The sequence below is a fragment of the Scleropages formosus genome, chromosome 14 (assembly GCF_900964775.1).
Source record: "Scleropages formosus chromosome 14, fSclFor1.1, whole genome shotgun sequence".
In the NCBI taxonomy this organism is placed as follows: Eukaryota; Metazoa; Chordata; class Actinopteri; order Osteoglossiformes; family Osteoglossidae; genus Scleropages; species Scleropages formosus.
Genome location: NC_041819.1, coordinates 17046526 through 17159329, shown reverse-complemented (window position 1 = coordinate 17159329; position 112804 = coordinate 17046526). Strand labels below are relative to the sequence as shown.

Sequence of the window (112804 nt, the reverse complement as noted above, 5' to 3'; positions counted from 1 at the left end):
ATTTCTGGAACAAAGATGCATATTTCACTCGAAATACCTCCTTTTTCATGTAATGGCCCTTATTCTTGTGTTTTGTATGTTTCTGTACAGCGTATTTAAATCTGAATTTTCCTTGAGCATGCTTTCAAACAACTACGTATACTGTCCAAGTAGGTCTGAAGAGAAATCCCTTTTGAGAATTTAAATAAATATATGTTCAAAATGGTACATTTCTTCATACAGGCTGAAAAATTTAAGCAAGTGGTATTTTTTGTGGATGTGTTTACGACGCATTCGGCCGCGACTGAAGTTAAATTCTCTGATCAGTATGGAGTTTTAAACGGCATTACTGTTTTCTGCTGACTTCTAGATCAGACTGACAATGTAGAGGCAGCAAGATGAGCGGAAGGTTTAAGGCTGGGGAAACGTATACACTCGCTCTGTGTGTTAGTAGTGTTTTCTAAACAAAAATATTTATTGCATACTTCTGCCAAGTATGTTCACAGGTAAAACGGAATAGCTAGGTAAAACCCATGGAAACCAGGTACTGTGTTTAAAAAAAAAAAAAAAAAAAAAAAAACAAACAATATTTTTGTATGGAAATATGAGACATTCCTGCAGACCTTGTATATCAGTAGTTTCTTTGCTACTTTTCGAGACCTTTTGTAGCCCGTGAGACATTTTTAGTGAGGATCATCGACTCTGTCTCAGTCGAGCCCTTCGGACCTGTAGGTGCTGTAAGTCAGCCGATGCCCCAGCTGTGTGATTCAAATCTGATCCTTCAACGACCTCTGATCGCATCACTGAGGATGGGTAACAATTGGTTAATTGACATTTTTTTAACAATAATACAGCATTATAGCTGTTTGAAAACATCTGTTACTTCTGTGGCAGAGCTTATTTCAGTGATAGTAAAACATTGCTATAGCTGCATTCATCCAGCATCACAGCATACATATAGTGTCAAGTCTGCAAAATAAACATGCATTGAATGTCAAATGTGTTGTAATTAAGAAATGTGCGCTATTGTGAAGGAACATGGTACATGCTTTTATTTCTCACTTCCCTTAAATAATTCAGTTTATAACATGTAAGATGTGTGCACTCCATTGTACTGTTGCCTATGTTATTCAGGAGAGTAATAATAATAGTTATTATAATAATGATAATCAGCCAGAAACAGCAAACATTTTCCAATTAAAATGTGGTAGCAAAGGGAATCTGAACTTTCTCTTGTTACCAAATTCAGTTTCTGCCATCATTTCGATAACATCCCCAGTCTTGATGTTCTACTGTGCATCGCATCAGTTTTTTGTGGAGTTTCATGTCATTGTTAACTTGTGTTTGTTGTGGTTTCTATGCTAGATCAAAATATATGGCTTTGTCTTGGTCATGTAAAAAAAAAAAAATATGTTCCTGATTTTAGGATATGCACTTTTTTAATGTTTCGGGTCCATTTAATCAAATGTTTTCCATCAAGAGTCACTCTCTTTGGAATATTTGATTTGTCCAGCTCTCCCTAAGTATTCACAGGGGGTGGCACCGTGGTAGAAAACATCACTGATAGATGTGACCCACAGCATGTACCACTGTAAAAAGAAAGAATTAACATGAAACAACAGCCATTTCTGCTGTGAGACAGCAGAAAAATCTTTGTAGATAATGTATGATAAAAATGTAAAAAATATATATATACAATGAATAGTGGTTTATTTTATATGATGTCAAATAGTTTGAAATACATTTTAAAATACTCTATGATTTAAAAGTAAAACAGAAATATTTTGTAATAGAATAATTATTGAAGTGTCTTATTGGGGGAGGTGCAGTCTTTATATTTTTTGAGTTACGCAATTGGTGTTGCACAAAGTCGATAATATTGTAAGGTGTGTTTTTTTTTTCTCTGTAAATATACCATCAGAATAAGCTTTAACATATTGTTAATATTGTTTTAAAAGAAATTCTAAAAAAAAATAAAAGTTTACATGCTGAAACAGCTTGGATATTATCTCTGTGACAGTGGTATTTAATTTTTTATTCAATCTTGACAATGTGGTATCTTTATTAAATAAATATTTAAACATGGAAACATTTGTACTTGTTATGTATTTTTACTAACAAATTGCTTAGCTGACACTTTTATCCAAAGATGAGCATATGGTATCTGTCTCATTGGTACCACTGAGTATGGTATCAGCCAGAAATTGTACATGCACAGTAAAACCAGTTAGAAATATATAACTAATTCACAATTCTAATAATTATTTTCTAGTGACTGTCCATTTTGAATAGTGTCTACAGGCCATGCTATTTGAAGTACAGGGCTGGGGGCTGCAAGACTGTCTAATAAGAGAAACCAGTTCCACAAAACAACATTATTATTTATTAGTTAGCTGATGTTTTTCTCCAAAACCAGTTACAGCGTGAGGTTTGTACACTAAGTTGCTTACAGTCGTTTATCCATTGATACAGCCATGTCTTTTTACTCCATTCAAGAAAATACCTTGACCCAGGGTCTTGCAGCAGGAGGTTGGAACTCAAGCCATGAGAATAGAATAAATCAGTGAAATATAACCCAGCTTTCAACAACATTGCAGTAACAATCATACAATTGAGTGAAATGGTTTTACACTAACACATGGTAATATTAAACTGGAGGACATGGTGAATGTCTGCAAAAAAAGATAACTGAAGAATTTACCGCAAGGTGCAGCCACTAGAACATCACTTTTTTATTGATAGATACAGTTTAAAGCATTTAATGTTATTCAAACGCTATTATTTGTTGCATAAACTGATTGAAATTTAAGAAGCAGATTTCATACAAAGCTTCAAAGAGAAGTTTGTTGGTATTTCTGCGCACATATATAACTATACACTTTTTTTGTGGCTTTCATCGGTCACGTAGGTTTGGAAGTACGCGCAGCGACTACTGCTCCGGTTACCTCGACGCTTCTATATGAACTACTGACCCAAATATCATCTTTGGTATTACGGCACCCTGGGACGGGGCGAAGAAAGACGGAGAAACAGCATTCATTTCGAACAGTTTGTTGAACACCCGCATACAGAAAAATAACAATGTCGGTTTGGCAACACTATTCTCAGCAGAGCCAACTCGCCCCGAATGACTGACTCAACACGCTCCCACTGGTTGTACACTTACGGTCCACATTTTTCCCACAATGCCACTATTTACGGTAAACAGGTTTCCCGCCTCAACACGGTAACGCGGGTCGTTACAGTATTTTTTCATGCAGCTACTGTTGTGTGATGAAAATCGATGCATATGGTGAAAGAAACAAACTAACTACTTAAGAATCACACATCTGCAGCCTCTTTCTCTCCTAAGTGCACAAATTGTATTTTGAATGAGATGTAAATGTAATGTGGGATCATCTACTGGATAAGCATGCATGGTATGTTTACTAGAAATAAATACCTAATAAATCATATTCAGAATAGTTCGTTTGATTCAACAAGTTTCATTTAACTTTTTAAAGTACTCTTATTTTGCAGAAAGTGTGAACTTTGATTTAGTTCAGGACTTTTATTTTGCAGAAAATTAAGTTTTATTTCCGTCAGGACTTTTATTTCACAGAAAGTGTTAACTTCAATTTTGTTTAGGACTTTTATTTTGTACGAAGTATCGTTTTTTTTAAGAGCATTAATTTTTCACGAAGTATATATACACTTGTATTTTCTGTCGGGCTTCGCAGAAAGTGTGCAGTATATTTTTTAACGATTTTAAATTTGCAAAAAAGTTTTACTTTTATTTTATAGGAGTTCTGATGTTTTCTGTTGTTCGTTCATTTGTGTGTCATATCAAGTATACTTTTTTGTGGATTTCGTCGCTTATGCAGAAGGTTTGAAGGGTTGAGGGTCCATCTACTGGACAATCATGCTATGTTTACTGGAAATATAGCAAATCATATTCAGAATAGTTCGTTCGATTCAACAACTTTCATATAACTTTTATTTTAAGTACTCTTATTTTGCAGGAAGTGTGAACTTTGAGTCAGTTTAGGGCTTTTATTTTATAGGAAGTCTGACGTAGGACTTTTATTTTGCAGAAAATATGACGTTTCATTTTCGTTAGGACTTTTATTTGACAAAGTGTGAGCTTAAATTTTGTTGAGGACTTTTATTTTGTGGGAAGTATGAGGGTTTTTTTTTTTTTTTTTAAAGCATTTATTTTTCAGGAAGTGTATACTTCTGTTTTGTTTTGAACTTAACAGGAAGTGTGAAGTATTTTTTAACGATTTTTAATTTTCGAAAAAAAGAGTAAAGTTTGACTTACAGTAATTGTGACTTCAAGACTTGTATTTCGTTCCTCTGTTCACGCTTAATAACTGATCCAACTCACTTAAATTGAGCATATTGTTCTGGAGTATCTCTTCGCCTCATTTCTTTACTTAATGTTGAAATTTTATGCTTAAAGCTATTTTTATGTTAATTTTGTTCCATTCTTCAACGTAAACATTTTCCGTGGGAAAAGCAGCGAACGCACTAGCCAGAGTTTCGGCGCTACGCTTTTCTGTCGGCAAAGAATCACTGGACTTCGCCTTTAAGGAGCGACATTTCAAATATACCGCCGTCCGCGGTGGTCGCCTGGTTTATCTTGATCCTAAAACTCCTCGAGGTACGAAATTTGTCGAGTCAATTGAGTGTGCTCGAAATCATTGTCAATTTTTATTTATTTTAAAACATGTATTTTGAACTTGCTTGCTGAAATGTCTAAGTATAACAACCCAGATGGGGCCGTCTCGGCGAGTTAGCTTGCATGCTAACGGCTTTATTTATATCATGTCATATTATTGTCAGATGTTGCGAGTTGGACTCAAGTTCTTGTAACAGCGAACTACTGTGTTTTAAAGTGGATCCTTTCTCTCTCTCTCTGTCTTTTGTTGGCACCATTATTTTATCGCTGTAATTAGTCTAGAACGCAGCTTTTTCGTTCAGGTTCATGTTTTGAATTTCTCTATGTCGAGAAATATAAATAATTATGCTCGTGGTAGGCTGTTTTTTCAGTTAATGCATACTATGTGAAAAGTTACTGTTATTTAAAGTGACCTGGAGCGTTTTACTGGAGTAATTCAGGGTAAAAGGTGACGAGTCATTGGTATATTTACAATGATCCTGTGCCCCATTCAACAAGGTACCATACCGTGAATTGCTCCAGCACAATAATCTGTTATTTTGAATTAAAAAAAAAAACATGTATAAAAAAAACCTTAAGTTTACAGGTGAAGGGTATCATCAGTAGCAGCCCGAGTGGGGCTCGAACTGCAACATTCAGGATACAGGCCCTTAACCACTACCCCACCTGCTGCTGCATGCCTGAACTTGTAGGTTCAAGTTGTACTCAAAGGTATTGCTCAGTACCCTTCAGCAGGGTATTGTACCCTGAATCACTCCAGCAGAATAGTCAAAGTTACTATGAATAAATAATAACAGATTCATAACCTGAAGGTTGCAGGATGAACAAGTACTCAGTGATCTTCTGTACTGGTCTTGAGGATGGTCATTTACTTGGAAGTAACTCCAGTATGATACAGCAGGTTCTATTCAAAAGAAGTGTCAGATAAGCAACAGATTAGCTCAGTATCAATCAATGGCCATTTTGCCAGTAAATTAATAATAATAGTAATGACATAATCATAGATAAGTGTTATTCATTTTGGTTCTTTCAGTGTAAAGAATGCTAGAAGATGGAAGATCCTCAAAGCCGTCTTCCAGCGACGTTGCGCACACGTCTCCTATTTGTTCTGCGTTTAATCGACTGCTAGCAGCCAGGACCCACAGGCTGAGAATCGACCACGTTGGCGTGGTCGCAGTGGTCGAGCTCCAGAGATACCTGGCCCAGTTGCACGCGGCCCCCTGCAATGATGCCGTCGACTACAGCTACGATGTGACCATTACGGATGGACGCTGTCAGGCCAAGTGTGGCCTGGCGCCTCATCTCAACAGCCTGGTCCAGAAGAACATGCTCAGGACAGGTGTGGACATCCGCGTGGAACAGTGCTGTTTTGTCTATGATGAGAAGAAACTTGGCCATGCCGCCATCTGCATAGAGAAGGTGGAGATTGTCGCCGTGCCCTCAGTCATTCTGCGCTCCATTAGAGATGTGGATGCTTTGCCTCTTTGGTCCATGAAGGATGCTCCTGGAGATGTGACTGTCCCACAGAGACGTGACGCACCCATTCACACTTCTCGAAAGCATTACCTGTCTCTCTGGAACAATGAAGATCCACACGGGTACATGTGGGTCCCCCAAATTCCCCCGCAAGACGTAGTGCTGGATGGTAAGCACAAGATGGCAAAAAAAAAAAAAAGCCCCTTATATACTGTTGCAGCTTTTTATTGTGCAATTTGATCAGATCCATTTGTAGAACTATATGAATGGAGTCTGAGAGGGGAAAAGTGGCACCAGAACTACTAAGTAATCATCTTGGTATGAAAGTGAAATGTGCCATCATTGGTGTGGAAAAAGTAATCGCCCCCTGATTTTAAAGAGTCTAAAGGGGGTAATTATGCTCAGCTTTTTAAATACAATAAGGGCTGATGTGGGCCGGTCGTGTGCAGCATGTAGTCGTTCCCCACCCTGAGAAAGTAATTCTTCCCTGAAAAATGCTTGCCGAGGTGAATTCTCATAACTCGAAAATTGAATTTCCATTACTTCTAATGGTAAAACTTGTTTTCCCAAGCACCAAAATTGACAGTAATTTGCCAAAATATCAAATCTCAGTTCAGTAATGAATTAGTTTTCAGTATAAGGCAGTTTCCCTTCATTAGTTACTCTCTTATATTGTATAGCTGTCTACCTGTGTTTGTTCGCCTCAGTCATAGTTGAAAATATATTTTATGCTGTGTTTATAAACCCCATTTCTGGAGAAGTTGGGATATTTTCTAAAATGCAATATAAACAAGACTGTGATTTGTTAATTTTCTTCAACCTTTAACTGGCAAAAGTACAAAAAAGATTTTCAATGTTTTCACTGACCAACTTAATTGTATTTTGTATATATAAACTTAAAATTTGATGCCTGCAACACACACAAAAAAGTTGGGACAGAGGCATGTTTACCACTGAGTTACATTACCTTTCCTTTTAATTACGCCTTGTAATTGTTTGGGAACTGAGGATACTAATTGTTGTAGTTTTGCAAGTGGAATTTTTGCCCATCCTTGCTAGAAAGAAGACTTCAGCTGCTCAGCAGGCCATGGTCACCATTGTGAGATTCTCCTCTTCATGATACACCATACATTTTCAATGGGAGACAGGTCTGGACTGCTGGGAGGCCAGTGAAGCACACTCACTCTGTCTACGAAGCCATGTTGTTGTAGCAAGTGCAGAATGAGGCCTGGGATTATCTTGCTGAAATAACCATGGACTTCCCGCAAAAGACGTTGCCTTGATGGCAGCATAGGTCTCTCTAGAATCCCAATATACACCTCCACGTCAATGGTACCTTCATATGCAAGGCACCCATGCCACAGGGACTGATGCACCCCCATCCCATCACAGATGCTGGCTTTTCCACCTTTTGCTGATCACAGTCTGGATGGTCCTTTTCATCTTTGGCATAGAGAGCTCGACATCCATTTTTCCCAAAAACAAGCCGAAGCGTGAACTTATCCCACTACAGCACACGTTTCCACTGCCTTTCGGTCCATCTGAGATGAGCTCGGGCTTAGAGAACTCAGCAGTGCTTTTGCATAGAATTGATGCATGGCTTCCTCCTTGCGTAATAGAGTTTCAGGTTGCATTTCTGGATGCAGCAGCAGATTGTGTTAAGTGACAATGGTTTTCCAAAGTACTGCCAAGCCCATGTGACTATATCACAGTAGCATGACTGTTTCTCATGCAATGCTGTCTGAAGGCTCGAAGGTCATGCAAATTTATTAGTGGTTTCCGGCCTTGCCCTTTACGCCTTAAGATTTCTCCAGATTCTCTGAATCTTTTCACAATATTATATAGTGTAGATAAAAGTCCTAAATTCTTTGCAATCTTCCGTTGAGAATTGTTCTTCTTGACCTGATTGACAATTCCCTCACAAAGTGTGAGCCACAACCCTTTCTTGCTTGCAAAGACTGTGCCCTTGGTGGATTCTCCTTTTATACCCAGTCGTGATACCTGCACCTGTTACCAATTAACCTTCTTATTGTGGAATCTTCCAAAATGGTGTTGTGTGAATATTGTATGAAGTTTTCACTTTTATTTTGCCTCTGTCCCACTTTTTTTTTTTTTTTTTTTTGAGTGTTGCAGGTATCAAATTCTAAATTTGTCTATACAGTATTTTCAAAATACAATCAAGTTGGTGAGTCAAAACATTAAAAGTAATTTTTTTTGTACTTTTGTCAGTTAAATAAAGGTTCAAGAGAATTTATAAATAGCAGATTTTTGATTTTATTGCATTTTAGAAAATATCCCAACTTTTCTGGAAATGGGGTTTGTATATGTTAATTCAATCTTTAATGTACAAAAAAAAAACTGAACAGTGATGTCAAAAGACATGAATGAAAACAATGCAAATTAATTCACACTCATTGAACACTTGCCAGTACTGACGCAGTGTCTCGCAGCTCAGTCCTCATAAGTGCAAAGTAGTGCCTCGTAAGATATAGTAGTGCTACTAAATGAACATCCTCGTAAAGACAGGGATTTTGATACTAGATTAATGAATGTTATCGTACTTCATTTGCCAACAGTGTCAAAAACAATTAGTGTCTGTGATCTGGAAAACTCCTTCAAGAGTGTATATCGGCATCTGCCCCTTCTCATCCGCATCATACACAAATCAAGGCTAAGATTTTATGGGAAGTTGGACACGAAAATTGATTTCCCATATCAGGTGAGTGACATCACCTTTGACATCCCTCAGAGTTTTAAATAAGAAAAATCAGTCATTTGATGTAATTGAAACACGTATTGTCTGTACACGGCAATATCTTAAGGTGACTGTAGCTTTTTATTAAAAATGTCCTGGCTCTTTGTTATGAACAGTCAAGTGGATTTTCATTCAGTCTGTTAATTTGTTTTCCAGTTTTATTTTTGGATTTGCAGTGGAGCAAACGTCCTGTGTTTACCTACCAAGATGATGGATTAGACAGTACAGCAGTGTTAGACCACGTTATTGAACCCACAGCTGTTTACAGCACACATCTGGTGTTTAGAGTCTTGGTGATTCTAATGGAGTCAGAAAGAGGAGACGTACTGTTATCATAGAGATGAAAATGGATATAATAAAGACAGTTGACAGTGGCAACCTGGGAACCTGACCCACGGTGCATATGTTTATGGTGTTAATCAAGAATCGGGATTTAGGGAGATTATAACTGAAAACATAATTTAAAATGACTGAAAATTCAATAATGTAGCTTGAAGTTTTATAGTGTTTTTATTTAATGTAACTTTAATCAAGGTTTTTTTATAGAATGTAACCAATGAATTCTTCAGAGACATCAATGTTATTTTTACTAATTTTGATGTTGGGTTAGAATTGACTTTAGAGTTACGGACAAAACAAGTTACGAACAGTTCTCCCACATCATTTGTGGTCATCAGAAGTACCAGTGTAAATGTTGGTGTTTCACATATTTCTCCATACAGCCTAACAGCCCATGCTTGTTATTAAGCTTGTTGTTTAGCTGAAACTGGGTGTTTTTGCACAAGCAATTCAGGGTAAGTACCTTTCTCGAGTGCTAGCAGAGAGGTCTGAACCAGCTGTCGTCAGGTTAAAAATCTATGTCCACATGAAAAAGGGGAAATTTAGACATTGTTCAAAGTTTAAATTTGTTAATCATATTTGGCTTTGTGTTTTGTGTGTGCCAGGCCTACTTTGAGGTTGCCGATCACAGTGGCTCCATATCCATGGTGCTGTGGAACGCGCTGTGTGTCCAGTGGTACCACAGGCTAAACGTGGGGGCTGTGCTCTATCTGCAGAACTACACCGTCAAACAGAGCTACCAGAACAGGTCCCGGCCCTGTCTTGGAGACCCCCGGATGAGAGCGTTCTCCTCAGTAGGTAGTGAACTAACTTCTCTGTTGCTGTCGTGTATCATTAAAGGGATGTCTAATTCGCTGTGTACTTGATTGAAGCTCTGATTTATTTTTTTCTGTAAAGTGCAGATTTGCCATAATGTGTCTTTTCTCTTTGACTTGCAGAAATATGTTTAAATCCACGGGATCCTGTAGCAGTCATCACTGTTATACCTCCCAGGAGTGTTCAGCCACAGTGGAGTCTACCGAATGTCACTTACCACTTTACCACCAGGTGCAGGTTCCAATGAGTTCAAGGGCCATTGTTCAAGGAGAACCACACGCAGTGTTCGTCAACTTTTTATTGATCACCAAATGCCCAGGAACACCAGACACAAGCTGTAAACGCTATGGAAGCAAACTGAGTTAGACAGTTTGAGTCCTGTTCTGTTTTTGAGCATTTTGCTGCCAGTTAACAACTGGGAGCAGAAGCATGGGTCACTTTAGCTCTGCAACAGGGTGAAATTTCACAAACAATGATGAAAAAAATACAATTAAAAATAATTTGTAACTTAAACATTCATAACACAGCAAGCCTCTACAGACATTTTTTCCTTTGTTGTGTAAGCACCATCAGATCTGGTTATTATTTCTAATATTCCAGGAACACAGAGAAGGCTTATCACAGTGTGAAAGGGTACTGGTTTAACTTTTTAAATGAATATCAGTTATTACTGGTTATTATCATGTTTTGTGCACAAGTTCATTAGCCACTACCTTGGTTAACACCTCTTTTTCTTTTTTAGTTTGGAGCTGGAAAGTTTGCCGCCTGATTCGGTGTGTGACATCATTGGCCTGGTCACTTTCGTGGGTCGATGTGAGAGGGTCAAGAACAAGGGGAGCGCAGGTACATAAACGTGACGTAAGGACAAAATGTAACCAGGTGCACCACTGCTCCAGGCAAGGAGTGCAGCTCCTTATCTTATCCGCTTCTTGAATGTTATATTATGGGTGGCACTGGAAACGGTATCTGGACAAGACCAGCAGTGTTGCAAGAGTAGGCAAGGAAAAAAAAAAAAATTAATTTCAGTTGAGGAAAAAAACTATCAGGATTTCTTTACACCATTTGGGGAGAGTTTGAATGTTTTCCTGATGACTCCTGCCTTTTTGCCTCTGTGACCAACCCACATTATGTATTGTATATGTATGGTATGAAAGAGAGCAGTTTTAGTACTTAAGTGCTGCAGTAATCTCATTTTAAATACCAAGTTTCGCACATACTTGCGTTGCCAAATAGGAGTCTGAATGTGACTTTGCTGATGACAAACAATACATTCAGCTCTAGGGCTCTCTATGAGCTTTTAATGGCTAACCAGCATACCACCTGAACACTTTCTGGCTCTGGGTAGCTGGCAAACAGTATAGCAGACTTTGCATCTGCATTGTTCTGTAAAGTTAATTCAAATAATATCAGCAGATATTTCCGATGTTTAACTCTCTAACAAAGACATATTGACATGGAGTACAGAGGTGCTCATAGCACATTGTTTGCTATTACTGATTGTACAGGGGCGCTTGAAAGCTTTCTGAACCTTTTAGAACTTTCTCTATTGCTGCATAAATGTGACCTAAAACATGGTCAGATTTTCACGCGAGTCCTAAAACTAGATAAAGAGAACCAAGTGAAACAAATTAAACAAAAACATACTTGTTCATTTATTTTAGGAAAATGATCCAGTGTTACATATTTTTGTGGCAAAAGTAAGTGAACCTTTGCTTTCAGTGTGACCCCCTTAGGCAGCAATAACCGGAGGTAAACGTTTCCGGTAACTGTTGATCAGTCCTGCATATCGGCTCTGAGGAATTTCAGCTCATTCCTCCTTACAGAACAGCTTCAATTCAGGGATGTTGGTGGGCTTCCTCGCATGAACTGCCCACTTCAGGTCCTTCCACAACATTTTTGTAAGATTAAGGTCAGGACTTTGACTCGACCATTCCACAACATTAACTTTCTTCTGCTTTAACTATTCTCTGATTGAACGACTTGTGTGTTTAGGGTTGTTGTTTTGCTGCATGACCCAGGTTCTTTTGAGTTTCAGTTCACAGATGGATACCCTGAAGTTTTCCTGTAGAATTTGGTGGTACAGTTCAGAATTCGTAGTTCCATCAATAATGGCAAGCCATCCTGGTCCAGAGGCAATAAAGCAGGCCCAAATGATGATACTGCCACCACCATATTTCTCAGGTTCTTATGCTGGAATGTAGTGTTTGCCTTTCCACATGGTCTTCAGCAAATTGTAGATGGGTAGCACTTTTCTTTTGAGAGAGTACTGGCCTTCCCGTTGCAATCCTGCCATGCACACTACTGTTTAGTGTTTTCATGAGCACTGACATTAGCCAATGCAAAAGGCCTTTAGTTCCTTAGACATTACTCTGGGTTTCTTTGTGACCTCCCAGACTATTACACACCTTGGTCTCCATGTGATCTTTGTTGATCGCTCCTGGGGAGAGTAACAGCAGTGTGGAATTTCCTCAATTTGTATGCAGTCTACCTGACAGTGCACTGCTGGAGTCCAATTTCTTTAAAAATGGTTTTATAACCTTTTCCAGCCTGGTGAGCATCAGCAACTCTGAGGTCCTCAGAAATTTCCTTTGGTCAAGCCATAACACACGTTCACAAACCTGTGTTGTGAAGATCAGACTTTGACAGGGAAGGCCCTGATTTCTGTTCTTTAAATAAGGCAGGGCCTCTCCCACTCACACCTGATTGTCTTCCCATTGATTGAAACAGCTGACTCTAATTTCCACTTCAAATGTACTGATAATCCTAGAGGTTCACGTACTTTTGCCACACATAGATATGTAATATTGGATTATTTTCCTTAATAAATGAATGGACAATTATAATGTTTTTGTCTCATTTGTTTAATTTGGTTCTCTATCTAATTTTAGGACTTGTGTAAAAACTGATAATGTTTCGAGTCACAGTTATGCAGAAACAGAGAAAATTCTAAAAGGTTCACAAACTTTCAAGCACCCATTGTATGTATCCGAACTTGTCATTGTCATTATAGTTTATCCTTTTGTGCATTTTATCCTAGTTTTGTACATTTTTCTACTGTCAAAAACACACACAACCAAAATGCTTACTGTAAACCTTTTTTTTTTCTTCCTCTTTTTTTCAGTGCCTGAAAAGTACTGGACATACCGCTGGGTTCATGCTGTGGATGGCACATCAGATGTTCCCTTTATTCTGGAGATATTTGCATCATCACAACCAGAAATATTTTATGGAATATGTCCAAGTAAACTTATCTTGTTCTTACTTTCAGTGGGTTTTTTTACTGTGCAATAAAATCTGCAAACCCTGGGTTTATGTGTCACACTTGAAATGTTCCTTTATGTGTTCTAATATATATAAACTTCCCTTGCTTGTTTTTGCTTTCTTAGGCATTATGTGTACCTTTTGTGTCTCATGTCTGTGCAATGCAAAACCAGTCATGTATTTTTCTGTTTGACTAGACGTCAGGTTCTAATGTGCGACTTATTTTTTTCATTTTAATTATTATGACTGTACCTCTGAGTTCATACTGCCTAAGCAATAAAATGCTTTTTATTTTATTTGGTGTTGGCATGAACACAAAATTATGATAGCTTAAACTAACTCAGTGGCCATTTCCCCCACTGCAGTGACGTACCTGGTGTGCACTCAGATGCGAGTCCGCCGAGAGGCCGGCACCCTTCCGTACCTCACGAGCTCCTGTGAGACTCAGATATTCACTACAGGTTTGTGCTGTGGTTTAATGCTGATATTACTGATATCTGTAAGACAGTATGCGAAATCCATATTGTATGAAATATGAAAATAAACTTGAGTGATTATGATTTACACACCTGAATCTACTTGCCTACTTGGTTTAACTAATGCAACTAGGTTCACTGGGTTCACTCATTTTTGTACCTGCACCACTTCCGTGTTTCTACTACCCACATGATTTCCTCTAAAGAAACGTAATGGAACTGGTAATTACACACCTATTGTATCAGATGAGAAAGACTACTTCTCATTAAATAACCGTTTTGTGGTAGAAGTAAGGGACACAGGGGTTCATATGAGTTGTTAGAAACTCCAATAACTGTACAGCAGGAAACATACTAATTAAAGATGTGATGCAACCCTTGCTGTTCTCTCCTTCCATAGGGCACGTAATTTCTGGAATTTTTTCAGTAAATAGCCAGCTTTATAAACAGGTAAAACATAAATATGTGGACTTTGTGTCAAAGAAACTACAGTAAATGTTCATCCATCCATCCATTAACTGCTTGTCCAGTGCAGCATTATGGTGGTCCAGTCTGGGACCTGTCCCACAAATTAAGATGTTAGTAGAAGTACTGATAATTATAGGAAGGATTTTAATAAATGACTTTAAAGTAGCCTTTCCTTACTGCTCTTTGTTAGGTTGATTGAGTGTCCTGTTGATTCCAGGGTTTCACAAAGGGCAGCCATACGTGACCAGTCCCAAGGTGAAGAGCTTTATCCAGTGGACAAAGACTCTGAAGGAGAGCGTGGTGTTGAAGAAGGCTGTCATCGGCGGGAACTACTGCTACCCTCCGTCACCGCCAGTTTTCACCCAGATGATTGCCAGTGGTGCAGGTTATAAACTGCATTGTTTACTACACCCCTACACAGACATTCACTGTGCACAAAAAAAATGCTGTAGGTTCACCAGTTTCAAACAACAGCCTTAATGGTAAAAATCCTCAACGATGCAAATGTAAGAGGGAAAGTCAAAAGGTATCGGCAATAATGTTTTTTATAAACATTACTGTGGATATATTTTGACTGAACCACGTAAAATATACAGGTGGTCCTCGACTTACAACAACCCAGACTTAGAACGGTCATTCCTTTAACCTTATTTTATTTTTACATTTCACATATAACATCTAATGACAGCCTGTCCACCTGCTGTGCAGTAACAGCCATAAGGCACCATATATCTTATTGACTCAGTGTATCTAGCAGCTACTGTGTTTTATTTCCAAAGCATTGTTTTTATTTGCAGAATGTTTAGTTTCTGAATCCATTGAAGATTCCTTTTTTTAAAAAATGCTAGCAAGTGAAAACATGAGTATTCTGGTGCTGCAGAAAATAAAAAGCCAAAGAGAAGTGAAAATGAAAATAATAGTGCAGCATGAAAATATAATTATAGCAGTGTACTGTATTTATATTATCATTATTCTATATTGCCATTATTTTAATATGAATAACATCTGAATTTAGTATAAAAAAATTTGCAAAGCCTTATTATACAACGTGGCATTCATGCATATTATTTTTTCATATATCCTAATGGTTTATATAATACAGGATAAGGGATTTACAGTTTACAGGGAGGTCATTGGAATGGCACCTCATCATAAATCAACGACTACCTGTGGATCTAATTGCAACGTTACATCCTTTGCATATTTTTTGTCTTTAGTATTTTAGTATATTTAAATGGGTCAGGCTTTGAAACTAATATGAATTTGTAAACGTGTCTCTTTGGATTTGTCAGCCCAGTGCCCTGTGATTGGTGCTGGCGAGCTGCAGCGAGAGCTACAGAGCCTGCAGTACCGGGAGAGGCGGCGACTGGCCATCCAGGGTCAAATCACAGCCGTACAGTACGTCGCATGGCCCGAGGAAAGCCAAGGGCATTCCGGGTTAACTACACAGGTTTGCATTAGCACAGCACTCTGCATGCATTCTAAAGCCATTGCTTTACCACAGTACATGTTAACTCCAGTAGAAAAGCATTCTGGGAAACATTTTCACCACAATTTTTAGATGCATGGTTAACTTGGCTTGGTTAACTGTTTTATAAGAGGCTTAATGACTTGTTTTGAGTGTTTTGTTTGTGTATCTTTATTTAGATGACCACCAAATTGTCTGTAAGTCACATTTAATTATGGTTATGACACACTTTTAAAAAGTGTGCAAGTGTGGTACGTTATGGGTAATCATCTTCTATTGCGATTCAGGAAGCAGCAGACCTTGATGCAGGAACTCCACAGTCCAAAGCGCAGGAAGCAGGTGTGCCAGAGACCCCTGCAGACACGGAGCCACAGCCCTCTTCAGAGGTCATCAGTGCCATACCAAAGCGCAAGAAAAAGCAGCACCAGAAGCGGTAAACACCGTCTCGTTACGGTCAGGCTCTGTGAATGTATGGCCTCAAACACCACTAGTCTTACTGTGGACCATTGTGACATAGGTTTCATGGTAAATTGTAGTGTGCCACCACAGTACAGTTCCCCAACACAACTCATTTGCTGTCTGTGGCTCAGAGGTCCAAGGAACTTGCATTGGTTGGTATTGCCCTGGCAGGTTGAGATGGCTGAGTTCTCCTTGCTCCATACACTGACATGGGAACCCACAGGGCTGTGGGGGGAATCGATCTAATGACACACTTGGAGGAGAGTGCCGTGTTGCCTGCTTGCCGCCCTTAGGGTGAAAAGACACAAGCAGTTTGAAACATGTTGAGGGACTTTGTGCCTCTGTTTTGGAAGAACTGCAAACTGGGAACTGGCCATAACTAAGCTGGGAGAAAAATGGATAAAATACAAAAAGGTAAGGAGACCATTTGAATGTTTCAGGGAAGCAGAGGAGGACAAGTCTTGAAAGACATGCTGTATGCACATATTTTGATGTGTAATGACGATTAACTGTTATATATTTTGATGTGGGCACTACAGTGGTGCAGGGGGTAGTGCTGCTGCCTCACAGCGCCTAAGTAGTGCGGGAGGATGTGGGTTCAATCCCTGCCCAGTCTGTCTTGAGTTTGTATGTTCTCTCTGTGTCTGTGTGGGTTTCCTCCAGATGCCCTGGTTTCCTCCTACAGTCCAAAGACATGCAGTTCAGGTGTATTGGTGACTCTACATTGCCCTTAGCGTGTGAATGGATGAGTGAGTGTGAGTAGCTACCATGCGATGGATTGGTGTCCTGTCCAGGGCATACCTCCTATGCCTTGAGCCCAGCGCTTCTGGGATAGGCTTCAGATCACCGCGACCCTGCTCAGGACATAGAGGTTAATGAAACTGCATGGATGGATATTTGAACTTTTATAACTGAGGGCAGTAACAATAAGTGGTAAGCGGTAGAGTTGACCGATCTCAGATGCTAACGTGCATTTTGTCTTTCAGAGGAATCAAGCGACGGTACCTCACGCGAGCAGCCCTTCACAAGCAGAGGTGATGAGCATACCTTTAAGCGAAGTGTGAGATTACCTGTTGGACTTACTCTGAAATATCATTTGGACACTTCAGCTGTGTGTTTAAGGTGACGGTTGATCGTTTCAGGGAGGCCCTGCCAATGACAGACGAGTTTGCGGAAGAGGTGAGCAGTAGTTCCGAAGAGCAGAATGACGAAGAGGAGGACGGCAGGCCGAAAGAAGGCGTTCCAGTACCTTCCTCAGGTCCCTAATTCCTCCTGATTTCTGTACTCCCAGGAGCTCAATCTAGATTCCTGTACTTCGCTCCATTTCTTGAGTCATAGCCCTTCCTCATGGTGTTAGGCAACACTGGAGAGATATGTCTGTTTATGGTATGAGGTCTGTTAGTTTCAGCGGGGTAAAACATGACTGACAATGACTGACCTTCACAGTGAAAACTATGAGGTACAATGAGATCAATAATTTTTCATTGTAACATTTTTGCCATGCTTGAGGATGTTTACTAAATGCCTTGTCACCTTCCATTCAGGTTTAGTTCCTTGTTTTTGCAGGTAACAGTTTAAAGTTCAGAATGTGTGATACTATATATGGGTTATAAAACCCACACCCTTTAGTGTTTTCACTTATGTCATAGCCTGTGTTTCATAAAAAGTGGAAAATTCTGGTCAGCTCTCCGGACCTTAAGCACCACGTACGACGTTTTTGAAACTAACATCTTTCAGCAACTGTTGCATGAGAAGCTTCTGAAAACACTGCTCTCCATGAGAACACACAACGTGTATGTGGATTTATGTATCTGAGAAAAGAACCCTCACACAAATGGTCTACCTAAAACAAAATTAAGTGAACGAAAATTTGCAACCATAAAAAAAAACATTTTTCATACCGAGTGTCTGGTAAAAGCCAGTAAATATTAATGATGAGAGTATTTTAGGTATAAATATATAGAACTACATACTTTAATCAGCATCAGCTGGTTTGTCTGCCTGTGAGGAAATTTAGGGAATTTAAAGATTTTCTTTAACATGATTCACACACAATCTCTGGCTTACAGCATTTACCCAGTAACAGTCACAAATAAATGTATTTCTTCTGATTTCACATGTCTCCTCCCTAAATTCTCTGCAGAAGGGCGGTTGGCTAGTAACCGTCTCAGTGCATCGTGGGAAAGCCGAACATGGGAGGTGCTGAAAGGAAGCCTGACGGAACATTTTCAGTGGGATGCCCTACAGCAAGACAGCATTCCTCGCAAGTTCACCTTCGAAGAGAAGGACTATCTGCTGCGTCAGAACAACTTTCACCCAGCAAGATGGACTCCAGATGAGTTGCCCTCTGACCAAAGTGGGATAGAGTTCGTCCCCGTGTCCTTTAATGGGTACTTCAGAGTCACAGTCCTGGGTAGGACATCCACATCCTTTCACTTGCTTTTAGTACAGCGCACTTTAAGAAAATATGGGACCCCGTTAGACTCGTTCCTTTGTCACTTCAGTGCAAATAGCTTCTTGTTTTTGGTTTTTCTTTAAATAGGGGACAGCTGGTAGCATAGCAGTTAGAGCTGCTGCCTTTGGACCTAAAGGTTGCAGCTTTGATCCCCACCTCCAGCTGTAGTACCCTTCAGCAAGGTACCTTCTCTAAATTGCTCCAGTAAAATAACCCAGCTGTACAAATGGGTAAATAATTGTAGGTGGACTAACATTGTAAGTCGCTTTGGAGAAAAGCGTCAGCTAAATGAATAAATGTAAATATTAATAGGACAGTGAGGTATGGGGCTCATGCAGTGGTCAGAGCCATTGCACTGTGATCAGAAGATCTAGGTTTGAATCCCACTTCTATCAGTAGATCCCTGATCAACTGGTGTTCCCCTGAATTGGTAAAGAAAATCCCAGCTGTATAAATGCTTGAGTATAAGCAGCTTAGTGGACGAGCCTCACATCCTAAGTTGCTTTTGAGAAAAGCATCAATTCGGTTAAGATAATAATAATAATAATATGTGCTTCTTCTGTGCAAACTTAATTTTTTAAATGTGCATCTCCCTCATATTATTCCCTGACGTTATATATTGTTAGTGCCTTTGTTTGATCTGGTTTTGGGCAGCCAGTAAATTGCATCGTACAAGAAGTACAGTATACATAAAACAAAGTTGTATGAAATTAACTTTTTTTACTACAGCAGTTAATGTCTTGTCCAATGTATCAGTGGTCACAAACGCAGGTCCCCAACTCGTACTGTTTATCTTTTTATGCACACGTGCACATTTCTTCTTCTGCACACCAGGGATAAACCAGAAGACGGCCATCGATGCTGTCTTTGTGCCTGTGGTATCATGCGATGACCCCAGGAGTGTGGGGCTGCCCCAAGATGCTCACAACAACACGCTGCTTTCCTGCCTCTCCTCTGGCTTTATTAGCCCCCTCAGTGAGCGGCCCCCCCACATTGATCCAGGTAATGCATACGGCGGAATGGCACGTGGGGTAACCCCATCACCCTGTGAACCAGCCGCTGGGAATTTTCTGTAGCCGATGCGGAAGCCCCCAGATGCTTTGCAAGCCAACTTGCTATTAGTGGTTCATGGACAGCTATAATAAAAATAATCCCGTATCATCTTTCATAAACCTGACCTTTATTGAGGGTGGGGGTTGCTTACAGGGAACGTGAGGCAAAGTCAGGAGTGTGTCAACAGTCTGCCTCTCTGTTCACAAACTGACTCCACACCTGTGTGTTCAAGACTGGACCTGCATCTTTAGAGGTGGAGTTGTTGGTGAGCCACCGTCTAGGATGTTAGCTTCCCGCTAGATTGTTCTGGGTTCTTCTGCTCTCGTGGTGTGTCAGTGCTCCCTGAACCCTACATACTTCAGCAGCTTTGTTAGAGGGAAGAACTAAAACACTTCTGACATGCAGTGAAATATTTTATGTGCTGCTACAGAGAGTGCTATCCATTAAGAAAATAAAGGTGGTATTTAAACCAGTGGGCAGTGCAGTGGCACAGTAGGTGGCGTTGGTGTCTCAGGTTCTGGGCTGCGGGTTTGGGCGTGGGTTCAAATATGATTCGGTCTCTGTGGATTTTGCATGTTCTCCCTGTTTGCTTGTTTTCTCAGAGTGCTCTGGTTTCCTCTCACAGTCCAAAGACAGGTATTTCAACTGAATTGGTGACTCTGAATTACTGTGTGAATGTGAGTGAATGGGTCAGTGTGTTTTCCTTGTGATGCACTGGCATTCTGACCAGGGTGTGCCCTGCCTCATGCACCCTGTGCTTCCAGGATAGGCTCTGGATCACCACAACCTTCACTGGACTAGTGGTTATTGATATGAGATGGGTGGCTGGGTTCATTTATTGAGTGATTTGTTAATTCAGTGATTGATTGTTTTAAACCAGTATGTCTGCCATGTTGTTTTTAGGGGAAGTCATTCAAACAGCAGCGGAGCTGGAAGCCATACATGTTGTGTGCCTCGTTGATCTCTGTCATCTTGGAGGAGAGAAAGTGGAGGTTTTCATCAACAAGGTGTACAAAATGACAGATGTTACTTTCATATAAAGTTCCATGGGCGGTGCAAATCCGCAGGGTGCAGCTCCAGTAATCTGATGAATTTAGTTACATTTGAAGGTAATTTTTGTCTTTAATGTTTAACATATCAGAAATATTTGCATGAGAAAATGCAGACCTTGTTGGAGTCAATTAACTTATTTTTTATGTATCATCTATATTCTGTATTTTAATTCATCTTAGAAGTGACTTTAGAGTGTCTGTTGAGAACCAGTAATAAATGAAGTTATTTATTACGCTTTCATTGGTCTGAATTTAATACAAATGTGCAAATTCCTCCTTTAGAGTAATTGCCTCCACCAAGTCAAATAAGGTTTAGGAGCTTTGCTGTTTTGTGTTTTGAGGCATGCAAATGAAGCCCATGTGGAATGAGAACGGCAGTAAGTCATGGAGACACTTTGAATGCATCTTCCCCTGGGAGGTTTGAAGCAGATGACGTCTTTTCACAACAGCAGATCTCTCTAATGTTTGCAGGGCAGCTGTTTTACACTAGTGCATAATACACACACACTGTAGGAACTGCACCTGTTTATAAAATTGTTCACATCTGGTTTGGCTCTGTGATCTGGAGATGTTGCTGGAGGTAAATCGACAGGGGTGTCTTCATAGTCTCAACTTATCAAACTCTGGCACGTACAGAGATCACAGCAGGTATATTATATTGTGATTTAATCATTTACCACCACAGTGACTTGCGGTGGGAGGCTTGTACGCTAATAATTTACCCAGTTATACAGCTGGGTAATTCTTACTGATCAAGGGGACTACAGCAGGGGGGATTCAAATCTGGGTTTTTTTAATGGGCTTTTTCACAGTAAGGTAGTGGCTCTAACCACCATGCCACCTGCTGGCCCGCTGACAGTATGACCTGCTTTGGACTTGCGTTTCCTGGGCGCTACTGTCGACACACGTTTACATTTATTCATTTAGCAGACGCTTTTCTCCAAAATGACGTACATCTCATACAAAATTGCTTGTGCATTACACTAGGAGGGAGACATAGTTGCAGATGTGTGATTCTTAAGTACAGTCAGTTTCTTTCTACCATATGCACTAATGTTCATCACACGAGTAGCATAAAACTTTATCAGAATATCGACGATTCCTAAATACCTTTCTAGTAACTTTTTTTTTAAAGACACATATGAACATTTACGTTACATTACAGGAGTAGCTGCGTAAAGATTTATCTGGGGATATTAAAGTTATAGTGCATGAACATTTACCCCTCACATGAACTTGAGAGATCATGGGCGAATTGAGTCTGGAAGAGGTGAGTTTTAAGACCCTTTTGAAATGTGTACAGAGATTCAGCAGTTCTGAGTGAGAGGGGGAGGTTGTTCCACCACAATGGAACCAGAACTCAGAACCTCCGTGCTTTACCTTTCGTGCGTGGGACCACCAAGCGGGCAGATGTGGAAGAGTGTAGTGGTCTGTTTGGGGTGTAGCGGATGATCAAGTCTTGTAGATATCTGGGAGCAGTTCTATTGATGAATTTGTAGGCCATAACCAGGGTCTTAAATTTGATCCGGGCAGCAATGGGAAGCCAATGCAGGGCAATGAGTAGAGGAGATACATGGGAACGTGTCGTCAAGTGAAACACAACTCAGGCAGCAGCGTTCTGTATCAGCTGTAGAGTTTTGATGGCAGTAGCAGGAAGGCCAGACAGGAGAGAGTTGCAGTAGTCCAGATGGGATGTCACCATGGCCTGGACAAGTAGTTGCACAGTCTGTTGTGAGGTAAGAACGGATCCTGTGGTTGTTATGCAGGTTGTATCTGCAGGTCCGGGTTGTGGCTTCAATGTGCTGAAAGATAGAATTGAGTCGATCATCATTCTCAGACTCTTAGCTGAGGAGGTAGGCAAAATGAGTGAGTTGTCCAGTTTGATCGAGAGATCATGACTGGAAGACAGGCTAACTGGGAGGTGAAGGATCTCTGTTTTGGAGAGGTTGAGTTGGAGGTGATGATCAGACATCCAAGCAGAGATGTCCGACAGGCAGGCAGCGATGTGCACGGAAATGTCTGATGCTCCAGGTGGAAAGGAGAGGAACGGATAGGTATCATCAGTGTACCAGTGGTATTGCAATCCATGGGAGGTTATGACCAGGCCAAGGGAGGAGGTGTAGATTGAGAAGAGCAGAGGACTGAGTACCGAGCCCTGCGGAACACCAGTTGAGACAGGCAGAGGGGAAGAACGGGAGCCCCGCCAGACCGCTTGATATGATTTGTCAGATAGGTAGGACTCAGCCATCTTAGTGCCGCTCCTTTGATCCCAAGCTGAGCAAGCCCATACTTAGCATGCAATAAAGGTTCACGTTAACAAATGCTCTGGTGGTGCACTAGAATGTCGAAAGCAGTAAAGAATGTGGTAGAAAGTATTGTTCAGCGTCAAGAGGAGAGGTAACAGCAGTGCAGCAAAGGTGCCCCAGGGTAATAATCAAGGTCTATTAAGATAACAGGAGCTACAGCTGACGTAGAACAGGCTTGGGTTACCAAGGGGAGGTGTCACTTTACCGTCGACAGCAGTTGAAGGAGCCTCTAACTGAACACATTCTCGCCTGAACTGCGCTGCGCTCTGCTTGCTGTGGAAACAATGGGCAAGAAGGGCACATATGTGCGTGTTGCCGGTTCCTCATGGCTCCTCCTCACAGTATTAGCCGTGCAGAACACAGCGGCAGCCAATGTGTTCTGGACCGCTTTCTTGGAAATAACCTACAAGAACTCAACCACCAACAAGACAGTGAGCGCCTTCTGCGAGTGCGGCTTGTATGGCTCGAACTCCCCGCTCCGTGATGTACGGGGTCAGGTGATGCTGCCCATGTCCAGTGCCATGGCCTGCAACACACACGTCTGGGGCAACATCTCAGTCAATCCCTGGATCGCCCTCATCGAGAGGGGAAACTGCACCTTCAGCGAGAAGATCAACGCAGCGCGCAAGGCAGGAGCAGCTGCTGTCGTAATTTACAACGCCCCGGGGACAGGGAACGAAAAAAGTCCCATGCTGCACCCTGGTAAGCACATCAAGTTTAATCCCCTTTGTTTAACTTCTTACACGTTTTAGCCACTAGCAAACACACAGCATCCAATATAGAAATAGCTATACAGAGCTGCTTGAAAGTATGTGATCCCTATAGGGATGGTCATTATTCTGGTATAAAATATTAAAATAAACTTACAAAATCTAAATCTTAAACCTATAAAATGAAGAAATGATGACTTGCACAACTGTTTCTACTTGGTTCAACCAATTCAGCTTAGGGTTCGCTTATTTTTGCACCTGCACTACTTCCGTGTTCTGCTAGACACACGATTTCCTCTAAAGCAACAACACCTATTGTGTCAGATGAAAAACACTGATTAAATAACTATTTATTTTGTAACAAAACTAAGGGACACAAAGGGTTCACATACTTTCAAACAACACTAATATATATATATATATGAATATATGAATATATATTATAATATATATTTTATATATATCTACTATAATGTGTATTTTAGCATTTTAAATTGGCTTTGAAGGTAATATATACATTTAATGTATTTATTTCTGGGGAGGAGAAAAGTAAATGTTGATATAAAGACACAGCTGGCATATATTTTGTTCTGATATGTTTTTAAATACATTTTGTGTCTTATCTGAGTGACACTTTTGGGGGTGAAAGAAACACATACCTACAGGTTTGGGGTGTTAAAAGCTGGTAATTTGGGGGGGGCACAGAAAACACAGTTGGTGTGTGCATCTCACGTACCGAATGCCTAACTGAAGCCAATGGGTACCTGCAGTCCCTCCAGGTCTGCTCTTTATCTTCAATGTGAACCTGCTTACAGGAAGCTGAAAAAAATACAGGCCGTATTTTTGTTAGTAAAATGTTACCCTACTTGTCTCTTAATTAAAATATTATTTCCAGGTGTTCTTTCAGGTGATTACCATCAAGATAACCTTATGTCTATGTGTGAAAGCGATGATTCTTACAGTATTATACCGCATGTCCAGCACCATCATTATTTTTTAAGCTCTCATTGCATGTTTACATAAGATGGGCATTACGAGAGTAAGAAGTGAAAGGTGCACGGAGTGCCACCGCTTTCGCCGTCTTTAACCATCTTTTCGCCATCTTTAACCATCTTTTCACTGTCTTTAACCATCTTTAACCATTGTTCACCATCTTTAACCGTCTTTTCACTGTCTTCACTGTCTTTCACCATCTTTTCACTTTCACCGTCTTTCACCATCATCTTTTCACCATCTTTCACATGCCACTCGGGGCCCTGCAGGGTCTCCTGGAGGCCGCACTTCCCTTTCTGTGTCCCGGTGACATCCCACCATCCAAAACAAAACCGTTGCTAAGCACTGCTTTTGTTATGCTTTGTTTTCAAATGCTGCTTCAGGGGAAATATTAATAATGTGGCGCGCAGCACCGTGGGTTTGGATGGGGTTCATCTCGACAGGGAAATAATGCTCTTGGTCCGAGGACCCTGTTTCCTCAAGGACCTGCGCCTCAAGCCAGCCTTCCCAGCCTGCAAAGCGCCCCCACACTTACATTTCACTTTTTTTCCCATAATGCAATTATCTACAATAAACAAATCTTCCCGCCTAAACACAGTAACGCGGGTCGTTACAATAATAATCAGCTATGCTGTGCATTTATGCTGACAGGAAAAAACCATACTAGTGTCCCAAAAGAGCAGTTATACAAGGCTGTTTGTACTATATGTGAGACAAACAGCCTGTTTTGAAGTTTATGTATAGAATATGAAGGAGGAGGACAGTGGATGGAAACCTGTGGTCAGACTTCATACTGTGACAATGATCAGTATTCAAACACTGCACATTATTCATGTACATTTCCGTGCCAGTGCAATTAAATACTATATTTCACATTTTTTTTCTAAACTTTATTTAATAAAGTTATCAATAACACACAACCAAAACAATAGATTAAAATCCACAATAAAACAAACCCAACACCATTTTCCTACAGTTGGTCAACAAAGTTACTATATTTCACATATTTGCTGAAGATTTGCTGTCTCCTTCCGGATTATTTAAAGTTTTTTTCGAATTACATATCGGTTTTCGTTACAATACACGCCCTCGCCTTTTACGAATGGTTTTGTATCTCACATGTTATATCTGTTCATAACTGTAAGAGCGGTTTGTTCTCGATCTGGATTGCGCTCTTTTCTTTATTGCTGTTAGAGGCGCGATTTGTTTTATGATTATATTTTAAGGCTCGTGACGGTGCTTCACGACCATCTTTTACGTTTCAAACGTTTAAGCGCTTCCACCAGAAGGTGGCGGTACAGGACTGACACGTTTCAACGCGTTTCTCTCCTCGTGACAGGGTTTTCGGAAGCGTAACGTTTCGAATTGTGTATTGTTATGAAAATAGGCTGGAGGAGTACAGTCATTTGCTCGAATATGATATTCGGCTGAAGTGACTTCTCAGTGAAATCGCTTTGAACTCTAATAATATGGAGAAGACTCTATTCAGTTTTCTGAGTTAATTCATCAAAAATATAGAACAGAGAGAAAATTATTTGGTGTTGAAAAAAGTTGAACGTCTTATGTTCCTAGTTATTTACTAAAGCATTCGCAGTTTCCGTTGCTGGTGGGTCAGACTCTGTCTCTTTAAGGATCCCACAGCAAACTGACCTCGTAGGGGCGGATCGTAGAATTGAGCTTTTAAACTAGGTCTATGGCGCTTTTGTCCTTTCAGGAAATGAGAGCAGGACCAAAGGCAGTCTGACCTCGTTTTGGGCAGGGCGTCGTCTTGATCGAGCGGTAGTTTGTACGACACTCCGTCCGCTCGGGGCAATGTGGGCGTGGCTAACGTCTCTCTGACCTCACTGGGGCGGGGCGTCAGCGTGCGCTGCCTAAACTGCTCTAGTTCGAAAGATACGCTACTCCTTTAATGGGCGTGTGGGCGTGACCTAAGGCTGTGTGACCTCATTTTGGGCGGGGCGTCATCTTGATCCGACTGAACTAGTTCACCTGTAAGCCACAGCTCAGACCGCAGTAGGAGGCGTGAGCGCGACGGCGTGCGGTTGTTGGTGTTTGGCGAGACCACGCCGAACGTCATTCTTATGGTGGGTCTTACCCCGTTCGACCCCTGTCACTGGACACCGAACCGAGCCTAAAATGGGAACTCACAGAGGAGCGCGTTTAACCTCCTGGCTGCTCGCGGCAGGCGTTCTCCAGGTGTGCGCGTTGCGGGCGGCGCGTGCGAGCTACCTCTGCACGGCGTTCGTGAACGTGTCGTTCGCGGACCCGCAGAACAACGCGACCATGTGGAGCCAGGAGGAGAGCGGACTGTACGGACTTGACTCGCCCAAGGTGGCCGTGTCCGGCGAGGTGTTCCTGCCCGACCCCATCTACGGCTGCGAGCCGGACACTGTGTACGACGTCCCCCCCGACACCACGGGCTGGATTGCGCTCATCCAGCGCGGGAACGGCTGCACGTTCTCGGAGAAGATCAGCGTGGCGGCGCGCAGCGGAGCCGCGGCCGCGATCATCTTCAACGAGCCCGGTATTGACAACCGGGTCATACAGATGTCTCACCCAGGTACGGGACGAGCAGAGCCGTAGCGCTCCGCAAAAAGTGGCCGCGTGACTTCCGCAGGGCCGGATCTAGTTGGGAATTGAGTTGAGTGCTCGCGTGGAACCTTAAACGTCATCGTGTCGTTGTAGAACGGGCATTTAAACTGTCCTTAGCGTGCAGTGGGTGCGCGGTCTCCCCCTAGCGAGTAGGGTAGGAACTGCAGCCGCGCTCCGCCGAGCACTTTCGGGGCCCAAGTGAAGCAGAGGTTTGTAGTTTTTTTTTTTTTTCTCTTAATATAAATAAGTCTTTCTGCTGTCATGTCCACACGTAGAGTTGTGCAGAACACGAAGAGTATCATGATTCATGGTTTGAAAGATCATCCCTCTTGTTTTTCTTGGAGAGCTCAGCCACCAGCAGCAGCAGGTGGCTGTGTGTGGACAGTGGTGCTGTGTGTGTGTGTGTGTGTGTGTGTGTGTGTGTGTGTTGGGGGGGCCTTGCAGGCATTTCACAACAGAAATTAGGGTTGGAGGACAGTAGTGGATCCAGTTTTACTTGCAGTCTCAACCTTACATTCCTGTATTCTTTTAGTTGATGATCCTCTAAGCGATGCAATTTTGAGCATCTTATTGTGCTTTATATGTATGGGTGTTTATTACTGCAGCAATTTAGATTAAGTACCATGATCAAGGATAGTGCAGCGTGAGGTAGGATTTGAACCTGCAACCTTTAGAGCCACTGCCTCTGGCCTTGATCATCTACTGGGGAATACAGTCATCATACATCTTGGTTCACACTGAGCACTGTGTATGAGTAGTGTGGACAGACCCATCTGCAGTTTAAGGACCCAAGGGAGAACAGAACTTTCTGGAAGCACCCCATCCATGCACGTCCTTGCCAGGAGTCAACATCGACTCAACGGCATTTAACAGTCGCTCATTTGGCTGCTACTCCTGCAACAGATTGTCGATCATTTGCCTTTTCAGAGGCAAATGAAGTCATGCGTATGTGTGGTTGACCTTACGCTTGAACTCACACCCTTCTGGTCCCAGGCTTGGTTCACTTTCAGTTCCTCCCCCTAGTCTTGGTGCATATGTGATCAAAACGGTGAGCTTGTTTGCTTTTATGATTTCTGTAAACACTTGCACCAGCATTCCTTGCATAGCCGTGCTTTCCCCACATGCGCAGGCGAAGAATAAAAGCCTGAATTTATTTATTTTTTTGCCGCCTTGGCCATCAACTCTTGGCCCGCCTGCTCCAGAACCAGTTGGTTTCACCCTTTGCGCGAAGCGTGCCTCTCGTACTCCGTGCTGCCAACGCACTTGGGAAAGGTGTCCTTGCCAGTATCTGAAGTCTCGTGGCTGTTTGGGTTTATCAGCTGTGAGCAGCAACGGAGCAGAACCATCCCAGCAAGCTGCCAGTCATGGCTCAACCGAATGAAAAAGTGCTCTTATATAACTTTTTTTTTTTTTTTTTTTTTTTAAAATCCAATGGAAATGCATTGATACAGGAATGAATATGAAGTTAACATCAACGTGGCTGATGTTAGTCCAAAGCAATTCACTGTGTGCTATGTATACTAAGCTACATACAGTGATTTTTACCCATTTATACAGCTAGGTAATTTTTTACTCTGTCAGTATAAGTGCTTTCATCAAGGGTGCTACAGTAGGAGGTGGGATTCGAACCCAACTGGAACGAGGCTGCTCTAAACGGTACTCAAAATGGTTGTTTTTCAGAGAACCAGATACATTTTTCACCCACCAAAATACAGTAAATATTTTGGGAAGTTCATGCAGCTCTTTAAAGGAAATTGGCTGATTATGGATTAAACTGGACATCGCTGAGCTTTAACAACAAAGCTGTTTCGGTTGTACAGGATGGGACCCCTGTCATGGATGGATGTGTAGGCCAGTATTTTTTTAAAAAAGTGTAAATGCCTTTTCTCAAACACTCTTAGGTTTGCGCACTATAACTGTTTGCCCATTTATAGAGCTGGGTAATTTTTACTGTATCGGTTCAGTACCTTAACCAAGGGCAGTAAAGCGGGAGAGGGGACTGGAACGTGAGTGAAGTGGTGAGATTGCATCTCAATATTCCAGTACTGTTCCTCATAAGGATCTGTGCCAACATACATTTGCCCCCCTCGCCCAGGTTTATAATGGTTAAAGGTGTCTAATGCTTTTTTTGTCCCACTGTATCAGTAAGAGTACATTCAAGGCAGCCTTTCACAAGTGCCACAAATAATGGTCAAAGTTGCGACTCGACCTGTTGGACGAGTGCTGCCTCCCTGCTAAATACACCCTTGGGTGTCTCTACCTTGCAGCGTCACGAATAAAGATGTGTTTTTGGTGCTGGGTGAGCTTGCGTTGGGGGGGTGTGCGCGCACTGCTCTCCCTTTCTCTATTTTGTTGTCATCCTTATCCTCCTTGTGATTGTCAGCCTCACAGTGCAGTGTCTGAACATGCTGAGTGGGCAGCCTGACGTCCCCACTTGGCTGTGCATTCGGATATAGGTTCGAATCCAGCTCAGTCTCCAGAGATTTTTTTTTTTTTTCCCCTCTCTCCCCCCCCATAGATAGGTTTCTGGTGAATTGGACACTAAAGTGTGTGTGTGTGTGTGTGTGTGTGTGAGAGAGAGAGAGAGAGAGATATGTTGCTCTGCTGTATAGAGGGGTGAATGATTGGCAGGAGTTTAGTGCATCTAGCAGCATCAGTCACCTTGGATGAAGGTGTCTGCTAAATATGGCTTTGCATGTCATTTTGGCAAAAAGTGTCTGCAAAACTATTATTCAAAATTTGAACATCTATTTTCAGACATACAGTTACAGTAGTACTACACTATTAAATCACTCATCTATAGTACACACGTTATTCCACACATTTCTATAGCTGTGTCAGTATTCAGGATTGGGGCTTGACCCAACAACCTTCAGGTTGAGTCCAAGCCCTTAACCACTGTGCTACCTGCTCTTAAAATGTTCATTTCTAGGGTGCGTGTTTTTACAGTACACACCTACAGCGTTTGGGGGATTTTGGAGAACGGTCGATCAAATTCTCGTGACTGTTTGTTTTTAACTCGAATTACATTTACACGCGACGTAACTCGTATGAAGATGTTCCTGGAATATGACCTCGTTTGTGTCCATCGTGTGCGAAGTGACGAGAAATTGTCACTTAAGGACCACCCGGGAGCATTATTTGCTCCCACGTGTTACTCGTTGATGCCGAGACGTCAGGAATGTCTAAAGTTTTTGTTTATTTGGTGACTGTATGAGTTGCTGTTGTCTTTTGGACTCCGCTGAGTGTTGGGAGAGGGTCGATACGTTTGACAGGAGCCCCCCCCCGCGCTCTCGGCGTCACTCGCGGCGTGCGCTGAAGCTCGAGCTTTGCCCACCCCTCCTCGTCCACCTCAGAGGAGGAGATCGCAGACGACGTGCTCGCGCGGTCCCACTGGCGAGTTACGCAAGGATTAGGGTTGGGTGCTTTTATTCACCTGCTCAGTTTCTCCCCCCCAGGGGCCCGAGTGGTGCTGACTGACTGCGTGACGTCAGAAGACCGTGCTGCTCTCCCACCCTCCCGCGGGTGGAGGTTCCGGGGTTCGCGGCGCACGTTCCTTTCCCGCAGACCGCCACGTTGAGACACGAGAACGTGTGGTTAATAACTTCATCCCCGAAACACAAGTTTCATGAGTTCAGGTTCCGTGGGTTACAGAGGAACCGGCTCCAAATCCCACGTCCCGCTCTAGTATGCCTCGTGTCTCCAAAAAAAAATTGTAGGAAGGTGATCAGGATTCATCTATTCCGAGTTCTATAGAGCTACTCGTGTGATGAACATTGGCGCATGTAGTGGAAAGAAACAAACTGTACTTAAGAATCACTCGTCTGCAACTACGTCGCTTTCTCCTGATGTAACGAACACGTGTTTTCTACAAGATGTACGTCGCTTTGGAGAAAAGCGTCCGCTGAACGAATGAACGTAGTACACTTGAGCAAGGTACTTACCCTGAACCGATACAGGAGGAATTACCCTGCTCTAACCAACGGGTCAAATTGCTCCAAATCGCTGTGTCCCCACCTCACGTTGGAAGCCAGCGTGGAGAAAAGCGACAGATAAAGGGATGAATTTGCGTTGGTCTCCAGCGGAGTCCTCTCATTGGCACGAGTGTGAAGCGCAGCGGGTGTTGCTGTGTTTTCTCCTGGGCAGATGTGCAAAGGTTTATATTACAAATGAGGTTTCTTTAAGTAAATAAACGTGGGAAATGATAGATGTAAGTTAGGTGTTGCGAATGTAGAAATTCATGAATGTAACTAGTTAAGTTCTGTTTCCCCCCCATCATGGGATTGGTTGAGTCACACGTCACGCCGCACTTCAGCTGCCTTCAAGCTCAGTTCAACTTTGTTACTGGAATAAGAGCTCAAAATACATGTGGACGTTCAAAGGTTGATTTTATGGGACGGTTGTAAAGGAGAATTGTAGCTGCGTGCGCAAATGCTGCGTTCGGCGCTGTTGCAGAAAGGCCCGTTTTCTGCCCCGCTCGCCCTTCTTGAGAAGGCTGTCATCTGGAGCACCGCAGCATCACATGGCCTGTGTAGGAATACCCTGGTAATGACTTTATGGCAGCTGCTTTGATTCTGGTCATGGATCTGAGTGTCTAATGAAGCGAGCACATGCCGTACCATAAGCACGTTGACTTTTACAAGTTTGGCGGAGTGTTTTCCCCGACGTGACGTGCCGCTCGGAGAATTATTCACAATCTGGTGAAAGTTCAGAGCAGATAGGGCGTTAGGAGAGAAGTGGATCTGGAAGATGTTTTGAGACTGTTCTTGAATGCTGGGATGGATTCAGCAGTGCTGAGTGATGGGGGGGGGGGGGGGGGGCATTCCATCACAGTAAAGCCAGAACTGAGAACGCTTAGTTGGGAGTTGTAAGAGTCGTATCTTGAACAAAGGCTGCAGCTACATAAAAAAACGGTAAAGGTTTTGTTACAGGGACGGACACTAATTTAGTTTGTCCACAGGACAGGTGTACTTGTCCCATCATAGGTTCCAAAACTGTGCTGGAACAGATATCAGCAAGGCAGTAGGTGATGTGAGTTTTAAACATCCTTTAATGGGCAGGAACTCAGTGCAAACACTTTTTTTTTTTTCCTTCCTTTTTTTTTCTTTTTTTTTTCCCCCTAGTTGCCCATTTACATTTTCTGTGCACTATGATGTATGGCCAGTTTTAAAAAAAAAAAAGAAGAAAAAACTACCCTTGGATGCATGTGGTTCATATCAAGTCCTTTTCTCTCTAGTCAAGGCTGGGAGACTGTTCTTCCCATAAAGATGTGCATCATTTTGTTTTAATCTGTCTTCCCCCCCCCCCGCCCCCCCCTCTAGAAATTGCTGATTGTAGTTCACTTCTGCCATTTCACATTTGTATTATCAGATACTGACAGCATTTCCTGGAATGGCAGGACGCAGCAACCTTTCAGCTAATTTTTTTACAAATGGGACACTTGATTGTGCTGCTGTTTTGTGTCAAATTTAATATTTAACCTTAATTTGTCGTGCGGTCTCCCATAGGACAGACATCAGGTCAGTTCTACCTGTCCGACTGAAAATGCGGGCGAGTGAAAACCTATGAAATTGTCCGTGTGTCGAGTCCTTTGTGTTCCATCTTGGCGTGTTCTCCTCCGTTGACTGGTGCCAGAGAGCCTCGCGTGGTGCAGAAACAAAGATCACGATGGGTTCGGTGCTCCTGTCCCCGCAGGAACAGAGGACACGGTGGCCATCATGATCGGCTACCTCCAGGGCATGGAGATCGTGGACCTGGTCAGGAGCAACATCCCCGTCACCGTGAGCATCCAGGTGGGCAAGCAGCACGGCCCCTGGATGAGCCACTACTCGGTGTTCTTCGTCTCCATCTCCTTCTTCGTGGTCACCGCCGCCACCGTGGGCTACTTCATCTTCTACTCTGCCCGCAGGCTCAACAGCGTCCGGCTGCAGAACAAAAAGCTGGTGAGTGCGTGAGCGGCACTGCTTTCTGTGTGTGTGTGTGTGTGTGTGTGTGTGTGTGTGTGTGTGTGTGTGTGTGTGTGTGAGAGAGAGAGAGAGAGAGAGAGAACGCGCGCGCACAGGTTTCCGCTGCTGTTTTCCACATACATCCTTATTTGTGACCATGTGTCACTAGGTCGAGAGGGATGCCATTTAATTCAAAGTCAAGATACCAAATGTAAAATTACTTTCAGTTAAAGACATGTTTGTTGCTTTTTCTTACTATTGCTTCCATAATAACTGTACAAGATCTTAAAATAACAGAGAAAAGGGATCAGATAAGTAGTGAGTAGATTATGTAGATAACTGATACACATAATGAACATTTGTTTTATCTGTTTTGTGTACCTGTTGATGATAATGTTGAGCTCTATACTGGCATATTACATTTACATTTTATTTAGCACTTTTTTCCCCAAAGCAACTTCCAGTGAACGCTATAGTGTTATCAGCCCACACAGCTTATTCACCAAGGTAACTTACACTGCTAGATACACTACTTACACTGGGTCACTCATCCATACATCAGTGCAACACTCTCTCTGTCACTCACACACTATGGGGGAACCTGAACAGCATGTCTTTGGACTGTGGGAGGAAACCAGAGCACCTGGAGGAAACCCATGCTGACATGGAGAGGACATGCAAACTCCACGCAGACCGAGCAGGGATCGAACCCACGTCCTCTCGCACCACCCAAGCGCTGTGCCGCCGTGCTGCCCGTATTAAAAATGATCCACATTAATTACATTTTTCCCGCTTTTCTTTTCACGTTTTTGGTGAGTCATTTCATCGCAGCAGAGAAAAGAGGTTGAAAGGTCAGTTCTTTACTACGCGATTAACACCATAAGGGCTTGTTAGGCCTGAAGACTGACGGAAGCGACGAGTGCCGTGAAACCAAGGCATTTATTGGTGGCCCTTTTCTAGAACGTTCGGCCTCCCGCGCTGCAGGAATATCGAGTCCGACCGGCACTGCGCCGCGCCGAGGGATCGAGACACCAGCTTTGCGGCTCGCACTTGAAACGAGCTTCTCGCGCACACAATCACCTTTGATCTTCAAAACAATGTGAACGGGGAAATTCCTGTGGACACAAACAGAACGCACTCTTTTTCCTTCCCACAATTCAATATAGGCCCAGTCCGCAAGAACAATCGTTTTATTAAGTATTTGTATATTTTCAGAAGCCTAACACATAAGTGGGCCTTTTTATCTTCCCTTGGCATGGTTTGCTGTGATTTACTGTGTCTTCAAGGCTTGTTGAAAGTGAATTTCAACAGGAGAGTCAAAACAAGCATCTCCGTGGGGCGCGCGTTCAGAGGCGGACGCGGACTTTCTTTTCGTGGCGGTCGGCGACGGTCGTAGATGCACGCTGAGAAAATGTTGACGTTCGTTTGTTCCGTGGATCTCTTCTCCGCGGTGACGTCCGACCTGAGCGACCTTCGCTAATGCGGAAGGTACGCTTCTCCAACGGACGGAGGGATGTTTGTCGAGGGATCCCGCGTTAAAGCTCCCTGTGGAGAAGCGTGACTAGCTGTGCGCCGTGACGGTAGACGACGTGGAGCAGCGCGTCTCTCCGAACGCACCTTAGCCGCTGTCGATTCAAACTCTACCTGCCAAAGAGCAGTAGGTGGCGTAGCGCTCGGTGAGGTCCCAGCAATGGCAGAACCCGGGTTTGACTCCTCCCGTTGTACCCCCGGTCACGCTACGTACCCTGAACGGATCGTGTGAATTACCCAGGTGTATAAATGGGTAAATGAGTAACTGTGGAGTCCTAAGGCCCTAGTAAATAAGGAGTACATAAGAACACTGCGATGGTTGAGACTATATTGCAGCTTTACGCTTGACAAGCAAACGTCTTTTCGTCCCGACTGCGGACGCGCGCCAGAGCTGCCAGGGTGAGGAATGTGGCTGGAGGAGTTGTGCAGGTTTCTGAGAGATGCCAGCGAAAATGTGGCTGCGATCGCCGTGAATGAGCCCGCATTGTCGAGAGACCACTTCTCCTTCAGGTACTTTTCCACAGTGACACGTGACATTGTCACCGGTGACAAGTGTTTTGCAGACATTGTGCCGTCTTGTCACTTGGAAATATGCAACTTTTATTTGGCCTTGACACCACATTTCCCTTGATGAAAACATGGAATATAATGTAAAATGTACGGATACAACATTAACTACAATTTAACTATGAATCGGACTCGATCATTGTTGCTTTGTGAACATGTTGGATAACTTTTTCTTGTAAAAAGTCTCTTGCCGGCGAAAATTCTTGGTTTCCCTGCTTTTGTTAGGAAAGTCACCATTCGTCCAATCGGATCCAGCGGCTGGTATCTAGTAATAACTGGTCTGTGACCAGCAGAGACGGGGGGAATGACCTTCGCTAGAGTAAACTGCTCCTGCCGCGCTCGAAAGACGCGGTGTCCTTGCCCGCAGTGCAAATACACATTGGGATGTCCCGGCAATCGCGCGTTCCACGTCGTTCTCGTCGCTGTCCGGAATTGGCAGGAAATTGCGTGCGGAACAGCAGCGAGATCCTTTCGCTGTTTATTCTTTGACCGAAATTTGAGCGCTTGTCATTTTCTTACATGCAAACGTCTCTCTTTCCCCTGTAGGTAGTAACTCAGATTCAGACAGCTTGTGAAGCTTGAACTTGGAGCCATATGCACGCTTCGGTGACGCTCTTATCTTGCTATGGGTGTGAGGGACAGTGACTCAACCTGTTAGTCAAAGTCTTTACCTGCCAACAACTGGCCTTGTTCTACAGGGGAGACGTCCGATTCTGCGCTCGGAGCGTTTGCGTGCAGGTGCCCGTAAACCCGCCCGTCGGCTGCGGAGGGGGCCGCCTCGATCCCGGCCGCGGTCGCCCTCCGAAATCCGAGCTGGAAGGAGAACGGCGGCGAGCTTTACTCGTGAAATATTTAAAGCTGGCACGACAGGCTGGCCCCACTTGCTGGGGTGAGATTAATCCTCCCCATTAGGCAATTAATGGGCCCGTTCATTAGTGCCGTTGATTAATTTGCCGAATGCTCGGCTGTATGGATTTTACAGGGCTGATCTCTTTGGTCCACTTTCACCGTCAGACATGCATTTAAAAGCTGTGTCTCTGAACATTGTATTGCTGCTGAAGACACTTTAAAGGAGAGCTGTGTATTATTCGCTTATGCTGTGGTCCCACTTCTGACACCAACGCCGTCATATTCCCAACCCTTCGGGAGCCAGATGAGTTGAACCTTTGGACCCGTGGGCACCGTGAGCAGCATTACCCACTTTCTCCTGATTGGATTTTAATGTATTATGCAAGCCACGCTACGGACAAATCAATAAAACAGCAGTTTGCCGGGTTCCCGCTCGCTGCGCTTTGACAAACACGACCACGGCACGAGAAGGTCGCGCGAACGGAACGTTGCTTGGGTTCGGCGTAGTTACCTGAAATGTGCGCGTTGTGAACTTGCCACCTTTCTGGTAGCGCTGCAGCAGCCCTCCCCGCTCCCACATTCGGCGAGAGGGGAGGGAGGTGTCGGAGGCAGCAGAAAGTCGACCATTATGCGTGAACTCAATAGCTGGTGTGAAGCCTCGCCCACGAAGCCGCGAGCACCACCACAGGAGCCCTTTGTTCGCGCTGTAATCATATGCAACATTCTGTCTTCCTGCCATGCGGAGTGACAACAGCTCTCTTCCTCAAATCTATTTCAGATCCCAAGAGCGTTTATACTGAACACCTACCGGTGGCAACTACAACTTTCCGTAACACAGGAAAGGATGACTTTTCTTTGTTTGTTTTAAATGCCATGTACTCTTTGATATTGGCCAACCCTGCATTTTGGTGCTTCAAAAATGTTGTCTTGTTGGACTCCAGAATTAGTAGAAGCAAACGCTGGCGCCACCCTGAGGCTGTGCGGGAAGCAGCGTTTCCCTGAATTTGCAAATTACGCTCGGCACCCTTTATGACTCTGGAGAATCTTTCTTAAAGCCAAATCCTTGCGGCAGTCAGATCTCTCTCTCCTCCTCCTCCCCCCCCAACTGTGTGACTGCTAGATGCAAAATGAACTGATTTTTCTTTTACTACAAAACAGATTTCAGGTGTTCTGCAGATTTTGTCATGTTGAAAGAGCCCCGTAGTGGAATGGAAACAAAGTGCGTGTGGTGTTATGCGGAACGACGAGGCAGCGTACCACGGTGACCCCCAATATAGCAGAGACAGTAAGGCAATATCGCGCGTGATCCGAGTTTGACCGTGACGGTCGAACATGTGAAGCGCATGATTTATCCTGTGTTGTGGAAAGGTGATGTAATGTTTCCAGTAAGCAGCCTTCTGGGGACGACCTAATGACACAAACATCGCCGAGGCTCCCTAATGAAGCCGGGACCGTAGGGCGGCGCAGATGTCGGCCGTGACCTCATTGCTCGCCTTTTGTTTTTGTTCTCGCGCACAGAGCCGTACGCTTGTGTAGCGGTGACTCAACGACACCGTTGCCAGCATTAACAAAATTTAATTTCTTTGCATTTTGAAACGAGAACCTTTACGAAAGTGACGTTCCTCACTCGTTACCGTGAAGGCGCTGGGGAACATTGAGAAATGCACTTTAATGGGAGCTTGTTATAAGGTTTGTTTTTAGGAAGTGTTTTGCACAAAAGGCATGATAAACAGCTTTTTTTTTTTTATTCATTTAGCTCACACTTTTTTCTCCGAAGCAGCTTACAATGTGAAGCTACTTAGAATTATTTGAAAAATTACCCGGATGTATAAAAACTGGCAATTTAGGGGTGAGTGCCTTGCTGAAGAGTATTACAGGAGGAGGTGGGACTCGAACCTGTGACCTTTGAATCCGAAGGCTGCAGCTCTAACCACTGCGCTACCAGCTGTCCTAAAGATAGTGTACGGATTATTGTTGACGACAACCCAAACTGAGTATTTCTACAAGGGACACTTTTTTTAAAGGCTTGTGAAACGCAGCAATGTGATTTCCGTGGCGTGTGTGTGAGAGAGAGAGATGCTGCTCTTGGTCATCGCAGCAGGAAACTGCGTGTCATTTCTCCCATGTCACAAGATCACACTTTGGTTGACCACTCCTTTGTTTCTTTACAGAAAAGACTAAAAGCAGAAGCCAAGAAAGCCATCAGGCAACTCCAAGTTCGAACCCTGAGGCAAGGAGACAAGGTAAATGGCACGTTTCCCCTGCGCCGCAAACGCGGCCGCTCTCGCCTGGCGTGCGGACAGGTTGCGTAACGCAGGTGCCCGCGTGCCGCTTTTGCAGATGTCGCGTCTGCAGCGTTTACAGCGCCGTGCCCCCGTTTCGCCGCCGCCGTCCTCAATTTCGTTTCTCCGTTTGCGCAGGAGATCGGATCGGACGCGGACACGTGCGCCGTGTGCATCGAGGTCTACAAACCCGGTGACGTGGTGTCCGTTCTCACCTGCAAGTAGGTGTCACCTTACCGGTTTTGTCCTGCGGGTGGATGGTTTCAGCCCCAGGGCGGTAGCCTGTGTTTGTTCCTCCTGCTCTCGTTTCATCGAACTCGTCAAACCGGAAGGTTTGGGGTCCCACCCGCCGCGACCGCAAAACGGTCGTTCTGCAGTGGACTTCTCACCCTCGCATGTATCGCCATCCGTTTAGCTGACCCTCGTCTGTACCGAAGTCACTTGCAACGTTAAGGTAACTTATTTCTACTAAGAGCTGGGCGACATCCCTTCTCTCTCGCCCTCAACTGGACAGGTTGAGGGTAAGTACCTTGTTCAGGTGTACTGCAACAGTGGTGCAATTCAAACCTGTGATGACTAATTACTAGAACCCCTGCTGCTCTCCTCGTGTCCGGGACGAGAGCGCGCCCACACGCACGCGCCGCTTTAATGGGCTTATTTCTAAGCCATGAGTAGATTAAGCCTTCGGGTCAGCGTTCCATGGATTACTGTCAAGACGATGCCAGCGTCACCGTTCCGCTACCGGTTTGCTTCCGCATGCAACTCTTCCACTGTGTGTGTGGAGTCTGGAGACTTTCACTGAAATGTGATCAGCCCCAAGTTTTTGCACCGGCATTGGACAGAATTGATGTCGCTGTACTGTAGAGAATCTGTTCTCTTCCCTAAGTTACGGTGACTTTCTCTTCTGTCCGGAGACTCTTATCTCCATCGGCCCCCTTGGGGGGGCCTCCTGTGGGGCTGCTGGGTTGGTGTAGGACTCTCCTGCAGACTCTACTTCTTTGAAAGTGTCCGAAATGAAATGTAGCATGATGCAGTACAGTAGTACTATTTATTGTACTTGTGTTTATTTGTCCTTTTATACTTTTTTTTTTTTTTTGTACTGCCTTAATATCGGCACATTCTTTTTTGTTCATGTCTGTTTGTCTACATGAGCCTCGTCCCAAGCATTTCGGTGCCCGGTGTACCCAGTATAACTGCAGATGACAAACGACTGACTCTAGTGCGGCAGTGGGAGCAGGGTAGAGCAGCGCTGTTTGGGGTGAAGTGTCAGGCACGTGGCAGCTGTCAGTCTGAGACCGTGTGTGGGTCCAGTGTCACACTCAGTAAAAATTGTACTGTACTAGTTTTAATTTGCCCCCTCCCTTTCCACTATTACAGCCATTTCTTCCACAAGTCCTGCATCGAGCCCTGGCTGCTGGAGCACAGGACGTGTCCCATGTGTAAATGTGACATCCTGAAGGTTCTCGGAGTTGAGGTAAGAGCAGCTCTGAACGATCGCGGTGCCGCGGGCACGGTGTGTGGCACTGCTAGCAGTGTGGGTTTGAGGTCCAGATCAGCCTGAGGAATTGTCCCTGTGTTCACGTGGGTTTCCTCCAGGTGCTCTGGTTTCCTCACACAGTCCAAAGAAGAGTAAACTGGTGACTTCAAATTAGCCGTTGTGTGTGTTTCTGAGAAGCTGCTCTTCTGTATAAAGGAGCGAGGGATTGTGTGTTAGTACAGTGTATCAGCGTCTTAAATCGCCCAACATTTACATGTATTCATTCAGCAGATGCCGTCATTACACGTTACAGAGCTGCTTTGAATATCTGCGACTCTCTAGTGTCCCATAATATTGCTACGAAATGGTTATTTAATGAGAATCGCTTTCTCGTGTGACAAAACCGGTGTGAAATGACTCATTTCACATGTTGCTTTAGAGGAAATTGTGTGTAGTAGAAACAGGGAAGTGGTTCAGGTGCAAAAATAAGTGAACCCCAAGTTTCCTTAGATCAAACCAAGGAGGCAAGTACATTCGGGGGTGTGAATCATAATTCCTACGTTTTATAAGCTTATTTTAGTTTAGAATTTGAGTTAATATTTTATACAAGAATAATGAGCATCCCTCCAGGGTTCACTTTCTCAAGCAGCTCTCTGTATTTGCCGGTAGAAATGATGGGGAATACAGCAGTGACCTTGAATAAAGGCAGCTAAACGCAAGTTAATTGTGACAGAAGGACACGGTGTGAGGCTCTTATGTGCTGTTTTTAATAAATTAATTTCTGTACAAGTGAGAAGTTGGTTACGAGTAGGAATATGAAAGTTTTCCCGCGCCATTGGACCTTGGGAACCGACTAGACGAATCGACAGCGCGGCCCTTTAAGCAAACGCATTGGTTCGGTCGAACGTTGCGCTCGCTGACCGAGGACCTCGTTCCCAACAGCCGGACGTAGAAGAAGAAGAAGCGGCGGCGACGCCCGACCCGGCTGTGCCGGACTTCAGGCTGTACCGCAGCGGGCAGGAGGACACGCGCAGCGAGACGGCCTCCTCGGGCTACGCTTCGGTGCAGGGGGCCGAAGAGCACGGCCTCCCCGTCGAGGAGAGTCCCCCCCACCAAGGTAAGAGCACTGCTGTGCCCTAGCGGGATGCTGTACGTAGCGGGATGTTTAATCTCTCAAACTGGACGTTTTATATCTTTGGAAAAGTATGACTTGCCATGCAATATATTTTTGCACTAATCATTTTATTTCTAATAGGGGGGTTTCATTCCTCCTTTTTGGTGGATGGAGGGGCTTCCCTCCTCCCCAAGTTGCTTAATGGCCGAACAGTTTGGCCTTTGCATTTTTGGGAGCTCCTTTTATGTTAGCGGGCAGGCGGCCTGGGTGTTACTGATGCAGTTTCGGTTCTTGACCGACCCGACCGACCGACCCTAATCTCCCAACGAACGCGAGCTGAACACGCAGTCAAGTGCAGTATGTGAGTTTGGTAATGTGGTTCTCCTCTTCAGCCGCAGAGCAGCACGAACACAACTCGGGAGGTGCGGAAGTGCAGGTGGACATGCAGCCCCACTACGACAACATGGCTTTTGAGGGAGACTTACAGAACCATGCGAACCCCAGGACATAAATGGACCTTCTGAGCCAGGGGCTCCACACGCTGTCTGTGTGGTCCGCGCTCCTCAAAGAAGGCGGCAACATCTGAGAAAGTGGCGCCGAGCCGTAGCGCACGTTCGTGATCACTAATAGGAAAATGAGCACCTATGCATTTTTATAAACGAGAATCTAGCGATGCTGCCCCGCTCTCCAACACACTGTAGCTTCTGCACTCTGTCATGAAGAAAATGGTACTTTTTAAGCACATCTAATATGCAGACAGGTTTTGGAACAGGTATCTTGTCTTTTCACAGTGTGATTTGATAGTCTTGGAGTTGCCGTTTTGTATTTCCTTTCCAAGGATTATGTAACCATATACAGTTTTTGTTTTAAATTGAGTACAAGCTCTTTTAAGCATTTCGGTAGAAAGAAGTCTTATTTTAGGGTAAATCACATGGTGGTAAATCGTGGCTCCTGAAAAAATTAGATTATGTTAGGGATCTCAGATTGTTTCATGCTTTTTGAAATAAAGTATTTTTCTAGCACTGTGTATGGATTCTTGATTAGACACCTTCCTGTTCTATGCACGCAGTTTTCTTTGTTGTCCCATGTTGATGCTGTTCCAGATCCAATGAGCAGAAAGTCCACCAGCAGGGGGGCCTCCTTGAATTGTTCAATGCGAGGTGTGAAATGAAAATTGATGTGCAAATGACGCATTCCGTAATGTTGAACGTAAATACCAGTTTACTTCTACCTGCAGGATCCCTGTGGTGTCCAGGTCTCAGCCTTATTCTTTTATCGTACTCTGGTAAAGAGGGCCAAGCGCCACTACTCATGTACATGGTTCTTCAATATTTGCTTATTTCATAATATTTTAACATGATATTGTCATTTTGAAACATCCGATGTTTCTCTTTTCCTTGATTACTTAAAATACAATGTAAAAGACCCCCCCCCCAAAAAAAAAGTCCAACTTCTAACAAAGGAGCAGGTTTACACCTTTCTAACAACCTTGGACATTCTTGTGCCTTACTATATATGTGGTGCAAAATGTATGGTAATCTATTTACAATGGGATGTGGAAGTTTTACTGAGCATTTTCAGTTTTAATTCTGGTGTGCACTTTAACGATTTTACGGAGTCATAAATGACTAATGAATCGTATTTTATTCTGAAAAAAGTCTAACTTTCCCACCGCCTCAGGTGAAGTTTTCCAAAGTATTTTCATTAAATAAGGGACAAACAGTGTCTTCTGTCCCCCCCTCCTTTTCCATGTGTGGGAAATTTGATAACTGCTGTATATATGATTAAAGTTTATATTAAAATGGAAGCAAATTGTAAATAAAATTCATTTTATTTAACCAGTGACTAGTCCTTCTGTATGTGTTTTGTGGTGTTTCAAGTTTGCTATAGGTATAAGTACTGTGTACAAGTATCATGAAATTTAAAAGCAAATATTTGAGTTTAACACAAATGGGGCATTACAAAAGAGCAGTTGAAGTTTACAAGTGTGTCTGTCTTGACCCTTTGCCCTTTATTTCCAATCGGTTATTGAGGTTTGCTTTTCTTGTAGGGTTTTGAAGTTCACTGCTGTTCTGTGGAATGTCAGTATTACTATGTGCTGGGCTCTGAAATCATCTGGAAAATGGTTTCCTTTCTTACACGTTTTCTCCAAAGCTGCTTACAATGATTTACCCTTTTTAGCAGCTGGATCATTTTTACAGTATGTTTGTGGTACGTAGGTCAGTCAGTGTTATGGCAGGAGGTGGGGATTCAAACCGGCCTCATTTGAGTGCAATGCAGGAACCTGAACCGCTGCAACATCTGCTGCTCATGTATGACACAGATTTTATTGTAGAATATCAGATGGAAGGAAAATTGTTGGGTTTACAGCAGGAATCCAACCATGTTATGTTAATATAATCGCGCTTAGGTGCCGATGCAGATAGTAAAGGGACCAGTTAATGAGATCAAGGGGGAGACACCATGGGAGCAGGAAACGGGTGACTGAAAATTCAGCCTCCGGTGGCCTGTTCCTCTTTCCCCCTGAGAGAGATGTATTGTTGTAGTTTTTGTTGGTTTACTGTAAACTAGTCTTGTGATTTCCCAGGAACTTACTACTTTTATGTCATGCTATTGGTGGAACAAGGTGTGAGGCATCAGGCTGAACAAAATACAGGTATCCCTTGATTTACGAAAATAGTCCATTCCAGAAAACGCTGCATATATCAAATTCTCTGATATTGAGACCCAATGTTTCATTATTTGAAATGGGAAAAATAACAATGCATTCCCACCTATCTGAAACAACAAACCAACTTACCCAAATAAAACGAAAACACTGCAAAACATTTATAGTATACAATGCAAAAACCTGCCTTTACTGTGCTGTCAAGTGGTTGGATTGTAGGAGGAAATCCGTGTGAAAATGGGAGAACGTGCAAATTCCAGACAGACAAAAGTGTGGCATGAGACATGAAAATGGGAAAGGTAATAGAAAAAAGGGACACACACAAAGGTGTTTTGTACAGTATGTGATGTTGAATGTGTGGGTCTTAACCCTGGATTTAAAGGTGTCCACAGGAGATTCTCTGATATTCTTTAGGAGAGAATCCCACTATTTGAGCCCACAGCAGAGGAAGGACTGATTCCCCCCCCCACGGAGTGCAGGAGAGCTTCAGGGACACGTAGCACTCGAGTCGGATGAACAAAGGTTATGAGGTAGGGAATAGATCCATAGAAGGTTGGAGAGGTACAAAGGTTCCAAGCCATATAAAACATCATATGTAGACATGAGGATTTCAAAGTCAGCCTTAAGCCTTACAGCCAGCCAGTGTAGCCCCTTCACACCTATGCGCCATACCCAAAAATGGCCAAATTACAGTATAACCACTATAACAGTGCACATACAGCAAAATAACAAACTACTTTAATAACAATTGTGTTATTAGGTTTCAGAAAAGTTTGTCTTTTCCAGGAAGAGGTAAATCTAGAAATTTATTGCCCTTGTTTAATTTTATTTATATTGATCACTTCTCTTAGTGATCCCTGCATTTGTTTGGATTTCTTTTTTATCACATTTTCTGTCACGTATACTATAAAAGAGACAAACTATTCAGCCTGGAACTAGCCATCCTACTCATGAATGTTGGCTAGGAAAGGATGTCCATGTAGTTTATTAAAGACAAACGGTGTGTTTAAAATTCTACATGAAGATGAAACCAAGCTCAGAGTGAGATCTTTCTTCTTGCCTTGATTGGACATTTTCATGAAAAACACACAAAGAAATATTTCCTTTTTTGTTGTCTTTTCTACAGTCAAATCAAATGGTATAAATGTCATCTTATTTTGTGCTAACACCTCCTCTGCCTCAAAAACTTCAGTGAAAAGGAAAGAATAAATGAAAAATAATTTGTAATAAATAAAGTGTAATTGAATTTGTATTTATGTAAGAGGGTAAGTCAAAAAGTATCCTCAAATCATATGCAGTCTGAACTATAAACATATTCCGGATATTTTTTGAGGACTTCATTTTAAAGGGGGTAAGAAAAGACAAACCCCGAGGCTCTCCTACCAGCAAAGCCAATATGACCACTCTACTGGTGGTTATGGTGCTAACCCAAACCCTGTTGGTTCGAGACCCTGGAGCAGGAGGCACGGGACGTGGTTAAGGGTAACCAACTCTTCAGGGGGCAGGTGGACTTGCCCCATCTGAGTCAGCCGAAGGTCCCTGAGCGGTTGCCGTGACAGCGTCCCTCAGTGCAATGACTCTCGGGGTATGGAATCCACAGGCCTCTATGATGATGATGATGAGAAATAATTTTGCTGTATTTCTTTATGTGTCAGTTTGTTTGTTAGAGACAGCAATGCTGTAGAGAACATTCCTCTATCCTGTATAACAAAACTTCTCAGGTCTTAACACCAGCAGTTGTGTTATCATCTGTAATTGAGTTACTTGGCTATTGTGCACAACGTGTAGAAACAGGCAGGCTTATCTGACTTGTTATATCTGGCATATTCTGCACAATTTGAACTGTTTGATATGTTCCACCACGTGCTATGGTTGTTTTTCATCATCTACATACAAAGCCTAGAGTTAGAAAATTGAAACCGTACATTTTTATGTCTATTTTTGGCTCAATAGGCAGGCTGTTCGTGAAAAACCAGATACAGGTATTCCTCAAGTGCCACAAACGCTATTTTGTTAAGGCAACAAAGTATTTTTCAGTATCGTCTCTGCGACTCCTTTCATCGGGACAGGAGTTTGTCGGTCCTGAAGGATTGTGGGTAATGTAGTTTGATGCGAACGCGCTGCCCTTCCTCTGCAAGGGCACGGTCCTTCAATTAGAACTACAATCCCAGGAGCGTCGCGTCCGTACACTTTGGCAAGGTTTCTGTCGACGTGGGGGGAAAGGAACCGCTCGCAAACAGAAAGCTCTCCGCGGGTGTAGGCGGCCACAGCTATGAGCATCGCGCCGTGCCGGCTCGGCTCGTTTGGATCGCACGATGTGGCTGAAACCGGAGGAAGTGCTTCTGAAGAACGCCTTCAAGTTGTGGGTCACGGAGAAATCTAATGATTATTTCGTGCTGCAGAGGAGGCGCGGGTACGGGGAAGGAGGAGGAGGTTTGACAGGTGAGGTCCGGCGGCCGGGTACGCGCGTCCGCTGAGCGTGGCTCTTTTGACACGCACACGCACACGCACACACACACACGCGCGTGCGCGCAACACAACAACCCGGCCCACTCGCATCTCTTTTCCAGTCATATTTCTCCCAGAATAGTCGGGTTTGCTTCTGTTTTTCTGCCGCTTTGTGTAGCGATCAGTGTTATTTTCACACGCGGTGCAACAAGTAACGTGACATGGCCACTGACTGAGCGCGGCTTGTCTACTAGCCGTGGAAAATCGTGTGTATTTTAATTTATTTCCTGCATCGCACATGCCACCATGGCAGATGTGTGTGCGGCTGCAGCTCTCGGGTTTTATTTATTTTTTTTTTAAACAGCCAGAAGTTAGCTGTGTAATAACCAGCACCAAAGCCTGGAAGAAGAGCAAGAAGACCGTCACCGTGACCTCGAACCCCGGTCGGTCAATGAGCACAAGTCGAGGACAAATGGAATCGTGAGCTATGAGTTCATAACTCGCATCGATCAGGGATCCTCAGCTTGTCACCAACCTGCAGCATAAATCCAATGAAAATACTAAGAGTCACGACATACATGCTTGCAGAAATCATGGGGGTCCTCAGCCGAGGTCCATGGAGCCCTGGGGGTCTGATGGGCTTCAGGGATCCAGGCTTGCTGTGAAAATAACACCAGTTAAATCAAAATTAAAGAAACTACCACACCCCACTCTCCCTGACATGATTCTGTGTGAAGGGAATCAAGTTTCAGAGCATTAAATTCAGTGCAGTGTTTCCTCTAAATTTATTATGGGCATTTTTCTATGTGGGGGGGGGGTCCTGAGCTTTCGCCATATTATTCAAAGGGGTCTGCAGCCCAGGAAAGGTTCAGAACCTCTGTACGAAGGTCATTCTAAACTTTACATCAAATTTTCAAGATTCTACATTTCAAGTTGCCATGGCGATTGCCAGGACTGTATGGCATGTCGGTGCCATCAGCACCGTCCTTACTGTAAATGTGCTTTCGTGTGTGAGAAATGCGTCAAACCCAGACCTACACGCTGCTATTAGCTTCCACTATGGCCGCTGTTTCAGTTCCCTTCTTGTTTTAGGTTTGGTGACATTGTTGGTCATCGCCCCATCCTGTTTGCCAAAGGCTTGATTTGCTTTAAATAACCCCAGATGTCAGGACGGAGGTTAGGTGGCCCGGGGCCTAGAACACAGAGCCTGGTTCCAGCTGAACTGACAAGGACAGGACGCGTTGGACAAACTGTGAGAGACACTGAGAAAGACGGGGACATGAACTGTGTGTGTATAATGAGTCATTCAACAACGTGTGCAGTGATCAGAAGTATTCACCTTTGACCTCTTGGCGCTGTACTTCAATATTTCCTTAGTGTACATATATCAATATATTAATTTTAAAAATAGTATGACTCTCCAATTTTCTCCAGAACAAAATGGGAAAAGTGGGCATATATATAATACATATAATGGAATAAAAATTAGGCAGTTTTAATTATTGTACAAACACCTTTGTTGTTGTATAAAGGCTTCAGGGCAGAGCTTGTTGCCAGAAGTGGACTCACCAGTTGAGGACCTACAGTGTTTAGCGCATGTCTTTGTCCAAGGTGGATTGCGGTCAGATCGTATTGTTCATGTTGTTACTGAATAGAATCTCATTTTAAACCTCTGTGTCTTTTTGTTTGAGTTGTTTGGATGTAGTTTTCTACCCAAGGTTCAAAACAGAGGTGTGGAGTAGTGCTGGTGTTTGTTTTCGGGCCGTCTGGAGGCCAAAGTCACGTTGCTAGAATTGATTTTACATTAATTTAAATAACATTTATTTACTTAGCAGACACTTTTCTCCAAAGCGACTTCCAGTGAACTCTATGTAGTGTTACCAGCCCACACACCTTATTCACCAAGGTGACTTACACTGCTAGATACACTACTTATACTGGGTCACTCATTCGTACATCAGTGGAACACACTCTCTCTGTATTGATTTTAATGGAGCATCTGCCCTGTATCGCAGTGTGCTGGAACTCATACATTTTGAACATGATTTTGGGTTTATATGAGGTCCATTTCTATGAAGATGTACTTTAAAAAGTCTTTTTTCCATAAATAGATTACAGCAGGTAGAGTCGTAGTTAAAGCCTTTCAGATGAGGACCTGAGATCGATTCCCATCGTCTGCTGTAATACCCTTGAGCTTACTTACCTTGAATTGATACAGTAAAAATTACCCTGCTGTGTAAATATATAAATATTTTTAAGTAGCTTAATGTACAAAGCTAGCTTTGTACGTCACTTTGGGGAAAAAGGGGTCAGCTAAAGGTTTATAAGGGTTATTTTTAATAATAACTAAAATACCACGTAAAAAGATTTGCTTTTATGCAATGGCAGCACATTTTTAAAAAAAAAAAAAAAAAATCCTAAACAATTCATTTGGAGCATTTTTGTTGATCTTCAACTGCTATAGTTGATTTGGATTTTTCTCTGAGAAGGTGTTACTATGAGCTGAACCTTGTGGGAGACCGCGTTATGTCTGACTTCACTTGACCGAACGCTGGGATGGAGCGATATGAGGGAGATGTGCAGGTGGCCATCGGAACCGCCTGTTTCTTCCAGGCGGCGCGTGGAATGATGTTTTGAGGATAATGACAGGGGACGCACTTGGGTGAGAGGAAACTGGGTGCTCCATGCTTGTCACATTGAGCGCCAAGCCGGTAATTACGACAAATTAATGGGTCACGGCTCGAAGCAGGACACACATCACTGTGTTGCCCACAAAACCACTAAATGTGTGTGGTCATGCTTTTCCTGTCGTTAGCATCTGATGTGCCTCTTCTGGTGCTCTTTGATGCTTTCATGTCATTCTTATATGCTGCATAAAGCTCTGCAACTTATTTAATTAATTATTTGAGGCTTTTCTCCAAAACAACTTACAGTGTATAATGATGTACCAGTTTATACAGCTGGGTAATTTTTATCGTATCATTTCAAGGGAAATACCTTGGTCAAGGGTATTGCAGCAGGAGGTGGGATTCAAACCTGGACCCTTCAAGTGCGAGATGCCACCTGCTGTCTGTTATGCCTTAGAACCTTACAAATTCACAAGAAAGATCATTTTTTGAAAGCGTGGTTAATGTATTTTATTTGTATACTGTTGTGTATTATCTATATTCTTGCTATACTCCTCCGTGTTGTTGTCATTTACATTCCCGTAAATGATTTGTGTTGGACAAACATTGACGACTCATAAAAATTTGCAGTCATGAGGTGTGTATCTTGAAGGCTTGGCGCCGCAAAGCCTAACATTAGCAGACATTTCTGTTGCTTTCAGCAGGGAATCATGGAGGTCGAACCATCGGAATAATTCATGAAGGGCACTTTGATACGAGCAGCTTCAGCCACGGGCAGCCCGATGAAACGTGGAAGCATGCAGTGTTCACAGCTAATTTATTTTAAACAGCCGGCTAGATATCGTCAGCCCACGTTGCTGGATTTGTTTGTCAAATGGGTGCTGTTTGTTGGTTTGTTAGTGTTTTTTTTTTTTTTAACATCAGCTGAAAGCTGCTGGCTCTGCCGCTTCTCTGGGCGGTGGAGATGGTTAACGGTGTTGATGATGAGCCTGGGAGATCATTTATCTTCCTCCCTATCTAACAGGCCTCCTGGTGGGAACTCTGGACACCGTGCTGGACTCCACGGCCAAAGTGGCTCCATTCCGGATCTTGCACCAGACACCAGATTCCCAGGTCTACTGGTCGATAGCATGCGGTATGTTACAACCGTGTTACCTGTGTCACATTTATCTGGTCTGATTCACAAGAACTACTTCACATACACCCACGGGTTGACATTGTTATAGCTGATCAAATTGCTGTACATTCCCTCATGTTCTTCTTTAAGTGCTTTGTGTTTTGAGTCATACTATAATATTAGAATGCCCTGGAGAAATGGGCTACCGCTGGTACTCGGACCCCCAGAGGTTTTTTCCTTCCTTTTGTCACGGATGGGAGTTTTTTTGTTTTCCTCTCCTCAGCTGTCAGCTGACTGATTTGGCCAGCTCAGCCACACGTTACTGTTGTCCTGTAACTGTCTTGCTTATATATGTTTTCCAGTACTCTGTGTCACTCTGCTGACAAGAGCACGCTATAAAATTAAATTGGTTTATATAGAGCATAAACTGAAAAACTCAGCTCTGATTCTCTTCATCATCTGTTTGCTGTGGGTTGCATCTTCAGATAAAACCGGCACTGCTAAGAAGTTGTTTTTACTCAAGCATTAAATTCAGTCATCTTGAATATTGTCATAATGGATTGTTTCCCTCCCTTTGGCTCTTGGCTCTTCTTCACATATGCATCAAGATTCAAGGAGTGCCGAGAGCGCTTTGAAGTTCCAACATCTTAGTTTTTTTTTGCTGAATAATCCCGCTAGTAGGAAACGGAGGCCCCAAGGCAAAAACCTGAAGATACTGCCAGATAAATTTCTCTTTCAACATGAATAATGCATCACCTGTCTCTATAAGGAAACTTCAGTGCTAAAATATGAAGTTACTGAGTGCATTAACTGTTTTTTCATTATTGGTCTTAAGGAGCCACCAGAGAGGAGATCAACCAACACTGGGAATGGCTGCTGCAGAACATCATGAGAACCCTGTCTGTGTTCGACTCAAGTGAGGACATCACCAGCTTTGTCCAGGGCAAGATCAGAGTAAGTCCGGTTCCGGGACCCGGTTGACCGTGACCTTGTTCGTCGTGATCACTCACACATTCCTTTCTGTGGGGCTTGGAGTGTGCTCACCTCCTTGAATTACAATGAAAAATTCATTGCGGTATGACGGGCAGAAAATATGCTCTTTTTGTGACCAGCGGATGGCACTTGCAGGTCTGCAAAATTCATCTAACACACCTCAGCTGGATTTCACCTGAGCTAACGTGTACCTCTTGTATTTAACAGAATTATACGTACGTCAGTCCATATTGAATTAACACAAATTCCATGTAGGTTTTATGTTAAAAATTATGCATAGGGATGATAAGTAGAGCATTTATGAGGTGCGTGCTGTTTAATGTTGGTATATACAAATTGTGTAACGCCTGTGACAGATTATCAAGCCGAGCAGCCTAATTGGATGGCAACATAAATATTTTGGCAGCCCAGTCTATTACTAGTATTTCTGTTGTAGAATCTACATGGCCAGTGGTGAGAATGTCCATATCTTGGGTGCAGCAGGCAGTACAGTGCGTCGTCGTTGCCATGTTAAGGACCCATGTTTGAGTCCCGCTCCTGCTGTAATACCGTTGATCAAGATACTTACCCTGAACCGCTCCAGTAAAAATTACACAGCTGTATATATGATAAATAACAGCAAGTAGGTTAGTTATACAACCCTCACGTTGTAAGTCACTTTGGATAAAAGAGTCAGACTAATAATGTTTGGGAGAGAATAGTAAGCAATATTTGTGAGGAAGGGAGGTGCTTTGTTTGTCCGCAGTGACGCTGGCAGCCAAGAACTCCCTCTGTGCAGGAAAAAATGAGGTGCGAGTGCTCACGTAGCCTTTAGCTGTGCTTGCAGTTTCCTTATATCTCGTTTATTTTTCATAGAATGTTGTCACCCCTGACAGAAGAGCGATAACATTTTAATTCTTGAGACCTGATTAAAAAAAAATGCTCAGGAAATGTATATTTTATATTTATATGATGTTGCAGGTACATATCACGTGTCTAGTGTGGTTAGCGAGCGACATTAGCGACACGTAGCATAGCGGTTGTACACGGGTGTAATAGATGCTTACCGAGTTGATACAGTAAGAATTAAACTACTGTGTAAATAGGTTTGTACACTAGGCTACTTTACCCAACATGTTAAGTTGCTTTGGAGAAAAAGATGCATTAATAAATGTACATGTATGTAGGGGAAATGGAAGGCCTTGTCTCCCCATTAGTTGTGAGTGAATGCAGCTGCTGTGCCCTTTTGTGCTCAGCGTTTCTTCTCAACATTTTTTTTTTGCATATAATCAGCACAGATGGACCAAAAACTTACACCCGACTATTTCTAGTGCATCATGCTGAGGAAAAAGCATTACCAGTTAGTCTGTTTTCAGTGTCCAACTGGAGAGGTGGTTAATCATGCTCTGCCTCAGGTGTGTGTTCTGACTGATGACTTTTTGCCCTCGCCTGTCCCTTCTTCCAGGGCCTTATTGCTGAGGAGGGGAAGGTCTCCCTGGTGCAAGAGGATGACCCGGAGAAGTTCCGTGAGGCACTGCTGAGGTTCGAGAAGTGGTTTGGTCTCCCAGAGAAGGAGAAGTTAGTCACATACTACTCATGCAGCTACTGGAAAGGCCGGGTGCCGTGTCAGGGCTGGCTGTACCTGAGCACCAACTTCCTCAGCTTCTACTCCTACCTGCTGGGGTCCGAGGGTGAGTCGAGTCGAGAGCGAGGGGGTTGCGCGAGGAGACACTACAGTGCCACTCTTAAAATAGTGTAGGATGATAAATACACACACACACACACACACACACACACACACACACACACACACACACACACACACACACACTGTCTGAAACCACTTGTCCCAAGCGAGGTTGCGGTGAGCTGGAGCCTAACCCAGCAACACAAGGCACAAGGCTGGAGTGGGAAGGGACACACCCAGGACGGGACGCCACTCCGTCACAGGGCACCCCAAGCGGGGCTCGAACCCCAGACCCACCGGAGAGCAGGACCCGGTAAAGCTTGCTGCGCCACTGCACCCCCCGGATGATAAATACTTCAGGAGAATTCGTTGGAATTGATAGTGTGACCAATGGAACAAACAGCAAACCAAAAAATTCCAGATTATGTATTTTGTCTGTATGGTTTCCTTTTTCTTGTCTACATAAAGTGTACTGTTGTAGGCATGAGGACTTTCCATGTAGCCAGCAATGTAAGAAATAATGTACAGTGTTTCAAAGAGACCCAGAGAGTAATATGACACTTCTGCAACATATTTTATAAAGCGTATTTCAGTCATACTAGCTTCTGCCAAAATATATAGTTACAATAAACTGGCCAAAAAATGTCATTACAGTTATGACCGCTAGCAAAGCTAGCATCCACAGTCTTTCACCACCCACTGGTTGTGTTTCCCGACTGCTAGCTGTCTCCTTGACTTGGCTGTCTTGTTAAGATTTGATGTACATTTTCTGGCGAAGCGCTGAGTGGTGGCACTGAGGACACATAAATTCTCTTCACCCAAACATTTAGCAGAGTCAGCTGTTCATGAGTATTCTGGTAAACTCTTGGGCGTGTTTTATTAATTTATCGTTTACCCCCTTCCTTGTACACAGTGTCTTCACTCCATCTTTAGTGCCTTGTGTATTTAAACAGGGCTAGTGTGAATAGTTCTGAAGGATACCGTTCCAGTTCACTCATTTGGATTATTGTCACCAGTGATGGAAATTATATATTCGGAAGTGGCCGAGTCCTGCTTTGCACTAAATGAACAACAAAAGATTTTTAAAAATTGTCATGTGTAAATAAGTAATTGTCATTAATATTGTTATTCTGAATCACTGTATCTATTGTGTTTTAGATATAGTCATTACATGCTTGATGTAATATACATAAAACTGTAGTCAGCTGAACACCCAAGGCTCAATGCAGCTTTGATTTCTTGAAGATACAGAGTGCAGGGAATTTAGAGATGGATTCTAAAGATATTATGTGTAGCAATAAATATTATAATTGCAACCCAGCTGGCATATTACTGAAGAACAACTAAGGGTGATCAGTACAATTATAGTATATGCACATGCCTGTGATGAAATAGCTGCTGTAAGCTTATTGAGTATTTAATGTTTTACGTAACTTTTTATATAATACAATGGGGACAGAGACACGAAAGCCTGCATATTTGATTTGTTTTGCCTTAAATTAGCTAGTTCAACATAATGATGCCATATAGAACCACTGACTGATTTCTTAACATCTGTGCTTCTTCAGTGAAGTTTATAGTCTCCTGGGATGAGATCTGGAAGCTGGAGAAGTCATCTAATGTGATCCTGGCTGAGAGCATCCATGTGGTGGCTGGCGGGGAGGACCACTACTTCTCCATGTTCCTGCACCTAAATGAGACCTTCCTACTCATGGAGCAGCTGGCTGACTATGCTGTCAGGAGGCTCTTTGATAAGGAGACCTTCCAGCAGGAGCCAGCCCTAGCTGACCCACTGCAGATCTCAAAGAGGTACGACACTGTTTCAACATGCTGCGTTGTTTGTGCTTTCTGCTATGTAGAACAGGGTCTGTTGTCCTGGTACATCTATAACTGATCTCCATAATTGGCTGCCAACCTTAGCAGGGTTAATGCTGTCAAGTGGAATTCAACTCATGGCAACTGCTCAAGTTGTTTTCATGGTATGGAATTAAAGGGTTGCTAACCATTGTCCTTTTTTGCGTTTGCCTTTGGGTTCTGAAAATGAGAACATGTAAGCTTCACACACCCTGTGCCAGATTCAAACCTATGTTAAAAGGCGCTGACACTGGGAGGCACCAGTGTTACCTGCTGTGCCACTGTGTCACATACCAACCTTGGTACCTCAAAAGAAGTCTCTTATTCTATTCACTTACTGTATTATCTTTTAAACTGTTTACTTCTCTATCTTTATACTTGTGTTTGTGTTTTATATTGTTTTCTAAAGAACTCAGTGAATACTACTATAATTTTGTTGTATTGCACACCTGTACAATGACAAATCTTCCATTCAGCAGTTCAATTCAATTTGTATTGCTTAATTCATTCAAGCACTTAATTCCCAGTTATTCATATACCATAAACCAAAAGGAGGAAACCTGGATCTTTGCAGCTGGGAGCTGACAATTAGGATCACACCTGTCGTGGCTCCAGTTGCTTCCTCTCTTGAACACGATGTTTCAATGCATATCAGAACTGGACTTGGGACTCTAAGTTCAAACTGACTTTCCTGTGCTGTTACAGCAGTAATTATTGTATTATAGTCCCTCTGCTCCAGTAAACACGAAGCGATACTTCCGAAAAACCATTAAATGCAGCTTTATTGCTACTGTGAAGCATCGCATTGATAGTTTATGGTTCTCATCAAAGCAAACGTTGGTAACTCTGCATCAGCCCAGCGGGAGGAAACATTCGCTCTAGCTGGAAAATATAACATGGTATAAAACTGGGATCTTGAGACAAAAGTGACTATGAAAACGAATAGCTAAAGAACTGCCCAGTTGAACTAAGATGTAGCCAAAACGTTGAGATGCTGACTGTCATTCATTAAGCAGTGGGGTTATATAACACACAATCATTTTCTTCCACTTCTCCTCCTACCCTCCATGTTCTTCCTCTTCGCAATGCAGGGGCCTGGAGACACACGCGCGCAATGAGCAGTTCCGGGCCTTCTTCCGTTTGCCTAGGGAGGAAAACCTGCTGGAGGTATACGAGAGCTTCCTGTGGGTGCCCTTCAGCCACTTCAACACGCTGGGGAAGATCTGCCTATCGGAGAGCTACCTCTGCTTTGCCAGCCAGGATGGCAGCCAGTGCTACGTCATCGTCCCTATACGAGAGGCAAGCAGCTCAGCCTTGGAGTACCAGGAGGAGGAGGATACTTGCACACAGCGGGGCAATAGAATTGGGTCTTTGTGCTGTAGCAGGACCCCACGATGTGCTGTGACATGGCTCAGTGGGTCTCGGCATTGGTGTTGGAGACCTGGTCTGCCTATTTTTTACTAGCCAACCTCATAAATAATAAGTTTTGACTGGGTTCTTTCAAGAGGCTTATTTATAAGTTATATCTGCATATAAATAGTTTTAAGCCACAGATTTGTATGCTTGGCTTGCAGACCATAGATTGTATTACAGAAGTAAAATATTCACTTCATTAGATTGGTCCACAAATGTCTGCAGTGGGTCTGCAGGCCTGCAGTTAGAGTTAACACAGCTGTGCGAATTGGACTGAGTCACGCTGGTTTGACGGAGGTGACAACTTCTGTTGCAGGCACCGCTCCCAGATACAAATCCCACAAACGCTCAATAAGATTGACACCCATCCCACAAGGTATGCGTAATTGGGAAGGAAATAGACAGAATACTACGGCAATTTTGTAATCCAGACTTGCAGCATCCGTCAAGGCTTCACAAGCACGTCAGTTTTTTCACGCCCAGTTGTAGGACACCCGCTCTGTCTGCATGGGTCCAGCTGGTCCAACTCCAGGTCTTGGCACATCCATCCTGTGATTAATTCTGAACTGAGAAACCAGATAGATGGTGCAGACTAAACCACGAATAACTCAGAGGAGAGCTATACTGTGATCTGCTGTTTATAACCCTGGATTATAACCAAAATAAGTTTTTTGGGGAGAAAGGTGCTTTTGAATAAGATCAACTGCATATTATTCCCAGGATTTTTCTAAAGAAATTAGCAAAAGTAGTAAAGTACACAGACTTTGTGTAGAAATCATATAAATCTGAGTACTTAATTGCTGTTCATCTTATGAACACAACCATGACCATGGTCTGTTCATAGTTTGTTTTTTGTACCTCTAAAGTCACTTTTGCCACTAAGTCAGTCAGTAAAATTATAATACGATGTCCCTTAATACTTTGTAATAGATTTTCATATTTTTAATAACTTTGAGCTACATTAAAATGAGATATAATTTTATGAACTTTGGGTCAGTTCATAAACTGATAAATGTGTGGCATTTATCATGCTGTTATTAATCACCCATGCTCAGGAGCACCAGGCATGGGCTGTAAACACTGTGAAGTTGAATTAAGGCTGTGTCTAGGGTGCTTTTACTTACACCTTTTGCCTGGGAGAGTAAATACAAGTAATATTCATTCCATTGCAAACTTATCCAGTTTAGAAAGTTGGTAAGTAGCGAAAATGCTGTTAAAAATAAACAAAATTTTTAAAAATTAAAAAAAAACATTTACCCAGTTTACTGCTTAATCTTCTACAATTTGGCAGTTAACTGTTTGTAAGGTGAGGAGCCATTGTGTGTATATGTGTGTCTATATACTGTGTGTGTGTGTGTGTGTATGTATGTATGTATGTATGTATGTATGTATGTATGTATGTATGTATGTATGTATGTATGTATGTATGTAACCACAGCAGTGGGTCCGGAAATTGAGAGTTAATGAGACCAAATGTAATTCCTCAGTTTAATAATTCAGTAACCAGTGGTACATTTCAGCACTCAGATGAGGATGGCGTCACCCCCCTGGGGTCAAGGGAAAAATTCAATTAGTTCCTTTAGTTAGAGTCTCGGGTCATTAACTCATTGAGACAGTTGTCTGCTTCTGGGTTTAATCCTCAGCAGGTCCAATTGCTTTTTTGAAACATTTATTTTGAAATAGAATCATGAAGCATTACAAAAATATCAACACATTTATGTGTATTTCACAGCTCACCAGCAGGACAGATGGAGAAATCTAAAGTAACGTGATAAATAGACAAGCTGTACAATTGATGGGCCGGCTTCAATTTTTCCCAGGGCAGAAAAGGTGGTCTGTTTACATGGTGCGTGGCTAGTTTTTGGTGTGTTGACAGGACCTTCTGAAAGTAGCCTTGTGCTCCCCCAGCAGCCCTTTGACAGAGTTAACAGTTTCTCTTAGCTGGGCCGAAATGTTGCATTATGGGGTGTAGATGGTTGCTCTAAATGAGGTGGTATTGCACTGCATTGAAATGGACTGGCCACGAAGCAAAGGTGAAGTGAGGGAACTTGGGCGTGGCTGTGCCGTGTCCATTTGGACAATTTTTCTTTTGGAAGTGTCGTTGGATTTTTTGGCTGGCTTTCATGGACCTCTTGTAGCCAGTGTGTGTTTTTCTGTTCTTATCCTCATTTCTGTTCACATTTAGCTGCTTTCATTGAGGCGGGAGACTCTCGGCCCACGCTTAACTCTTTACACTGTCTCTCTGCCGCTTCCCTTCTGTTATACCCTGCAACCTGGGGTAAATGTCTGCGTGACAGTTTCCTCGCCCACTCACGGTCTTTAATTGTAACTTCTTTCCTTTTTCCCCAGGATGACATAATTTTTCAGTTAGTTCTTTGAAACACCTTTCATGTCTTCATCGTCTTTGCCGTTGAAGGGCTTGCCAGAGATGCAGTGACAATACAGGTTCATTTCGAAGTCCTTGAGATTCCTCTTGGAAGTCATGTTGCCTCATAACACTGGGAGCATCCTGTTGACACGTAGAAGCAGAACTGCTGGGAAAAGATCTCATATTTTACCTGAGACACATGTGAGTGTCTGTTACATTTTTGCACACAGTTTTTGAGTGTACAGAGGATTTCAGGACCTGAAGATTGATGGATTGGTTGATAGTTATTGTTCAAGTTGACTTATAGTGTTTTGATTTACACAGCAGGGTAATTTTTACTGTAGCAGTTAATTGTATATACATTGTTCAAGGGTACTACAGCTGGGGGGATTTGAATGCAGGACCTTTGATTACAGGGTCAGCTCAAACCACTATGCCACCTGCTGTCCCAAATTAGAAAGGCGTTAAGTGGGAAATGATAAATTGGAGCAGTTAGTAATGCACTAATTAAAGGATCGTGACCAGAACCTCTTGGTTTTTGTTCCAAAGCAAATTGCCTTTTTGAATGCCCAGATTGCTCATAGGCCTCTACATAAGTAAGTGAAGTTCAGCATTATACTTGGTAGCTAAAAGGGGCAGCAGAGGGCAAAGCTGGTTAGAGTTGTTACTGCACAGGCAAAAGACTGGGGTTCAAATCCGCACTGTTGTTGTTGTACCCTTGATCAAGGTATAGTACTTTGCCTGAATTGATAGAGTAACAATTGAATATCAGTATAAATCAGTAAATGATAATAATTAGCTTAGAATGCAACATCTGTAAGTTTCCATGGTAAACAGCATCAGCTAAGTGAATGGAACAAAAATATTGGTTTTAATATGAACAACAGAATGAGAGAGAATGAGAATGAGTTGTATTGGCCAAGTGTGCTGACGCAAACAAGGAATTTGCTGTGGTTCTAGATGCTTCCAGTATTTATGGACAACAAACAGCTGACACAGAATTACATAATAAATGACATATTTACACAGTATACAAACACGAGAGCATAAATGGTAAAGGTGGTTCCCGATTTACGATGGGGCTACATTCCGTGAAACCCATCACAAGTCGAAAATATTGTAAATTGAAAATGCATTTAATACACCTAATACACACCTCTGCGTGACAGGCTGGGAAATGTGGATCGCTGCCGCTGCTCAGCATTGTGAGCAGACTACCACATCGCTTGCCCGGGAGAAAATTAAATTTCAAAATTCAAATTACGGTTTCTATTGAATGTCTATCGGCAGCTCGCCATCATAAAGTCGAAAAAGTCATAAGTCGAACCAGCGTAAATCGGGAACCGCCTGTAGTATAAATACAAAAAGTAAAAAATAAATAATAAGTAAATTTCAAAAGTGATGGGATATTGTTACACTGACAGGAGACCTATAGGGGAGTGTTGACTGTTCATGAGAGTGATGGCCTGAGGGAAAAAACTGTTCTCAACAGTGAATGAAATATAATTTCTTGAAAATTTCTGGCAAGTTGAAGGTTAATATTTTGAACCAATATGCACCTCGTTGTTTTGGCAAAAACAAATGTATGTACAAATGTTTGTTGAAAACAAAGAAATGTGTGACAAGCAGTTGGACGACTTCGATAACAAATGATACTTTTTAATAACTGCAGATGTTTAGGCATTCGCTCCATCATGGCCTCCATAACGTGTTGTGTTCCCTGCAGGTGGTCAGCGTGGAGAAGCCAGACAGCAGCAGCCGGGCAGTGACGGTGTGCGTCCGCGGAAAGAGGGCCCTGCGCTTCTCGGAGGTGCGGGACTACGAGCGCCTGGCCTACGGGATCCGGCGGCGGTGCGGGGCCGCAGCCAGCCCCATGCACATCACAGCAGGGGAGGTGAGCCTTGCCATCCGTCTCCCACTTTGTGTCCTCTTCCTGTAATTACTCCGCGCTCCTTTCAGCTCCAGTCCGAGTGCCCAGTAATGAGCTCTCAGCTGGCTGCTAAAAATATCTTGGAAAAAGCATTCATTATAATTCTAAAAATGTGAAACTGCTAAGCAGTACTTGGGAACATGAAAGGAGCATTTTTGGTACATCTCATAATGCTCAGTAAATGCCTTATTTTGCCTGCGTCATATGTTTGTGTTTTTTTTTTTTTTTCTTTAAACCCTTTTTTATTAATATATGTATATGCGTGTGTGTGTGTGTATGTGTGTGTATATATATATATATATATATATATATATATATATATATATATATATACAGTATGTATATACAGTATACACTCTCATGAATGTATATATATACAGTATATATATATAGTATGTATGTATATAATATATATATATATACAGTATATGCGTATACATAGTTAAAAATATATACATGTTAAATGTAAAAAATAAATAAAAGCGTCAAATATAAATATTTCTGTAACAAATTTTAAACAAATATATTTTTCAGTTTAAATATAATTGTACAAAATTGCATCGTAGTATAGTAGTTAGAGGTGTCACCTTGCAATCTGGTGACTGAGGTTCAAATTCCTGTTCCTTCTCTAGGACCCTTGATCGAGGACTTTACTGTTTAGCTGACACAGTAAAAACGACCCAGCTGTATAAATGTGCAAATCCGTGTAAGTAGCTTAGTGTACAAACCTAACAGTGAAGATAACTAAATAACAGCAAAAAATAATAATTGCAAGTCTGTTACCATAGTGGTTATTTTACTGTTTTTTGCTAGTAATGTACAGTGTCTGGCTGTTACAACTTTCCTCCAGCAAAGGTGCGTATGTATCACCCATAGCAAAAGTGAGTCACACATCTTAATAAACGTGGGAATGGTAATGGGGGACAAGTTTCCGATATCGAGAGGATCACACGCTTGGTCCTCGGATGCTGGCCTTCGGCCGTTTTCAGAACTGACCTATTGACAGATCATACCGAGTGTGTTACTGGGAGCCGTTGTAGGGAGTGATGGGGGTCCTGATTGCCCCCTGCAGGTGTCCGGGGAGGCGTGCCACACCCTCATAGAACACTTTGAGGACAACCCTGAGGAAGAGGCCCTGATGGTGGGCCAGAAGAGCAGTAGCAAGGCTGTCAGCACCGAGGCCCTGATGACCGTGTTCCACCCACAGGATGCGGAGAACCTGGATCCCAAGATGGTACAGTCTGTGGCACGAACTTGTTGCTTTGAGAAATTTCAGCTTTCATTCCCTTTTGGTTTGGAGTTTTCTTTCCTTTCCTCCGTGGTCAGTTGGCTTTCTAATAGCTTTAATAACTAATATAGTTACTGTAGTCATTTCATGTATAGCCAAGCTTTTGTTTTATGTCTTCTGATCCTTTGTTCAGTTCTGTGTCTCTACGTGAGAACAGCTCTTCCTAAAAATAAATTTAAATTGAACTGAATTGCCCTCAAAACTTGCAGGGTATCGTTTCTGAGAAGACTTCAGGTAGTACAGGTAGTCCTCGACTTGAGACATATACAACCATCCAGAGTTACAACAGCCATCCCATCAACATTATTGTATTATTTTTGAGTCCAGACGTTTGGTCATAGCACCAAAGGACGACTGCTCCATGCGCTACACGATAACAGCCATCAGACATCGAATTTCATAGCGACCGATTGACCATCAGCCGCTGTGTTTATATTACAAAACCATTTTACCTACGGAACATTTAGTCTGATTCTGTTCTAGTTACTTTTTTAAAATGACTAGTAAACTGGAAATGTGGGTATTCTGGTAGTTCGGACAAGAAAAATGCAGAGAAAACAGATTTAGAAATGAAAATAATAGTGCGGCCTAAGAAATCATTATACTGCAGCATATTTACATCATTACTATTCTGTATTGGTATTTTAAGATGAAGAATGTGTTAAATCAGTGAAAAATGTAATAAAGCCCTGTTATACAATGTAGCATTCGTACATGTTGTTTATACAGTACTGTGCAAAAGTTTTAGGCACGGGGGGGGGGGGGGGGGAGAGCTGTAAAGTGAGAATCCCTCCAAAAATAATGCTCTTAATTAATAAACTTCCTACAAAGCTTAGTAACCATCCATCGTCAACAACCACTTGGCGCGGTGGGCTTGGCCGGGTCCTGCTCTCTGGCGGGTCTGGAGTTTGAATCCTGCCTGTGGTGCCTTGTGATGGACTGGCGTGCTGTCCTGGGTGTGTCCCCTCCCCCTCCAGCCTTGCGCCCTATGTTGTCAGATTAGGCTCCAATTTGCCGCGACCCCACTTGGGATAAGTGATTTCGGACTGTGTGTGTGTGTGTGTGTGTGTGTGTGTGTGTGTACTTTCTTTCTTTAACGACATACAAAATCCTTACTGTAATACTGTAACTTTTTGCAAAAGGAATGCTTGGAAATATGAAATATGCTCTTTCCCTTTTACACTAATTCAGAAGACATTAAATAATCGTGTAAAGCAAATATTTTTGGAAAACATTTCAGTGCCTAAGACTTTTGCACAGTACTGTATATCTTTATGGTTTATAAAATGGAATATAAGGGGATTTGCATGAAGCCATTGGAACAGAACCGTTGCAACTCGAGGACCACCTGTATTTTCAAGTTCTCTTTTTTGTTACATTTTATCTATATTATATAAATATATTATTCATATTATAATGTTAAATGTTGTCAGACTGGCATTTAGTCATCAATGCGAGTGCAAGAGTACAAACATACTGTATGCTGGTCTAAATTTTACAAGTAAAGATATGTATGGGCTCTTTGTGAAAGCGACTCTTGTTTCAGCAATAGGGCTCTGAGTCCTGGGCGAGTGTTTGAAACGTGGGTTTCCTTTTTTATGTCCTCTGCATGGTGTCTATGGTGCTGCAGCTGAAGGAGAAGATGAAAGAGCAGTCGTGGAACATCCACTTCAGCGAGTATGGCCGTGGGATGAGCATGTTCCGCACCAAGAAGACGCGGGACTTGATCGTACGCGGCGTACCCGAATTTCTGAGAGGGGAGCTTTGGCTGCTTTTCTCAGGTATGTCCCATTGTCCCGCTACCATGGTGACAGCAGCTGTACACTCAGTGCTTCTGTACTTGTATGTTTTTATCATAGTAATAAATCTGCAATGTCAGTCTATTATTGCAATATGCAATATCAAATGATTTGACATTTTAGATAATTTTTATGCAAATGGTACAGCTTTTCAGTTTGTGTAGCTTTCCTGTTTGTTTACTGATGCAGTTTTCCTGTTCTCATAGTCATGCTTTTAATGTCCAGGTGAGTTGGAGGGTGTTGCATAGTGCAGTCAGTCCCACTGTAACACAATAATTGTGTTCCTATGAAACATTACGATGTTCCAATCTGCATAGTAAAATAAACAATTGCAATGGGGAAAAAATGGTTGGGGGCCAAGCATAGTAAATACAGTAACCATCACCTACTACAAATGCTTAGCACACCCAAAATTAAGTTAGAATTTAATTGCAAAATAAGGCAGTTTGTGACTCTTATTTGGCTCTATAACATCAAACTTCTGTTGCAAAGTTGTAGCCTTTATTTTATGATCCCTTTGGAAAACCATGTGTAACTGTAATACAGTAGACCAAAATTCCACCCTATGGTGGTGGTATGTGATACTGTAAGATACTATAACCCCAAATCACAGTGGTGAAAGTTCTGCTGGGTAGTTCTGTTATGCTCTGCTCATTGTGTTATATTCGAACTGCGTAATCAGAACATGTGTTACAGCAGAACTGACTGCCTTTGGATGTGGAACAAATAGGAAGATTATAGGTTTTTCTTTTTATATTTAATGTGTACTGTAGTTTTTCCCCGCATAACAGGTCCATTAACAGAACATGACTGGCCCCACCCCCCCTTTAGAATGAAGTCAGGTTGAAGGAGGCAGCAGGTAGCATAGTGCTTAGAGCTGCCACCTTTGGATCAATCCCCCATCCTGCTGTAGTGCCCTTGTGTAAGTTATTCACCGTAAAATTGCTCCGGTAAAAAATTACTCAGCTGTATAAATGGAAAAAACGTGTCTATGTTTCTTTGGAGATTTTATTAAATTACTAAATGTAATGAAGTTGTAACTCCTCGCTTCCGCTGTGACCTCATGCCTGTGGCGCACTGGTGAGACGATGTCTTGTTTCTTGGCTCATCAGGTGCCGTCAACGACATGGCCACCCACCCGGGTTACTACTCGGAGCTGGTGGAGCAATCGCTAGGCACCAGCACGCTGGCCACGGATGAGATTGAGCGAGACCTGCACCGCTCGCTGCCAGAGCACCCTGCCTTCCAGAGTGACACGGGCATCTCTGCCCTGCGCCGGGTCCTCACCGCCTACGCCTACAGGAACCCCAAGATCGGTTACTGTCAGGTGGGTTGGTGGGGAGGTGCAGAGCAGCGTGGAGCACGGGTCCCATTTGCTACCTGACCACCCCTCATTTCCTCTCCCCCAAGGCCATGAACATTCTTACCTCGGTCCTGCTGCTGTACGCCAAGGAGGAGGAAGCGTTCTGGCTGCTGGTGGCCGTCTGCGAGAGGATGTTGCCCGACTACTTCAACCGCAGGATCATCGGTGAGTGTTTGCGCTGCTCCCCCTGCTTCCCACCAAAGTGACGTTGAATAATTCAGTGCAGCTGTCTTTCTCGCCCAGTTACCAAGTGTTTATCTGCTTGGAAGACTTTCATGTGAAAGCAGATAAGCACACTGTGAGCTTAACAGAATCAGAGCTTGATTCTGGGCGTAATTTTTGCTGCTGTCACTGTAATAAATGCCTCATGCATTTTTACCCCCCCCTGCCAGGTTAACAATTGCTCTATTGTCCTGCAGAAAAATAAGTGGTCATTAGCAGGACCTGCAGGCACAATTGTCTTCTAAAATTGGTTTGTTATTTAGAATGCTGCTTCCTTATTTTACTACAAAATAATTTCACACGTGATATTTAGACAAATGAACACAAAAATATTAGATTTCCTGCTGTCACTGTATATCAAGGGCAAACGGGTGACATAGTGGTAGAACCCAGAAACCCAGGTTGGAATCCCTGTTGTTGCTGCAGTACTTACCCTGACTTACTGTAGTAAAAATTGCCCTGCTATACAAATGGGTAAATACAGTATTTATAAGCAGGTTAGTATACAAAGCTCACATTGTCAGACACCTCATAGAAGTGTATCACCTACATGAATAAATAATAAGAAATGTGAAATATCTTTGCATGTTAACATGGTCCTTGGCACATGTGTCAAATTTTATTTCTGGTGGTTGGCGTTTCTCCATGTGGTTTGGTGTTGAAACCAGAATACACAGTTTGTGTAGGGAACCGAGTTTTACACCTCTGTACCTCTATAACAGCACTTTAATTACAGAAATTTAATGTTTTGTTTGCAACAAGGAAATTAATATGCAGAAATGTGAATATCAGTGAAAAATGTTCAAAATGTTCCTCAAAGTCTCACCGCTTCATTACATTCCTTTTGATATAAAATAAATATGAGCCAAATTTCACCATAATCCAGTGATTTTTTTTTTTTTTTTTTTTTTTTATATTAAATGGTCATTCAGGTAGGTCCCATTATAAGGATACAGTATATTGCCATTGGAATAAAAATAAACCTATGATGAGAAAATAGAACTGGTCAAATGTATTGTAACACCATTACTATTCTGTCCCAGAGGGTGTGTGTGCTTGAGAAAATTAGAACTTGAAGAGTTACAAAAAATAAAATTAAGTAAATGTCAGAACTAAACTAACCGAAAGGGTTTTTCATTAATGAAAAAGCTGTAGAATAATGTCGATGGTAGAAGACCTTAGTGACCTGCTAGATATGAGATGCAACAAAATGTGTTTTTTTTTTTTTTCCCCCACAAAACTCACGTTGAAAAACATGGATTTCAGGAGGTTAGAACTTAGAAACAAACAAACTTGATTTTCTCCATCTCTCTCGTTGGCACCCTAGTGAGGAGTCATATTGCTCGATTCATCCGTAGATGAGCAGCATGTTTCTTTCTGTGTCCCTGTTCCTCGCGGTGTAGGCGCCCTGGTCGACCAGGCGGTGTTTGAGGAGCTCATCCGAGAGCAGCTGCCCCAGCTCACGGAGCACACGACAGACATGACTTTCTTCTCGTCCGTGTCGCTCTCCTGGTTCCTGACACTGTTCATCAGCGTGCTGCCCATCGAGAGTGCCGTCAATGTGGTCGACTGCTTCTTCTATGATGGCATCAAAGCTATCTTGCAGCTCGGCCTGGCTGTGCTCGACTACAACGTGGAGCAGCTGCTGGCCTGCCGCGATGATGCTGAGGCTGTCACCATCCTAAACAAGTGAGCATCGGCAAGGTGGCGTCAGCTCTGTCTGCGGATGTTCCCGACTACATTTGCACCTATGGTCGCACCTAGATTCACAGTTATTCTTTTAGCTGTTGTGGTTCAGCTAATAATTAAAAAAAATCGCCCGTCAAACCAGACTCCCCAGTGGAAAATTCTTCAGTTCTGCAGTTGTGTGAAACCACATTTATGTTACTCTGAAAAAATTATTTGTTTAATTTATTTAATTTTTTGCACCATTTCTATAGAGATATAAAACAAATTAGTTTTCAACCTCCACTGGGCCGGAAAAGCTATGAAGTAAGCAATTATTATAATGGTTCAATAAAATGATTGTTCTTCATTCTAAAGGATAAAATAGTGTTGCTCTTTTTTCTTTGTTTTTTACGTTTTTCTGTTTTTCCCCTTACAATGAAAATAATAGTGAATTTAGTTAACATTTTAATCATGAACAGCATTCAGTGAACAGGTCAGCAATGTAAATTTGAGCTCAGATGGAATTAATTACTAGAATCTGCCAGTGTATATACTATCATGTATTATTGCATGTGTGTACAAAGTGATTGCATGAGATCTGCATGAGTAATTTTTTCATTTTTTGATGAAATTGGTAAAATGTTCACATTGCATGTTTCACTCTGTCTCTACTACTTGCAGGTTTTTTGACAGCGTCACCAACAAGGATAGCCCCCTGCCTGCCACGGTGCAGCAGGCACCCGTGAGCAACAACGACAGGACGTCACATCCCAAGGTGGACATCACTGACCTCATACGAGAGGCCTACGAGGTATAACTGCAACATTAAACCAATTTGTTCTCCACTGTCCCCCACTGTTTACATTTATACATTTAGTAGATGCTTTACTCCAAGACATGTACAATAGTAATTAACTAATGCTCAACCACTATTGAACTGACACCTTTTGTACAAGGCTAAACTCCCTGCAGTCATTCTCATCCAGTCTATACAACAGAGCAATGTACCTATCGGGGAAACAAACGATTTTTACAAGAGCAGTTTAGGATGAGTACCTTGTTCAAGAATACTACAGTAATAGGTGGGATTAAACCTGCAACCTTTAGTTTCAAAGGAAGTAGCTCTTAGCACTATACTGCACCCAGTTCATTAATTAAGTTTCATTATTAATTCAGTGTTAGTAACCTCTCATCCTACGTAAGGTCACTGTTGTCTAGGTCTACCCCGGACGCATAGACTACGAGGCAGGATACACCCTGGATGGTACACTAGTCCATTGCAGGACAATCACATACACACTAAGGTGAAACTGAGTCATCGGTTCACCTGAAATTCATGTCTTTGGACTGTGAGAGGAAAGCAGAGCACCCGGAGGATACCCGCATGAATACGAGAGATCATGCAAACTCCACACAGCCTGAGCTCGATTCAAACCAACAGCCCAAGAGCCAAGAGGCACCAGTACTACCTGCTGCACCACCATGCTGTCACTCCTATACTGTGTCTTGCCGCAGTACAAATACTTCACAATGCAGCAATGGTGTATCTGATGACATGGCTGCAATTGTGATCCCCGGCACTTACGATGCTCCCTTTGTCCCAGAAATATGGGGACATTCGTTCCGAGGAAGTGGAGAGCATGCGGAGACGCAAAAAATTGTTTGTGATCCAGACTCTGGAGGATACAACCAGACAGAATGTGGTAAGTGACCCAGCTTTTTCATGTTGCTCATAAGCACATTCTCTGTGGATTTCATTGTCTGCTGATTAAATTAATTAGTCTTGGCAAATGCCCCATGGGAGATTGAGCATTCTTAAATTTTTACTAAGTGAGTATTAGAGAAATGGTGAAGGTTACAGTGGGCAAGCAGCACTGATGGTACATCTGTGTCCAGTTAAGGGTGGTGTCCCAGGAGGTGAAGTTCACTGCTGCCCATCTTGATGACCTCTATGGGCTGTTCAAGGTGAGAATCCAACCCGCCTGTGATCCGTAGCTGACACACTAACAAATGCCATACTGAAGTTTCTCGCTCTTACAAGATTTTATGGCTGAAATCTTGAGTCATCAAGTCATCAAAATAAGTCTGGGATGTGTTTATTTATTTTTCCTTTAAAAATGTAATCAAAAAAGCACTATGGTCCCCAGTCCTGGGTATAATTGTATTGTATATAGTGCAATTGCATGTGTGATTGTATGTTTACAGCTAAAGCTCTCCTTTTTGGAAAAGACAAGTTGGGGGTGGGGGGGAGCATTTTTTGTTTTTTTGTGCAAATATCCTAATTCTGTCTGACCTGAAATTTGAACTTAATACGTACGGGTCACAATGTCTAGTGCCATAAGTCCTAGACTACGTGATTATTACAAAAATTCTTGTGACCTAGTAATTTCCCTTGGGAGATTTGGGTCATTCCTAGTAAGGGCTCTCTCTGCTTCTCTGTGGGGTTCTTATGCCGACCTGCAGAGGCAGCATTTCCTGAGCTGCTATTGGACCATGAACAGCCCAGCCCTGTTGCACCACGACCCCAGCCTGCCTTACCTGGAGCAGTACCAGCTGGGCCGTTCCCAGTTCTGCGCCCTGTTCTCTCTGCTGGCCCCCTGGGTGCACTGCGCTGGCCGCGACGCCCTCTCCCTGTGGGCCTTCCACTTGCTGGATGAGAACCAGGATGGCCTGGTCAACTTCAAGGAGTTCTGCTGCGGCCTGGGTGAGGGCCTGACTTTATACCTGGGCCAGACCCGCCTCATATTCCCACACTCCTACATTTGATATTGACAATTTGCCATGCAACTACTGTTTTTGACAAAATTACGGAATGTAGCTTGATTATGCTTACACTTTTGGAAGTTTAAGGAAATGTTTTTACATTCCACAACAGAAGTTGCCTCGAGAAAAATGTTGTTGACTGAAGTGTGTAAAAAAATTTGACCTGCATGATGATTATTATAATTCTGGAATACATCTGTTTAAATCTGATCACATTTTAGGTCACATTTATACAGAAACAGAGAAAATTATTGAGGGGTCGCAAACTTTCTCGCACCACTGTACATTACTGTGAGCCAGTTCTGTTTAATAAAAAAAAAAAATTAGTCATTCTATGCTTTTCTGTGTTTGATCACCATTGACTAGTTAACCCATTTCTCTTTGTTTCTCATAGATACTCTGTACAGTGGCACTTTCACAGAAAAGCTGAAATTCCTCTTCAAGATGCACCTATCGCCAGGTGAACGGAATGACTTTACTACATTTACAGCATTGATTGATCTAGGATTCTTTGCCAAACAGCAATAATGATAGGATGTGTCATATCAGTAGAGATGCAGGGAATACTTGGTCCTTAGTAATGCCCAACGTATTTAATTTAAATTTCAGTCAGGCCATCAGTCACCATGACTATAGGGTAACTTCAAAACCAAGCTCTGCTTTGACCTTCAGCTGCTTCAGTCTGTCTTACCAGTTTACACTGTATTTTCCAGCTTTTACAGAAGTAGAAACAGAGAGCCCTGGGTTCTCAAAGAGCAACAAACTGTCCCACTATAGTTCGCTGAGTGAAGACTTCTCCCACTTTAGTCGACTGAATGGTCAGCTGGCTTCTCCTTCTCCTTTCTTCTCTCTTCACCCCTTTTGTTTTACCCTCATTTGTCTGCATCTGCCTCTTCCTCAACCACTATTCCACATCCCGTAAACAAAGCATGGAATTGTTTTTCTTATATCTGGTGTATGTGTGTAAGTGTCACTTGAGTATTTTTTTCATCAGAAATGTTAAACTTGTGCAAACCTTAACTCTTCTGTTAAAGTTAGGTAGGGTCGTCAGGTGGGGAATTTTTAAACAGACCGTGTTTGTCATTATCGACTTAAACTTTCATGACAACAGCTGCAGAATTGGCATTTACAGTCTTTATTTTTTTGTGAACTGTATATGTCTACTTTGTCTTCCCTGCAAAAGTAGTGCTTAAATTAAGACAACTTGCACTTTTGAGCAAATATAAGTAAAATTCACTGAGGAAATAAACTCACACTTACAGGAAAATCCTTATGAGAACAGAAATATGACTTAAATTAAAAATTAACCGTAAAGCAAAAATGATAAAGTGATATATAGAATTCTCTTGAAGGGAAATATCATTACAAGTGACTCTAATTTAGATTAAAACGGTACTTTATGGAATAGTACAGCAGAGAGGCATTATGAGTGATCCTTGTTTGGTAGTGTTCTGATATTCTGGATTTGATTTTAAAATAGATTTTCTCCATGTTTAAAAGGTGAGGTGGGAATTTTTGATGTTTGGTGAAGAAGGGTAAAATTTTATGCTTCTGGGAGACAATTTTTTCCCAACTTAAATTTGGTCATTTTAAGTTTGTTTTATGAGAATTTGTCTGACAAGCAAATTTTTGGGAATTAGTTATCGTCATTATATCAGGGATGCCTCTATATGTACTTGGACCAGAAGCTGATTTAAGAAAAGCAGCATAAATGCACATGTTTAACAGTTCAAAACCTCAGATATTTATTTCTTTCACAGTTGTGTGACTAAGTGTGAAAAGTTCTGAATGTAAAAACTTTCTTTTTTGTAGTTGTTTGGTCTCACTATATGAAAAGTTCTGTTTGTCCTAGTCTCTTCAGCTGATGTCCCTGAAGATGGAGTGATCAGAAGAAGTCCAGAAAGGGGTAAAGTGTTGTTTCTCTGGAGAGAAAAATTAGCATTTTTTATTTTTTTTTGGTCTGTAGAGTTGATAACTTTTTTTACACTGCTAGTGAGGTTTCAGTGAAGCCTTTTTCATTACTGCCATGATGGATTAAAAATACTATGAATTCATAGGCTGGAATTAGCTGTTTATAAAACACCATAATGCCGTAATTCTGTTATAGATTAATAACAAAAAGGAGAATGCGTTAGTTTCCTAAGGATGGCCTGTATTTATACTGTATGATCATGACTATTTCTCTTTTGTTAGAACCCTTCCAGAAAATTAGTCTGTCCAGTTTATGCAATGTCACAAATATAAGCAAGCCTTTTCATATGCCCAAAGTCCTTTAGCAATGGGTCAGTAGATCATCTGAATCATAAATAAATCAATATGGGTGGCGTTTGCCAGATGTCCCAGCATTCCCCAGCTAAGCCAGCATTGCCGTTTCAATTTGGCTTTCATTTATCTTCATGCCTTTGACTAAGAGCAAACTTTAAAATGGGTTCTTACCAAATTAGTCTGCATGACACCAGTATGTTAGTCTGGGCAGGAGGTGAACTTGTGGTACATCTTCTGCAAACTTTACATCTAGCATCCTCCCATCCTGCTGGTGTATCTTCATGTTTTCAGGTCGAGGTAAAGTGGACTTACAGGCATACCTGAAGCAGTGGCAGGATGAACTACTGAAGAAGGAAGAGAACATTAAGGACTTACCCCGGATAAATCAGGTAGATTTTCCACAGCCTTGACCTGATGGAGTAATCTGATCACTGAGGACTTTTTAGCAGAACTCTTCCTATGTACTGCCAATTTTATCTTTATTATTTGTTATTAATTCATTTAGCTGATGCTATTCTCTGGGACTGCATACAATATGAGGTTTGTGCAGTAAGCTGCTTACTATGATTTTCCCATTTATACAGCAGATTTTTTTTTTTTTTGCATTTGAAACTCAATCACTTCTAGAACCTTCTGGAATCACTCCCCTACATTGTTCCTTTGTATGCATAAACAAGTGGATATCACATTGCTTCTTTTGGGATTTAGATTTGCTCTTTGTCTTGCTGTTCTCCAGTGTCAGTTCATCCAGTTCTCCAAAACCCTGTACAACTTGTTCCACGGTGACCCAGAAGAGGAGTCTCTCTACCGAGCTGTGGCCAGCGTCACCAGCCTCCTGCTGAGGATGGAGGAAGTGGGCCGTCGTCTTCAGGAGCCAGGCACCCCCACAGAGACGACTCCACCCAACGGGGAGGCCTCCACTTCCCCAGAGGGCTCCTCAGATACCCCAAGCCCGCCCAGCGTCCCGGAGCCGAACTCCCACCGGCAAGAGGTGGAGTGGTCCTTTGCCTTTGAGCAGATCCTGGCCTCCTTGCTCAACGAGCCCATCCTGGTGCGCTTCTTTGAAAAGCCTGTGGACGTCCAGGCCAGACTGGAGCATGCCAAGGCCACTCAGCTGAAAGTGTAAGCGGACACATTAAGGAGAACCTGCTTTTCACCCTTATTTAAGCCATAAGATCTCTCTCCAGCAGGCTCTATATTTGTAAATATATATACATATATACATATATGATGGAGAAACGAGCCCTATACTGGGCCTTATTCTCATTTAACCACGCAAGTACACTCCTCTAACCGAGGTGTGCCTTCTATTTCGATTCACTGTTTCTTGGGGACACACCAGCCAATATGATAAAGCACTTGCCAGCATTAATCATTTTTATCCTTAAAGCTATTACCATTGTAAATGTCAATACTGAAGTCGCAGATGTCAAGGTCACATGACTAGTTTGAGGAGAGAGTAGTTCTCCATGCAAGCTTGCAGATGGTTTGGATTGAACTGTATCCACATCTGATGAGGAGAAATTGAGAATATTTGTTGTTCAGTGATTGTGGAGGGAAACAATTGCTGTAAATGTTGGCAAATTCTTCTATTAAAATGGATATGGCCATTTATTTTTGAGTTGAATTTATGGAAATCCCGTACGCTTGTGGCCACAGTGGCCCTACATTCCGTATTAACTACGTCTTTGGGATGCAGTGCATTTTACAACATTTTCAGCGTAGCCATTTTGACAGAATGGCTTTTGACAGCAAAGTATCCGAAGAAAAAAGTATTAGTGTCATATGGTAAAGATGAGACATTTGCTGAACAGTATAATGCTTTGATTCAAATGATCAAGGAACTCATAAGTACACAGTGTGTAGGACAGAGCTCAAAAGATGCCTTTTATACTGGCATTTAATCACAGCAGCCTGTGACGATAGATGGCAGGAGTTCTGCTACCCAGTGGTGTAATATTTAATACCATCACAGCTCACACTGTTAAAGACATGGTGTTTTCAGATGCCTTGTAGACTGATCATGCATGAATACATATTTAATGTGCTTAGTCTTTTTTTGCACAATGCAAACCTTTTTATATTTTGTTATTTTCTATACAGTTTAATTCTAGAGAGAGATGATTCTTTTTAAAAAAATTAAACTATTACATTAATCAGTATGACCATTTGTTCCCTATATCAGGATTATTGTTGGATTGATGTATGGATACATATTGCCTCAAACTGCTTAGAAATTTATATTTGGGCATATTTTGTTTATTTTTTTTATGTGTAAGAGTAGGTGATGTTTTTTTTTGTCAGACCAATGCAGTGACATTTAATGTTGATTTAGTATGTGGTACCTTAACTGTAAAGGCTAATTCTGTTAGAAATAATTGATTTGAGAAAGCATGATATTGTGCATGTGCATGACACCTGAAAATAAGAATCATAAGTTATCCTGAAGTGAGAGGAGCAAAATGTCGTGGTTTCAGGATTTCAAGATGTTTCAAGTTCACATTTTATTGGCTTTACTGCATACCGAGTTCTCATTTAAATTCTCATAAATTCCAAAAGAGAAAGGACTTATCAAGTGGATCAGCACTTTTGATGAAAAACACATTTGTAAGAAATGCTTAAAACAGAAGAAAAATGATTTCCCTGAAGTTTCTACTTTATGCTACATATTTTCTATTTCTAGGTTTACACTTTACTGTTATTTTGCTGTTTAATTTGTTACAGGATGATAAATGAATGTTACACAAAAGAAAGCTTTATTAAACATATGCAACAAATTGGCCATGGATGTCCTTAGAAATTATTAAAATGCATGCTTCTCAACAAAATTTGATCCAAACAGCACTGCTAGTTATTGTATTAAATCCATTTATAATCACGGCACAAATAGTCGTTTCATAGAACAGGGACAAGAGCACTGGACTCTGCGCAGTCTGAATACCGTACTGTTTGTGACCATTTTCAGACAACCTTCAGTTCAGTATCTAGAATATGTACCTTGACATATAGTATCTGTATTTATTGATTGACTTTTGAAGTAGACTAGCCCAAGTCACCTCCCTCCATGTCCGGCTTTGAACGTACTTTAAAAATCAATCCTGCAAGAACACTCTACTCGCAAAATGCAACTGATGTACATGGTATAAATTTACTTCTGAGTTCTTAAAACCACAAAAGATTTTCAGTTACTTGCATGAGTCATATGATGGACATTCAGGGAAACAAATAGAATGATATATGTATTTTGCATATATAGAGATATAGCTGCTGTATGTATATCTGTATGACACACATATCCTCTGTGCTCTAAATGTTATGTGTCACTGGAACTCTGCTTTCAACTAACCCCTTTAGCTTTTGGTTTCTTTCATAATTTCCTTCTGACTCTAAACTATTAAAATGCTAATTTATCTCAGCTGCTACAGTGAAATAAAATATTTCTATTTTGGTTTTTACAACACACATATTTAAAGGCTGTTGATTATCTCACAGCATAATAAGCAAATTAAATTAATAGGGAGCATGTACAAAATTGAGGAACTGTATGTTTTGCAGCCATAATCAGAGACATTAAGAAGCAAATACTGGTGAACATAATGCTATTTAAAGGTATTTAATGCATTCAAAACATTGTGTCATTTCTTTACAAGTGGGGACTAGTACTGTAGGATCATACTGAAGTCTAGCAGTAGGTAAATTAGGTATAATTATTGTTCATTTACCCTAGAAGGGTGAATTAAAATTCATAAATTCAAGATGTAGTCAGAAGACTGGATTTATTGTCAGAAGTCAGGTAATTATACGATGATTTCGCTGTCGACTATAGGCCCATCTGGTCTCCATCAGTAGCTCTGTCACACCAAAACTTACATATATTGGCAGTGATGGTCGGTCTTTTGTGTGGTGTCTCTAGCTCTTTTATTTTTAAAGAACAGAAAAGATCATTTTAAAAAAAAAAAAAAATGTATGGTATTAACTGTTTGTGCCTATCACGAGTCACTTTATGTAAATCCCTTTTTGTCAAGATGATATGTATGTAGTAAAATATGAATAAAACTGCCATTCATAATGTTTATTTCTGTTTCGATGGACTTTTGTGAAGTACTTTTAACAGTATGGTAGGGTACATGTTAATAACCAGTGATGAATGTTTGTAATTGAAGTATAACAATTAGAGTCTTCAACATTTAACGAATGGTGAAGGTCGAGTGAGATTGTATTTAAATGTCATAACCTGTTTTTTCTTCCGTAAATGAATCATATTATTATTGCAATCATCACCCATTTGCAGGCTTCAGTGTAGTTCTTTTTATTTGTTGGTCTGTGTTGAATATCAGCAAACCCGCTTTGCAGAATAAGTAATGGAAAGTGTCCAGTACAGTTAGCTTTCCTGTTAAAATACATTTCTCTATCTATTTATCAATTATATGCAGACCAGAAAAATATGTAACCGATAGAAAGTAGTTTGCGTTTCTGAACCGGAATATAATAATAAGACCAGCTAATTTAGTTAATCTGAGAGACGTATTTATATTTCACGACGATGCGATGGTCATTTTATAACCTTGAGTCAGAGATGAGTGCGCTATAAAATTTAATTGAAACGATTCATGTTTAACAGAAACAGGGCGGCCTAGTGCTGGGGTTTTAAAAACGGGTCTTTTCTGGGTTTATATTCTTAACTGTATTCGAAACACCGCGACAGACAAACTGCTCTTTGCCAAGGCAGCATCACAGCAGTGGATTTTTTGTCTGAGGCGAAGAAGTGGCCGCTGAGCGACATGTTCTCTTGGGCCAACATGTGAGGAGGGTCGTCGGCCGCACGTCCCGCCTCCTTTCCCAACTCGAAGGTGTGTGTCGGTGAGTGTGTGAGAGAGTATGTGTGTAGCGTTTGGGATCACGAGCCTGCGGAGTTTACAGTAACACTGGTAAGGGTCCGTCCATGCAAACGCTGCATGATGATGTGCATTTCCTTTCTACCTTGCCTTTAAAAAAAAAAAAAAAAAAAAAAGAAGAAGTTTAACAGCATGCAGGAGCGCGCCCAGCTCAACGCGTCCGTGAGACGCACCGGTGGAGTCCATCCATGTGCGCGTGCTTGTAATGGCGGGCTTTGGGTGCAGTGTGGGCACTTCGGCATTGTTCGCTCTTCGCTTTCCTACTACTATTTACTGCTCCCGCGTGTGAAGCGTTTCATCAAGTCTGGCATGAAAACATGCGCGGTGTCCCGCGACGGGACACGTGTTGTGCATCACCTCCCCACCAGCGGCGGTGTGCACATTATAATACATTTTAAGCAGTTTGATGCACTGGTCGGTGGCCCTTCCTTCGCGCGGGCTCGTACCCAGCTGGCCCGAATCACTTGTTGCGCGTGAAACTGCTCCTTAGCCGCGTGCTGCGAAGCACGAGTTAGTATGGCAGGGATATGTTTCTTAAAAATACTAGTATATGGTGAAATAACCCTCTTCAAGTTGGACGCTTACAGTTGTATTAGGCGCCGTGTTGCAAACTGCCCAGTTTTAGTTGAGGAGCAAAATCCAGTTCGGCTCGAGTCGTTAGCCTGCCAGAGACTGCTCATGAATAAGACCCACGATTCAAATGTGAGAGTAGATGATGAGCTGCTGTTTCTTTTCACCGCGTACACGATTCGATCACGTTCTGCTGGATTTAATTATCCGTCAATAACTGGTTGAATGTGTGGGAATACTGCGGGATTTGGCTGCACTGTTCATTGTCAGTTGAGCTCTTCCTGCTGGATCATGTGGCATTGAATTGAAAAGTTCGTATGTACAGCACGTGTATGTAGGTTGTTGCTTCGTATCGCTCATTTGCATTTTTATACATAACCACAAAACGGTCGTCCGCTACTTTCTGCTTTTAGTTGTACATTTCTCTACGTGGATAGGCTATAATAATAATATTATACTAGCCATGGCGGCTATCATACGATGATGTAATTACACAGTTTTCGGAGCATCTCAAACACCCATGATGATATGTCCAGTACTCATTAGTGCTTCTTTCCCAAACATTCATATCGAAGACTGTATTTACGCAACCATGTAGCCAACATACCGTTGGCAATAACGCTGAGATTTACTAGACGACTACTTCAGACAGGGGTCTTGCTGAGCGGGGAGATCTTGAGCGCGCTCTCGCCAGGGAGCAATCGTCTGGCACCGCGAGGCTTCCGCGAGGGCGTCAACGGGCCAATGAGAGCGCCGCGTTCGTTGAACGTACCTGTTTGCCGCAAAGCGGACACTGCTGCAAAAATGCCGTTTTTAAAGGGGCAGATCCCAGTCCAGCTGCACGGCTTCCAGAAGTAGCGATTCATCTCACAACATCAATATCTGGGGGGAAAAGGACATATTCGGTGGTTCCAGGTGACGAGTAAGTGTACCTTGATGCAGATTGTCGACAATAAAGCGGGGAGAGATGGTGTACTCCAACGCACGGTCCGCCAAGCGCCGTGTATCCGCACGCACAGCATAGCTAGCTCTACTAGCTAGCATCGACTTGAGCTTCTCCAAAATGTCTCCTGCCCTGCACTACTACACAGTGGCGTCTAAAGACCTGGCGCTGACGAGAAAACTCCCCAAAACGCAGAGAAAGCTCACACACGGCACCCATTGGACGTATGTGCTCCTTGTGGCTTGTGAAATTCATAGAGACCGTGCAAAATGAAATGTGAGTTTTTGGAGCCCAGGGGCCCTGCGTAGGAGTGGCCGTTTCTTTAACTAAGTAGTCGTGTGGGGCTTGTCTGGAGTTTCATCGCCACGCACGTTTTGGCCGTTCCGCGTCGCCACACGCCACTCCATTAGCGCGAGCCGTCTGCCTGGTTGTTCTTTCTTTGTGGTCGCGGCCACGTGTATCGCTGGATTTGAATGAAAGTCGATTTGCACAGCAGCGCACCCATTGATTGGAATGATGAGTGAGGAGGTATGTATGGCTCTGAACAGCCACCACTGCAGGAGCCATACCTCCTCACTCATTCCTCAATGGGTGGTGTGCAAATAACCACTTACATTACATGTGTAACATAACAAAGGGATGCTCTTTTGTTTTTGATAGAGTGCTCTTGACGCCAGTATGGAGCCCTCGCAACAGCCAGGAACTGTGGACTCGTTTCAGGTTTACGGCGAAGCGTTAAACCCGGAGGCCGGCCACGACCTGTCCTGTTCCCATTTGCTTCCGCCGCAGGAGGCCCCCTTGCTGACGCCATCGGAGAGGATGGAGATACAGGATAGCCTCGGTATCCTGGACGAGCCGCATTCCTTAGAGCTGCCCCAGTGCCCGGTTGAGGATTTCTATGACCAGGTGTTTCCCGAGCAGTCGGAGCAGTCCTCTGGTCCCCAGGCTGCCCGTGCGTCCGGACAGGAGCAAGAAGGCGCTTCGACACCAAAGGAGAAGGAGCAAGAGGACAAAAGGATGGAGGTTCTGGAGGACTCTGAACTGAAACAAGGGTCTGAAGGGGAACTGCCAGAGTCACCGCTTGAGGAGTCGGCCCTCCCGTGCACGTTGGCCCTCCCCGAATGTGGACGGGACGCTCTTTCGTTGAACGTAGATGCTCTGAGCACTGAGAATAGGCCTGAGGGGCCAGAAGAGGCAGGGGCTGCCAAAGAAGGGGTAAAGGAAGAGCCGAGCGTGCAGGGGGATCTGGACCAATCTGGATCCGCCGCAGATGGGAATCTTTTACAGGGAGGGCAACCCGCAGACACGGGGGCAGAGGAGAAAACGAAGGAAGAGTGTGGAGATGGAGCAGCAGAGGGCGCTACTGACCCGCAGTTAAGTGGAGCCAAACTTGGGACAGAAACTGAAGGTACGGTCAGCTTCTCATCCCCTTGCACTTTGCTTGGGGCCTGTCAGGTCCATTCCGCAATCCCGTGTCCTTTCAGCGTGGAACCTAAATCACGCGTGTGTTAATACGTTTGGCAGTTGCTTTTCTCTGCTGCAGAGTACAACACCGAATAAACAAAAGCGTATCCCACAAAACACAAGAGAGCTTAGATACAAACATAGGTATTAACACTTTGTTTGATGCCACCCTTTTCCTAGTGCTTGTGTTACAGTAGCTGCGTATAGAACTGACATTGAAAGAGAAAAATACATAGATGAAAGTATGAAGTGTTGAAGGAGTAACTTATTAAATTAACTGCAGCTTAAGAGGGAAATGGGATTGAAATAGATGGTTCATGAGACCCTTTTTGAATGCTGAAAGGGATTTAGCAGTTCTGAGAAGCAGAGGGCATTTGGGTGTAAAACTTAGAGCTTTAGATTTTTGACCCCTTTTGAGTGAGACCACCCCACAGGCAGATGTAGTGTGCAGTGTTCTTAATTGGCTAATCGGGTCCCCTTTTTTAACTCTTAAAAAACTCATTCTTGTTCCAAAGTTGGATTGTGATAGAGGGAACTGGCCCAGCAGCTCTTATAAGTCGTTTCTAATGTTCAGAATTGACGTGTGGTTCAAGACAAATCTTAATCTAAAGACAGTTATACATTTTTTCTTTTTTTTAAAAGGGAAAGGTCTTCCTGCACCATCAAGTCCAACAGGAAATGCAACCACATCACAAAATGTTAAGGACACGGGGGTATGTGGTTTTTTTTTTTTTTTTTTTTAATTATTTTATAACTTGTATTGGAACAATTTGGTGTGTTGGTGTGATTTTTGGTTTTCTTTTTGGTTAACTGTATCTTGCCAAACAGGACTGTCACAGAGAGCCACGGTTACGGAGGACAGAGTCGAGAGCAGCATCACAGAAGTCGCTGAGCAGCGGTAAGTCTTCACTAAAAGGACACAAGTAGCGTGACAAAAATGTTTCACCTCCAACGGCAACATTTTCTGTAGGGAGATTTCTGATGATGTTGAACAACTAACCATCAGCAGTGATTTAGCCGTTATTAGAGGTTTATTATTTACTGAGGCTTGAATGATGTGCAGTAAAATTTAGTGACTGACTTTTTTTTTTTTTTTTTTTAAATCCTTATGTACAAAGGATGTACAAAATCACATACAGCTGTCTGCTGATTAAGCAACTCCTTAATAATGCAAACTGCTTTGCCTGGCTACTTGAAAATTAAATTATCAGAATGACTGAGAACTGTTGAAGTATAATCTTTTTAGTTGGATGTTTGTAATTTAAATGCAATATGTTGGATGTAATGCATTGAATATCTGTGTCCCCGTGCAGACCAGCTCTCTGATGATGACTCGGATGTGATGGTGGATGACCCCAACGATGAGGATTTCGTTCCGCACGCGACGCCCACATCCCGCCGCTCTGCCAGGTTGCCTTCAAGAAATCAGAGGACCTCTGATGCCCTCCATGCGGTCGGCCAGTCGAGCCCCTACACCGGCGGCTGCCCCTCAAGCCAGTCCAGGCCTGCTCGTTCCCAAGCTGCCATCCAGAAGCCAGGGCAGCCTCCCGTGCAGCAGCAGGTCCCACCCCGGCAGCCCTCGAAGATGCACTGCGCAAACTGCCACGTGCCCTTGACTAAAGGCCAGACAGCCTACCAGCGCAGAGGCATGCCCCAGCTCTTCTGTACCTCTACTTGCCTCTCCACTTATGCCAAGAGACCACCCAAGAAGAAGCCTTGTGTCTTCTGTAAAACGTAAATATCGTAGCATTTCCTAACATTCATTTAAGCCTGAGGGCATATTACATAGTTGTGGGCGGAAGCTGGGCACCCCCTGATTAACTCAGATTGTACGTTTAAGTTTGAATCTCTCAATGAAAAGAAGTTGAGGCACCGTCTGTGTGGTACAGACCCAGTTTATGTGTACGTAAATGCACCACCTTCATTTTCTCTATTTTTTGGGTTCTGTTGTGCAGTTCTATGAGATTTGTTGGGTTTTTCCAGATCTTGCCTTCAACAGTAACATTATTTTTTTCTTAGTGACGTTTCTGACATTTGTAATTGCGAACTGGAAGCACTGAGACTTTTTATAGCCTTTGCCAGCTTAATAAAAGTGGATTATCTTTGTTATTGAAGTCCTCACACAGCTGTTTAGAGGAGCTAGTGATTATTGAAAATGGAACATCAGACACAATCTGGCAAGATAGAAGGGTTGGAGTATCTATTCAACTCTAGAATTGTCTTGACCTTCCTAAATTTCAGGTGTACAGTCAGGTTTTTTGATCTTTGTTTGGGGGAAATTAAAATGAAGAAAATTTATATTTATAACAAACAGTTTTATACATGAGTTGCTTTTCTGTTTAATCTTTTAAAATCAGCAAAAGTTAGTCTGTAGGAAGATTGGTTTTGCGGAAATTGTCAACTAGTTTTTGTTTAGAATTAATTTAATCTAGAGATTTAATGAGATGGACCATTGGTGTGTCTGTTTTTACCCTCCGCTGTGCTCCGATGCGATCCTTGTGTAGATTGTATGTATTTATTTCTGTGTTGCTTTTACACCCCCCTCCCCCCCCAGGGACATTGCAGGTCTAAAGGAAACGGTTTTTGCCCAGACAGGGCCATCCAATTCTTTCCAGGAGTTCTGTAACAACATATGCCTTTCGTTGTATGAGGCTCAGTGTGAGAAAAACGCTCTGCGTGTGACCAGTCCTGTCGGTCAAAAGTGCAGCATGTGCCACAAGGTTGGGGAGGTAAGTCACTTTCACTGTCTCCACACGTGCAGTCCGCTTGCTGTAAAGGAGTAAGAAATTCCCTTCCCTGCACTCATTACACTCCTTTTATTCCCTCAGCATCAGCTTTGTTTATGGAGCGTGAAGAGTGTTTTGGGCGTGAGTTTGGAATCCAATTAAAGCCACTCCAACCCCAATTAGTTTAGTTGTGAAGCAGTTTCCTTATGGTGGGGTGTTGGGCCAATATGGCGCCACTGTGATGGTGTGCCAGCACTGGGATCCAGGAGGATCCCATAGATAAATACCTAGTTTTGTAACCCAGCATGAACCTCTTCTTAACAGGAGGTGGCGTAAATGTGTTGATTAAAATTTAAGTTCACTTTCAGGGTTTGGATAAACGTGTCACAATGATCATGGATCCGTGTTTGACTAGTTACTGTACTCTGTCCAGGAGCTCCATGCTGCTAATTGCACATATTTGTTATATAATTTAATAGGTGGCAAGCATTTTCATTACATGTGTGTTCTGTTGGAGCAATTCACATGTAAATTTACATTTAATCCTGAAAGCTGGAACAAACAGGTCCTTTTATGCTTTGGCATGCCCTCACATCTGTTACACATTATGACCTCTGTACAATAAAAGTTATTACAAATAACTAAGCACTTTTTAATGCCAAATTCTGGGAAACCACACAAAGCTGCAATTAATGTATGTATGCTTTGCAGCTGGCTTTTTTCAATATGGATTCAATAGTGTGTTAGTTGTGTACAGCTCATTAACAACCATTTTTCTGGTGTTGTCAACCAGTGGTTAATCTGCTTGAAGACATCAGACCATAGTACACTGTTGAAGAAAAGTCTGAATCCTCTATAGCCTCTTCTTGTTGTGAAGTCAATGAACTCTTGCTTCTGGGTCAGTTTGAGTTGCTGACTTCAGCTACAATCAGAACTGGATGTATGACTGCAGTCAGTGCATGTGCAAATATGTACCAATGAAAGATGCAGTCTCAGCCGTGGCTGATCATGTACCCACGCTTTGCCTGTCCCAGATCCTCCATGAGGTGAGCAGTGGGAACCTGGTGCACCGCCTGTGCAGCGATGCGTGCTTCACCCAGTTTCGTGCCACCAAGGGCCTGAAGACGAGTTGCTGTGACTGCTGTGGCCTGTACATCTACACCAAGACAGCTCATGCTGAATATTTGCTGCATGAAGGCCAGCAGAGGCGCTTCTGTGGCCCCGCTTGTCTGGCTCAGTTCAAGAAGGTTCGTAACCTCACGGAATGTGCTTGCATGTTGTGTATGTCAAACAAATGTATTGTCATTTATGCATACAGTACCCATTTATGCATACAGTACCATAGAAAAGTAAGTACACTGGAATCTTTTTTTTTTAAATAACAAGGCATTCCATAAACAAGTTTAACAAGTTTACAATGAGTAAATATTTCTTCCCAGCTCTTGTGCAGCAGTTCCCAGAAGTAGGACATTTACGGCTTGCTTTGTTTTCATGTTTCTGTCCAGTTCATCCATTGCAAGTATTGCCCAAGTTGCCAAGGTGTAGCCACACTTTTGTCTGGTCCTCTATAGAGTCAGTGGGGAATGTACTGGTTAGAATGCCGTTTTGCAGTCGAAAGACGTGGGTTCAAAATTCCTGCCCTTTCTGTACCACCTTTGAAAGGTACTTAACCTGCATTGCTCCAGTAAAATTAGCCAGCTCTATAAGCTAGTGAGCACTTGTGAAGCGTAGCTGAACGTTTCATATCTCGGGAGAAAAATGTTAACCTAAATGAATAAATAACTTGTCTTTTCAAAGTATCTTACAACTTTTGTATAATTTTGTGTATTTTAGTCCCCCCCCAAATATATGAGCTACTCTTTCATATAGTGCCATAGTGGTTAGAGCTGCTCCCTTTGGTCCCAGAGGTCGCAGGTTTGAATCCCACTTCCAGCAGTAGTACCCTTGAGCAAGGTACTTATCCTAAAATTTGCTCAAGTAAAATTACCCCGCGGTACAAATGGGTAAATAAGTAGCTTAACATTATAAGGTGCTTAGGGAAATTAATAATGTAAATGTCATTTGGCTGAGTATATGGTAGTGAAGTGACTTTAAATGGTGTCTCTGGAGCTGAGGTAACAAGGTTGCTGTTAGCTTTTTTTTTTTTTTAAACTGTCATGAGGGGCTGTTGGCATCTGGCATTGCAGAGGTTTTTGGGGACTGTATGCATCTCCAGTTTCTGTTGTACAGTTGCTCAAAACCGCCTCTGTTGCTTTGCATTGTTCCAGAAAAATGCCAAAGTGCTTCCATGCCAGTGGTGCAAGACCTTGTGTAAGAACTTTGACATGCTGTGCAAGGTGGACCCTCATGGGAAGCCCTTGTTCTTCTGCTCTGTCTGTTGCATCACATCGTACAAAGTGAAGACCTCTTGTGACTCAGGTAGAGCTCCTGTTTGCCTGCCAGTCTTACCCCTTACCAGCCACTTTTCTGCACTGCCTGTCTTTACTTGTGGAGGTAAATGCTTTAAGTTTTCATGATTCTTTCCCCAGTCTCATCATGGCCTTGTAGTTTCTGCCACCGGACACTCTCAGAACCTGCGTATTATCTCAAGACCAACCAGGTGATCTACCAATTCTGTAGCCCCAGCTGCTGGACCAAATTTAAGGTACGAGAACCCTCTTCCCATCTACAGCCAGTAATTTACCGTACAAATGCCAAGGTTGTACAGTAAACTGTAATGGACTGAATTGTTTGTTCTTGAGCGAGCTTGTATCATAATATGGAAGTGACGGCTGTCTACATGTAGTTACCTAGCAATATAATTTTGATTAATCTAGACATTGTCAGGTGAACAAATACTGTTTAGACTGACTGCAGGAGTGTGTCATAGACACCCCAGGTATCACTGCTTCTTTTGCTACCTTTTTTTGTTAAGTATTTCATTTTAAAAGGCCCACAAAATAATAAGACACACACCAGGTGGTTATGTTTATAAGGAGTCTAAAGGCAATTAAAAATGAAAGCTCAGTCTTTACAGTGTGATGTATATGTTTGGCTGTTGACGCTAGTAAAGCACAAGAATGCTTGTTAAAATGTGCACAATACGTAAGTGGTTGCAGTGGGGCCCTTTAAAATGTATCATAAAGCATTTCTCTGTAGTCTAGAGCCATTGTATAGATTTCTTTGTGTTGTGAATACATTAATGCTTTTTGGTTTATTCTTCCGCTTTGCAGAGCAACACTTCCGACAGCGACATTCAGTTGAATTGTCACTCCTGTCACAATATGTTTAATGGAAAGCCGGAAATATTAGATTGGCAGGTAATTGCTTTTTTGCTGCAGTTTTTTTTCCCCCTCTGAAAACCCTTTTTCTCTTTCATTTTTGAATTATTGATTTTTTTGTTTTTATGTCCTGAGGCTGCATTGTGAGAGTTTCTCATCACTGAACCTCCCACTCTACCCTTCAGAGTACCAAATGACTTGCTTCATTAAATTCTTAGCTATATGAATTTGTGCAGGTCTATGTTAATTGCTTTGGATGAAAGCAGCTATGAAGTATAGTAGCAATAATATTAGTAATATTAATAAAAATATTAGACAGTGGATGGTAAGAGTGTTGTCCCGTCTCCGTTTCAGGGTGCCATTTTTCAGTTCTGTTGTAAGGAGTGTTGTGAAGACTACAAGCGGCTACATGGTGTTGTATGCATTTGCGAACACTGCAAGCAGGAGAAGCTCTTGCATGAGAAGATCAAGTTCTCTGGTGTGGAGAAGAACTTCTGCAGTGAAGGTTTGTGTGTGTGTGTTGCTTGTCAGACTTGTTTCCTCACAGACAAGTGCAGTGCAGTTTTCACTCTGTTTTTATGTAGTGGCTGACTACCACCAGGGGACATCCAGTGACATGAGTTGCTTTAAAATTATTCCAGTAAAGCAGCTGAAAGCTAGGTTGTGTGCTATGGTGATGTGAAGTCATTTGCCGTACCTTTGCTGCGGGACACTAGGTAGCATAGTAATTAGAAGCATCACCTTTGAGTCCCTGTTTATATTGTAATACCCTTGATTACGGTTCATACCTTGAATTACTCCAGTAAAAGTGACCCAGCTGTGTAAAAGGATAAATTGTGAGCAACTGAATGTGCTGACCTAACATTGTATGAAAGAACTGCTGTAGTACTGTCAAGGAAATTTTGTGTTAAATTTTGAGCTTTGTCAGGCAGTAGCTGTCCTAATGGTTACGATAATGACCTAAAAGTTTCTGATTGAAGTCCCAGGTGGTACCTTGTTGTAGTGCCATTTAAAAAGGTACTTAACCTTAATTCTAAAGGCTTCCTGCTCCATGAATATGTAAAACTCCCTGAAAAATGTCTGCTAAGCAAAATCCTACATATGAACTGTATAACAATTACAATATATGAACATGGGGAGTGGTGAGATGCAAATGCACAAACATCATAATGCCTGTTTCTTTCCAAAAGGCTGCATCTTGCTGTATAAGCAGGACTTCACCAAAAACCTGGGCCTGTGTTGCATTAATTGCACGTACTGCTCCCAGACCTGCACACGCGCTGTCACCGAGGAGCTGGATGGTAACACGTGGGATTTCTGCAGCGAAGAATGCAAGAGCAGATACCTCCTGTGGTACCTGAAGGTGTGCTCAGTCCTGCTGCATGCACATATAGACAGTGATTATCTAATGTATTTGATGCAGATCTTTTCAGTAGTTGTCTGTATGTTCCTGTATTAAATTTTCTGAAAGATACAAATGTGCTTCATTGTCCTTTTAGGAATATTGTATTGCTGGTTTTTGTTCCTTTTCTAAATGCTTGCAGTGAAACTTCAATTATAAACTTATATATAAAGAAATCTATGTTTGCACTTAGTAGGAAGTCTGATCCAAAATGTGAAATTTATTAGTCTGCATTTCGTAGCAGAAAGAAGCAGAGAATAACAGCAACCAGCACTCGAGGTCCAAAGAATCCACTTTGACTCCTGCTGTTATGCAGTCCGCCAAACTGCCCGAGCACCTGCCTACCCACACCTTTGTACAGGTAGCCCGATGTCACGCCTGCAAACGGCAGGGCAAGCTCCTGGAGACCATCCATTGGCGGGGTGAAATCAAGCACTACTGTGACCAGAAATGCCTCCTTCGCTTCTATAGCCAGCAGAATCAACCCAACCTGGATACTCAGCAAGGCCCAGAAAGCCTGCTCAACAGTGCGTCTCTCCTGCTTCAAAAACCTGTCTGCTCAGTACAAATGCAATTCCAGTCTGGTTTTACATTCTTCCTGTGGTTCTCACAAAGTGTACACTGTGGAAGGAGATTTGGAATCTCACCGGTAATAACTTTTACTTCTGAGGAGCTTGAAAGCCATTTTTCATTTTTGTTTGCCCAGGAGAAATGAATTTGATCAACAAACATGCTTCCTCATCTATCTTTTTTTTTTCTCTCCTCCCCCCCCCTCAAGAACCACACTAAACTTACACTTGTGTTACAAAGTATTTAATTTGTTAGCAGTTCTAGCAATTGGTGGTAATTGTTAAAGTTCAGTTTTGTTCTGACATTACAGGTGAGTCCCCAGAATCAAACTCCCCACCTGCTACAGCAAAGAAAGCTGATGTAAGTCACCACTCTGACCACAACCTGCCATCATCCCACTCTTCACAAACCACTTCAAATTTGTTGCTACCTTGTTGAGAATTATAGATTTTAACATATCTTTGGTATCCTTACTTGGTTACAGCTGAATTATGCAAGTAAAAAGTATGCTGTAACAATTTAGACACTGGGTTTAAATTCATGTATAAATGGGTCCAAAATATACTAGATGTAGTCACACAAATTTTTCACATTATTGGAGGAAATGAATGTCACTCATATAAAGATTTGAGTCTTGTCTTAGGCTACAGGAAAAATGCAAGAATCCCAGCCATCCCAGCAACCTCCGTCTCCCTCATCTCCAACTGTGCCTCCTGTCAGCATAACCAAGAAGAGTGTGGCCTCCCAATGCAATCCCATGCTAAAAGAGCGTAGCACCACCTGCAAGCCTAAAATAAAGTCTCAAGGGTGCCAAACAGGTAGTCCCTTTAAAAAGAGTTTTTAAGAATGAATGTTTGACATGCACCACTTAACAATCAGCTAAATAAATGAATGTTTCTCCAACACAGCTTACAATGTTAGTCTCCCTACAATTATTTACCCATTTAAACAGCTGGGTAATTTTACTGGAGCAATTTTTGGGTAAGTACCTTGTAGGGTACTACAGCCGGGGGTGGGGAAATAAACCTGCGACCTTTTGGTCCAAAGACAACAGCTCTAACCACTACGCTACCACCTGTCCCCCATAACTATGCTTATTTGTGTATACCTCTGTTTACAGGAGCACTTAGGGCTGTCCATAAGCAATACTTATTAATGATTGCTTTTGGATTTGTTTTTGGGGAATTATAGTTTTTTTTTAAATATACTTTTCTGAATATTTCTTGAATGCAGAAGACTTTCAGGTTCATTGTTCATACAGCCTCCTAGAGTGTTACGTTAAGTAACTATTCTTAGTTATGTAATGTTTTGATACAGTAATTTGTGACTTCTGTGACTACCAGAAAAACCAAACCTGAAGATAGGGGCCAGTAAAAATCAAAATGGACTAATAAACTTCTTAAAATTTGACAATTTGATGTTTCCTATATGAAATCGGAGAGTAGAATTCTGTTGAGAATGTCTTTCAATTCCAGATGACATGATGATTCCTCCGTTTGTGCTGCCTGTCCCTGTGCCGGTGTTCATACCTGTGCCACTGCACATGTACTGCCGGTATGTGCCGGTGCCCCTTGGTATGCCGCTGCCGGTAAGCTGGCCTGAAGCAGCCTGAGAGGCCCTGGAAGACAAGAAGGTCATTCAAAGTTAAGAAGTCGGTGGCGTTTTTTCACCACGTGTTCTTATTGTGCTTCACTAGCTCCCCGTGCCCATGTTTCTTCCAACGACGCTTGAGAATACGGATAAGATAGTGGAGGCCATCGAGGAGCTCAAAGTTAAGATCCCATCCAACCCGCTGGAGGCAGACATCTTAGCCATGGCAGAGATGATTGCAGAAGCATCAGAGATGGGCAAGGCATCATCAGATCTTTGCGGTAGCAGCCTGATCACTCCCAGAAACAGTTGTCCTTAAGTAAAGTTTAAGTGCACAATGTAATCTTTTTCTCTGACATTCAGATTTGGTAGATAACCCAAGTACGGGGGGCTTGCTGGAGGACTGCGACCTGTTTGAGTCATCCAGAGACGACATGCTCTCAATGGCGGTTAAGATGGCCAATGTGCTTGATGAGCCAGGTCAGGACTTTGAAGCAGGACTTTCCAAAGGTAATGTTCATCTGACCAGTTAGGATTGTTACTGTCTTGGTTATAATTTAAAAAGAAATATTGTTCTTAACGTTTTGGGCCATAGCTTCACTGTGCCATTTACTGGTTATGGCTTTTACACTATGAAATCCCTCCCATCTTATCAGCTCCACTTGACCTAACTTCGGAAGAGTTCCTTTTGGACTGTGGGATTGTAACGCCAGACAACGTTCATTCGAGAAACGAGCATCCTGTAGCTGTTCAGAAGGTGTGACCCCACATTCCTAAATCTTCTGCTTTCAGCAGTCAAAATTACACAAATTTGCAAAGTTGGAGTTGCGTGATGAAGTTTTCTGTTTTTGTTTGTTCACAAGAGGGAGTTTTTCTAAGTGTGTAAGGGAAGTTTTGCAGCACATCATGTCACAACAAAAACTGTAGCACTGGAGGGCATGTAAACAGGCTCCTGTAACCAAGGCTGCAGTGATCTCACATGAAAGGTTCTCTCTTTTTGTGCTGCAGGGGTCCAAGCGGCTGCGCTTGACGGAGGGCTGCACCGGGAACCAGGCAGGCAGCCGTCCCAGTGGAACGCAGTTAAATCACACATATGGGATCAATGCCTGGAAAGCCTGGGCCAGAACCAAGCAACATGTGACAGAGGACAGAAAGAGTGAGCTGCTCCTGGCCTGCTGTCTTCAAATATGCTAAATCAGGCTTTATTACTTTGTGTAGCAGCCCTGTATTAATGAGGGTTAACTGTAAATAAGGTTACCATGGTACTGATGTTTACTAATGTTTTTGTTTATAAATGCATGCAGTTGCTTTTGACTGTTTTCATTTGTACTGATAAGCAAGTTTGACCTTAATTTAAACCTAACCTCAGTTCGCCTATTTGAAGGGCGAATTGGCTCCTGTTGAGTAACAATGAATCAGCTACAAAACTGCAGGAGAAACTGATTTTGGGGATGTTAACCAAATGGACAAAGGTGATAAACTTCAGAATGTATTTCCCGAGTATATAATTCATATGGGTTTGGCCAGTGCTTTCCAATCCTCAATAGAGGGGGGCCTGCCATACCGGCATTTTGTTTGTGGAATGTTGGCTTAAATATTTAAGATGTATACCATTGGAGGGAGAGGTTTTCTGGTAATAAGTCCAAATCCACCTAGAAGAAATGCATTTAGAAGTCACTGCTGGTGTGTTATTTTGCCTGTTGAAGGGTGAGGTGTAGTTAAGGTCTTCACATTATTAAGTGAAATTTTGTGAGTTAACTTAGCCCCTCATAGGTCCTGTTAAATTATATGTATATGGATCTTGTCACAGGCAGCTGTCCAAGTCACACCCTTTTACTTGTTTAAGATTTGTTTGGAGCTGAAAGGCTGTAGTCTGTTTGCAGAGGTGATGTAATGCTCCAGGTTATGTCTTTTTGTTTTTTGGTGGGTTGCGGCAGGGGGTGGGACAGTCTGCCCAGTGCCTAAATGTAATTAAGAAATGCTGTTATCCTTTTTCCTTGTAGAAAAACGGTTTAAAATAAAAGAAGACATCCTTTCCTGTTCAGCTGCAGAGCTGAATTATGGACTGGCACAGTTTGTGAAAGAAATTTCCAGTCCCAATGGGGAGCACTACGAGGCAGACAGCGTGTACTACATGTGTCTTGGAATTCAACAGGTTTGCTCACGGCATGGAACACATTTGTCTTGACATCCATTTATGCATGATGGAGTGTACGCTGCTCATGATAGATGCTAGTGGCTTCTAGTTTGAGACAGCATATTTTTTGCTGCACAAGTTAGTGGTTTTTTTTTTTTTGTGTGTGTGTGTGTGTGTGTGTGTCACTGATGGATACTAATGTTGTCATAATATTTTGCAGTATCTCCTGGAGAATCACAGAATGGTAAACATCTTCACAGATCAGTACTATACGAGCTTTGTTCAAGAGCTGAATAAGATACTAAATAAGTGGCAACCTGAAGTGTCGCCTGATGGTACGTGAACTCTGAGCCCACCTAGGGGATGGGAATCAGACTTTTTTTTTTTTTTTTTTTTTCCCCCCATGCATTTGCAAAATGCTTTTCTCCGAAACAGCGTACACAGTGCATTCCATAACATAGAGGACTTGTATACAGAACACGATTATCACAGTACAGCTTTGTGTGTTTGGTACCATGGTTTTTCCAGTGCATACAGTGATGCCTGAAAGTATGGGAACCCTTTGTGTCCCTTAGTTTTTACCACAAAATGGTTATTTAATTAGAAACGGTGTTTCTCGTGTGACACAATAGGTGTGTAATGACTAATTACATACGTTGCCTTTGAGGAAATCGTGTGTGTAGTAGCAACACAGAAGTAGTGCAGGTGCAAAAATAAGTGAACCCTAACTTGCATTAAACCAAATAGGTAAGTACAATCGTGTGTAAATTATATTTATTCATTTTATAAGTTTATTCTTGTATAAAATATTAAAATAATTACCATCCCTATAGGGTTTATATACTTTAAACCAGCACTATATTTTCCAGTAGGTACCTGTAGAAGTGACATATGAGTGGAGAAATTCATAAGTAGAAGTAATGGTGAACTTTAGAGCTTACTCAAGCTAAAGATGGAAATGGATCCAGAAGAAATGAGTTTGGAGACCCTTGTTAAATATTGAGGAGGATTCTGCAGTTCTAAGGATCAGAAGCTCACTACACCACAGTGGGACCAAAGCCAAGAGTCAGCAGTTTTTCAGTTTTGGCTTTTGTATAGTAGTAAAATTATTTAAGGTATTTAATTATTTGATCATCAGACCCAAATTAAGACACGTGTAGGCTATCTGATGGTCTCAATATTCCCAGTTTTCTGTTGCTCCTTATTTCCTTTGTTGCTTCCCCAGGAGCAGCCTTTAACCCTATGGGTGTTGACACTTTGAGGGATATGTTTAGATATTCCAAATAGTATATCTCTATTTTCAGCTGCTGAGAAACATAGATACTTTATATTGTGAATATTATTTAAGGCTTTTGTTTCTAAACAAAATGTATTTTTAATTTTCAGAATGCTTTCAGACATGTAGTGCTTGTGGGAAGAATACAGCAATAGCAGTCAAGTGGAAGTTTTTATTATTAAGATGTGAATAATACTTTTAAAACAACAACATGGGGAGATGGAAGAATAATAAATTGATACACCTGAGGTGCAGAGGCCCATACTCACACGTGTTTTGCAGGCGTCATCCTTACAGACGTGGAGGAAGAACACCTCTGGGACTGCAAGCAGCTGGGTGTATACTCACCCTTTGTCCTTCTGAATACACTCATGTACTTCAACACCAAGTACTTTGGTATGAGGACCGTGGAGCAGCACATGGAACTGTCCTTCACCAATGTACTACGACAATCCCGCACGACCACGACAACACGAGGCCCTGTCAAGGTGCACACAGTTTGCTACTATCCAAGCTTACGGCACAGAAAGACTAAAGGTGAGGCTTGAGAATCAAAATGTGCTGTGTTGCACATTACTCTGGTAAAATCCTGGCATTTCAGATCTGGATGTTGTAAGTCATCCAGTTTCAGAAAGTCAGTGTTTAATTGCTTGTTCTGTGCATTAAAGCAGTGCTGCTACCTCCCAGCAAATCTGAGTTGTTTGCTGAACAGTGTCATGAAGGAGAACAGTTAATAGAAATAGATTCTTCCCTTTAACTAACTGAAAATTTAAATAACTGTCAGAGCCAAGTTATCAATATTTGCACATTGGGTCTGAAATGTAATTAGCAAACACTAGCTGAGAGTAGCATGCTGCTGCAGTGTAGCTCATGGGATGTGGGTTCAAGTGTAGGTCTGCCTGACTGGAATTCCTGTATTGTCCCTGGGTTCACGTGGATTTCCTCCCGGTGCTCTGGAAGCCATCCAAGACCATGGAGGAGGAACCAAGGGGAAAGAGTAAGGTCAGGGTTAGAAAGGGGGTCATCAGAGAGGTCTAGATGGGGCTTACGGTGTTTAGGGAGAAGGGACACAGGGTTTAATGGAGGACAGTATTTAGAGAAAATGAGCCTGGGGTGGAGAAAAGTTCATTCCACCAATAAGCAGGTGGTTCTGCATAGGTAAGCACTGAGGCTAAGAGATGGTGCTCGATGCAGCTTGTGCACGCTCTTCACTGCCCCCTGCCTCCCCTCGTCTGATTCCTCTTTGGGCTTCTTTAACAGGGGTGCCCAAGGAAGAGAAGCATATAGGGGAGGGCAAGTAGTGAACAACACAACCACTGCAAGGAATTCCTCCTTTCTCGCTAGGAACTTTTCTCTTTATCTCACTTTTCTTTAGTCAACTGTGGGTACAAACCAACTCCTATGGAGGTGGGGGTTAGAGCCTTCAGTGGTCAGTTTCCTTTTCTTTGTTTTTGCTGTCTTCCTTGATTGCCTTCTCTGCCTGTTTGTCTCAGCTCTGCCTCACAGTACTATAATTCATATGCCTTCCAGTCACTCTTCCTTTTTTGTTCACTTGCCCTTTTAACCTCTCTGAGTGGTAAGTCAAACAACCTATTACATGGCCATTTATCTCCTGCTCCTGTCCCCCTCATCCTCCTACTGTCTTTCTACAGCTTCATTACCATATTTATTAAACGTGTATGCCAAGAAGTCCTTCATCTGAGGAGCTCTCTTTATTACGCGAGTTATACGTAATTATCAGGGTACCTTGACACAATCTGCACGTTAATCCTGTAGCACCTTTTACAGCCTGGGCCACTCTCATGACCCACCCAGTCAGTAGTGCAATGATGGCAGTTTCCCTGAAACTGGGACTGTAGTACAATCGTCTCGCGTTATGTCACACAACCAAAATAAATGCCTTAACTCTTTAATCCTGAGCACGTTTGTTTACTGAAGTAATCAGGTTCGTGGGGTTCTCGTCACCAGTCTACCAAAGGCGGCCCCGTATACGCATATGAACCGTCTAATGGGGAATTTCAGGAAACGGCACCCCTTACCTTTCGTCAGATGTCACTCTGCGGTTCACTGTTTGCCATGCTCTTCAGGGGCATCCGTAGAGTCGCCTGGGTCTTGTGGTCCTGTTTGTGATGCCAAAGACCTCTGGGAAAAAATGTTCAGCCCAGACAAAGGTGTGTTCGATAGCTATTTAATGAGTGTGATCAGGAGCACAGGTTCATGCCTGTGAGGAAATTTCCCCTGGAGGTCCTTCCTGGGTGAGCAGTATAAGTACACAGTAGGGGTCAGTTTTTTTGAACCAATTGGATTGTTTTACTACCATATTTGGTGCAGTTTAACTGGACACCAAGGGCTTGCATAAAGTCATAAAGAAGTAACAGGGTGTTGGGAGGAATTAGGGAGGACTATGGCTTATCATAGGAACCAAGTGCAGTAATTAAAATGGACACAGAGTGGGATTCATCCATCCATAGTCATTCTGTGGACTACTTACTATGTCAAAACTTTTAATTATACTCCCATAGTCCAAAGATGTGCTTCAGGTGAATTGGAGACTTTATACTGCCCTTAATGTTTATGTATGCACAGCACATTTATTCATTTAGCTGACACTTTTCACCAAAGCGACTTGGTGTTAATTTACTTACAATTACTTACCTGTTTATATAGCTGTGTAATTTTTACTTGAGCAGTCTTGGGGAAGTGCCTTACTCAAGGGTACTACAGCCAGAGGTAAGATTTGAACCTGCCACCTTTGAATCCAAAGATAGCAGCTCTAACTACTATACTACAAGATTTATGTATGTGTGAGGAAATTGGTCTTTTTATTTATTCCTTTTTCCTGTGATGGACTGGCATCCCATGTAGTGTGTATCCTGCATAATCATCCCAGGTAGCCTCTGGACCACCACAACACTGGATTGTAAAGGTCTTTATTAATAATGAATGAATGACCTTGATAACATTTGTTCCTTTGATCTCAAGCCATTCACAGTAATAAATCAAGTCTGTTTCTACTTTGCTTTGGTACAGAATTCTGTGTGTACTGTAAATGCAACATGTTGTCTAACTATCTTCTGTTACTGGAGCAGTTGCAGCACTAGGAATCTTGGCTGAAAATTGACTGCATACTGATTTTGGTTGATACAGAGTGCATGTCCAAGTTGAACACGTACATTTTGACTGCTTTACACTTTATGCCAGGTGAGGTGTGACCTTCTGTCCAATTAATTATTTCAGTAAAGCAATCACGTGTTGAGGTTGATCAAAAAACCTCAAGTTGCAGCTTAGAGTTTTTAACCAGCGGATTGGGTAGTCTTACAAAATTTTTACTTCACTGCGAAAATGGACCGGACTGCTATTAACATTTTTCCATGACCTGACTCTAGTGTTCTCTCTCAGAAGTTATTACCCTACTGTTCATTGGCTTTCAACAATGAGGGACTACATGTTTGCATTTGTAAAATATTGCAAATGCAGGAACTCAGGAAACGTGAGCAAGGTCTCCAAAAGGTGAAGTATGCATCTTGGTGTCAACAAAGGCCTGTTGAGAGACTCAAGTCATTCCTGGAATAGCATGTCTGCTATGGACTTCTGCAGCACCATAGATCACGGACACTTTTGGGTTCTGTGGAGTTTGTTTGATGTCAGAAGGGCCAAATTCAACAAGGGTGGTAAACGACAGGTGAACAGAAGGAGCTACGCCTCTTCTCAGTTGCGCCTTCATTTTGAACAGTGCTCCATACTACTCCTTCATTCCTCTTGTAATGGTATTTTTAAAACTGTACGTTTTGAAAATATCAAATTATTTGGAAGCTTTGTTACTTCACGTATCTTGCAGTTCTGTACCATACCCATTCATAAAACTTTAATTTTAGAGTAGATGCTCAGTGGTACATGCTCAGCACAAGCTGGCTCCTTTGTCAGGAATATGCTCATCTGTTGTGTATTCAGTGTTTACCTGTTTTGCTAACTGTGTGATGTAATACATTTATATAGTGTTCCACTATGCCTTAGGATCTCTGCACACATTTAATTAAAGGTTACTAAAGTGAAAAGGTGTGGAGGTAATCATCAGTGGTGAAGGCTTTCAACCAGTCTGTTTAATCTAATAATGGTTTTAGGGATTATTTTAGTGCATCATGTATTTATTTAAAACATTTATTCCTGCATGCCTTCATGTTTACTTGCAGGCACACTCTGAAATTGATCCCATGTGCATGCCTATTTTAAGCCTAAATGACCACCTTCTTCTGCATTTATCTGTGTTACTAAGTAGCCTGCTGGCTTCATTTGGAGGTATTTAATGGCTGCTCCAAATTTAGGTCCATAGCGCTATGATTTCCGTTACCGCTGAAAACGGAAAGAGGGCAGAGAGATGAACGTGAAGCAGCAGACTGTACCAGTACAAGACTTTCTGTGACATGTCGTTTGTTGGCTGTTTTGCTAGATCACCAACCACCCTGCATTCACTGTCTCTTGTGGAAGTGAAGTCAAACCCTTCTCTCCCCTCCCCCATTCAGACACGGTGCTATTCTGAGTTGGTCTTAATACTATTTATAGACCTGCATGGAGGCCTTTGAAGTGCTGATCCTGGTGCTGGAGGTGTAAGATGACTTGGTTGAGCAGACTTTTCACTTGAACTGTTTGGGTTATCCATTAGACGACCTTATCAAAGACTTTATGAAAACAAGCCACAACGTTAAAAAAAGACGATCGGACAGCTAAAGCGAAAATGACATCAGACATTTTTGCATGCCAAAAATTTGTATTTTTGAATCTTTTCCCGAATTGTCTGTAAAGAGTAAGTTATTCATTGTTGAACCCCACCCCAAAAAAAAAATAGTGTAATGACAAAGCTGCAACATGAGGTCTCATTTATAGAGAATTATACATTAAATAACTGAAATTTTGGATACATTCTGACAGAAGCATTGACCAAACACCTAAAGCACAAGTAGAAGCTATCCAAATAGAAAAATTGAGTTTGTCTGAACACTTGTGCTGGTATGTTTTTGTAAGTTTCACATCAGAAAGTTGGTGAACATTGAGTGGCTTAAAAAAAATTGACTACTGAAAAGTTATTACACTTCAGCTGTGAAACTGATTCAACGCCCAGTTTACCCTTAGCTCTTGATCCTTTTGTTAACGCAGACAGCGCCCTGGGAAAGAGGAAACGGGAGGAGTCTGCGCCGGCCAAGGAGCAACACGAGAACAGGATGAACCCGCTTAGATGCCCTGTGAAATTCTTCGAGTTCTACCTCTCCAAATGGTAGGTGTTGGACCAGCTTCTTGTGAAGCTGTGGGTAGAAGCACTGCATGTAACACTACTAATTTTTCCATATGCAGTACCAGTGAAACGAATGAATACACCTGGGCAACTTGGAAAATACTCGTATGGGACAAACTGGACAGAAGAGTGGGAGTACAGCAACTCACAAGTGTCCTACATATTTGTGATTTGCTGCAAAGATATAGCAGCTCGTTTCCTGATGTGACTTGTTAACTAAAGTCACTGTGGGTGGGGGTTGGGAACCAGTTCCTAGAAAATATCAGTTTTGACTGATACTGTGTCTATGTAACATTTGAGGTTTAACTTTCAAATTCAGATGGTGGTTAAATAAATGTCACCACTCTTGTGTATGTTGTCTGCTTTGGTAGACATGGATGCTGATTGGAACGTTTCCCACCTGTTGCCCTCATAGCTCAGGCACCGTGCGGAACCGAAGTGACTTGTTCTACCTGCAGCCGGAACGCTCCTGCGTGGCCGAGAGCCCGCTCTGGTACTCGTCTGTTCCCGTGGACAGGGCCACCCTGGAGAGCATGCTTAACCGCATTTTGGCCGTCAAGGAGATCTACAGTGACCAAGCAGCAGAGGGCTACACTGACTGACCACACTCCAATCCTAATCAATCTTCTTCTGTATCGACATGTACCGCACCCACCCCTCAACCTGAGGTTCTGTAGTTTGGAGGAAGCTGTGGTGTTCTCCTGTCTGCAGTGACAGACAGACCAGGTCTTTACTTCTGCGCACTAAAAGCGAAGGTCGTAGCGCCGTAGCTTTGTGAACTCTGAGAAGACTCCGAAGGGTGTGTTGGTCCCACACCCAGGCTGCGGTGATTCAGTCTTGCACATTTCTGTCGCTTCCGGTGTTATGGCTGGGTTACACCAGGGTGCAAGCAAGACTTTGGCACACTTTCATTTCTGCAGATTTCCACAATATTTAAGGATGAGGAGCAAAAATGCTGTCTATCGTTACAAAATTTAAGGTTGAATTACATTTTTGTCACCTGTCTCATACCTGCTTTGCTTTAGTGATGTAAATATGAAGTTCAGCTTTCTAATCAAACAAAAGCAGTAAATTTTTCCATTTGTAATTATACTTGGTATAAAGTCTTTTTTTTTTTTTTTTTTTTTTTTGTAATATAAACATTAAATTAACCACTGAGGCGCAGTAAATACTGACCAAAAATGTAAAATGAATGAAAACACAAGATGAATTTTTATTTTTCTGTAACTTGTGTACAACGAATATTAACCTGCATGTTGCCTCTTTATTTTTTGCCTTAATTACCTGGTTTGTTCATATTTTCCATAGTGAAGAAATAAAGGGAACATGTTGCATTTGATAACTTTATGGAATAAGAAATTAAGCCTGAGATCAGAAGTATTGAAATCCCATTTGTTGAGTTCCATGGAAAAGATACTTGGAAATTAAACTTGTAGCCCTGCCTGGTTATATTTATGTTGACCACTCTGTTGCCTTGTTGCTCATGGGATGAGAGAGCTCTCCGTGTACCATGATTAGAGAGGGTACCTCCATCCCCTGACCTGTGATGAGTTTAGACTGTCCCAGCAGCCCTAGTACATGCCAGTCCCTGTCGCTAATGTGTCGTTAGGTGTATCTGCGTTTAGAGGCCCAACAGGATGGTGCCCCAATAAAGTCCATCTGATTCGATTCCTTGTATGCTTTTACTGTACAGAAATTAGCCTGAGAAGCAGAAAAACTAGTTTATTGCAGTGTTCAGAAAATTTACATTTCTACCAAAGCCATCATTTATGAAAAAGGCAGTTCATTATGAATGTGTCACACATCAGTGTAATTCTAGACTGTGGTCTTAGTGAATGTTTTGTGGTTAGTGAGATTCTGAATTTCAACTCACTTTAACCAATTCTTTCATGTGTTCTAGCAATGGCCTTATTGTCCCTAAATGGAAAATGATTTCCTCTACACTGTGTACATTGCTGCTTGTGGGTCAGACAGAGGATTTGATACAGTACTACGCACATGACCAGGTTTGGCCTTGGTGTCCTTTGTCCATCTCATCCTATTCGGTTGCTAAATGCATCACACCATCATGTCATCAGAAGGGTATCGGGACAGAATTAACTAGTAGCAATAAGCAATGATTGGGGAAGGGGAAGGGGGTGCGGTGGCGCAGTGGGTTGGACCACAGTCCTGCTCTCCGGTGGGTCTGGGGTTCGAGTCCCGCTTGGGGTGCCTTGCGACGGACTGGCGTCCCGTCCTGGGTGTGTCCCCTCCCCCTCCGGCCTTGCGCCCTGTGTCACCGGGTAGGCTCCGGTTCCCCGTGACCCCGTATGGGACAAGCGGTTCTGCAAATGTGTGTGTGTGTGTGTGTGTGGGGAAGGGGAATGATTAATCGGTTCATCAAAACATGGTAAATGAGACATTTTTCTAGTGGGTGCTTTTCATTTGACCAAAACCGTTTGACATGATTTGTATTAAGATCCTTGGGTTAAAACTCTTTTCTCAGCAAACGGCACAGGGCTGGATGTCCTGCCCTTCACAAGGAAACGGGTGGAAGTGTCTCCACCTTTTGGGTATAGAAAGTGCAGAACTTCTACAACTATCCTCATAGTTTGTTTTAAAATCTATTTTCTACTGTCCTTTTGTGGTATTCTGACTACAGGAATTCAACCTGTACAGAAAAGCGATAAAATATAGCCAATATGAAAATATAGGCACGTGCATATAATTCATGGTAAAGATGTGTACGTTTTATCATATGATGTGTGTGTGTGTGTGTGTGTGTGTGTGTATATATATATATATATATACTGTATATATATATATATATAAAAATGTTAAATTTTGAATGTAATATCCTTTGCAAGTTTGTAATGATATTCCTTTTCATAGGAAAGAACGGGAAAAATTGTGATCAGGGTGTTTGTATAACATCCTGTTCTGAGGGCTTTTCCAAGAAGAGGTCTTGACCTGCAGTTTGATTTGCATATCAGTGGTTCACACAATCTGTGTTGTAGCATATAATGATTACCCTGTCACACAAGTAACATTTATTCGTTTACCTTTTTGTTTAAATGTCTTGGCAGTGCTGAAACCTGAGGTGTTTATTTGGTGGGTTAACATCTCAAATCACAGCTTCCTTTCTGTGCATTTGAACTGTTGTGGTTTGTCTGCTGCTGGTCACGTTTTTGGGAATGTCAGGGTACTGGGAGTGAAGGAAGTTTGGGTGAAGAGTAATAAACTTGGGTATTGCTTCACTCCCCACTATTTTCTCCTTTTTTCTTTTCATTCTAATCCCAGATCAGGTCAGGCAAATTTTTTAGCTTTATCAGGTCCACTTTTTTGTATTCAATATTTGAATACAAGCTTGACTTTCAGGGAAATGCAGAGACAATTGTCCCCATTTAAGACTAGTCCTTAGTTGTCACCCCTCTCCATATTGTTTCAGTTCTGTTATACTGTATCTAGTTATGCTCAATTTATTAAGCTGAGGACATTCTTACTGGAGCTTAAGTACCTCGTAGAAGGATACAAGTACAAATGGAAATTCAAACCTGGGTCCTTGCTACGGTGAGAAAATACCTTTAGCCACAAGACGACTGGCTCTTTGACGTGTCCCTCTGAAGACAGGACAAACTAACTTGACTCTTCTTTTGCCAAGGTATAGCTTCTGTTCCACCCCTAACCGGCGCTAGGTCACTCGCAGTTGACTTCAGACACACATAGCCGAGGTGCAACTCTGCCAGAAAATGGGCTGCCCACTTAATAAAATAATTACAGAACCCAAACCACCTGGCAGCTCCTTCAAGCTGATGATCATGATAGATTCCATGAATTTCATTACAAGAACGTATCAATCTGACACTTGTCAACATGGCCTAACATCGCCATATCACTGATCTTTGGGCTTTGCACACCTCCATGTTAATGCTTATTACAATTATATATTGAGCCTGAATATTTTCATTAGGAATTGTTTTATTTAAGGAATAAGCAGACATGAACAAGCAGTTCTTTGCCCAATCTTATTTGGGTATCATATCTTCTAATGTTTAAACAGCCCAGACTGCCACATACCACCAGGAGTCATCTGATATGTTTAAAGACATTTTTTTTTTTTACTTTCTTCTGTACGTTTAGTTTCTTCTGTATTCCTCTAGAAAATTCCGGAGGTTGTTAAATTGAAACTTTACATTGCATGTGTACAGTGGGGACTCTTCACCTCTGAGGTTCTGTTGGGGGGTTGGGTGTGGATAGAGGAATGGGGCTCTTCATGTGGGGAGACATGGATCTGTCTTGGCAAGGATGCTGAAGGTTGCAACATGATCAGGAGAAGGAAAGAGGACTTAATGTCCATCTATATGTGTGGACCAGACAAGTTATATTGGCTGATGGATCCTAGAAGTCGGAGAATGGAGCTTTCGGAGATCCCAATGATTGCTGTATCATAAGGACCTCTTAGTAATCAGCAAGAAAGACCCAGCTATCCCCCTTTTGTAGACGTGAAGACCTAGCATGATTTTTTTCTAAGATTTTTTTAATTGTTCCAAGAACATAGTACCTCCTCTTGGTCGTTTCAGACACATGGGAGTTCTGTTTTGCTGACATTCCTGCAGTTTTACAGGACTGAGAATGTTTGCCATCAAAAATCATTATTTTCAAGTAAAACCTAAAAGCTTTCATATGGTCAAAAGGAAAGTTCCAGCACAAACAAGCTAGCTTGTGCTTATAGATGGGGAACATGATGGAACCAGCCATTAGCAAAAAAAGTTGCGGCCGAGATGAAACGGCGCGCCAGATTGTTCCTCGCCTGGCAACACTTTCAGACCGCACAGCTCCTAACGAAGGACACGTTTCATACCGCGACCGATGCAACAGCAACCTGAGCACTAGACCTCAAATCCTGTCCAGACAACCAAAATTAAGGGTCTGCAAACCACCAGCACGGTGGGACAGGTTCTCAGATCTTCAGGTCGTCCTGTCGGGGTTTGCTGCTGCTCGGCTTGCTGGAGCGTGTTAGCTGGGGCTGGTTCTGTGATGGCGACCCAGGAGCTGAGCTCAAACCCTTCTTTATTTTTAGGTCCGCATCCTCGGGCTTGTTGTTCCTCTCCATGACCAGGTTGTCCCTGTTCTGCTTGTAGGCCACTTTACTGTTGTAGGGGTGGAAGGCGGAGTCTGGTTCGGTCAGGGGGGTCAGGCTGTACTGGGAGACAGACTGGTAGGGCCCGGAGCCATGGTGCTGCCCATGGAAGTAGCCATAGCTGGGCACAAAAGGCATCGGAGCTTCGCTTGGTGCTTTGGAGCCCGTTTCTGATGCCAGCTCAGACCGCCGGTAGGTCAGCCCTCGGCGGCATTTGGTGAAGCCCAAGTGGTACATCTCCACCAGGTTGAGCAGAAGGGAGACGCAGGCAACCGCCAGCATGAACAGGATGAAGATGGTTTTCTCCGTGGGCCGCGATATGTAGCAGTTCACCACGTTGGGGCACGGTGGCCGACTACACGTGTACAGGGGCTTGAGCTCGAAGCCATATAAGAAGTACTGCGCCACGATGAAGCCCACCTCGAAGAGGGTTTTGAAGATGATGTTGAAGACGTAGGTGCGGAGGAGGACACCCTGCAGGCGGATGCGGCCTTGTTCGTCACGGACGGTCACTTTCTTTGCCTTGCCATCTGTCAGAAGGGGTTGCTTGTCGCTCGTCATCGCCAGCTGTGCCAGCTCCTTCTCCCGCTGCTTGTGCTTCTCCTCCATGCGCACCAGGTGCAGGATGTGGCCCAGGTAGATGAGCGTGGGCGTGGAGATGAAGATGATCTGCAGCACCCAGAAGCGGATGTGCGAGATGGGGAAGGTCTTGTCGTAGCACACATTCTGACAACCGGGCTGCTTGGTGTCACAGGTGAAACCCGACTGCTCGTCACCCCACACCTTTTCAGCGGCGGCACCCAGCACCAGGATGCGGAAGATGAAGAGTACGGTCAGCCAGACCTTGCCCACCACAGTGGAGTGTTCCTGGGCGCTCTCCAGCAGCTTCCCCAGCAGGCTCCAGTCTCCCATGGTAGCTCTTTCACCGACTCAGTCCTGTGAGGGAATACAACCCAGAGAGCTGGTTTTGCACGTATTTCCAAAGGACCTATTGCCGTGGTGCGGTTAATGCGCCCATGTGTCATGTGTAATCGGGCTTGCTCCTCCGGAACATCTTTACTTCACCTTTTAATACAGCCTGAAACTTACTTATCAGTATGTTCTTAAAACAATACTAGTCAAGGTCTTTAAACCTGCTATCCCTAGTTCTGTGGAAAAGTACCAAGTTACAGTGGTCCTTTGTATTGCACAGTACGCCAAATCGCAGGCATACAAGAAAAGGTATATAAAACCAAATACTATAAGATGAATAATAAAGAATGATAAAAGCATAAAAGTAAACATAAATTATAATAATCAAAAGTAAATAGTAATAAAGAGTGAATAATAAAATTGTAAAAATTCATTACACTCTTCACTGATGCACAACAGCATCAGGCATTCAGTTTCAGAAAGTGGATACATTTCTAAAAGGTGTACAAGAGGCACATTATATACTGTATATTTGGGAAATGGTTTAATTTAGAGATATATCTCATTCATAGTAATATTTGTAGGACAGATTCATACAGCATTGCACTACTGAACATTTTATTCCATCTTTAATTTTTCTATTTAATAAATAAAAATATTGAAATCCCCAAGTCCAGGGGACTTGGAAAAGAAAATCTTTCTGTTCCGAGATTATTTTCGATTACATTCAAAAGTGCCTGTGTTGGAAAGAGACAAGAGGGAACAGCTCTCCAGCTCATCCTGGCCACTAAGAGCATTCATTTCCCTTTATCTTGTTACCAAGGAAATTGCCCCCCATAACAGTACCCAGACGGACCGATTGTCAGACATCCATGTGCACTTTGGGCTTCAAAGTCTTCGAGTCATTCGAAAGGGCCACATTTTTTCTGTGCTCAAGCAAAAAAATCATAAGCAATTAATGATTCACTTTCAAAATGAGGGAAAAAGAGGACAGTGTTATATTATTTTTTCCTACTGTTGTGGTACTCCAAATTATGTAAAGAATCAGATTATTTATTATGGATATGGACAGCTTCATTATCGATTATCTAGCTGTTCTTTTACGTGCTGTTTTTCATGTATGATGTTATGAATTGCGTGAGTTATGTAATTTATTAATTGGTTCTCACAGAACAATTAAGACCTGTAAGATATGTTCAACACCTGCGTCATCTGGATGGAAAAACAGACTGCAATGACCCAGCCGGTGAACTTGTTTAAATATTTTATGGTGGCAGTCTAGTAAAAGAGCTTTCTTATGCTTCTTGTCTGCACTTCCTTCGGTGAGCCTGATTGTTCTTCCAGAGTTGAAAGAATATACCAAACAGCAATGATTTGAAACACACACACACACACACACACACACACACACACACACACACACACACACACACACACACACACACACACACACACACACACACACACACACATTTTCTGAACCGCTTGTCCCATACGGGGTCGCGGGGAACTGGAGCCTACCCGGCAACACAGGGAGTAAGTCCAGAGGGGGAGGGAACACACTCAGGACGGGACGCTAGTCCATCACAAGGCACCCCAAGCGGGACTCAAACCCCAGACCCACTGGAAAGCAGGACTCGGTCGAACCCACTGCACCACCACGCCCCCACTTGATTTAAAACAAGTAATCTTTAATTGTCTAGCTAATCTATAGCTAATTGTTTTTAAGATAATTTAATTTCATAGCATTTCATCAATCAATGTTGAATACTGAAAAAATGTGCATAATTTTATTAGTAATAAGTTAGTATAATTACAATTTCATTAAGGAAGACAGAATAATGGAAAACTTAGGTAAAAGTATTCCTGATTTCTGTTACACTAGAGTGTGTACTTTGAGAATAACGTAGACGTCTGCCAAGAGAGTAGACGATACAGAACAGCCACGGCATCTGCCCCCCTGTACCTAAAGAACCTGATCATTCCCTTCACCCCAGCAACAGCAATGCACTCCTCCACCTCTGCCTGCTTGCCCGTAATGATCCCAGGTGATCCAAAATCAAAAATGTGAAGGTTCTCAGTTTTGTCTCTGATGTGGTGGAATGAGCTTCCTTTGTCCCTCAGTGCTGCTGAATCCCTTTCAATAGTCAAGAAAGGTCTCGGAACTCATCTGTTTCAGACCCACTTCTTTCCTGATCTCCCAACAATGAAATGAATTTGCATGAGACCATCTGTGAAAGCCATCTTTGTATTTCCCATCTGACTCTCAATTCTGTATTTAGCTATTCAAGTAATGCGTGAAGAAAAAGAATTTTTGGAGACAAGGGAAGTCTGCTAAATGAATAAATGTAAATAAATGTAAATGTAATGCATCGCTCCCAACAGCTCGTCCGCATCACTCAGGAGGCAGTTGTGAATGCATGATGTGTACTTTTAACTTCTGTAACAATTCCTTGGTGGGATGTTGGAACATTTCATTCACAGTTCTATGTATAAATGAAAGACGCTTTATCAACAGCTTGGTCTGCGAGCAGTGTGGACCGTGAGTATTTAGTGAAAGCGTAGAGAACAAGCATTTCCTCTCGTCTGCTTGTCAAAACTGCCCTTTTCAACCACTGCGTTTGATGAGGTTGGAGGGAAATTCTACTGCTGACTGCAATAAAATTTAAATTTAGCTTTTCTGAAAGGAGCAATTAGCTGGTCTTAATGAAAAGCTTACGGTGTACACGTGTATGGATGTGAGCTCTGAGCTGGATGGTGGTGGACAGGGTAATGTACATGGACATGCTTCTCCCTGTTCACTAGTGGGCTGCTGGACACTGGTTCCCTACTTATTTTGGGGAAAATTCTTTATAATAAAACAAAATAAAGGCCTTCTACACAATCCAGGAGCAGCAGCAAATGGTAACAGGCCACCTTGTCTGTGGAAAACCCTCAAAAAAGCAGTCATTAGTGGCAGGCAGTCAAAGGAAATCTAGTGCATATTTATGAACAATACTTGAGCCAATGTGTTGAACAGCGAGGAAAATATCACAGAAAGATTAATTTTCGATGCTTTGTAAAATGTAACACATACTGTGAATCGTTTCCTTAGTAAAGCATTCAGACCGTAGTAATGAAGCACTTGGGTGGCACAGTGGCACAGCAGGGAGCATGGGAGGTCTTGCTGTGAGTCTGGAAGTGGGTTCAGATCCGAATTTGTTTATTCTGATTTTGTGTGGTCTCGCGGCTGTCCTCCAGGTCGTCTGGTTTCCGCTAACACTCCGGCGACGCGTTTCGGGTGAACTGCTGACTCTGAACTGCTCCTGGCGTGTGAGTGCATGTGTGTGACTGCTCTGTAATGTAATAATGTACCCTGCCTCATGCACTATGGTTCTGGGATGGGCTCTAGACCACCACGACCCACTTCTAGTGTGCATGTGTTTCATTGCTTTGCTGTATAAAAGAATGAATGAATTGAGTGAGCTAATTGTAGCTTATTTCCTGAAAGTAGCCCTGGATGAAAGAATCGGTTGAATATTAATAACACTTATACTAACAATAGCTAATGATTGTACATCGCTTAGGAGAAAGTGCCCGTTAGGTCATAGTATTGAGGGAATATAGAAAAGTTTTGAAGCATGTCACACTGGGGCCTGAGTCAAATACCGCGCGCGTGCCGGGTAACGAAGCGACACTCCGTCCCTCCGTTACCCGAAGTTCCGGATAAGTTCCGACTTGACATAAGTGTGTTCTAGGCACTTTTACTGTGCTCGTCCCTTCAGATGGGTACATTTCTGCAGGCCACCAGCGCGTGCATTCCACACACTCCTGAGCCGTGTGTCACCACCCAACACTGCGGAGCCACATTTTTGGATGCTGAATGTCCACCGTGTGCATGACCTGGAGCAGGTGGCGTCTCCTTCCTCCCCCTGGCACAAATAAACTTGAGAGCAGTTTTGTGGGGGGTTGTTGGGACCACCCTACATGTCCCAACAGGGTACTGCTCTGCTGAACTGGGTTACTGGTGCACCCAACTCCTGGAGCTGCTGGACAAAGGACGCTGACCTACCGTGGTGTGAATACACTTACTGTCCTGCTGGTGGAATTCCATGGATGTCATCCACAGGGACACAGCTTAATTTCTCATTTTTTTCTTCTCTTTTGATAATACAGGTAAAACACATGTAATGTACAGTGTACAGCTACACGGGTTAAGCGACTGGCCAGCCGTCTTCATTTATAGCATAATGGCATAATGGCATAATCCAGCTCCTGTTTGACAACCTACAGCAGGTGGCGCAGTGGTTAGAGGGACCGTGCGACCAAAGGACCCAGGTTCAAATCCACGCTCCTGCTGCAGTGCCCTTGATTGTGGTACCTACCATGAAACTGATACAGTAAAAGCTACCCAGCTAAGTGGGTAAATAATTATAAATAGCTTAGTAAACAAATCATAGGCTGTAAATTGCTTTAAAAAAGGAAAATTTAAAGTTTATTCTCCTAATTATTCAGGGCACAATTCATGTTTGTATAGCTACCCTGAAGACAGACTCAGAGTACCACGGCAAGTTCACACAGCAAAAGACATCAGCTACATACTATACGCTTGTGCATAAAATGTTGCATATTAAAGCAGTAGGAAAAAACTAGGAACAGGGGCAAACAAACAAATAAATAGCCGAGAGAATATTTCAGTAAATATGATATTCCTACTAGCCCCCACCCGGGGTCGCTCCAACTTAATGTTAATGAATACAACTTGATTTCTAAATGAATAAATACTTAAAAATTATGTCCAGCTGTGGCAAAAGGCCACTGCAACAGGGAGTCATTTGCTGACAATCAGTGTCGTCACTTTGACAGTTGGTGAAGCCACTGGGTTTTTTACCGCTAAAAATGAGCTGCCGGCTTAAAAGTCCTTAGAGTCACGAAATTACTCAAAGTATGATTCAAATAATTATTCATAGCGACTCGGCGACAAGAAAACACACCGCTGATCTCAAGTCCCTTTCATAAGAAGTCGGTTAAGAGCGCGAAGTTAATCTTTAACGTGCTCTGAAACCACTCAAGTCAGTCTTTGTAATTATACTTATTGAGCTGAAAGCATATCTGCATAATATTAATATAAATGTAGCCTAAAACTGACCAACGGTCATATCCTCAGCTCTCTGACTAACGTCTGACCACTGCTTTAAACACTCACTCTTCCACTCTTAACCATTACATGTCCGCTTTGTGTCTGAGGGATGCATTTATCATTTTGCCAGACAAACGTAAAGCTCATGCAACATAAATAAATACTTTTATTAAAAGCATTATTAAAAAATTTGAAATTCTTATTAAAGTACATTGGCTACTTTACACACACACACACACACACACACACACACACACACACACACACACACACACACACTCACACTCATATGTACAGAGGAGCCACTCTGGACGGAGTAAATAAGATTGTCCCTAAATATTTCCGGTGGCCCTGTTTTACACTCATTCTACGTAATCATTTTTACTTTACGTTTTCATACAAATATTGTTAAACTGATGGTCTGCAGCAGCAGAAGGTGTGATTCAAACCTGAGTCCTTTGAGCAGAAGGTTGTAGTGCTATAACTACTACACCACCTAGAGAGTCGCACTATACAAATGGTTTCTCCATTCAAGAACCATGCAGGGAGGAGCTTCCGCTGTTCTCTCTAACAACAGGCCAAGGGTGATTGATTAAAACATTAATACTGAAATGTAAAAAAAAAAAAAAAAAAAAAAAAAAAAAAATTAAATTTTATAGCAAACTTTATTTCTATTCTTACTTTTTTTTCATTTTTACTACACTGACACCAAATTCTCAGATTTTTCCCTTTTTCATTTTCACCGAAGTTGAAACCCCAAACCGTACACGACGGAGCCTCGCTGACCTTCTTGAAGCTCCTCCGCATGCAGTGAGCTAACAAACCCTGGAAGACCCACCTGATCACTGCGCACATCTCCAGCAGATCCTCTGCTCCATGAGTCGCGCCTCCTCGAGGGTCCCTGTCAAAGGCGACATGCCGGATCCGGTCCCCCAGCCGAGGCCATGTCCTGGAACGGGGACGAGGCTACGGGGCCGCAGCTTCCGGAACGCAGTTAACCTTGCGTCTGGGAAACTCTCGACATGCTGCACATGTGTTCGGGCCTCGGGATGCTTTGGAAACGCGACCAGCAGGACTGCTGCTGTTAACACCGCCCACCAGCTTCCAGGGTTAAATCTGGCAGGAGAAGCGGCCCCGCTTTGAACGGCAAAGTGTGCCGCTTGCTTCTTATTTCTCCACATGTGTTGAATAGCAGCCCTTCGGCCCAATGGGGAGGATCCCGTCCCCCAAAGAGCGCTTCGCTAAATATAATTCCCTTCAAGGGGAGGGTCCCTGCTATCACAAAGGAGATGACTTGGAATCCAGTTGACTGGTGCCTGTAATGTTAGTGAAAGGCAGCTGGGGCTTTTGGAAGAGCAACAGGCCAACGCTGGACTTCTGGGTGTGAATTTGAGCCACGAACGCTGCTCTCCCGGCGGAAGCAGTGAAGCGGCACGTAGCCTTCGGGGTTGTTGACGGGCTTGCGGGGATTTGTCTCCGTGCCGGCTGTAAATATAGCAGAGGACATTGTTCTGGACAAGGAGAGTCCCGATCGTTTGATTATTTATATTACCAAAAAAATGCAAACACTCGCCCGCATAGCATAATCAACGTGAGTGAATTTATATCAATAATAAACAAAGGTGGGAAGAGACAGTCCTGCGATTGGCATCTCAATCCTGTTCCACCACCGGGCAGCTCAGTGAAATTACCGCTGTCTGTCTGTGTGTACAGCCAATTTTGGAATGGTGCAGCATGTTGTAGCGGGCACACACACACACACATTTTCAGAACCGCTTGTCCCTCACGGGGTCACGGGGAACCGGAGCCTACCCGGCAACACAGGGCGTAAGGCCAGAGAGGGAAGGGGACACACCCAGGACGGGACGCCAGTCCGTCACAAGGCACCCCAAGCGGGACTTGAACCCCAGACCCACCGGAGAGTAGGACTGCGGTCCAACCTACTGCGCCACCGCACCCCCCGTTGTAGTGGGCAGTTTTTTTAAATTCCCAGAAAATGTCATTCAGAAATGTAGAAAACAGAAACTTCAGAAAACATTTTTATTTAATAATGTGGGAAGTCAAGGATACTTCACACATTACTGTGATTTTTCCCCCCATTTTAAATCTTTCATTTAATGCCAACTGCAATTTTTCAATCAAAATTTGCCTGAAATTTCTCTTAACTCAAAATATGCACATTTTTATGTCATAAATGAGACTTCAGATGGCGTTCAGTATACGGGGAATGTAGGAACGCATGGGACGGGGCCTAAACCATACGGATCCCACTTCCTTTGAAGGTTTTTGGCTGCTATTTATATAAACCTTCAAAAGTTAATTATAACCATTATAACCACACGCGATAATTCCTACCAAAGCCATGCCATTTGATCAGATGTCAGCCCACAGACTCTGTCAGCCGCTCAGGCCTTTCTGGACGCACCTTTCTCTAGGAGGAGGCCCTCTATAAATGGTCTCCGTGGGAGTGTACGTCTTTCAGCCTTAGAAAGGTTCGAGCTCCTGATGCCCCCGCCAGTGCCCGGCCAGGCCGCAGCTGTCCCAAGGCCAAGTATTTTGGGTTTAAGAGGTTTGACACCCCTGAAGGCCGTGGTGTTGATGACCTGGCAGCATGCGCGATGCCAGGTATCGTGACGCCAGCACTTATGGACAGGTGGTCTGGGAAAAATGATCGGCTTGCAAAATATTTCTGGATTTGGGGCCGCAGAGAGGCAGCGATTCCCGGTGCAATGGGGGCGATGTCGTCTTTACTCACTCATTGACAGGGGCAGACACTTTCGGCAAAGAGCTCTCTTATTGATGAGACTCCGTATGCCTGCGAATGAAGCGACAACGAGACGTTAGCACACTGTCAAACGCAGCCGGAATCACAGGCTCGTAGGGATTTGTCTAAGTGGCCCCAGGTATCTAAAACTTCATGGCAGGAATCTGTGACACTGCAAAAGTTGGAAGATCTCTAAGAACAAATGATGAAGCAGTACTTGTCACAATATGAATTTTCAAGACTCCATGAAATAGACGAAGAAATCAAGGAGAAGTTAGCTGGGAAAAGTCCAAACTTAAGGAAGAATACAATGAATTGGACTTTGTTGATCCTTAATGGTAATTAAATTTTGTGACTTCCATAAGTGATTAATGTATAAATTTACTAATGTTACCCGTATTTATCTCAGTGGATTCAATTTTCCAGTTAAATTTCTTAATAATGACCTTCAGCAGTTACATATAAAAGTATAATTACACATTTGAAAACTGACCAATGTGAGACATCAGGTTTTATTCATCCTGACTTTTATATAGTACAATTGCTCTTAGGAACTGTAATTTTTTTCCAGTTTGATATTGTGTTTAATGAACAGAGTTTATCTACGGATTGCATTTAGACTACCACCTTGTGGCAGCTGGAAGCACCAGTTACATTTCCATAGAAAACACACATGATGCTGCTAGTATTCTCATAGATAGATAGATGATAGATACATGATAGATAGATGATAGATAGATAGATGCTTCTATCACAACACTATCAAATAACTCAGGTGACTACTGGTTTTGACATGAAATAATGCATATACGTTGATGAAAAATAAATGCTATATGGTGTAACATTTTTTTATCTGAAATATATATGAACAGAAAATATTGTTTTATGGATTTATAGAGTACTACACATTATTCCCCCCATCCCATCACATAGCATTGGCAAGACAAAACAGTCTCTTGGGGAAGTGATTTAAACTGAATGCCTGTATTAAAAGACATTTTATGAACATGTATCATCAGCATTGTAATTAACTGGGTGCAGCATCTCTGACAGCTCCAAAGTGTCCTTTTTCGCTACATATCAAATCACTGACTCAGATCGCTTACGATGGACCCCTCTGTATATGGTCTACGTGTTGGTATATGCCTTTCTGTCTTAAAAAAGATTCGAGCGTCCGGTGGCCCCAGTAAAGCCTGGTCAGGCTGCAGCTGTCCCAGGGCCAAGTATTTTGGGTTC

The 112804-nt window shown here is 42.7% G+C and overlaps 5 protein-coding genes across 12 annotated transcripts; 4 read left to right on the top strand and 1 right to left on the bottom strand.

The window, feature by feature from the left end:
- Positions 1-4202: 4202 nt before the first annotated feature.
- On the top strand, positions 4203-20934 carry radx (RPA1 related single stranded DNA binding protein). The gene is made up of 16 exons (XM_018746536.2): positions 4203-4621; positions 5673-6284; positions 8692-8834; positions 9815-10007; positions 10148-10256; positions 10768-10868; positions 13147-13266; positions 13652-13747; positions 14448-14615; positions 15523-15680; positions 15986-16131; positions 17144-17191; positions 17300-17415; positions 18301-18570; positions 19447-19614; positions 20569-20934. The coding sequence occupies exons 2-16, from the start codon at positions 5681-5683 to the stop codon at positions 20703-20705; spliced, it is 2577 nt and encodes an 858-aa protein (XP_018602052.2). The 5' UTR covers positions 4203-4621; positions 5673-5680; the 3' UTR covers positions 20706-20934.
- A 2319-nt stretch (positions 20935-23253) lies between these two features.
- Positions 23254-42514, top strand: rnf128a (ring finger protein 128a). 2 transcript variants are annotated; one of them, XM_029257818.1, is made up of 7 exons: positions 23254-23725; positions 33013-33260; positions 38381-38452; positions 38630-38712; positions 39869-39965; positions 40911-41085; positions 41475-42514. In XM_029257818.1, exons 1-7 carry the CDS (start codon positions 23308-23310, stop codon positions 41591-41593), a joined length of 1212 nt encoding a protein of 403 aa, XP_029113651.1. In that variant the 5' UTR covers positions 23254-23307; the 3' UTR covers positions 41594-42514. The 2 variants fall into 2 exon arrangements, with proteins under 2 accessions (XP_029113651.1, XP_018602123.1); XM_018746607.1 differs by lacking the exon at positions 23254-23725 and adding an exon at positions 26702-27286.
- Positions 42515-45970: 3456 nt separating this feature from the next.
- On the top strand, positions 45971-73661 carry tbc1d8b (TBC1 domain family member 8B). The gene is made up of 21 exons (XM_018746610.1): positions 45971-46192; positions 49850-49960; positions 50778-50896; positions 52380-52605; positions 54170-54410; positions 55547-55754; positions 59963-60130; positions 61239-61400; positions 63085-63235; positions 64366-64580; positions 64664-64781; positions 66242-66527; positions 67188-67317; positions 68111-68209; positions 68403-68471; positions 68970-69210; positions 69664-69729; positions 69983-70087; positions 71122-71175; positions 71826-71923; positions 72271-73661. Exons 1-21 carry the CDS (start codon positions 46066-46068, stop codon positions 72658-72660), a joined length of 3384 nt encoding a protein of 1127 aa, XP_018602126.1. The 5' UTR covers positions 45971-46065; the 3' UTR covers positions 72661-73661.
- Positions 73662-76396: 2735 nt separating this feature from the next.
- On the top strand, positions 76397-98758 carry LOC108931041 (zinc finger MYM-type protein 3-like). Of its 7 annotated transcripts, none has more exons than XM_029257815.1 (25): positions 76397-76462; positions 78663-79350; positions 80049-80119; positions 80235-80304; positions 80720-81140; positions 81961-82135; positions 83167-83379; positions 84400-84550; positions 84661-84776; positions 85345-85431; positions 85747-85897; positions 86583-86755; positions 87036-87321; positions 87675-87724; positions 88008-88182; positions 88840-88952; positions 89061-89235; positions 89318-89464; positions 89611-89711; positions 89963-90110; positions 90958-91109; positions 91312-91426; positions 92650-92904; positions 97519-97636; positions 98070-98758. In XM_029257815.1, exons 2-25 carry the CDS (start codon positions 78762-78764, stop codon positions 98254-98256), a joined length of 4239 nt encoding a protein of 1412 aa, XP_029113648.1. In that variant the 5' UTR covers positions 76397-76462; positions 78663-78761; the 3' UTR covers positions 98257-98758. The 7 variants fall into 7 exon arrangements, with proteins under 7 accessions (XP_029113648.1, XP_018602128.1, XP_018602132.1 ...); XM_018746612.2 differs by having other exon boundaries at positions 78603-79350; XM_018746616.2 differs by lacking the exon at positions 76397-76462 and adding an exon at positions 77765-77921.
- A 3835-nt stretch (positions 98759-102593) lies between these two features.
- Positions 102594-109844, bottom strand: gja2 (gap junction protein, alpha 2). Its single transcript, XM_018746570.2, has 2 exons — positions 109643-109844; positions 102594-103709 (listed from the first exon to the last, which is right to left on the bottom strand). Exon 2 carries the CDS (start codon positions 103683-103685, stop codon positions 102594-102596), a length of 1092 nt encoding a protein of 363 aa, XP_018602086.1. The 5' UTR covers positions 103686-103709; positions 109643-109844.
- Positions 109845-112804: the final 2960 nt, after the last annotated feature.

Bases quoted from the DNA above. Each gene is read 5' to 3' on its own strand.
- radx (XM_018746536.2), top strand. From the start codon at position 5,681: ATGCTAGAAGATGGAAGATCCTCAAAGCCGTCTTCCAGCGACGTTGCG. The intron at 14,616-15,522 runs GTTATAAACTGC...TGGATTTGTCAG, and splicing joins GATGATTGCCAGTGGTGCAG to CCCAGTGCCCTGTGATTGGT. The intron at 18,571-19,446 runs GTAGGACATCCA...TCTGCACACCAG, and splicing joins CTTCAGAGTCACAGTCCTGG to GGATAAACCAGAAGACGGCC.
- rnf128a (XM_018746607.1), top strand. From the start codon at position 26,863: ATGGGAACTCACAGAGGAGCGCGTTTAACCTCCTGGCTGCTCGCGGCA. The intron at 39,966-40,910 runs GTAAGAGCAGCT...CGTTCCCAACAG, and splicing joins TGAAGGTTCTCGGAGTTGAG to CCGGACGTAGAAGAAGAAGA. The intron at 41,086-41,474 runs GTAAGAGCACTG...TCTCCTCTTCAG, and splicing joins GGAGAGTCCCCCCCACCAAG to CCGCAGAGCAGCACGAACAC.
- tbc1d8b (XM_018746610.1), top strand. From the start codon at position 46,066: ATGTGGCTGAAACCGGAGGAAGTGCTTCTGAAGAACGCCTTCAAGTTG. The intron at 67,318-68,110 runs GTATAACTGCAA...CCTTTGTCCCAG, and splicing joins TCATACGAGAGGCCTACGAG to AAATATGGGGACATTCGTTC. The intron at 69,730-69,982 runs GTGAACGGAATG...TGTATTTTCCAG, and splicing joins CAAGATGCACCTATCGCCAG to CTTTTACAGAAGTAGAAACA.
- LOC108931041 (XM_018746612.2), top strand. From the start codon at position 78,621: ATGGAGCCCTCGCAACAGCCAGGAACTGTGGACTCGTTTCAGGTTTAC. The intron at 80,305-80,719 runs GTAAGTCTTCAC...GTCCCCGTGCAG, and splicing joins ACAGAAGTCGCTGAGCAGCG to ACCAGCTCTCTGATGATGAC. The intron at 85,898-86,582 runs GTTTGTGTGTGT...TCTTTCCAAAAG, and splicing joins GAAGAACTTCTGCAGTGAAG to GCTGCATCTTGCTGTATAAG.
- gja2 (XM_018746570.2), bottom strand. From the start codon at position 103,685: ATGGGAGACTGGAGCCTGCTGGGGAAGCTGCTGGAGAGCGCCCAGGAA.